Genomic DNA, 133,984 nt, shown 5'->3' with positions numbered 1-133,984 from the left:
TTTTTTTAAAACAAAAGTCACATAGTGTTGTGCATGATGCGTCATAAAAAGTGAGTTTGTTTAACCTTTGGATAACAAATGCAACTGGAGAAGAGACTCCGTCGGGCTGTGGAGCAGGGACTGTGGGGGTAATTGGATAAAGCTGTGATCAGGGTTGAACTGGCTGTCTGAATTCAGGGCCCCAACCCTGGTTCAGTTGGCTCAGATGTGTGAATTTAGAACAAAAGCACCCAGTATGAATTTCCTCCTTTCATGATTCCCGCTGTACCACCTCAGAACTGGAAGTTGTTTGACAGTCACTTTGCTCAGGAAACATGTCTTTCTGTTTTTAAATGCGTGTAAGGATTTAACATAAAACCAAATAGAAGGCGAGTGTCTTCACAGCTGCTACATAACCTACTTGCTGCAGTTCAAAGTGCCACCATTTCTGTCTGTCACTGTTAGCATAAACCTCCTTTAAATGGAATGCCCTTAACTTTATTACTGCTAATGCCTGAGAGGTCTAAACCCAAATGAGAGAGAAAAGGTCATTTACTCTTTACCATTTACCTTTCTGCACTTTGCTGAGCTTGGAAGGAGAGGTTAGTGGTTGGAGTGGGGGACTGGGCACCAGGACTCCTGGGTTCTATTCCCTGCTTTGCCACGGGAATCACTGTGAGACCTTAGGAAAGTTACTTCACTTCTCTGGGCCTTCATCTCCCCATTTGCAAAAGCGGGGACCATGATATCATCTACCTCACAGGGATGTTGTGAGGCTAAACTTAACCTTTGTGAAGTGACTTGAGATTTGCTATCGAAGCGCAAACTGTCTTCTAATAAAGAATTGAACAGTGAAACTAGACCGGCCTATTTCACTTGCCGTTTATAGTCTGTTAGTGGATGAGAATCAGGTGTGGGGGACAGCAAGGTAGTGTCAGCATTTCCAACCCAATCCCACAGTCCTTGCTTTACGCTCACGTCCATGGGAAGCACAGTGCAATGAAGGTTTGCTCTGAAGGGGGCTGTTTCACTCTGACCCTCCTCCCCTTTTCTCCTCTCTTTTATTGGAAAGCTCTTAAATGAATGGATACCTACTTTAAAGTGTTTAAGAACCCCAGCCTTTGACCATAAGCTAAGTGACCGAGGAAATTCCTATTGAACAATGTCAGATGAAGTCCATGTAAGGCTGAGCCGTTCCCTAAGGAGCTAGGTCTCCTGGTCACTCAGGGGCAAGCGATCTCCTTGCTCCCTGCTATTTCCCCTACTCCCCACTATGTAGCTTGGACTGCCAAAGACACTATTTCACGTCTTTGCTCTCAGTCAGCAGCATGGTGCAAATCCTAAAGCCTGGGGGGTCTAGCAGGGCACCTCCCAAGTAGATGCAAGCAAAGCTGCTGTGATCAGTTTAAGATCCCTGGAGATAGTTGAGGTGACTTTTCTGTAGTAAAATGGTATGTGGTGTTTGTAGAGTGGAGTGAATGGATAATGAAAATGTTAGGGTCCCTGGCCCCTTGTAGGAACGAAGGGGCAGATGCTTGTCTCCTGGTTCTTGCCAGTCCCATAACGAGGGCTGTAGCATGGGGAAAGGCAGTGTATGAACTGAGCAGCCCACCAGAAACACAGTTGAGGCGCTATTATTTTCTCACCACGGCATGCGGGTTCAGCACGCTGCCCCTCTGCTCTGCAGGGTGGGGAAGGAATGGAATTGGAATGGACCTAGAGCAAGGTGATTGGTGGTAGTGCTCCTACCCTATGTGGGGCAGAGTGGAGCAGATATGGTCCCCAACCAACCCTTGCTGCCAGGGGGCTAGGGTGACTGCTGCCTCCACCAAGTGGGCTCTATCAATAGCGGAAGAGGGTGGTAGTGGAAGAATTGGTGGCTGCTGTCTCACTCCCCTTGGGGGCAGGGGTGCTTGAGAATAGAGGCAGCAAGCAGAGCGAAAGGGTGACATGACACAACTCTTGCAGAGCAGGGTCTGATCTAGCATACGCCTTGACAGCAGCCCCCGTTCCTCCATAGCAGAGGAATAACGTAAGTCATTAGTGTCTTTGGATGGGGACAGTGGTGATAAATGTAAACCAGCTTTCAGCACCTCTGCCCATGGCTACTCCTATCCTCTTCCCTCTCCCCCCCTCTGCTGGGCTCACTGCCTCTGATGACCCATTTGCCAAGAACACCCACTCTCCCTCCTCTGTTGCTCCAGCCTCCACTCCCATCTGCCTGTTCTCTGTTTCTCAGGCCAAAAGCCGGGTGAGGAACTAGTAGCAGCCGAGATGGATGTCATCAGGAGTACAGGCTGGAACTCATGATAAGGCAGGGCTCTTGGGTGGATCCCATCCTAATCCCAATCTTGCCTCCCAGCTACAGGAAACACTTCCATTCCCCCCACCGCACCCCACCCCTGCCGCCATGGACTCCACCAAAAATCCTAGAAAATCACACCACTACCAAGTATCAGACGGGTAGCCGTGTTAGTCTGAATCTGTAAAAAGCAACAGAGGGTCCTGTGGCACCTTTAAGACTAACAGAAGTATTGGGAGCATAAGCTTCCCAATACTTCTGTTAGTCTTAAAGGTGCCACAGGACCCTCTGTTGCTTTTTACACCACTACCAGTTTCTTAAAAACTGGCAATTCCATTTAACCCCATGGACTGCTTTAAAGTCTTGTTGGCATAAATTTATTTAAACAGTAATGATAAAGAAGCCTGAAAGATCACAAATTTGTTTGCCCCACTTCACAGGAAGATTTATTCAAGTCAATTAAGCTAACATAGCTATCACATTAAAAAAGCCTGCAAATCTGTCCTCCCCTCTTAAAAAATATAAATAAAACTGACTTTGGGTCTTTGGGGAGAACTGTATTCTGGTTCCAGACTTTATCTTCAAAATGTCCTTAAGTTTTCAGTCTGCCACGCAATCAACATTTAGATGAATAGGAAATGAATGTGCAGATGTCTGTTGTTTTCACATTCAGCTTGTATTTGTACGTGCTGTCTCTTTGTAGGTGTGTGCATTATTCCTGTCTAATGCCTGAAGCCAGGGGTGGTTGTTCAGTAATGCCCATTAGGACTGTATGGAGAACGAAGCACTCTTGGGACTGAGTCATAAAATTACTTCTGTCGGGGGGCTGTGTGGCTGCAGGTGGGCAATGGGATGGATACACAGCTCCTTTCGCCTCCCGTTGGCTGGCTCCGACTCCATTAAAGATGATGACCAAAAGTTACTGTCTGACAGGTGGTCAGTAATCTGTGCAACTTCCGTGTTGATCTGTTTGGTTCCTCTTGGGCCAGGTCTCCACAGCACCATGACTGCCACGAGCATGGCCTCTCCGAGAAAGGGGCCAGTTAATAGAGACAGAATTTTCACCCCACATGGCAGGGCAGTGTGTAGGGGAAGCGTTGTGCCTCTGCCACCCGTGCCTGTCCTGTGCATAGAGAGGACTGAATTCTCTAGGACTGTTGATCTGGCACCTTTCACCAGCACTAACTAATTCACTTGGGAGCCACACACACACACACGTGTGTTCATTTTGCTGTGGTTCGCTGCCTGCACGGAGATCTATCTGTGAAGGATTCTTACACTCCTCTGTGCCTGTATCTTGTAATGAATACAACGTTATTGTGTACTAGGGGCCAGGATCTCCTGGCTCCCACACAACTCTTCTGATCACTGTGTCATGTACAGCCTGCTACTTTTTTCTACACAAACTGCATATAGTACGGTGGCTTCTGCTGAGGTTTTCTAATGAATAGACACTAACCAGCCTCTTGCTGCACATGTGGCTTTAACTGCAGTGATATGTGGTCTGAAATAAATTCTGAAATCTGTTTTTGTTTCCCCTCCCCTGCCAGTTGTGAACTTGAGTAGCAAACTCCTGGTGTCTGTGATGTTCATGCACTGTGTGTCTAGCAGAGTGAATTGTTCTGTTCCAAGCTGGGTTCTCTTAAGTTATAGCTTGATGGTTTTGTTTTTGAACTGAAACATGAAACCATTTTACACTTTGCATATTTTGTACAGTAAAATTCTGAAAATAAACTGAAACCAGAAATTCTGTGCTCCTACGTAGTCTTCCTTTGATTATTTCAGCCTGGGAAACGTCTTCCCCCCTCTCTGAGCGTTCTTTACACCTCGAGAGTGGTACCCTGTAAACAAGTGCCATAGCCTTTTCAGGCTAAACCTCCCATCACCCTCATTGCCCGATTCTAGGCCTCTTCCATCTGTCTTGCCACAACAGGGGACGTGCTCATTTATCACTCTTGAACAATGAGACCTGTAGGAGGCTGTGCTGAATGCCTTAAATCTCAGATTTGTGGGAGGAAATGCAGGAGGAGGGGCTGGAGCTAATTGGCAGTGGGGGAAAGGAGTTAGAATTCAGTAGGTAAAACTACCTGCTCCCTTTTATTTACTTTGAGCTCACGCCACCCTGCACACAACCAAATCATGAAGTACCAGAGCTGTTCCTCAAACTCGCTGGGACTCCTGATTGGAGTCTCACCTCCACAAGAGTCTGAGGGGGCTGGGGGAGCAGCAGTTCTTTGGGGTGGTGCCTTTGGTGTCTACAAACTTCAGGCCGTGTTATATTCAAACAGACAAACCAACATAGCTCTCAGGCACTTTATCATCAATAAAGCAAAAAGGTATTTTTACCACCACTCTGGTTACATGACCCAGCTTACAGAGACTCAACTCTCGTCTGTTGCCAGAATCAAGGTGGGGGAACAGCCTTCCAGCACATCTTGTCACCAGCTCGACTTGTACAATTTTGTTGCAGACTGTAGGAACAAGAGTGTGGAGTGATTCCATGGGCACTGCAAACGGTGGTGCCGATGCGCTAGGCCTCCCGGCTTCATCCCCACAAGCTGTGCCTCCACCGCAGGCCAAGCATTTGCCAGGCTGCCGTCAGCACTGCTATAGAAATGGTTGGAAAAATCCACAGGATGCTGCCGTGCTATGAAAAATACAATGCAACAGTTGCAGAGATAAGAGCAGTTAGTGGATAAACATTAGTGCAGAGAGCCTCAGAAGGGGATTTCTCCTCCTGGGATTACCAAACAAGGTTACAAAGCATTAATCTCAAACCAGTAGGAAACAGGAAGGGTGGTGGGGGAGCACTTGGCGCTGCTCAACACCACTCCCCCCCTCCAACCCCCAGCTTCCTGATCCTTTCCCCTTTGATTGGTGTATCCCTCTGGGAGTTGTTTGCAGTGCCATTTGTGGTGCCCAGAGCTGGGAGTTGCCTAAGGAGCAAGTCCCTGGTGATCTGAAAGAATTAGTAGAGGGACTGCAGTGAAAAATAAATTAGAGGCACAAATGAGGCAAGCTACTCTATCCCTCCAATAAATAATAAACCTCAGGTTTACCTGGTGGTGCTCTAGTCACTGCTGGCCACTCCTTGTGCCCTGAGAGGAACTGCTGGACTGGATCAATCCCAGTGTCCATCTACTATCCTGTCTCTAGTAGTTGCTAGCAGCAGGTGCTTGAGGAAGGGGTGAGATCCCCACAGCAGGCTGAGGTGGGGTAATCTACCCCTCATGTTACCCACTGATCATGATGGAATCCCTAGTCATGCCCTCTGGCCCTGCTCCCCACCCTCCTGGCTCAAGGAGTAGAGGTGGTGGAAAGAACTGGCTTGCCTGGAGGTGCCTGCTCCTACTGGCCTCTGCCTGGCTGAATCCTGTGTCTGGATCATAAGGGGAAGCCATGAGTTCATTGCAAATATGGGGCTGAGGCTACAGCTCCAGTTCACCCAAACTCCCATCAAAGTCACGAGGGTTTAGCTTTGAGGGTGTGCCCTACGCACAGGATCCAGCCCCACGACTGGTAACTAATAAAGCTCTGCCAGGCTTGTTTATCACCATTTTGTGGAGTTTAAAGTGCCTTACCTCGCAGCTGGGGCTGTCGGCTGGGGTTGCTTCAGGAGCACGGACCTCTGGCTGCCCTCGTCCATGGTGCCCTCAGCATGCAGGGAGTAGAGTTTCAGGGGCTGTCCTTGGGCAGGGCGGAGCCAGCTGTTGGAACAGTTTCTTGGCTCTGAATGAGACCAGTAGGTCCACTGACGCATTGGGACTAGACCCAAAATCCATGGCCGGTCAGAAAGCGGCGACTCTGGAGAGCTGTGCGGGGAAGTGTGGGGTGGGGGGTCCCATCACTGACTGGGGGAAAAGCTGTGTGGGGGCAGGGTCCACCGATTTTACATGAGCTGGGTGTACAGCATGGGTGCTCTGAAGCACTGCAGGGAGTGATGGCACCAGGGCCGGCTCCAGGCACCAGCTTAACAAGCAGGTCCTTGGGGCGGCCAATGGAGAGGGGCGGCACCTGCGGCAATTCGGGGGCAGAAGGTCCCTCACTCCCTCTATGAGCGAAGGACCTGCCGCTGAACTGCCACCGCCGATCGCGGCTTTTTTTTTTTTTTTTTCCAATTGTCGCCGCCGATCGCGATCGCGGCTTTTTTTTTGCTTGGGGCGGCAGAAATGCTGGAGCCGGCCCTGGATGCTACTAGCAAACATGGCTGCTGCATGTCCCTCTGTTCTAGGGTCTGAAGTTAATGTTGGCTTGGCATTTTCAGCTGGCAAAACACCTTGTGTTGGCTGGGTAGAGGGGTAAGGTTTCAAGGCCACAGAACCAACCTTCCGGCTTATGTCACTGGCCTTTATTGCTGGCATTGAGCTACCCTGGCACTCGCTCCAGAATCCGAACCAGCAGTGAGGTTTCTCTGGGGGGTGGGAAGAGCCTAAGCTTGGGGCCGGTCACAGGCATGTGTGCTGAGTATTTGGACCCTGAAGCACTGGAAGGGGTGGGGTACCTTGGGGAATAGGATCCCTCTGCAGCAGGTTATGTCACATTGGGTATGCAGGAAGGGCAGACCTGTTGTTGGGATTGGCCAGCAGAGCGTGGTGTTGAAAGATTGATCTGAGTTTATCTTGGACTAGGAAGGCACTGGGCTTGGGTTACAGCCCTTTCTGGTACTGACAGATAAGCCAACGGGGGTGTGTGTCTTGCCTCTTGTCATGTGAGTGCGCACACACACACACACACACACACACACCTTGGTCTGCTACACAGGCGCACACACGTGTGCACAGCATGTTCGTGGGAGGGGGAGGATGGTGTGATACTGTGTGTGTGTGTGTGTGTGTGTGCGTGCGAGAGAGAGAATCCTGCTTGTGCATATTCTCTCTCTATCAGCAGGGCCATCCCTAGGGGGGTGCAGGACCCAGAACAAATCAGCCTCCCCGATAGTCTCCTCGCTGTCCGGCCAGATCGCCCTCCCATCTGCCTGCTGCTCACCTCCTCACCCACCTGCCTGCTGCTCGCCTCCCCGCTAGTCTCCTCGCTGTCTGCCCAGAACGCCCGCCCCTCTGCCTGCCGCCTCCTCCTCCCCATCTGTCTGGCGGGCCCCTGCCCCGTCCGCCCACCTGCTGCTCTCCTTCTCGTCGCCTGCCCGCCTGCCTCCTCACGCCCCTCCTCACCTGAATATCGGGAGGAAATGGCGTTCCGATCGTACATCGGTTGGGACAAAGGGCTAAATATCAGGACAGTCCTGATTTTATCAAAGTGCGCCCCCCTGCCCCCAAAGCACGGGGCCTGAGGCAGTTGCCCCAATTTGCCCCATCCAAGGGATGGCACTGATTATCAGTTACTTTTACAGAGGAACCAATGTCTGTTTCAGGTCCCATGCCCCATACCTAACTCATAGAGCCCTGATTCATGTATACCTGTTGGCCTGCAGTAGTAGATTATCAATAATGCTGAGGTGCTGCCCTAGCATGGCAGGAAGGGGCGTTTGTCCAGGTTTCCCGGCTTTCTGAGAGTAATGGCACCCCTGTGAAGAGGGCTTTCTCCAGGCACACATTAGATATTGGTCCCTAATCAAGTGGGTCTACCAGGAAATACCACCCCCTCCCTCCTATGTGCTTGTACCGGCATTGGGCTTAAGTCATAATCCCTGACCTGTGGGAAATTCTTTCCCAATCCCACATATGGCAATTGGTTAGACCCTGAGTCTGTGAGCAAGAACCAGCCAGCCAAGCCCCTGAGAGACAGAATACTAGGTGCCACCTCAGAGCCCCACCCCATCCAATGTCCCTTTACCAGTTATGGCTGTACATAATACTTGAGAAGGAAATTAAAAAAAAAAAACCCTCCCATGATACATTTGGGGAGAAATTCCAATTCCAGCTGCTGGTGGCTGGCTGAAACCCTGAAGCATGAGCTTTTAGGAACACAAGACACTTGTTGCTTGTTCTGTTTGCTATAAATGGAGATCAGCCAGAGACCGTGACCTTGAATTACTTTTATTTTAGTTTAAGGGAAACAAGAAAGAAAAGGCAAGTCAGCAGGAGAGAGCACTCTGTGTGTGTGTGTGTGTTTGTCTTCTCTGTAACATGCTGCAGCATCTCCGACTCAGGGCATGGCTACACTACAAACTTTGGCCAACGCAAGTTATGGTGGCATAAAGCTGTCGCAGTTTGTATATCACTTGGGTACGTGCATACTGGGCTCCTGGCATTGGCGGTGTGTGTACTCACCAGGAGTGCTTCTATCGATGCACAGTGCAGTGCACCATGGGTAGGTATCTCACTGTGCAACTCATCGTCCAGCGCACCGTGTTTTGGGAAGTTCTGGCGATACATGCTGGGGCAGAAATGAGTCATGCAGGGGGTGACTGGTACTGCAGGGTCAAGTTCCCATAATGCAACTTTCTCAGCCCCATAATGCCATCTCTATCTCATGATTTTTGCACCAAATTTGAATATCCCATGAATCCAAGCAGGACTAGTCGCTGTCCATCATCTCTGACAGAAGCATGGAGCCTGCACAGCTCTGCACTATTATCATGAGCGTTGCAAACACAGGGTGCACGATCCACTGGTAGTTGCAGCACCACAACAAGAGCCATGGGGAACGTGATGATTTCCTTGAGGGCAGACTGCTGTGGGTGTCATAACTATAAAGGGAAGGGTGACAGCTCTCCTGTGTACAGTGCTATGGAATCTCTCCTAGCCAGAGACTCCAAATCCTTTTACCTGTAAAGGGTTAAGAAGCTCGGGTAACCTGGCTGACACCTGACCCCAAGGACCAATAAGGGGACAAGATACTTTCAAATCTTGGGGGGGGAAAGGCTTTTGTGTGTGTCCTTTGTTTAAGGGGTTGTTCGCTCTTGGGACTGAGAGGGACCAGACATCAATCCAGGTTCTCCCCATCTTTCTAAACAAGTCTCTCTTATTTCAAAATTGTAAGTAAAAGCCAGGCAAGGCGTCTTAGATTTACTTTGTTTTCTCAACTTGTAAATGTACCTTTTACTAAAGTGCTTATCTTGTTTGCTATACTTTGAACCTAAGACAGAGGGGATTCCTCTGAGCTCTTTAAGTTTGATTACCCTGTAAAGTTATTTTCCATACTGATTTTGCAGAGATGATTTTTACCTTTTGCTTTAATTAAAAGCCTTCTTTTTTAAAACCTGATTGATTTCTCCTTGTTTTAAGATCCAAAGGGGGTTTGGATCTGTATTCACCAGGAGTTGGTGAAAGGAAGGAGGGGGGAAGGGTCAATTTCTCCTTGTTTTAAGATCCAAAGGGGGTTTGGATCTGTATTCACCAGGAGTTGGTGAAAGGAAGGAGGGGGGAAGGGTCAATTTCTCCTTGTTTAAAATCCAAGGAGTTTGGATCTGTATTCACCAGGGAATTGGTGAAAGGTTTCTCAAGGCTTCCCAGGGAGGGAATTCTTAAGATGGTGGCAGCGGACCAGAGCTAAGCTGGTAGATAAGCTTAGAAGTTTTCATGCAGGCCCCTACATTTGTACCCTAAAGTTCAAAGTAGGGATACAGCCTTGACATGGTGGCACAGCGGTGGGATCGTTTTAAACCCAAAAGCCAGTAAGAGATTTTTTTTTCCTTCTAGCTGCTTGGAGAGCAGAGCTGAAGGTAGATGCATATCTTATCTCTCCTTGCCTGAAGGCAGAGGTGTTAAGTTTTTTTAACAAGGTCCTTTGTTAAGAGAAGTGTTCAAATAAGTGAGCAAACTTTGATCTAGTAAAGGTAATTTACAAGCTGAATTGTTTTTTTTTTTTTCTTTTTACATCCTCGGAAGTAGCTAGTTAGAAAGTCTCTGTTAACTCAGCAGCACTCAGCAGGAGCCTAAGCTAAATACATCCCAGTTTCAGTCAACTGCAGAGGGTGAGACCCAGCACAAGAAAACCAGGAAAATGACTACCAAAGAAGAAAAAGCTAAAGAGGAGGCCCACAAGAGAGCTATGGAGCTGAAAGAAAAAGAGACAGAGAAGAGAAAGCCAAACAGGAGGCCCATGAAAGAGAAGAAAAAGCCAAACAGGAGGCCCATAAAAGAGAGATGGAGCTGAAAGAAAAAGAGATGGAACTGGAAGCAGCAAGGACTAGGCAGGGTGCATTAGACCATCCTAACAACTCCTCTCCAAGTACCACTTCCCATCCCAGGAAATTCCCCACCTACAAGGCAGGCGATGATACTGAGGCCTTCTTAGAAAATTTTGAAAGGGCCTGCCTTGGATACAACATCCCTCCAACCCAGTACATGGTAGAGCTGAGGCCGCAGCTCAGTGGACCCTTAGCAGAGGTGGCGGCTGAAATGCCTAAGGAACACATGAACAGTTATGAACTTTTTAAAAACAAGGCCAGAATCAGAATGGGGCTAACACCTGAGCATGCCCGTCGGCGGTTCAGAGCCCTAAGGTGGAAACCTGATGTGTCATTTACCCGACATGCCTACCACATTGGGAAAAATTGGGATGCCTGGATATCAGGAGCAAATGTTAAATCTACGGAAGAGTTGCCCTTCCTATTGCAAATGGAGCAGTTTTTAGAGGGTGTTCCTGAGGAAATAGAAAGGTACATCCTATATGGGAAGCCCAAAACTGTAACCGAGGCGGGGGAGATTGGAGCCAAATGGGTGGAGGTGACAGAAAAGAAAAAAGCTAGTAGCAGTTGGAGTGAATATCAGAAGGGGCAAGCCGAAACAAAACCTTATCACCGGGGACAACCCAAGGCCCCACCCACATCCCAAGGGAAACCCCAGACGCCTTCTCACCCCACCACACCAGTCTCCATCAACCAACATCGCCCCGGTGATACCTTAGCAGGGCGATGTTTTAAATGTAATGAACTGGGGCATATAAAGGCTCACTGCCCCAAGAACCCCAACCGATTACAGTTCATTACACCCCAATCACACCAAGGAACCCCAGACCCAGATGCCTCTCTCATACCCTCGGAGCGAAGGGAAACCTTGAGAGTGGGCGGAAAGAAGGTTATCGCTTGGAGAGACACTGGAGCACAAGTGTCAACTATTCACCAATCCCTAGTGGACCCCAAACTCATCAACCCGGAGGCTACAGTGACAATTCAACCCTTCGTGTCACAGTCTGTAACCTTGCCTACAGCCAAGTTGCATGTCCAGTACAAGGGCTGGTCAGGAATGTGGACTTTTGCAGTCTATGACAATTATCCCATTCCCATGCTACTGGGGGAAGACTTGGCCAACCATGTGAAGCTAGCCAAGAGGGTGGGAATAGTCACCCGCAGCCAGGCTAAGCAAGCTTCCACCCCCATCCCTGTTCCTGAGCCGTCCACCAGGACCCCGTCTGTGTTACCAGAGACCCAAACAAAGGTGGTGGACCCGGATCCCCTGCCAACGACTGCAACAGCCGTAGTGGATCCAATCCCAGAGACCCAGCCAAAGCCAGTCCCAGAACCGGAACTGGCAACGCAACCAGCACCAGAACCATTGTCAGCACTGTGTCCAGCGCTTGCAAGCCCGTCTACAACTCCAATGCCAGAGGACACCAGCGAGCCTGAACTGGCGGAAGCAGCAGATAACCTTACCCAAGAGGCTCAGCCAGAGCCTGAGATACCACATAGTGCACCAGCGAACAGCGGTTCACAGTCAATGGAAACAGCCCCAGCACCTGCATCGCTTCCAGAGGGACTAAGCCCCAGTCCACGGTCCAAGGAGGAACTGATGTCTCCAGCATCAAGGGAACAGTTCCAGGCCGAGCAGGAAGCAGATGACAGCCTTCAAAAAGCTTGGGCGGCGGCACGGAGCACCCCACCGCCTCTCAGCTCTTCTAACCGATCCCGGTTTGTTGTAGAAAAAGGACTTTTATACAAGGAGACTCTTTCTGGTGGGCACCAGGAAGACTGGCATCCTCAAAGACAGCTGGTAGTTCCCACTAAGTATCGGGTAAAACTCTTGAGCTTAGCCCATGATCATCCCAGTGGCCATTCTGGGGTGAACAGAACCAAAGACCGGTTGGGGAAGTCCTTCCACTGGGAGGGAATGGGCAAGGACGTTGCTAATTATGTCCGGTCTTGTAAGGTGTGCCAATGAGTGGGAAAGCCCCAAGACCAGGTTAAAGCCCCTCTCCAGCCACTACCCATAATTGAGGTCCCATTTCAGCGAGTAGCTGTGGATATTCTGGGTCCTTTCCCAAAGAAGACACCCAGAGGAAAGCAGTACGTACTGACTTTCATGGATTTTGCTACCCGATGGCCGGAAGCTGTACCCTTAAGCAACACCAAGGCTAAAAGTGTGTGCCAGGCATTAGCAGACATTTTTGCCAGGGTAGGTTGGCCCTCCGACATCCTTACAGATTCGGGAACTAATTTCCTGGCAGGGAACATGAAAAACCTGTGGGAAGCTCATGGGGTGAATCACTTGGTTGCCACCCCTCATCACCATCAAACCAATGGTCTGGTGGAGAGGTTTAATGGAACTTTGGGGGCCATGATACGTAAATTCGTAAATGAACACTCCAATGATTGGGACCTAGTGTTGCAGCAGTTGCTTTTTGCCTACAGGGCTGTACCACATCCCAGTTTAGGGTTTTCACCATTTGAACTTGTGTATGGCCGCGAGGTTAAGGGGCCATTACAGTTGGTGAAGCAGCAATGGGAGGGGTTTACGCCTTCTCCAGGAACTAACATTCTAGACTTTGTAAGCAACCTACAAAACACCCTCCGACACTCTTTAGCCCTTGCTAAAGAAAACCTAAAGGATGCTCAGGAAGAGCAAAAGGCCTGGTATGATAAACATTCCAGAGAACGGTCCTTCAAAGTAGGAGACCAAGTCATGGTCTTAAAGGCGCTCCAGGCCCATAAAATGGAAGCGTCGTGGGAAGGACCATTCACGGTCCAGGAGCGCCTAGGAGCTGTTAACTATCTCATAGCCTCCCCCACCTCCAACATAAAGCCTAAGGTATACCATGTTAATTCTCTTAAGCCCTTTTATTCTAGAGAATTAAACGTTTGCCAGTTTACAGCCCAGGAAACAGATGACGCGGAGTGGCCTGCAGGTGTCTACTACGAAGGAAAAAGGAATGGTGGCGTGGAAGAGGTGAACCTCTCCACGACCCTGGGACGTCTGCAGCGACAGCAGATCAAGGAGCTGTGCACAAGCTTTGCACCGATTTTCTCAGCCACTCCAGGACGGACCGAACGGGCATACCACTCCATTGACACAGGTAATGCTCACCCAATTAGAACCCCACCCTACCGGGAGTCACCTCATGCCCAAGCGGCTATACAAAGGGAGATCCAGGACATGCTACAGATGGGTATAATCCGCCCCTCTAGCAGTGCATGGGCATCTCCAGTGGTTCTAGTTCCCAAACCAGATGGGGAAATACGCTTTTGCGTGGACTACCGTAAGCTAAATGCTGTAACTCGTCCTGACAACTATCCAATGCCACGCACAGATGAGCTATTGGAAAAATTGGGACATGCCCAATTCATCTCTACTTTAGACTTAACCAAAGGGTACTGGCAAGTACCACTAGATGAACCCGCTAAGGAAAGGTCAGCCTTCGTCACCCAGGCAGGGGTGTATGAATTCAATGTACTCCCTTTCGGGTTGCGAAATGCACCCGCCACCTTCCAAAGACTTGTAGATGGTCTCCTAGCAGGATTGGGAGAATCTGCAGTTGCCTACCTCGATGATGTGGCCATTTTTTCTGATTCATGGACAGAACACCTGGAGCACCTGAAAAAAGTCTTCGAGCGCATCCGGCAGGCAGGACTAACTGTTAAGGCTAAAAAGTGTCAAATAGGCCAAAACAGAGTGACGTACCTGGGGCACCAGGTGGGTCAAGGAACTATAAATCCCCTACAGGCCAAAGTGGATGCTATCCAAAAGTGGCCGGTTCCAAAGTCAAAGAAACAGGTCCAATCCTTCTTAGGCTTGGCCGGATATTATAGGCGATTTGTACCACACTACAGCCAAATCGCTGCCCCGCTGACAGACCTAACCAGAAAGAAACAGCCAAATGCAGTTCAGTGGACTGATAAGTGTCAAAAGGCCTTTAACCAGCTTAAGGCAACACTCATGTCTGACCCTGTGCTAAGGGCCCCAGACTTTGACAAACCGTTCCTAGTAACCACAGATGCTTCCGAGCGAGGCGTGGGAGCAGTTTTAATGCAGGAAGGACCGGATCAAGAATTCCATCCTGTCGTGTTTCTCAGCAAGAAACTGTCTGAGAGGGAAAGCCACTGGTCAATCAGCGAAAAGGAATGCTACGCCATTGTGTACGCGCTGGAAAAGTTACGCCCATATGTTTGGGGACGGCGGTTCCAACTACAAACAGACCATGCTGCGCTACAGTGGCTTCATACCTCCAAGGGAAATAACAAAAAACTTCTTCGGTGGAGTTTAGCTCTCCAAGATTTTGATTTTGAAATACAACACATTTCGGGAGCTTCTAACAAAGTGGCTGATGCACTCTCCCGGGAAAGTTTCCCAGAGTTAACTGGTTAACAATTGTTCTTGTAATGAAACATATTGTTAGTTTTTATATAATCAGTAGTATGTCTAAAGGTACATGTGTTTTATTAACTCTGTTTTCTCCTAAAGCTCCAGGAAGAAATCACAGCCAGTGTGGAACCGGACGTCCAACACTATCTGTGATTTGGGGGGCGTGTCATAACTATAAAGGGAAGGATGACAGCTCTCCTGTGTACAGTGCTATGGAATCTCTCCTAGCCAGAGACTCCAAATCCTTTTACCTGTAAAGGGTTAAGAAGCTCGGGTAACCTGGCTGACACCTGACCCCAAGGACCAATAAGGGGACAAGATACTTTCAAATCTTGGGGGGGGGGGAAAGGCTTTTGTGTGTGTCCTTTGTTTAAGGGGTTGTTCGCTCTTGGGACTGAGAGGGACCAGACATCAATCCAGGTTCTCCCCATCTTTCTAAACAAGTCTCTCTTATTTCAAAATTGTAAGTAAAAGCCAGGCAAGGCGTCTTAGATTTACTTTGTTTTCTCAACTTGTAAATGTACCTTTTACTAAAGTGCTTATCTTGTTTGCTATACTTTGAACCTAAGACAGAGGGGATTCCTCTGAGCTCTTTAAGTTTGATTACCCTGTAAAGTTATTTTCCATACTGATTTTGCAGAGATGATTTTTACCTTTTGCTTTAATTAAAAGCCTTCTTTTTAAAAACCTGATTGATTTCTCCTTGTTTTAAGATCCAAAGGGGGTTTGGATCTGTATTCACCAGGAGTTGGTGAAAGGAAGGAGGGGGGAAGGGTCAATTTCTCCTTGTTTTAAGATCCAAAGGGGGTTTGGATCTGTATTCACCAGGAGTTGGTGAAAGGAAGGAGGGGGGAAGGGTCAATTTCTCCTTGTTTAAAATCCAAGGAGTTTGGATCTGTATTCACCAGGGAATTGGTGAAAGGTTTCTCAAGGCTTCCCAGGGAGGGAATTCTTAAGATGGTGGCAGCGGACCAGAGCTAAGCTGGTAGATAAGCTTAGAAGTTTTCATGCAGGCCCCTACATTTGTACCCTAAAGTTCAAAGTAGGGATACAGCCTTGACAGTGGGACATAGCAAGAACCAGTTCAAGATTTTTGGTGGTGGTCATGAAGCAGCTGCAAATGATGGAGCACCACTTCTGTGCCTGAGAAATGAGCTCTGACATTGTAATACAGGCTTGGGATGACGAGCAGTGGCTGCAGAACTTTTGGATGTGCAAAGCCACATGAGCAGCGTGTGAGCCGCCTGTTTGGGGAGGCTGGCCCCTGTCCCCTCCCCTTCTGCCCAAGGCCCCACACCTTCCCTGCCTCTTCTACCCCCCTTCCCTGCCAGAGCCCAGACACCCCCCCCAACCGCAGACTCCCCCCCCAACTGCAGCTGCTGGTCCCCCAGCCCCGGGGTGCCCGAACACCCCTAGCCCCGGAGCACTGGGCGGGTGGTGTGGCCCCAGTGCCCCCAAGCCCAGTACTCCCAGCCCCGGAGTGCTGGGCAGCACAAGCACGGGCCCCAGCCACCCCGAGTCCCAGCCCCAGCCTGGGCCACAGGGGAAGAGCAGGAAGCAGGAGGGGGTCTGGAGGCGGAGCATAGGTGGGGCCACACCTAGCTGTTTGGGGAGGCTCAGCCTCCTGTGGCTTGTGATGCCTACCACCCATGCAAGGCCACATTCCTGGATCTGTGTGCAGAACTCACCCCAGCCCTCCTGCACAGGGACACCAGAATGAGATCTGCACCGACAGTGGAGATGCTAGTGGCAGTCGCATGCGTAAACTTGCAATATCGTATTTCTACCAGTCAATGGGAAATCATTTTGGAGTTGGAAAATCCACTGTGGTGGCTGTTGTCATACAAGTGTGCAGAGCCACTCATCATCTCTAGCTTTGCAGGACTGTGACTCTCGGCAACATGCAGGACATAATGAATGGCTTTGCAGCAATGGGGTTCCCAAACTGTGGTGGGGTGATAGATGGCACACACATCCCCACCTTGCCAAAGAATATACCAACAGAAATGGCTACTTTTCTATGGTTTTGCAAGCGTTGATGGATCACCGGGGACATTTCACTGACATCAGCATTGGCTGGTCAGAGAAGGTGCATAATGCTCGCATCTTTAAGAACACAGGACTGTTCAGAAATCTACAAGTAGGGACTTTCTTTCCTGACCACTGGATTACGATGGACAATGTTGAAATGCTAATAGTGATCCTGGAGGACCCAGCCTACTCCTTACTCCCCTGGCTCATGAAGCTGTACACTGATCACCTCAACAGCACCAAGGAGCAATTTAACTATTGGCTCAGCAAATGCAGAATGACAGTTGAATGTGCTTTCGGTAGATTGAAGGGATGCTGACGTTGTTTACTCACAAGCTTGGATCTCAGTGAGAAAAATATCCCAATCGCTGTAGCTGCCTGCTGTGTTGTGCATAATATCTGTGAGGCAAAGGGGGAAAAGTTGCTGACGTGGTGGAGGTGGAGTGTCTGTCTGCTGAGTTTGAACAGCCAGGCACAAGGGCTATCAGAAGAGCTCAGTGTGGAGTTGTACGGCTCAGGAAGGCTTTGAAAGAGCACTTTAACAGCAAGCTGCAGTAACGTGTTGTGATGGGCTGTGCTCTAACTGGCCCTGTACTTTGGGGCTCTGTTAGGAATTGTGTAGTGCTTGGTGCACATTTATGAGTGTAGCACTGACAATGCACCTATTAGTTTTGTGGTGCATGCTGTACATTAATGGTTAGTAGCAATTGGACGTCAAACATAGTGAATGTCAGTGAAAATGAGGTAGGATCAGAGGGTAAAATAGGGAAAGAACAAGTTAAAAATTACTTAGACAAATTAGATGTCTTCAAGTCACCAGGGCCTGATGAAATACATCCTAGATTACTTAAGGAGCTGACTGAGGAGATATCTGAGCCATTAGCAATTATCTTTGAAAAGTCATGGAAGATGGGAGAGAATCCAGAAGACTGGAAAAGGGCAAATATAGTGCCCATCTATAAAAAGGGAAATAAGGACAACCTGGGGAATTACAGACCAGCCAGTTTAACTTCAGTATCCAGAAAGATAATGGAGCAAATAATTAAGCAATCAATTTGCAAACACCTAGAAGATAATAAGGTGATAAATAACTGTCAGCATGGATTTGTCAAGAACAAGTCATGTCAAACCAACCTAATAGCTTTCTTTGACAGGGTAACAAGCCTTGTGGATGGGGGAAGCAGTAGATCTGGTATAGCTTGACTTTAGTAAGGCTTTTGATACTGTCTTGCATGCCCTTCTCATAAACAAACTAGGGAAATACAGCCTAGACGGAGCTATTATAACGTGGGTGTATAAGTGGTTGGAAAACTGTTCCCAGAGAGTAGTTATCAGTGGTTCACACTCAAACTGGAAGGGCATGTTGAGTGGGGTCCTGCAGGGATCAGTTCTGGGTCTGGTTCTGTTCAATGTCTTCACTGATGATTTAGAAAATGACATAGAGAGTGCACTTATAAAGTTTGCAGACGATACCTCGCTGGGAGTGGTTGCAAGTGCTTTGGAGGATGGGATTAAAATTCAAAATGATCTGGACTAACTGGAGAAGTGGTCTGAATAGGATGAAGTTCAGTAAGGACAAATTGCAAAGTCCTCCACTTAGGAAGGAACAATCAGTTGCACACATACAAAATGGGAAATGACTGCCTAGGAAGGAGTACTACAGAAAGGGATCTGGGGAGCAAAGTGGATCACAATCTAAATAAGAGTCAATAGTGTAAGACTGTTGCAAAAAAAGCAAACATAATTCTGGGATGTATTAGCAGGAGTGCTGTTAGCAAGACACAAGAAATAATTCTTCTGCTCTACTCTGCGCTGATTAGGCCTCAACTGGAATATTGTGTCCAGTTCTGGATGCCACATTTCAGGAAAGATGTGGACAAATTGGAGAAAGTCCAGAGAAAAGCAACAAAAATGAGTAAAGGTCTAGAAAACATGGCCTACGAGGGAAGATTGAAAAAATTGGGTTTGTTTAATCTGGAGAGGAGAAGACTGAGAGGGGACATGATAACAGTTTTCAAGTACATAGAGGGAGGAGGGAGAAAAATTGTTCTTTTTAACCTCTGACAATAGGACAAGAGGCAATGGACTTAAATTGCAGCAGGGGCGGTTTAGGTTGGACATCAGGAAAAACTTCCTAACTGTCCATCATTGGAGATTTTTAAGAGCAGGTTGGACAAACACCTGTCAGGGATGATCTAGATAATACATAGTCCTGCCATGAGTGCAGAGGACTGGACTAGATGACCTTGCGAGGTCCCTTCCAGTCCTATGGTTCTATGATTATCACACTGTGTTTGTCATTGATCCTCTGAGTTGCATCACATTGTACAGTACCAATAATTGGGTACTTTTACTACCGCCAGGCATCCTGAAGCATATGTTGGGAACTAATAAAGAAGAATTATTTCCCAAACAACACAGTTTTATTGAATGATGAAAACACTTCAAAAAACATGTTGTGCTAGTTAAAAGCAAATATGTTAAAACCTTAATAAATTTATGGAAAATAGCTTAAAGAAGAGGAAGGAACATTCTTGTCCGTTTTAGCTACTCATACATCAACCGTGGCTCTCCCAGGTCAGTGTATGTGAAGCTGTGCTTGTCCTTACTGTCTCCTGGAGTGGAATGGTAGGAGTAGGGCTTGCAGCCCCTGATGCCATGTGGAATAATTGAGGGGGGTGATGTAGGGAGGCACTAGACTGGAGTTCTCCATGGACTGCAAAGGGAAGCTAACCTGGGATCAGGGCTGTCCCTAGCTATTCTGGGGCCCTACGCAGCCCCCCCACAGCCCAGGCCTCCGTGGGGGGAGGGGCTGGCTTGGGGACAGGGGGGAACCACCCCCTAGCACTCACCGGCGGCACAGCTGGGGCCAGGCCACTGCACTTCCCACTGCCGGTAAGTGCAGGCCCAGCCCTGCTGCAGTTCTCAGGGGCGGGGCTGGGGTGGGGAAGGGGCAGGGCGGGGAAGGGGTGGAGCAGGGGCGGCGGATTTGGGGAAGGGGTGGAGTGGGGGCAGGGCTGGGGCGGGGGCCATGGGGAAGAGGTGGAGCAGGGGCTGGAGCAGCACGCAGACTAACTAATACATTTGTTAGTCTCTAAGGTGCCACAAGTACTCCTGATCTGTATCTGAGGCATTCTGTGGGTGTGGATAGGGAACCCTTCAAGGCTGCAATGGCAGCAGCTGCAGATAAAACACGCAGCGGCAGAGGTACCATTGTCAGTATAGTCACAATGGAGAGTGACAGTTAAGGTTCAGAACTCCCTTCCCTTGCTCCCCTGAAGTTTTAAATAAGACATGCCCATTGACATGTCTACTTTGGAGTCCTTGTACCTGGCACCACACAGCACCAGCTGTTACCTCTTCTATGAAAAGTGAATAGCTGTGTCCTGTTAAATTGAAAGGCACCAGCAGTACATCATTGAAATGGGAAATACATTCACACATAGGTGGCGACTCAGTGGGTGCTCTGGGGCTGGAGCACCAACAGAAAAAAATTAGCGGGTGCTTAGCATCCACCGGCAGCCCAGCTCTCCCCTCCCCCCACCCCACAGCGCCTCTCGCTCGATTTGCTGTTTGCCTCCCCGGCCTTTGGATAGGCCTGCTGCAGTTCCTTCACTTTCACGCGCCGCTGCTGTTGGTCCCTGTCATAGCCCTTCTCCTGCAGCCCTCATGCAATCTGCTCGTAGCTGTTAATGTATCTATGGCTGGTCCCTAGCACAGCATCTTCTCCTGACAGGCCCAGGAGATCCAACATCTACTGTCTACTCCAGGCCAGAGCATGTCTGGAGCGTGTAGCCGGCATGGTAAGCTGGGTGGCTGCATACAACACAGGAGAGCTGCTAGGTGTGCTTGCCACGCTGGACAATCAGGAAAAGGCATTAAAAAAATTCATGAGGTTTTAAAGTGTATGGGGGGAGGGGGCTTCCAGTCTACATGAGCCCTGGGCAGTGGAGTTCACAGTTGTGACCAGAGTGGTCAGTGCCAAGCATTGTGAGAGAGCTGCTGGAGAACTGTTAGGGTCAACATAAGTAACACAGTGTCTGTACTCGCACTGCATTGACCTCAGAACATCAACCATGGCTCAATCCCACTCAGGGAATGGTGTTATTGCGTCGCCGTAACGGGGCGCTTACATTGGTGGGAGACACATGTAAGTGTAGACACGTGCACAAGTAAGTCGGTGCAAGGTAGCTTATGTTGATTTAACTTTGTAGTGTAGACTACTCTACCAAGTTAAGTGTAGAAACCAAAGGTGGTGGGTAGCATAGGCTGGGGAAGGCTGTGCCTCCGCAAACAGCCTGGTGTGGCCCCGCCCACATTCTGCTTCCAGGCCCCCTCCTGCCTGTTTCCAGTTCCCTTCCTGCTCTTCCATGGCGGAGAGCCTGGGGCAGGCTGGGCCCGGTGCTCACAAGGCCCGGGGCTGGGGGGGGGCTGGGGCCACACCTCTAGCCCAGCACTGGGGTTGAAGGTGCTGGGACTGTGCCTCCTGCCCAGTACTGGGGTTGGGGGGTGCTCCAGCTGCACTGCCCGCCCGGCACACTGGGGCTAGGAGCGCTCTGTTTGCACTGCCTGCCCGGCACGCTGGGGCTGGGGGCACTCCGGGCCTGGGATTGGGGATGCACGGGGGGGCCGGTGCCCACAGGGTGTGTGCTTGTGCTCTGGGCTCCGGCGGGGAGGGATGCCGCCTCTTGGTGGCCTCCCCCAATGGCTCATTCACCCGCCGCCCATAGTAGCAACATAAAAGTGCAGAGCACTTAAAACAAAGACATGACAGTTGTATTGCTACATGTACAACGCTACTCTTTAAGCCCTAATATTTTTCCTCCTTCCTTTTACAAGGCGATAATCTGACTCCCAAGTGGATACATGCTTGTTCTCTGATTGAATTTTCATTTTTTACTGCTAGTAAAGGTAACCTCAGTGAAAAGTGGGCAGGGGGCTTCCTGGTAAAGTGCCTTTAATCATCTCAACAGTCTTTCAGCTTTCTCAGAAAATGTTTTATGGCCAGCACAGAACTGCTTAGCATGTTGGATCAGCATGAGCAGTACAGACGTACAACTTAAAAGGGGTGTGTGTGTGTGTGTGTGTGTGTGTGTGTGTGTGTGTGTGTGTGTGTGTGTGTGTTTTGGAGAGACAAGGTGGGGAAGCTGTAAAACTTTTGATTTGGTTTTTGCGAAGGCCAGCCTTGAGTTCCTGGGCACCGAAAATACTAGGCCCAATATTTATACCAACTTTGTTGTTCTGTAACTATTTAGGGGGTGGCCATAACTAGTTTGCTGCTGCTTTGGAGTGCTGTCAGTAATGTGGTTTTGTATGAGATTTTTAAAAAAAAGAAATTCTGACTGATATGATTATTGGTTGCAGCTCAGTAACCTGGCTGCCTAATATTGTGTGTTTCTATGGAAATAACTGGGTGGGGGCCTATGACATTTTGGATTCAAAGCTTAAAACAAAACCTAGGAGCAGGTGGCAATGTGGTATTTGGATTCATTCTCTGGCCACTGTTCAGCCACCCACAGAGAAGGACATTATTGGAGTACAAACTAGAGCTACGTCGCATCTTTAGTTACTGCCGGTAACAATCTGGGAAGAAACTCTGCTTTGCAACTGAACAGGGCTTTGGGACAACTGGAAAAGATCCTTCTCCATAGAATCCATCCCAGGTTTTACTCGCTGGGGCAGGTCTAGTCTATGGGAGTTCAGTGGGTGCCCATGCAGTGTGGATGGGAGCAGTAAAGCTCCCTCGTGATGGAGTCTGTCGGGGCCTGACAGTGGCTGTGCATTCAACGGCCTGAATGGAATTTCACAGCAAAGGGAGTTCAGCGTGAACCAAGCTTGCTAAGTGCCTTGCTCTAGGGAGCTCGCAGTGAGCTGGGACACTGCCCTGCACCATGTTGTCCCCCACAAAGCAAAAGGAGATCTGAGTCCTGTTTGCCCTGGACTCTCCCCTAAGGAGGGGGAAGCTCTATTCTCTGCAGGTTGGCTCCTTGGGAGCAGCCATCTCCTCTCCCTGCTCTCAGCTGGGACTGAGTAATGAGTCCCAGACCTGCTTAGAGCAGTGGTCCCCAAACTTTTGAGGGTCATGCCTCCCCTTACCTCTGTCCCCATCCCCCCAGAGCTGGGAGCAGGGCCGCAGCTCCGGGGGGAGGGGAGGACTCAGACAGGGGTAAGGGGGCTGAGGCTGGGATTGCAGCTGGGGGTGGGGCCGGAGCTGGGTGGGGGCTGGCCCAGGCCCAATGCACCCTCCCCCCAGAACGTTCCTTCACGCCCCAGCACACCCCATAGTTTGGGGACCTCTGATTTAGAGACAGTTCCCCTGCTTGAAGTGGATGGGGAGGCGGCAGCAGCAGCTCTGTGGGTGCTTCCCGGACCGGTAGGTTTGTGAGCAGCAGTGTGGTCGCCTGGCAGTGACAGAGCACGGAGATGAGATGAGGTAGTGGGGACAGTTTCTAGCCCTGTCCTTAAATGGACGTTGACAGCAGATATTGGAGGGCAGGAGAAAAGGGAGAGGGAGGAGCAGGAGAAAATGGGCATAGGGAGAACTCAGGAGAGAAAACAAGGGACAGAGGGAGATAGATGGCGAGAGAGAGGAAAAAGAAGAGGAAGGAGGCAAGGGATAGCCTGATTTCCCCCTCACACTGGTTTTCCCCTGGTGTAAGTCCATTGACTTCCTCCTCACTTACACTGGTATGAGTGAGAGAAGAGTCAGGCCCAGAGCGAGAAGAAAGCATGTAGGTAGGCTACAGGAGGGAAGCTGAGACACCAGGGAAGGCTCTCTGCTTTCATCACATGAGTCACTTGTAATCTGGCTCCAGACACAGGTCTGTGAGCAGCAGGGAACCCCCAGAGCTTTTTATAAAGTTTGTCCTCAGCTCTTCAGCCTTGTATTGAACATCTCCCGGGGACTAGCTGAGCAAAGTGAGCCTGATTCTCCCCCATCTCGCGCCTTGTAGCCTCATTTCAATCTGTGCAAAATGGGCGGAAGGAACCCTGAGTCACTTACACCACGTGGTAGTGTCTTACATCCGCTCTGCATAGATGCCAGTGGTGACAGGTGGCAGGCAGGCCCAGCACCAGCAGTGGAATACTAGATGCTTGTGGTATTAAGAGTATCAAAGCTCTGTGCCAAGCTCTGTGTGCACAGAGAGCAATCTGCTCTCCCACCGCGTGCTACCTGTTGGCCCAGTTCTCCAACTTTTACAGCCTCAAGAAGCCAGGCTCCTGTGTGAGGATGGCTGTGGAGCGAGACTCCAGTAATAGCCAAAGCTAGCATGAAACAAAAATAATTGTAGCGATTCTGGCCTAATTTCAGAGGGCTGTGGGAGTGGGTAGTAGGATCAGATACATTTCAGTCCAATTGATTATTTCCAGAAATAAGTTCAGGCTTGATAACAAACCACGGAATCATTTTTTAGACATGGTGTGTGCGGACAGTCAGCAAAGCACCCTGTATCCTGACTGTGCATGTCTGGCTGAGCAGCACAGCTCTGACGAGGAAATCCTCAAGGGTGTCTTGAATACTTTATCCAGACATAGAGAAGGGACAGTTAAATCTCATGGCCATCATCCCCAGAGACATCCTCCTGCACATCCAGAGGGTTACTGAGTCTTAAACTACTAGATAAACCATGTGTTCCGATGTGTTTCTCTCCCTTTCATTTTGAAGCTGTCACTTAAATGGTTGAGATCACCCAGCGTCTGGCTCGCTCAACCATTTCAATCCCTTCTCTTACAGCCATCTAAGGTGAACTGCAAAAGCAAGAGCAGTGGGCTTGTGCCCTTTTTTGCTTCTTTCTGATGGATAAAGAGGGTCTGACCAGCATGTTGGTTTTTAAAGATATTTTTTGCTTGTGTGCTACAGTGACAGTTCAGATCTTGCCTAGCCCAGAAGTCTCTATGGGAGAACCAGTGAAATGATGATGATAGAGTAAAAGTTGAATGTCTGAGGAGGGCTAGTTCTCTGAAAACAGCTTCTCAATGTGCAGCGGCAGTCAAAAAAGCCAACAGAAAGTTAGGAACCATTAGGAAAGGGATAGATAATAAGACACTAAATATCCTAATGCCGCTATGTAAATCCATGGTATACCTACACCTTGAATACTGCGTGCAGGTCTGGTCACCCCATCTCAAAAATGATATATTAGAACTGGAAAAGGTACAGAAAGGGGCAACAAAATTTATTAAGGGTATGGAACAGCTTCCCTATGAGGAGAGATTAATAAGACTGGGACTTTTCAACTTGGAAAAGAGATGACTGAGGGGTGATACGATACAGGTCTATAAAATCATGACTCCTTCTCACAACACAAGAACCAGGGATCACCCAATGAAATTAATAGGCAGCAGGTTTAAAACAAACAAAAGAAAGGACTTCTTCACACAACGCACAGTCATCCTGTAGAACTCTTTGCCAGGGATGCTGTGAAGGCCAAAACTGTAACAGGGTTCAAAAAAGAACTAGATAAGTTCCTTAGCCAGGATGGGCAGGGATGCAACCCCATGCTCTGGGTGTCCCTAAACATCTGTTTGCCAGAAGCTGGGACTCTGGAAGTGGACAACAGGGAATGGATCACTGGATGATTACCTGTTCTGTTCATTCCCTCTGGAGCACCTGGCACTGGCCATTGTTGGAAGACAGGATACTGGGCTAGTTGGACCATTGGTCTGACCCAGTATGGCCGTTCTTATGTTCTTAAGTGACTATTAGAGGGTTTAAAACAATATGGGGCATTTCCTTGCGAATGGCTCTTCTGCACCAGTTACAGCTTGAGGTGTGGAGGGGGAGGGGCACATTAAAGTGGCTTTAAAGCACTTTTATGTTCTCTTCTATCCTGTGACTATCAGGCTGGTCCTTAGGTGCAATTTAGAGCCACTTCCGGGCTTCTCTAAGCCACACATGCTGGTAATGACTCTTAAGAGACTGCTGCAGCAGCCAGGGCTTGGCAAGATGTGGCGGCCTTCTGGACACATCCTTTCCCCCTATATCTGGGGACAGGGGATGGGGTGGCATAGGAACAGCCATGCTGGCCCTATGCCACCTGGGGAGTCCCCCACTATCTTTGGGTAGCAAGAAGGTAGTTTTGTAACTGCTTTGCACTGGCTGATGAACACAAAGGGACACCCATGGGGGTGGAGGAGTGTCAGGGCCTGGCCCTTCATTTCTATTTATTTTTATTACCATCTGTTTAATGTAAATGACTAATCAACATTTTGGAGAAAGGGACTGTCTGCTAAGATGTGAGTGCTAACAAGTTGCATCCTGTGAGATAGCCAGCATTCAGAAAGTCCAACATTAAAGAACATTTTTTTGCAGGTCCCCTTTATAACTCATTGACTTTTTATTTTTAACTGAATCAGTGGCCCATGAAAGAAGCTAGATTGACAGCCCTCGGGACTGAATATGTCTCTTTCTCTCCTAGTGAATATGGGCCAGGTAGTGATGGATTAAACGTCAACACCCTCCCCCATCATGCTGCCCTCACAATGGTGCCTCCAGGCTAACAGGGAGGAACCAACTCGAGGGGTGGGAAGTTCAATCTCCAGGACTCATTCAGTCTCTGCTGAGACTGACAACAAAGAGGCCAACTAGTGCCAACTATGGTGGCTTTTGGGATGTGAGTCCCCGAGCTCTGGGAATGGGAGCAACACCAGGAATCTCATTTCTTGTAAGCCAAGAAGCCTTTGGTTTATAATGACTGAGTGGGGTTGCATTCAAACCAGCGAACTAGAAGTAAAAGGCACCATCTCCCATCAATCACTGAGCACCCTTCCTTCCATGGTTATTGATATTCATTAGCAAAGTTGAGTGGTAGCTGTTTAATGCTTGACCAGTGACTGTAAGATGTAGTAGTCATAGGTCCCAAGAGACTATGGTCCACCAGTTGTAGCAGAGAACCCCCAACATCCCACCAGTCACAGCAGGGAACACGGTAACATTCTAATCACCCCTTTTTTCCCAAAAGAGCTATTGCCCCATTCTGTAAAATCATAGCAGAAAAGGTACTGAAAAGAGACAGAAAACTACTGAGCATTTGGGACATTCCAAATGAATGAAAAAAATGTATTTGAATAAGCTTTCCCTCCTGCTTTCTTCATTGCCAGAACTGCCTCCTTCTCCCCTCCCTTAAAATGTTACTTATTTTTTTAAAAAGGCAAAAAATGGAAGAGAATTAAATAGCTGTAGCTTTTTAATTAAGAGGTAAAGTTAAAAAGCTCCCAGATGATCTATGGGTGAAGAGAAGCAGAGAAAGCCATGTTTGAAGAATGGGGAGGGAGAAAGGATAGTACCAAAAGCAACTTCACAGGCCACAGGGATGACAGTTGCATATTTAACTTTTTATTTTATAATACAAAGAAAAGCTTTCTAGTCCAATTTATGAAGCACTGAAACCCCACAGCACAGGATACAACATCACCCACCAATTTCTGCATGGAACATATCCATGTTCTAAGTGCCTCTTTTCCAAAATAAATATTGCCTGATGCTTTAAAATGCCTTTTTGTATCAGTGTAGCCTTACCAATATCGCTGCACCAGTGCAAGACACATGGTAGGTGGGGCTTGCACAAATGCAACTCACCCCATTTTACACTGGCACAGTGCATCTATGGGAGAGGTTTGCACCAGTGTAGCTAGTGATGCAAATATACCTAATGTAGCCAAGTCCTTAGAGCCGAAAAGACACTGAAAAGAGGCATGCAGAAAGCTAGTGAGCATTTGGGATGTCCCATTAGTGATAATGACCAGGAAAGGATAAAATAACTAATTTGTTTTTCTTCATGTTCACATAAATTAATTATACTTTCAGATTACAAATCTGTGTCTGTTTCAGTGTCTACTCATGTTGGAATTACCCTTCCATGAGCCAGTTCAGGTCAATCGAAGAACTGCTCAGCGTAGCTGATGTCACCCAAACAGCTCCTGAGAACGGGTCATAATTTCAAAGAGAGAGAAGCAGATCAGGAAATCGTATAAATAACTAAAATGTGTTTTATAACAGGGATTATAATGGGGGTTGCAGCTAGTGTTGTGAATGGTGAGGACAAAAATGCATGGGGTCTTCATTCCCTTGTAATCTGCAAACCCTTCTGATTAGCCAGGAAGGGTGAAACCCTGCTTGCCTTACTCATGTGTGTAGCCCCAAGGTGAAGGCAAAGCCGGTAGTCTTCCCACATGAGGATGCAAGCGGGATCTGTCCCTTAGTGGTGAACTGAGAAGAGAGACTGAAAAATGTTGGCTTTACCCTTTCCTGCACTTTACAATGCATAAAGATGGCCTCACACTTAAATAAAAATCCTGCTTGCTATTTACACGAGGCGTCCCAGGTCCTCACATCCCTCTCTGTGCTGGAGGATCTTAGGGTGACCAGACAGCAAGTGTGAAAAATCAGGACTGGGGTGGGAGGGTAATAGGAGCCTATATAAGAAAATTGGGACTGTCCCTATAAAATCGGGACATCTGGTCACCCTAGAGGATCTTAGGCAGAACTCTGGAGAGCCTGAACCATAAGGTTATCACTGGTGGTTGTAGACAGAGCTGTGACTCCCCCTCACCTCAACCAATGGGAGAAGGGTTAAGACTTAGCACCCCCTTTCCAGGAAGCAGTAAGAAAGCAGGAGACAGCTCACAGCACAGCCTAGAGTGACATGATCCTTCAAATCCTCCAAAGATCTCACTAAGTCTTCTAGAACAGAAAGGGAAGTGAGCGCTTGATGTTCCAAATGTAAATACATAGAAAATCCCCACCCCCACAACGCACATATTTTAAACCTTTGGGACAGAAGCAGGAAAGGGCAGGTTTATAGCTATATGTAGATATAGATAGCACTATAAAATTTTGCTTTGCAGTTCACTTAGACAGAGGCAGTTTCTGGAGTGTAAACCTTAGCTCTTGTTGGGCTAATTCACATTAATACAGTGACCCAATGAGTCCTGATTCTCATCTCACCTCCACCAGCTTTACATCGGTGTTAAGTCCATTGACTTCAATAGTTACTTCTGACTTGCCCCAGTGTAAACAAGATCAGAAGGCTGTGTATCTCTAGTAAGAGAGAAGAAACAGACCCTAACTAAGCTAATGAGGCAAGACAATTTGAGGATTAATTCCTACGGGTAAGAATGTCCTCAGATCGTCCTTCTGTTGCACTAAAACCTAATAAAGCAGGACAATTGAAATCTGCAGGTGAGGGAAATCCATGAGCCCTAAAGATGTCAAGTTGGTTTATGTATGGATTTCTCATGGATGGCCCTGCAGTCTGCAAGATCAAGTTTCTGACCCCTATGGTGAGTGACCCTTTGACTGCAGATGAATGCTGTGATGTCCTTTAGAGTCTGCAGCCAAAAGAGGCTGCACCCTTAGTACTAAGGGATGTGTGAACAATTTATGTGGAATATAACTTTCAAATCCAGTCCCACAACTACTTAAAAGCCAGACAATTTGATCCTTTCACTGATGGTTACCACACCAAAATTATTCATCCAATGAGCTTGTCTAGTGAAGCTGAACAGATCTGTCCCCGCCTGGCAATTTGTTCACTGGAAAAGATGCGATGCAGGAATAAGGTTCAGAGAACTTTAGGGTTGTACAGTCATGCAGAATGGGAGGGCTTTTGGGTGGATTACTATGAACGTTTCTTTTGATTTCCACGTATGGCGGGGTGTGCCCCGTATGTAATTTCAAGTTGTGTATTTCATGTGATCTCAGTGCACAACGACAAATCAGCTAAGGAACCCTTAAAAGAAGAGATAGGCCTAAGACAGAGAGTTTAGATCCAGATTCAGATGTGGATGCAAACTTCCCCAAAATTCAGGTGGTTCGTATATGGTGCTCTGGTTCCACCCATCATACAGATGGATCAGAGTGGCAGAGTTCAGATCTGGATTATCTCAAAGCTCTGGGGTCAGGAATCAATGTTTCATTTTAGTCCATTGGTTCTGTACCTCAGAGTTTGGATTCAGACCTTGATCTGAACTCCTCAGGATCTTTCAGACCTGATGTTCTGACCCATCCGTATTTCTACTCTTTCACCAACCTTGCCTGAGTTTGGAGCCTGCAGTGACACACCAATCCAGGCAGGTTTCATGGGTTTGGGTGCAATTGTTTTGCACAGCTCTGCACGAAGGGAATATTCTTTCATTATATGGATAATTGAGATTTTAACTACCATCCTTTAAAAAAAAAACACCACGGCATTTATGATGTCATCAGTGAAGTAGTACCAGACACCCAAAGCAGAGTTTGTGGGATATTGTGGTCTTTGCTGTGCTGTTTAGCTGAGCAGCTGTGAAGGATGTTTTGTTTAATGCGATGGGCAGTATTTTTCAGTGACCTTCCTGGTGTCTTACAATGAGATTAGGTCTTAAAATATAAGAGGCCGATTAGCATGGAAATAGAAATTAGCTCCCCACGCCCTTTGGTGACATGGAGAAAGGCCCCCTACCATTTACCCAGGAGTAACTCACAGAAACGTCAGGGGAAATTCCCTGCAGATTTCTGTTGTCCGTACTGGTGAGGCCTGATTTTCAGCAGTGCTGAGCATCTGCAGCTGTTGTTGATTTCACTGAGAGCTGTGGGTGTGCAGAACCTCTGGAAACCAGGCCAAGGAGTTTTTTTGGTGTTGGGAGCAGGAGGGATGGGAAAGGAGGAGGAGACGGGTATTCTGTGACCATTGGAAACAGTCTTCATAAGGCCGAGTAGGCGGGACAGCCATTTAGGAGGCAAAGCAACCTGCCCCAAGTGAAAACGGCTCACTGTCCGGAAGACAAACTGTACAGAGTCAAATCTAATCGTCATCGTCGTCGTCGTCGTCGTCGTCATCGTCATCATCATCATCATCATCGTCGTCATCATCATTGTCATCATCGTCATCATCTTCCGTATTTATCTTCCCAGAGAGCACATCCTCTATCCAGTCTTCCAGCTCCTCAGCTGTGGGCAGGTCATCATCATCCTTGATTTCCATCCAAATACTGTCTGCCTGAAGGAACAGATAACACAGCAAGAAATCAGAGCACCTCCCTACCAGGGGCTGGCTGGTGGTAGGATTACTTCACCTCTCCAAGGAGGGGGTAGGATTAGCTTATTTCTCTAACTAGGTGCGGTGGGATTAGCTCATATGTCAAGCAGGGGCTGGCAGGATTAGCCCCCCCTTTCTAACAGGGGGACTCAGTGCTGCTTTACTAAGGCCTGGGCAACACTTAAAATTTAGGTCGGCATAGCTACATCACTCAAGGTTGTGACAAATCCACCCGCCGTAGCCTGGCCCCTGGTGTAGATCCAGCAAGGGTGACAGAAGACCTAGCTACTGTTGCTTGGGATGGTGGTGATCCTACACTAACAGAAAGACCCCTTCCATCGTTGTAGGCTGTGCCTATACTACTGGGTTATGATGGTATAGTCCCTGTAGTGGAGACATGGCCAAAGATTATAATAGATGTACTGCATGGAACTGATCATGTTCTTAAACTGATGGTTAGGAACTGGGCAGGTAATAGCATGCATTTTGATCACATTTTTCTCATTATTGGACCAGCTAGCTAATTATATTAGCCAATAGTCCATAGGGACGTAGCTCCACTGGTTTTAGCCCATTTCACAAATTAGTTTCATATTCCCCTCCTTGTCTCCAACTATCTCCATGGATTTGTTCCACTGGATTTTCCAGACCTCGTCATCTCTACTCATCTCCCTGATCCTTCCACTCTTTTCCTGCCAGCACTCTCTCCGGCCTATCACACAGTCTGGAGGGACACTCTTGGCAGAGCCGGCTCCAGGCACCAGCCTACCAAGCATGTGCTTGGGGTGGCACCTGGAGGGGGGCGGCGCTCAGGCCCGAGAGCGGGGCCGCGACTGGGCTCGCCGCCCTCCCCGCGGCGCTCTGGCCGCCGGGGAGAGCGGAGCCGCAGCGGGCTCGCCACCCTCCCCCAGCGCTCCGGCCAGCCGGGGAGAGCGGGGCCGCCCTCCCCCGGCGCTCCGGCCGGCCGGGAAGAGCGGGGCCCCGGCCGGGCTCTCCGCCCTCCTCGCGGCACTCCGGCCGGTCGGGGAGAGCGGGGCCGCGGCGGGCTCGCTGCCCTCCCCCCGGTGCTCCGGCCGGTCGGGGAGAGCGGGGCCCCGGCCAGGCTCGCCGCCCTCCTCTGCTGCGCTCCCCGCCGGGGGGCGGGGGGAGGCTTTTTTGCCTGGGGTGGCAAAAAAGCCAGAGCCGGCCCTGACTCTTGGGGTTACAGCAGCTCCTGCCATCTGGAAGAGCCTTTTCCCATAACACCTCTTTGCCTCACTGACTCCACAGTTCATTCCAAATCTGCAGAAAATACTGCCCATCCCCCTGGTCTGTATGTCTTAAACTCTTCTCTCTGTTCATATCATTTAAAGCTGCAAACCACTGTGGATTTCTGGCGGTATGAAAGACACTGTACAAAATAAAGTTGTGGAGTAGTGAGAGGAGGCATGGTCTAGTGGAAGGGGACTCAGGTGACCTGGGCTCTATTCCCTGTTTAGCCACAGATTCCTTGCATGACCATGGAGTTTCCCTAGCTGTAAAGCGGGGATAATGACACTGTTCGTTCATGCTTTGAAAGGCCCTGGAGCAATGAAATCTCCAAAGCAAAGTCTTTCCTTGCCTGAGGGACCTAATTTGCTTGGGGTCCTGATGTATGTTTTGATAAAATATCTGGTCACATTTCCGCCTCTAGGGAGGGCTTAGATCCCCAAGTATTTCCTTTATCAATCAGGAAGCTATCAAAAGAGATACAGAGCTTGATCCTGATGCCCTGCGAGTAGTCCCATTGAATTCAATGGCACTGTTTGGGTGAATGAGGGCTACTCCTGTGAGTAAAGACAACTGAATCAGACTCATCGCTTGTGTGGAAAATATAGCTGCAGTATATTGCAATGCACAGTGGCAGGACTTATACACCGCCACAGTGAGAATAGGCAGTGGGAACCTGGAACAGAATGGTATTTTTATTGGCGGATTTCTAGAGAAGTGATGGGAACAGAGAGGCTACTCCCTCTGAAGTCAATGGAAATGTTTCTTTGTATTCACTGGGACTGATTCACCACTGTGTTACTCCATTTTATTTCAGTGCATCTCAGTGGATTTACATCACTGTCAAACTGGAGCATTGCAGTGCTGAATCAGGCCCAACATTTTTCTTTTCTTATACCGCACCAAAATGCACCTTCCTTAAACCTTCCTTCTAGATATATGGAAAACATACTTCACACCCCTTCCCTGCCCCCATTCCAACCCCTCCCCAAAGTCCCCGACCCAACTCCGCCCCCTCCCTGCCCTTATTCCAACCCCTTCCCCAAATCCCCGGCCCTGCCTCTTCTCCTGAGTGTGCCACATTCCTGCTCCTCCCCCCTCCCTCCCAGCTATTTGGCGGTGGCCGGGCAGGAAGCACTGGGAGGTAGGCAGAGGAGTGGGGACACGGCGCGCTCAGGAGGGGAGGAGGAGGTGGGGCGGGGGGTGAGGGGAGCTTGGCTGCCAGTGGGTGCAGAGCACCCACTAATTTTTCCCCGTGGGTGCTCCAGCCCTGGAGCACCCATGGACTCAGTGCCTATGTCTAGATAACCTCTGGATAGTAAATATGTTCCAATGGGTAACCGACATTCATGGACAATATCTCATTACATGTCATGTTCTTGCTAGCAACAGGTCTACTCTCATAAATTTCCATTGGTGTCTATTTAATATAACTTTAAAATTACTTAAAAGGCAAACAACTGCTGCAAATTCATTAACAGGACACATCTGGGTCTAGTATCCAGGGCGCTGGATCCAGGGCATTGGGTTCTATTCCTACGTGACCTAGTGGGCAATCTTATGTAAGACATTTAATCTCTCCATGCTTCTGGTTTCCTTTCTTCCCCGTCTTGTTTATTTAGACCTGGTCCACAGTAGAAAATTAGGTCGGTTTAACTACATCAGTCAGGAGTGTGAAAAATCTACCCACGCTTGTCTATGCTGAAGCGCTACAGCGGCAAAGCTGCAGCGGCACAGCTGGGCCACTGTGGTGCTCTAAGAGTAGACAAGCCCTTAGTCTGTAAACTCTGCAGGGCAGGGTCCGTCCCTTAATATGTGTACGTACAGGGCCTAGCAAAACATGGCCCCAGTTTCTGATCAGGGCCTCTACCCACTGCTTTAATATTGTTAAATGGCTTGGCTTAAACCTCATCTAAACTGTTGTGACCTCCACCCCTCATTTAAGGTAGCTCAGAGACAGATAAACAGCCCCATCTAAGACAAAGGGGTATGCGAGCCCACTCAGTGATTTGGATTTTGTGGGTGGAGAGCTCCATAAGGGATTGTTTGTGCATGTGTGTGAGCTAGTCTACACTTAAAATGCTTCAGCAGCGCTGCTGCAGCGTTTCAGTGTAGACACAACCTATGCTGACAGGAGGGATTCCCCTGTCGGCGTGGGTAACCCACCTCCCTGACAGAAAACGTATTCTGTTGACCTAGCACTGTCTACACTGGGGGTTAGGTCTGTATAGCTGCGTCTTTCAGGCATGTGGATTTTTCACACCCCCAAGAAATGTAGCTATAGCAATATAAATCCCTAGTGTAGGCCAGGCCTCTTTGCGGGTGGGTGGGTAAGTGGTACAAAATGAACACAAGCCGAGAGACAACAGAAGAGAGAGACAGAAGCAAGCCAGAAGTAAAGTGAGAAAGTCAAGCAGACACTGTCTGAAAGCACAGTAATGTGGCCCTGAAACAAATCTAAGAGAAAAGCTTTTTGGACACAGAGTTCTGGCTGGAAAGGCAGGCTTGGGACAGCAAACAAAGAAACCGTCTACTGCTATGTGATTCCTCCTGTGTTCAGAGAAACAGGACTTTGTCCATTCTTTGTAAATAAACAAGGCTGTGCCAAAGAAAACATCAGCCCCCATCACCAATTTCTACTTCCATGTGGAACACACACAGGTCCTCAAACTTTGATTAGCCACTTGGGTCAGAAGGGGTAACAATATAAATAATCATAATAGTAAATCAGCTACATCTGGTAAAGTGTGTAGCTGCTTGATAACTTCTGACCCAAACTTTGCTGTTTTTCTACATTTCCAACTTTTCCACTGACTCCAGTAAGAGCAGGAGCAGGCCTGGAGTTACTTAATAATACTACTGGTTTGCCCTTCTACAGCACCATCCATCCACAGATCTCACAGCACTTGTCAAATAGGAGCAAATGAAATCTTGTAGTATCCCTCCGATACACATGGGTTTCATTATCCCTGCTGTAGAGAAGAGGAAACTGAAGGGTGAACTGATTTGCTCAAGGTCACAGAGGAAGTAGGTGGCAGAGCCAGGAACAGACCCCAAGGGTTGGATCCTTAGCTGGCATAAATTGTCATAGCCCATTGAAGTCCCTCTTGACTCTCCTCTGAGGTCAAATTAACATTCAGATTTTTTATTAACAAAATTTCAAACACAAAAAGGGTCGTTAAACCCAGACTCCATGTTATGAGTATTTACATAGTTGAGGGAATTCTGATTCCCAAGCTGCTGCGTTTCCAGACAGCTCCTTTTTATGGTTATAAAAGGTTACATTTCACAGCATCCAGCCATGAAAAGAAGAAGCCTGTAAATCTGGAGTATGTCTTAGAAGTTCTCAGATAATCTCGACGTTTCTGTCAGAATGAGGAAAAATGTTTTTTTTCCCCTCCATTGTCTTGCCATTTGGCATGTTACGTGCATTTTATTTTCCTGACTGTTCCTTATGGTTAGTTGTTGCTTGGAAGCAGGACTGGGTCCCTCACCTGACTGTCAGTACATACACAGGGAGTTTGCAACCCGACATTAGTCCCACACAAGCCTGGTACAACACAGTGGAAATAATAGCTTTTTAATGGCAAGATTTACTGCTCATAAAACCCAGGCAGGTAGCACAATGGCAAAGTCTGAGTCACCCAGAGCCTGATCCTGGGATGTGCTGGGCACCCTGGACTCCAATGCGAGTTAGGACTCAGCACCTCTCAGCAACTGCACTGGTTACATGGGTATGTTTTGAGTTGATTTGCACTCTCCATGGTAACACAATGGCATGACTTAGAAACAGTTGCCAACCTGGGTGGAAAATTCCATATGTTTGTGAAGTGCAATAGGACGGGGCTGCTTAGCTTTTGTTTTACTGTGCATGCACGTGAAACAGAGTAAGAGTTGAATTATACTCCCCAGATCGTGTGCATGGGTGGGGAGGGACTCAGGGAACCTCCCTCACTCCTCTGGTCTAGTGCACCCTCCCCAGGGCTAGGCTCACTGTGGCTCTCGTCACTAGGGAACATGAAGCGGGGATGGCTGGTCAGTGCTGCTGGCAGTACTAGAGGCCCAGGCTGTGTTTCTGGGCAGGGTGAAGCCAGGGCTGTGACTCTTCTGCGCTGGGATGGCTGCATGGTGGAATGTATTGGATATACCTGTTGAACAGGTATGACAAGGGCTTCCCCTACCCTAGGCAGCGAGAAGAATTAAGCCTTTCTTCCTCCTCTGCCCCATTGCAGCTCGAGCCGTGCAGGAGCCCTCACTGGTTTTGTGATCGAGCGGTGTTGTGGCTAGAAAAGGGCCTTTGGTTTTAGACTACAGGGGTGTGCAGTTGGGGAGGAACGGCTACACTCACAGTTTGCATAAGGCCTGGGGGAAAGTGAGGCGTAATTAAATTCCATTAAAAGAACTCAGAGAGAATATGCTAGTGTGGTTATTGTCAGCCAGGTGCCTATGTAAGAACAGCACCTGCTTATGGACTAGTTCTGCTCCCTGTACATTAAACCCAGTGCTGTGGTCTAAATACATGAGTTCACCCTCATCTGCTTCACGGTTGTGAAGACTGATACATCCACTGACACTATGCTACGCCTGTGATCAAATTCTCCATAGTGCCACTGAACACAATGGTCTCACAGTGGGCTGGAAGCCTAGAGGAAGCCCTGATATTCAATATTCTTTCCATGAAGTTCCCACCATTGTCAATTTATATTGCATCCTTCGGGTTTCTTACTGTATTTTTAATCTGTGCAGCTGCTCACTGTTGTCTGTTAGTGACCGTCTTTCCTCACACAGTCAAACTGTGCCCTTTTGGTTTTACCATGCAGCTACCCTCTTCCTTCTTTCAGTCCCTAAGCTATCTTTTGCTGCTCTGTTTTTCTGCTGAGACCTATAGAATTCCATGCAAATAAGACCCTACTGTGAGTGACTGACTAGGAAAGACCCCAGGGGAAGTGATGAAAACCTCATTGTACGAGTCATTTAAAATTAAGTTGGATAAAGCACTGGGGAACAGTCTGTAGGGAACAATTGCGCATTGGCCAGAGGTAGCCTACCATTGACTCAGTAGTAGAACTGGGCCCAAACTGAAACTGGATCTGAACATTCCTGCACTTTGAAGTGTTGGAAATCCAGATCTAAAGGTAAATTTTGTGGCTTAACATTTGCTCTGCTCACCAGGGGTGAAATTCTGGTCCCACTGACGTCAACGGCAAAACTTCTATTGACTTCACTGGGGCCAGGATTTTGCCCTAAGTCTTGTCCTTCTTAGCATCTCAGATTCTTACTGGATTTGCTGTGTTTGTCATACTCACATCTGTGACATTTACCACCCCGATCTGTGGCTTGAATAGGTCAATCTTGAAGATCTTCTCCCAATAGGTGATGAGCTGCAGCAATGGGGGGGGGAAAAAAGGAAGCTAAGACAAAGGTGTTTAAACAACCACTTCATATTAACACAGCCAGCTGGCTATTGAAGAACAAGCCATCCAGTGATCAGTCTGGTCCTGGAAATCAGAGATGGGCTGTCTTGTGTAGCAGTGTAAAGAGCTAACCAGTGGCCTGTCCCAAAAGCATCCATCTAATGGTAGAAACACCAGATCAGTTTCTTCTCCAGCACTGTCATGCAGATTTGACTGGGTGGTGTATCCTGGCTGGTTAGTTCCCAGTTTGCCATGTTATGTCTCAACTTCTCCCACATCTTCTCTTCTCTTCCTATACATTCTGTGTGTGCTCTGGTAGGATGAGTGCACACAAACACACACACACACCAACAGGAAAGGAGGGAAATGATCCTCCGCCACTCACCAGAGGAAAGTCATCAGGATCGATCCACACAATGCTTAGGTCAGGATTGTTGGTGTTCTCCTTGGCGACTTGCTTCAGAGTCTCCAGGAACTCAAAGCCATCTGAAATGATATATATGAACCTCCTAGTCTCTCAAACAAGCACCCCGATACACGCTTCTTGTTTTGTTGCAATGTCCAGGCTAAAGAGGGCGTACAAGGCTCCTTTTTATTTAAAAAGTTTCTAGCTAACCTCTGTTCCTTATGATGATGGCTGCTACATGACAATGCTTTGCACTTCTCTAGCAGCCTTCCTCCGAGCATATCAAAATGAATGAAATATTAATCAAGCCTCGTAATCCCTCTGTGAAGTGGGGCATTTGCATTATCCCCATTTTACAGATGGGGAAACTGAGGCACAGAGCGAATGAAGGGTGGGATTTTCATTAATGCCTGAGTGATTTAGGACCACACATTCCATTGACTTGTGCTCCTGAATCACTAAGGCACTTTTGAAAATCTCATCCTAAGTGCTTCACCCAAGATCACACAACAAGTCAGTGGCAGAATTGGGACAAAAAACTAACGGTCCTGAATCCTGTTCTCTGCTCACTCAGCTTGTGCAGTAGGACTCTAGGAACTGCCATCTGAAACTAACTAATAGTTCGTGCAGAATATTATTTTATCTCCAACTGCTGCCAGAGTCAAAAGCTTCTGAGGAAGATGTAAGCCCCTCACAAATCGCTTGTCTGTGCCACACTGACCAGAGAGAGGGGTAAATTTCTTCCTGACCCGAGCTGGTGACCAATTTAAGGCCTGGAGCATGAGGATTGATAATCCTTGCAATTTAATCCTAACTGGTGTAGTTGCTGAGGCTAGCTAAAAGTTCACACAAGCATCATAAGAACATAAGAACATAAGAACATAAGAAAGGCCGTACTGGGTCAGACCAAAGGTCCATCTAGCCCAGTATCTGTCTACCGACAGTGGCCAATGCCAGGTGCCCCAGGGGGAGTGAACCTAACAGGCAATGATCAAGTGATCTCTCTCCTGCCATCCATCTCCATCCTCTGACGAACAGAGGCTAGGGACACCATTCTTACCCATCCTGGCTAATAGCCATTTATGGACTTAGCCACCATGAATTTATCCAGTCCCCTTTTAAACATTGTTATAGTCCTAGCCTTCACAACCTCCTCAGGTAAGGAGTTCCACAAGTTGACTGTGCGCTGCGTGAAGAAGAACTTCCTTTTATTTGTTTTAAACCTGCTGCCTATTAATTTCTTTTGGTGACCCCTAGTTCTTGTATTATGGGAATAAGTAAATAACTTTTCCTTATCCACTTTCTCAACATCACTCATGATTTTATATACCTCTATCATGTCCCCCCTTAGTCTTCTCTTTTCCAAACTGAAGAGTCCTAGCCTCTTTAATCTTTCCTCATATGGGACCCTCTCTAAACCCTTAATCATTTTAGTTGCTCTTTTCTGAACCTTTTCTAGTGCTAGAATATCTTTTTTGAGGTGAGGAGACCACATCTGTACACAGTATTCGAGATGTGGGCGAACCATGGATTTATATAAGGGCAATAATATATTCTCAGTCTTATTCTCTATCCCCTTTTTAATGATTCCTAACATCCTGTTTGCTTTTTTGACCGCCTCTGCACACTGCGTGGACATCTTTAGAGAACTATCCACGATGACGCCAAGATCTTTTTCCTGACTCATTGTAGCTAAATTAGCCCCCATCATGTTGTATGTATAGTTGGGGTTATTTTTTCCAATGTGCATTACTTTACATTTATCCACATTAAATTTCATTTGCCATTTTGTTGCCCAATCACTTAGTTTTGTGAGATCTTTTTGAAGTTCTTCACAATCTGCTTTGGTCTTAACTATCTTGAGTAGTTTAGTATCATCTGCAAACTTTGCCACCTCACTGTTTACCCCTTTCTCCAGATCATTTATGAATAAATTGAATAGGATAGGTCCTAGGACTGACCCTTGGGGAACACCACTAGTTACCCCTCTCCATTCTGAGAATTTACCATTAATTCCTACCCTTTGTTCCCTGTCCTTTAACCAGTTCTCAATCCATGAAAGGACCTTCCCTTTTATCCCATGACAGCTTAATTTACGTAAGAGCCTTTGGTGAGGGACCTTGTCTCCAGATCCCTGTCTCCCTTTCCCCAGTTTGTGTATGGGGTTCTCGCTGCTCGATGGAGGCAGGCCCTGCTGAACTGGTCTGACAGGCTTGCCAACTGCCAGACTGCATTTGCTTTGGAAACTTTCTCATGCCAGGTAAGGTATGGTAACTGAACTGCAAAGCAACAGACACACCTTCCTTCTGGGCGACGCTTCCTTGTGGCTGCACTTGTGAAGGGGAGAGAGACTTCCCTTTAGAATCAGCACAGATCCTGGGATGCTCAGTGCAGGGATTGGGATTGGTAAAGGATTGGGAGGGGGAGAAGGTGGCTCCAAGATGTGGAGTCAGTTTAACAGAGTGTAAGCTGATGTAACTCACACACTGTGGGGCTGGGAGGAAGGAGTCTTGCAGGAAAAGCAACTAGCAAGAAGGGGTGAGGAGGTGTAAGTCCTTGGGGCTGAGAAGAGGGCCTATGTGTGAGGCTCATACCAGGCAACCATAATTCAAGTCAAAGCTGATCCTAGGTACAATAGATTTCCAGCTAGGTGTGGGGAGAGACAGGAGTTATGTGGGGGTGGGGAAGGGCCTCCTACCCGGGTCGTCTTCTTCGGCGAAGGCCACAATGTGAATTCCATCCAGGTCATCCTCCTGTGGACAAGAAAGCTGTTACTGACTGGTCAGGAGAGAGGAGGAGAGAGCATTGAGAGGGGAAGGGGCAGCTCGAGCGCAGGTTGCTGTTGGAGATAAGGAAAAACGGGGTGCCATGAGGAGAAGTATCTGGATGAGGAAGAGAGGGGCACTGTTAAGAGCGGCTGAGACTGAGTCATGATGTGACATTAGAGTGTGGGGCTTAGGTGGGGTGGAGATGTGGAGGTGATGGGTACCACAAAGAAGAGTTTGGCTGGGGTTGCTGTGGAGTAACGCACAGTATTGGATGGGATCTGCTGTGAAAGATGAGGAGGAGGCCACCACACCAAGCGATAGGGTTGGAAGCGGGGAGAGAAGAAGGAGGAAGAGAGCACTTTGTAAGGCTTGGACGCAGTTGCTAAGAGAGATAAGGATGCTCCTGCAGGCCTGGCAGTGGTGGAGAGGCATTGTTCCTGTAGAAGACCTAGTGCCCCATGGGGTGCTGTAGAGAGCCAGCTGAGTACAGGGTCTTTCTACACTAGCTGGAGCCTGAACTCTCCAAAATGCTTCCCTGCTGCCAGTGCTCAGTGTGCAGGGCCATGGCCATGCCCCACCCCCCACAGACATGCCCCTTCTGGGCTGGTGAGTGATGCCAATAGCATCAGCTGGTGTCCCTCCTCCTCCAATAATGGGAGCAATGAAGAGGCTCAAATGAGTCTCTGTAAGGGGTGAAGAGCACGAGGTTTTGGAGGGGGGGTCACTGTGAGTAGTGAGGGGATCAGACGGGGCGGGGGAGAGGGGAGGGGGCTCAGACAGGGCGGGTGAGAGGGGAGGGGGCTCAGGCGGGGCGGGTGAGTGGTGGGGGGATCAGACAGGGCGGGTGAGCAGTGAGGGGATCAGACGGGGCTGGTGAGAGGTGAGGGGGCTCAGATGGGGCGTGGGAGAGGGGAGGGGGCTCAGACGGGGCGGGTGAGAAGGGAGGGGGCTCAGATGGGGCGTGGGAGAGGGGAGGGGATCAGACGGGGCGGGTGAGTGGTCAGGGGATCAGATGGGGCGGGTGAGAGGGGAGGGGATCAGACAGGGTTGGTGAGAGGTGAGGGGGCTCAGACGGGGCGGGTGAGAGGGGTGGGGATCAGATGGGGCGGATGAGAGAGGAGGGGGCTCAGACGGGGCGGGTGAGAGGGGAGGGGCCTCAGATGGGGCAGGTGAGAGGTGAGGGGGCTCAGGCGGGGCGGGTGAGTGGTGAGGGGATCAGATGGGGTCGGTGACAGGTGAGGGGATCAGACGGGGCGGATGAGAGGGGAGGGGCCTCAGGCGGGGCGGGTGAGAGGGGAGGGGCCTCAGGTGGGGCAGGTGAGAGGGGAGGGGGCTCAGACGAGGCGGGTGAGAGGGGAGGGGGCTCAGACGGGGCGGGTGAGTGGTGAGGGGCTCAGACGGGGTGGGTGAGTGGTGAGGGGGCTCAGGCGGGGCGGGTGAGCGGTGGGGGGATCAGACGGGGTGGGTGAGCGGTGAGGGGATCAGACGGGGCGGGTGAGCGGTCAGGGGATCAGATGGGGCGGGTGAGAGGGGAGGGGGCTCAGACGAGGCGGGTGAGAGGGGAGGGGGCTCAGGCGGGGTGGGTGAGAGGTGAGGGGGCTCAGGCGGGGCGGGTGAGCGGTGGGGGGATCAAACGGGGCGGGTGAGCGGTGAGGGGATCAGACGGGGCGGGTGAGCGGTCAGGGGATCAGATGGGGCGGGTGAGAGGGGAGGGGACCAGACAGGGTTGGTGAGAGGTGAGGGGGCTCAGACGGGGCGGGTGAGAGGGGTGTGGATCAGACGGGGCGGATGAGAGAGGAGGGGGCTCAGATGGGGCGGGTGAGCGGTGGGGGGATCAAACGGGGCGGGTGAGCGGTGAGGGGATCAGACGGGGCGGGTGAGAGGGGAGGGGGCTCAGACGGGGCAGGAGAGAGGAGAGGGGAGGGGGCTCAGACGGGGCGGGTGAGAAGTGAGGGGCTCAGACGGGGCAGGTGAGAGGGGAGGGGGCTCAGACGGGGCGGGTGAGAGGGGAGGGGGCTCAGATGGGGCGGGTGAGTGGTGAGGGGCTCAGACGGGGCGGGTGAGCGGTGGGGGGATCAGACGGGGTGGGTGAGTGGTGGGGGGATCAGACGGGGCGGGTGAGCGGTCAGGGGATCAGATGGGGCGGGTGAGAGGGGAGGGGGCTCAGGCGGGGTGGGTGAGAGGTGAGGGGGCTCAGGCGGGGCGGGTGAGCGGTGGGGGGATCAAACGGGGCGGGTGAGTGGTGAGGGGATCAGACGGGGCGGGTGAGAGGGGAGGGGATCAGACAGGGTTGGTGAGAGGGGAGGGGCCTCAGACGGGGCGGGTGAGAGGTGAGGGGGCTCAGACGGGGCGGGAGAGAGGGGAGGGGGCTCAGACGGGGCAGGGGAGAGGAGAGGGGAGGGGGCTCAGACGGGGCGGGTGAGAAGTGAGGGGATCAGACGAGGCGGGTGAGAGGAGAGGGGGCTCAGACGGGGCAGGTGAGAGGGGAGGGGGCTCAGACGGGGCGGGTGAGTGGGGAGGGGCCTCAGACGGGGCGGGTGAGAGGTGAGGGGGCTCAGACGGGGCGGGAGAGAGGGGAGGGGGCTCAGACCGGGCAGGGGAGAGGAGAGGGGAGGGGGCTCAGACGGGGCGGGTGAGAAGTGAGGGGATCAGACGAGGTGGGTGAGAGGAGAGGGGGCTGAGACGGGGCAGGTGAGAGGGGAGGGGGCTCAGACGGGGCGGGTGAGAAGGTAGGGGGCTCAGACGGGGTGGGTGAGAAGTGAGGGGATCAGATGAGGCGGGTGAGAGGGGAGGGGGCTCAGACGGGGCAGGTGAGAGGGGAAGGGGCTCAGACGGGGCGGGTGAGCGGTGAGGGGATCAGACGGGGTCGGTGAGAGGTGAGGGGGCTCAGATGGGGGCAGGTGAGAGGGGAAGGGGCTCAGATGGGTGGGTGAGCGGTGAGGGGATCAGACGGGGCAGGTCAGAGGGGAAGGGGCTCAGACGGGGCGGGTGAAAGGTGACGGGATCAGACGGGGTCAGTGAGAGGTGAGGGGGCTCAGATGGGTGTCTTTGTGAGATCTGACAGACTTAGATGAGGCTGATGTGAGGGGCTTGGGTGATTTGCTCCATGAAAGCTGTGGGGGTGCGAGTAGGGCTTGGCTAATGACATTGGCAAAAGCCAATGTATCAGCCAGGCTGTTTATTGTGCACCTGCTACGAAAGTCGTCTCGGAATTATCCCACGGTAAAGCCTCAGTTTCTTCATCCTCTGCCGATCCCAGTTTCCATTTCAATTGATTTTAATGCAAGAAAAAATTCCCATCTAAATGCTAATTTCTTTTCCCCTTTGAGCCCAGAGGTGACAAAACCACTATCAAAAACTAAAAAGAACAACAACAAAATAAAACAAGCTAAAGGATTAAGTGGAAAACATTATCTTTAAAAACAAGAGACGGTGTCGGGCCTGTCCTAGCTTCTTTGGGGAATCCCATTTTCACAGGGACACTTAGGGCAGATTTGCTACAGAAATCAGACCACAAACAGATTGTGTAGCCTGCAGTTTTGTTTTTCCTTTACATTTGCCAGCAAGATCATTGCACAACAGACTAAAAAAAAATATCTCTCTCCTTAGACAAATGGAGCCAGATTCTGAACTCAGCTGCACTTGTGTAAACCTGGAGTAATTCCAGTGATGCGACTATTCTGAATTTACACCTGGGTAACTGAGATCAGAATCTAGCCCCTGATCTCTTGTGTATAAAAATCTCCTTACCTTAATGGATGAAAACCCTGTATTTTAACGCTGTGGTTATTAGCAAACTTTCCAGCACTGACAATCCATGCTTTTTTCAAGACTATATTATGACATATTTAATATTAAATCAAAATCACTATGGGTGAAATCCTGGTCCCATTGAAGTCAATGGTAAAACAAAATAACCATTAACATCACTGGAGCCAGGATTTAACCCAATATATCAAAACCATATTTAAAAAATAACTGAAAACCCTGGGTCCAACAAGACATAAAGACTGAACGACTCAATTGTCAAGGTTTCGTTGCATCATTTCTTTCCTTATTGTCTCAAGGACTAATTCTGCAATCAGTTCTTTTGAAAATCAGGCCCAAGGTGTCTCAAATTGGGCAGCCAAGCAGACACTGTTGAAAATGTTGGCTCTGAGCTCTTTGGAGAAATAATCGTATCTTCTTCAATGTCTGTAAAGCACCATCGGTGGCAACACCATGAATGAATAATATTAAGTGAATTTATCAGAATGCTGGACACAATTGGAGCTCTTGACTGGCTTTTAATGTCACACCCATGCCTATTAGAGCTGAGTCATTTGTAGCAAATAACTCATTCTATGAATGTCACCACTTTTCCCCTGTTCACAGAACACGGAATTCTTGCCTATGTTCTTACATTTCAAATTGCTGGTGAATTTCTTCAGAATCTTTTAACTGCAGTTCATTCAAACTGTGGCTATTACAATCAATGTACAATTTGTTCTGTAACTCATGTGAGTAACCTAACAATCCCAGCCTGAATTTCGAATTGGATATCTATTGTAACATTCACAATTCATGCTGTGTAAGTTCCATAAGTCATCCAGAAACAATACTACATGGCTGATCTATCTAATTAACCCTGTGAACACTACAGGTGAATAGAGGATTCCTTACCCAAGGATGTTGAATATGAGTATATTGTAGTCACCATTATAGGCTCAATAAGAGTTACATCTTGAACCAGCTAGAGTGGTTACTTAACACTGAACTGAGAATATCTTCTCCTCTTCTGTACTCTAGACCCAGCTGCTCCAAGAAGCAATTATTTAAGGTGCTGGGAAATTGCTTCTTTAAAACTTGACCCAGTGCCATTTGACCAGTTTACGCTAGGAGATGAATTGTTATAGTTATTATGTTTTGATTTTCCTCAGCACTGTGCATTCAACACCATTATCCCTGATTCTGGCCCCGATTCAGCAGTCTATCTCCAAACAGCAAAGCACTTCAGCATGTGATTAAACTGTACACACTGGAAGCTATGGATGAAGCTGCATAATCATCCAATGTGCTCGTAAAGCTGCAGAGGCTTTGGGGGATAATGCTGCTGTCTAATCATCACAGCTTGGAGCTTTTCTGTAGCAATTCACGAGCCAGAGCAGATTTGTTTCTCATTCAAAGATTTCAGGGGACTAAAGGCTTCCCTCCCTTGCATGCTTACCCAGGTCTCAAACATGTCTTCTGGGCGCAGCTTCCTCAGGGTGGCTCTGGAAAGAAGAAAAGCACCTTCTCTTAGGATGCAGGCAGGTTATTCACATTGCTGGTGTGAATGGAAAAAGCAATCATGGAGCAGATACCTACCAGTGGGATTCACCTCTCTAGGCCCCTTCTGAGTGTGGACAGAAGGGTCAAATTCTGCTCTCATTTCATAGATGCCAAGGCCAGAAGGGACCATTGTGACCATCTAGTCTGACCTCCTGTATAACACAGGCCATAGAACTGCCCCAAAATGATACCCAGAGCAGATCTTTTAGAAAAAACATCCAATCTTGATTTAAAAATTGTCAGTGATGGCGATTCCACCACGACCCTTGGTGCATTGTTCCAATGGTTAATTACCCTCACTGTTAAAAAATTATGCCCTATTACCAGTCTGAATTTGTCTAGCTTCAGCTTCCCTCCATTGGATCGTGTTATTCCCTTCTCTGCCAGATTGATGGGCCCATTATTAAATATTTGTTCCCCATGTAGATACTTAAAGTCTACAATCAAATCACCCCTTAACCTTCTCTTTGTTAAGCTAAACAGACTGAGCTCCCGGAGTCTATCGCTATCAGGCATGTTTTCCGATACTTTAATCGTTCTTGTGGCTCTTTTCTGAACCCCCTCCAATCTGTCAACATCCTTCTTGAATTGTGAGCACCAGAACTGTTTCGGGAACTATTTCAGCAGCAAATTACACCGGTGCCAAATACAGAGGTGAAATAACCTCTCTACTCCTACTCGAGATTCCTGTTTCTGCATCCAAGGATCACATTAGCTCTTTTGGCCACTGTGCCATACTGGGAACTCATGTTCAGCTGACTTTCCACCATGAACTCCAAATTCTCTTCAGAGTCCCCACTTCCCAGGATAGACTCCCCCATCCTGTACGTGTGGCCTACATTCTTTTTCCTAAATGAATACATTTACACTGAACCATATTAAAACACATATTGTTTGCTTGAGCCCAGTTTACCAAGCAATCCAGATCGCTCTGTCTCAGTAACCTGTCCTCTTCATTATTTACCACTCCCCCAATTTTTGTGTCATCTGCAAACTTTATAAGTGATGAGTTTATATTTTCTTCCACGGGGTTAATAAATATGTCAAATAGTGTAGCACCAAGAACCAATCCCTCAGGACCCCACTGGAAACACCCATTTGATGATTCCCTGTTCACAATTACATTTTTAGAACTATCAGTTAGCCAGCTTTTAATCCATTCAATGTGTGCCATGTTAATTTAATATGTTTCTAATTTTTTAATAAAAATGTCATGTGGTATCAAGGCAAACACTTTACAGAAGTCTAAGTATATTACATCAACACTATTACCTTTATCACCCAAACTTGTAATCTCATCACCATTATACTGGTACAACTCTGTTGTCACACCCTACTGGAGACACTTTGGAGATATGGTTCTAAACACCATGGGTTGTCCCATTTGTGTGTAACTGACAGCATAATGTGGCCCATAAGCTTTTTGAGAAGACAAGGTATAGTTCTACAACAATCCAGGGCCATTTACACTCACACTTCCCAATTGAGCCACAATCTCCATTCACTTCTGCTGGTTTTACCTCAGTGTAACTCAACTGACTTCCATGGAGTTACTCCAGATTTACATCAGAATTAGGACCTATGGGTTTTATGTGAGTAATTGAGAGCAGAATTTGACCGAATATATCTACACTAGAGATAGAGGAACCCCCAAAGAACTGGGAGGTTAGATTCAAATAAACATCCTAAATTTTGGATGCTTATTCAAAATGTCTGAACTGCTTGGGGCTGTAAAAGAACTGGAGAGCCTGAGAGAGCAAACGCCCTAATGAGAAGTCAGGTACATCAATCAAGGTTAAAAATACCTTTCAGTCAATGTTGCTAAGTTGATTTACAGCAGCTGAGGAACTGGCCCCATACAAATAGTCTCTCTGATGGAATTTGGACACTAACCACACAGAAGTAGGAAGCACAGTGACATGAAAGTGGGTATGGTCTAGTGGTTAAAGCAGAGTGGGCCAAATTCTGTTTTCAGTTAAATGGATGTAAAAATCCAAAGAAAAGTCTCTGTACTCAGTGGAATTACTACATAATTTACACTGGTGCAATTGGGAGCAGAATTCGGTCTGGTCTGGAAACCGACAGTCAAATTACCTGGCTTCCATTCCCAGCTCTGCACTAATCTGCTGGTGATCTTGGGCAAGTCACATCACTGCTCTATAGATCAGTTTCCTGAGCCATGCACTGGAGATCGTACTGTCCTGCTGTAGCACGCAGGTGTATTGTGAAGCTGAATTTATGAACCTTTACAAAGCCTTTGTATTTGGAGTTGAAGAATCAAGGTTCTAATTATGACTCCCCCAAGTGTGTGTGGGATTAGGCTAAGAATTATATACTCATAGAATCGTAAGACTGGAAGGAACCTCAAGAGGTCATCTAGTCCAGTCCCTGCACTCATGGCAGGACTAAGTATTATCTAGACCATCCCTGACAGGTGTTCTTTAAAATCTCCTATGATGGAGATTCCACAACCTCCCTAGGCAATTTATTCCAGTGCTTAACCACTCTGACAGTTAGGAAGTTTTTCCTAATGTCCAACCTAAACCTTCCTTGCTGCAATTTAAGCCCATTGCTTCTCGTCCTATCCTCAGAGGTTAAGGAGAATAATTTTCCCCCTCCTCCTTATAACAACCTTTTATGTACTTGAACACTGTTATCATGTCCCCTCTCAGTCTTCTCTTCTCCCGACTAAACAAACCCAGTTTTTTCAATCTTCCCTCATAAGTCATGTTTTCTAGACCTTTAATCATTTTTGTTGCGCTTCTCTGGACTTTCTCCAATTTGTCCACATCTTTTCTGAAATGTGACACCCAGAACTGGACACAATACTCCAGTTGAGGGCTAATCAGGGCGGAGTGGAGTGGAATAATTACTTCTTGTGTTTTGCTAACAACACTCCTGCTAATACATCTCAGAATGATGTTTGCTTTTTTTGCAACAGAGTTACACTGTTGACTCATATTAAGCTTGTGATCCATTATGACCCCCCAGATCCCTTTCTGCAGTACTCCTTCCTAGGCAGTCATTTCCCATTTTGTATCTGTGCAACTGATTGTTCCTTCCTAAGTGGAGTACTTTGCATTCGTCCTTATTGAATTTCATCCAATTCATCACCATTTCTCCAGTTTGTCCAGATCATTCTGCATTTTAATCCTATCCTCCAAAGCACTTGCAACCCCTTCCAGCTTGGTATTGTGTGCAAACTTGATAAATGTACTCTCTATGCCATTGTCTAAATCACTGATGAAGACATTGAACAGAACTGGACCCAGAACTGATCCCTGCGGGACCCCACTTGTTATGCCCTTCCAGCATGATTGTGAACCACTGATAACTACTCTCTGGGAACGGGTTTCCAACCAGTTATGCACCCTCCTTATAGTAGCTCCATCTAGGTTGTATTTCCCTAGTTTGTTTATGAGAAGGGCATGTGAGACAGACTCAAAATCCTTACTTAAATCAAGCTATACCACATCTACTGCTTCCCCCATCCACAAGGCTTGTTACCCGTTCAAAGAAAGCTAGTAGGTTGGTTTGACATGATTTGATCTTGACAAATCCATGCTTACTGTTACTTATCACCTTATTATCTTCTAGGTGTTTGCAAATTGATTGCTTAATTATTTGCTCCACTATCTTTCCAGGTTAGGGTGACCAGACAGCAAGTGTGAAAAATCAGGATAGGGGGTTGGGGAGGGGGGTAATAGGAGCCTATATAAGAAAAAGACCCCAAAATCGGGACTGTCCCTATAAAATCGGGACAACTGGTCACCCTATACCAGGTACTGACTGGTCTGTAATTCCCCAGATTGTCCTTATTTCCCTTATTATAGATGGGAACTATATTTGTCCTTTTCCAATCCTCTGGAATCTCTCCTGTCTTCCATGACTTTTCAAAGATAATTGCTAATGGCTCAGATACCTCCTCAGTCAGCTCCTTGAGTATTCTAGGATGCATTTCATCAGGCCCTGGAGACTTGAAGACATCTAACTATGCCTGTTGCCTGCAGCACATGGATTCACTACAGACTCTCTCTGCTACTCCTTTCCCGCTCTTCTTTTGGGGTTTGAACCTCCACATCCCTGTTTCCTAACCCACTTTCTCTTTTCTCTCACTGCTGGGGTGAAATCACAGCAGCATGCTCTGGGGTGGTGGCGAAGTTGTGATTCAGCAACTCTTCATCACAGGGTGGAGTGCGTACCTAGTGAAGATGTGCTGCGAGGTGGAGGAAAGCCCTTGAAGAGTCATTATAGCACATGAGAAGGAGTGGTTGCTTCTGTACATTTGACAGCTTTCTACAATGCCATGGCACCGATACAAAACAGTGATTCCAGGACCTGGCTAGTTCCCGAGTGGAGAACTCCAGACAACAAAATGTCTGAGGGACTTGTAGATGTCAGGTAAGAGGCACTAGTGTAACACGTTCTTTCTGCATAAATATGCTGTCCTCCCACATGGCCCCTCTATCCATTGCCACACTCCCTTTCTGAGCTCTGTCCAACCTGCCTCTCTGTTGCCTGTTGCTGACTTGACCACTGAGAAACGAGTGAATGGCAGGTGGGTTGGATAGAAGGAGACGTGCATAGGAGTCGAGCAGGGAAATGGCAGGAACATACAGGAGGCAGTAGCTGGGAGATGTAGGGAACCAGCAAAAGGGAGAAGAGGCCAGGTTAGAGTACTTCTGAGGGGTTGAGAGATGGCAAGCTGGGAGGAGTGAGAAATGAATCTTCAGGTGGGAGGGGGCTGTAGGCGAGGAAGTGATATACTCCTCATCAGTTGTCTAAAGAGCTCAACTGCTGACTTAACCTCATGCTCCATAAAGGCCTGGTCATTTCCATTTCCAGCTAAATGCACCTCCCAGTTTTGGCTTACATAGCTGTATGGCCCAGGTCCAGAAGCAGGACAGGAAGAGCTTGTCTGTTGTGAGGGGCTCAAAATGAGCTGCCAGGAACACGTCACTGGGACCTGAAGATTTTCCTCATGACACGATAGGCTCTTGATGGGCTGGATGTTCACAGATATATGATTTCATTAAACCCCTTTTACCCCCACCCCCACCCCAATCCTGGGTGCATATGGCGTCAATCATCCCCCGCCTCCCACCAAACCTGCCGTATCAACTTGCAATCTGTAAGGCTCAGAGATTTTCCTTTGCCTTTTCATTGCTGATGGTTAGCAGCAGATGGAGAACCTCAGGGCCTGGTGTTTGGCTGAGTGTTTAATCAGCCTCCTGTTCCTGCTGTTTGATGGAAAGAACGTGTTGAAAAAGACAGGAAGAGCTGGGGGTCAACGCTTCCCAGATCAGTCCAAGAAGAGCAGGATACTGATGACGGGGATGAACCTACCTGATGGACAGGAGCTTTCTTCAACATTCCAGAGGAAAGTGAAACCATCTCCGAGTTCTTTGCCCACAGATCCAGGGGAAATTCCCTCCTGACTCTAAACCTCACAATGAGTTTAACCACATGTGCATGAGCAAAAATCACCAATCTAATCCCATTTATGACCCATGAGACTGTTGGTGACCATGTTTTCCTTGAATCCTTTCTTGATCCTTGATAGCCTATTGGATTAATTTGGATATGTATAACTGTTGGGAAAAGCAATTTATATGTGCGGGGCGATGCCCTGTCTGAACTCCACTGCACTTTATTTTTAAAGGTCCATATTCACCTTGCCCCACAGGCAGGTGCATACATAGATTTAACCCCTGAGATGGGAATAACCCCGTTAGTCATGTCCAGAATCTTGGGCTACCAGTTTTTTTTTTAATTCCTGCCCCATCCCTAGTCAAATATAAAGCTGGTCTGGAGCATTCACAATTTGCATTGACTTGAGTGGAAACTTCTCCAGACCAGGCCCAGTATAACCACATATGAAGTAGCTTCCTTCATCAGCCCACTCAGACCAAGCACACAGTACAGTATTGTTCCTCTTATCCCACCTCAAATAATGCACCGTGGTCTTAGCTCAGTACACGTGCTGATGGGTCATTTTTAACATCAGGAGCAGAAGATAGTCAGGGGCGGGGTGGGGTTGGACTGCATTTAGTGCTGCCTTGAAAGCCCTGGAGAATGAGGCCATCTATTTCTCCACAAAGGAAGGAACTGCATGAGCAGTGCATGCTTTCCACACGCTGCTATCAGTATGTCTCAATCTGGACCTAGAGCAGTGGTTCTCAGCCTATTTACCATTGTGGGCTGCATAGCAGGTCTATGTGTTATGTGGGCCGCATCCACACAATATATATACTACCTGTACAGCTACATGGGCCGCAGCTGTGTGCTGATTGGGCTGCAAGCGGCCCATGGGTCGCGGGTTGAGAACCACTGACCTAGAGGGACCACCTCTGTGAAGAAGAGGGGAGTTCAATCTCCATTCAATCCTTAGTTCAGAATGCCTGGTTGTGAGGCACTGTAACCTGTACACTAGGAATTAGGCACAGTCTCACAAAATTAATGTCACATAGGCCACTGGACAGCTAACAGATGGTAGTAACCTTCACTTACTATTGAGATGGTTTGGACTGGCACCAGCAACCTTGAGGTGACATGCTTCTAGGCAAGTCCCAACTGCCCAAGCCCCCAGTCCGTGAACAGCAGGCTATGTACCTTTTGTGCTCCTTCACAAACTCAACCAGCTCCTCTTCCGTGTAAGGCTTGTCGGGGACATGAACTGGCTCATCCATGAATGGCTCATAGAAATCCACCTCATTCAGCTTCAGAGCTAGTTTCTTTGCAACCTGTGGCAATCACAGAAGTTATAAGTGAATAGGTCTGACATACCCACCGGGGCAAGCAAATGTCTTCCCTATTGCAGAGGAGTGGTGAGTGTGGTGTCCTCTGAGCATACCTTGTAATGGGCATCTGTCGCACACATAGCCCAATCCTTCCCTTGTCAATACTGCTTTCTACAGTAATGGCCTCAAACGTTGTGTCAGAACTGGGCCCACACATCTCACCCTTTGGTTTTCAAATCCAAACCAGGATCTGCATCTGAATTGCAAAAATGGCCTTTATCCTTATAATAGGGACAAATTAAAACCTGGAGTGATCAAAATCCTGATCTGGAACCAAATTTTAGATATGGGACCATCTCTAGATCTTAGAAGCACTATCGCAAGCTGTTGTGTTTGCGGTGATGAACAGGTTTTTGATAAGCAGAATATTCATTTGTGTTTTATAACCCTTTTCCCATCCACATGTCTCTAAGGCCTTGGCTACACTTGCGAGTTACAGCGCTGTAAAGCCACCCCCAGCGCTGTAACTCACTCCCCGTCCACACTGGCAAGGCATTTGCAGCGCTGTATCTCCGTGGTTGCAGTGCTGCATGTACTCCACCTCCCCGAGAGGAATAGCGTGTATTGCGCTGCCGCTGCAGCGCTGCGGCGCCAGTGTGGCCGCCCAATGCGCTGTGATTGGCCTCCAGAAGTATTCGGCAGTATCCCACAATGCCTGTTCTAGCCACTCTGGTCATCAGTTCAAACTCTACTGCCCTGGCCTCAGGTAACCAACCATGTGACCCGCCCTTATCCCCTTCCTGTTTGCTCAGCCCGGCGTGGTGTGGAGTGCTACCAGCGAATCTTTCCAGGTGACCATGCCTCCACGTGCCAAGCGAGCCCCAGCATGGAGCAATGGCGAGTTGCTGGACCTCATCAGTGTTTGGGGGGAGGAAGCTGTCCAGTCCCAGCTGCGCTCCAGCCGTAGGAATTACGATACCTTCGGGAAGGTATCAAAGGACATGATGGAAAGGGGCCATGACCGGGACGCCTTGCAGTGCAGGATTAAAGTGAAGGAGCTGCGGAGTGCCTACCGCAAAGCCCGCGACGCAAACGGCCGCTCAGGTGCTCCCCCCGCGACCTGCCGATTCTACAAAGAGCTGGATGCGATACTTGGGGTTAACCCCACCTCCACTCTGAGCACCACCATGGACACTTCAGAGCCGGGGTGGAAGTAGGAGGAGGAGGAAAACGGGAGTGAGGGTGGTGGGGCGGATAGAGACACCCCGGAATCCCTGGAGCCATGCAGCCAGGAGCTCTTCTCGAGCCAGGAGGAAGGTAGCCAGTCGCAGCGGCTGGTACTTGGTGGAGAACAAACAGAAGAGCAGGTTCCCGGTAAGCGGGTTTTTTTTCGGGAAGGAATTTTTTCGGTGCGGGCTCTCTGGGAGAGGAGGGTTAGGCATGCATGCCTAGATGCCGAATAGTGCATTGATGTGGTTTATCACATCGCGGTAATCGGCCTCGGTAATCTCTTCGAATGTCTCATCCAGAACGTGTGCAATGCGCTTGCGCAGGTTTATCGGGAGAGCCACCGTGGTCCTTGTCCCAGCCAGGCTAACGTGTCCGTGCCTCTGTGCTGCGAGGGGCGGGGGACCATTGCTGCACACAGGCAAGCTGCATATGGGCCAGGGCGGAAGCCGCATTGCAGTAGAAGACCCTCCCTTGCTTCCCAGGTCACCCTCAGCAGCGAGATATCGTCCAGGACGAACTCCTGTGGAAAATGTTGGGACAGTGTTCAGTGTAGGTGCCCCCTGAAGCTGTTGGCTCTCCCCAAGGCACAGAAACCCAGAGGACAGTACAGCCCTGAAACAATCAGTCCCCCTTACTCACCATTTTGAGGCTCCCGTAGGTTATGTGTGCTCTGTTTGGGACGGGAAAATTATGCTATTGTGTAGACCCTGTGTGTTTTCTACTCCTTAAGTGCGGGGGGAATCATTACTCTGTCTGGTATAAACAATGCTGCCTCTGTTAAATGTTGCATTTTGCCTATACAGCTGCAACAACCTTGAGACCTCAGCCGTTCCTCTTATCGCCTGCTCAGAGACTGCAAAGACTCAGGAAGAGACCGCGAAAAAGCAAAGAAGACATGCTGCAAGAAGTGATGCGGCAATCTATTAAAGAGAATGAGAAAGCACAGAACTGGAGGGAGAGAGAAAGCAGGATCCGCCAGGAAAACGCAGTGCACTGGCAGCAAAGCACGGATCGGCTCATAAGCATCCTGGAGTGCCAAGCAGACGCTATCCAGGAGCTGGTAGCCATGCAGAAGGAGTAGTACCGCAAACGCAAACGCCGCCCCCCCCAGCCCTTGTCCCAAAACTCTTTCCCTTGTGCCCCACTGTTACCTCCAACCCACTTTCCCCAACTTCCGAGTTCTTCACGCCACCAGCTGCCTCCAACACCAGTATCTTCACCACCCCGCCCTGAAAACCACGACCCTTACCCTCTGCACTCAACCCCCATCACCATGCAGTATAGCTATCCTGAAGTGCAGCACTCACTGCACAGCACACCAGACAGGACATACGCGAATCTGTGATTGTACCGTTCCCCACTCCACCCCCGTGCCCTTTCTGATTCCCAAGCAGTTGTGTTTCTTTCCAATAAATAAATTTTCTTTTCAATAAATGGATTTTTTGGCTTTGAAAACATTCTTTATTATTGCATAAAATAAAGATTCCTTAGCCCAGGAAATAAACAGGCACTGTAAGTCTGCTTAGCAAACACTGATTCCTAAAGATTGGAACTACTGCACTTCACTCCCGTGCAGGGCACCAGATATCACTGCTGGTTTTCAGCCTCAAATTGCTCCCTCAAGGCATCCCTAATCCTTGCAGCCCCGCGCTGGGCCCCTGTAATAGCCCTGCTCTCTGGCTGTGCAAATTCAGCCTCCAGGTGTTGAATCTCGGAGGTCCATGCCTGAGTGAAGCTTTCACCCTTCCCTTCACAAATATTATGGAGGGTACAGCACGCGGATATAACCGCAGGGATGCTGGGTTCAGCCAAGTCCAGCTTCCCATACAGAGATTGCCAGCGGCCCTTTAAACGGCCAAAGGCACACTCCACAGTCATTCGGCCCCGGCTCAGCCTGTAGTTGAACCGTTCCTTGCTGCTGTCAAGGCTCCCTGTGTAGGGTTTCATGAGCCACGGCATTAACGGGTAAGCGGGATCTCCAAGGATCACAATGGGCATTTCAACTTCCCCACTGTGATCTTCCGCTCTGGGAAAAAAGTCCCGGCCTGCAGCTTCCTGAACAGCCAAGTATTCCAAAAGATGCGTGTGTCATGCACCTTTCCTGGCCAGCCTGTGTTAATGTCAATGAAACGCCCACGGTGATCCACAAGCGCCTGGAGAACCATAGAGAAATACCCCTTCCAATTAACGTACTCGGATCCTAGGTGGGGTGGTGCCAGAATAGGAATGTGCATCCCATCTATCGCCCCTCCACAGTTAGGGAACCCCATTTGTGCAAAGCCATCCACTATGTCCTGCACGTTACCCAGAGTCACGGTTCTTCTGAGTAGGATGCGATTAATGGCCTTGCAAACTTGCATCAACACGATTCCATCGGTCAACTTTCCCACTCCAAATTGGTTTGCGACTGACCGGTAGCTGTCTGGAGTTGCCAGCTTCCAGATTGCAATAGCTACCCGCTTCTCCACTGGCAGGGCAGCTCTCAATCTCGTATGCTTGCGCCGCAGGGTGGGGGTGAGCTCCTCACACAGTCCCATGAAAGTGGCTTTTCTCATCCGAAAGTTCTGCAGCCACTGCTCGTCATCCCAGACTTCCATGACGATGTGATCCCACCACTTGGTGCTTGTTTCCCGAGCCCAAAAGCGGCGTTCCACGGTGCTGAGCATGTCCGTGAATGCCACAAGCAATTTCGTGTCGTACGCGTTACGCGGCTTGATAGCATCGTTGGACTCCTCACTCTCACTGTCACTTTGGATCTTAAGGAATAGTTCGACAGCCAAACATGACGTGCTGGCGAGACTCGTCAGCATACGCCTCAGCAGTTCGGACTCCATTTCCCGCAGACAGATCGCGCTGCACAGAAACCGTTGAAAGATGGCGCCAAAGGTGGACGGAAACAAAGGGATTTCTGGGATGCAAAGCGATGCATCATGGGGCGTTGGGACAGGACCCAGAATCCCCCGCACCCACGCCCCCTTCCCACAACCCACGGCGCCAGAATGGGAAACGGTGCTCTGTGGGATAGCTGCCCATAATGCACCACTCCCAATGGCGCTGCAATTGCCGCAAATGTGGCCACGACAGTGCGCTGGCAGCTGTCAATGTGGACAGACTGCAGCGCTTTCCCTACTCAGCTGTATGAAGACAGGTTTAACTCACAGCGCTGTACAGCTGCAAGTGTAGCAAAGGCCTAAGTGCTGTACAACCATCAATTTCTCCAAACACCCGCTGGGAGGCAGGTAATTTAATTATTACTATCTTCATTTTGCAGATGGAGACCTGCTGCACAGAGAGATGAAGACACTTGCCTAAAATTTCATAGTGACTCATGTGCTGAGCTGTAGACAGAACATAGTAATCCTGATTCCCAGGTCTGTCTCTAGAGACTGCACTTCTCATTGCCAGCAGGTGCATGACCTGCCTATCCACGAGGAGGCAAAATTTCCATGTGCTTCTCATCCTCTAGCTGATAAATGTTCCCCTTCTTGGGGTGGGCCTCTCCACAGCTGAGTCTGTTTTACCTGCCAACTTACTGTGTAACACTTACTGCACCTTCTTGTCTAATATTGCTCCCCATGTGTGAGGCTATTCACAGTTGCCCCAGAGTCCTGTATTATTCCTCGTCTGCCCCAGCCCATTAACTTGCTTCCCCTTTCAGCTCTTGTCCCTTTCCAAGGCTATTGCCTTCTGTCCCCGTCCCTCCTTCAGTCCCCACTCTGCCCCCATCTCCCTTCATCCCTTGTTATGCTAGCCTGCCCCCGTACCACAACCTGTTCCTGCTAGAAAGGCACCGGGGCAGGAGTGATTCCACTCACCCACCTTCTGCTCCCTGCTCCCAATGGATCCTCACTGGCTGGGAGAGGAGGAGGAGAGACAATCTCCCTGTCCTCAGTGACAGTCTCACAGCTGACCCCGGGAAATGCCACTTGGTCCCTGCAGCCCTGCTGAATGGGGAAGATCATTTCAGCAGGGCTAAGGAAATGCATGACAGAGTGGAAGGGCCAGAGACATGTGTCATGTCCAATGTATGACACTTGGCGGTGCTAAACAGAGGGAAATGGGGGTGTGGGTGCAAAGCCCCCACGTTTGCTGCCCCAATCACCCCTGGATACTGCTGTGTGCAAGTCTGGAGTAGAAATTACTGGAGAATCGGGATGGTCTACTTTTTTCACATACACTAGAATTAACCACCGAATTATAGCTAAAGTGTTCACTTTACACACGCAACCCAGAATCAAGCCTCCCCCCCCCGCCCTCCCTGTGAGCAGGTTACACTTGTTTTATACACTCATTGAATGCCAAATTGGTTCAAGCTACATGACGTCACAGCTGTTTTCTGACTAATTTACACCTGATGTATAATGTACACCGCTGAATTTAGGTCAGAGACTTCTAGCAGAATTGTCTCTTTGGGACAAATTCATCCCTGGTCTAACCCCACTGAAGCCAACAGTCTCTGGAACCTGGTGCTTTGTGTTTAGACAATGACTTAGATCAGAGCGGTCACTGCTTTGTTTGGCTGGGGATAGAAGCCCCTCTTGTTTTCCAGTAAGAAGAGAATTTTCTTTGCCAAGGCCAAGTAATGCATCAGGGCTCAGGACGGAATTTAGAGTCAGGTTCTCAAAACCCTGACTGAAAACTCCCGATCTGCTGAGCTTTGGGAAAGTCCTGATCTTAATTTCACTGATTTCAGTCATTGTTAGCCTAATCCTGAACTCTAAATTGAATGCACTTTGGCTGTGCAGAAAGGAGACTGTGAGCTCTCAGGAGGGTGTTTCCGGATGCTTACCCCTTTGTCAAAGGTGGCAAAGAATTTGATGGATGGTTGGAAGTGTTCCGCTGCCTCTTCAAATGCCTTGTAATCTGAAAGGAGAAAAGACAGAAAAGGGCATTAAAGAAAAGATTCCAAAGGTATCTGACCAAACTGTGCTCTACACAAACCCAGTGGAACTTGTCAGTCAGGACCCTGAGGACTCAAGTTAATATGCAGCAGGGAAGGGAGGACTTTCTTATAGCTAAGGAATATGCCTTGAGGTCAGGAAACGGGGGTCTATTCCTGGCTCAGCTGTTGTGTGGCTTTACCCAAGTCAATTGACCACTCTGTGCCTCAGTCTCTCCATCGATAAAATGGGGATAATGGTGCTTACCCACCCCTCAGGCAGGTTGTGAAGCTACGGTCATTGCTGTTTGTGAGGCGTTTTGAGATCCTTGGGCCAAAGGAGCTAGGGCAATGCAAAGTTTTGCTATTATAACATGTTGCAGATAATAACAGTACTGAGCCTTTTTCATCTTTATTGGACTTACAAACAAGAACTATTTGGTGCTGATTTATTGTTTGTATAAATGTTTGCAGGTTCCCAAGGTATCTTTGTAGAAGGGTAGCCCATGGAAACTACAGATCCCAGCAGGCAATGCTGCAATGCAAATACTTTCCCAAGCAGCCCGACTGAGCAAGGTAATTTCCTGGTCCCAACTCCTACCGATGACAAGGTGCCCGCAGCCACCCTCCCACACACAGAGCTGCAGCTCAGTCTGAGAAATGTACCATCAGCTGGAAAGTCCTGTTCAGCTGAACTAGTGGTAATGATTTCAGTGAGTTCCTGGATGTCCATGCAAGCTCCCTTAGCCCTCACTGGGGGGGGTGGGGGGAGTTTCCTCTATGACTGCTGATATCAGCCCCAGGAGCAGCCTCCTCACTATAGTATAAGCATTGCACAGATAGGTGCTTTGTTTTGGAGGGTTTTCATCATCCTCTGAAACATCCGGCATGGACCATTATTAGAGACAGGATACAGGACTAGCTGGACGACTTGTGGCAGGGAGATAGGAAACCAGAGTAGATGGGCCAATGGTTTGTTCCGAAACAGCCGCTCCTACGACCCTACAGTGGGATTAGGATTGGAACACCTATGCTTTTGCTGTACAGTTTTTTGCTGTTTTATTTAACATGTGAATAAGCACAAACAAAGAGAGCAGATCAAAATTTCCAGGTGCTCTCAGCTCACCTCCACCTGTTGACAGAGATTTTGATCCTCTTTGGCACACCTTCCCCTCTTAAGATCCCTGATCAGGAATCCCCCACCTTGTTCCTAGAGCCCAACCAGACTAGAGCAAGGAACAGGTCAATCTCACGTTCAGAGTCTTCTCCTTTGAAGTAGCCAATGAGTTTGATCTCGTCCTCAATGCGGTCGAAGGCCTGTAGCTCCAGCTTGCTGTTGATGATTTCCACTGGGTCCTCCAGCAACTGCCATGACAAATGTATTTGATAAGCAATCCTACTTTTGCAGCACCAGCCTTCTACAGGCTACTTTTACAGAGGGCCTAAAGGGGAGGTCTTAGCTTGCTTCCCTGCTGCCAGAAGCCTTACCCAACCCCGACGGCAGGTTCCCAACCCAGCCCTGAGGCAAGGAACCCGCAGTTGAGTTGGCTGAGAGCACCCTCAGAGGGAGCTGTCAGTAAGGAAGGCTGGACCAGGGAAGTGAATGGTTGACAGAGAGAAGGTGGACAGGGAGAATTTGGGACCTGGCCACAGAATGGGGCATCTCCAGGGGGTTTGTATGAGGGTCAGATAGCTGGGTGAGGAATAGGTCTGCTGTGGGAAGACAGAAGAAGCAATCAGCAGCCCAAAGGATCACAGAGAACCTGGTGGGGTGGGGGAATGAGTGTTAGGAGGCAGGATGGTGGGTGTCTTTGGGTTGGGGGGAATGAGTGATCAGCAGCTGAGAGAGGCTGGAGGGGTGGTTGGGAGAGTAGCTGTTGATGAGGTTGAGTGTTGACACTTAAGATAGGCCAAGAAAGATTTTAAGGTTTGCCTGGGAGCAAGACTCCCATAGTGTTGCAGTTAAGATAACAATATCTAACAAAGACTGGAATTTTACTGTGCAGTAACCCTTCGCTTATTTTGAATGCTATTTTTAAGATCTATTCTTACAGTGTGCTGGCCACAAGATGTGTAACGGATGAAATTATCCAAAAAAGGGCATAATCACTGACTAGCCACCCGGTGATGATACAGTTGGAAAGTTGCAATGTAACAGGGAACCTTGGAAATAAGGTAAGGAGATGTATGTACCAGAAAGAGAAATTAGATAAAGACCAGAATGACACACAATAAGGGTAACAAGGGTGTGATTGCTCCTAAATCAGAGGGGAAGTAAGATCATCGGCAGACTGGATGTCAGATGTTAGAAACTACAGGGAAGGTCTTCCACAGCTATTGGTAATTGTATGCCTCCCTGTGTATATACTGTTTTTCTTAACTGTTTGATTAATAAATACAATCAAAGCTGACTTATCAGAGGTCTGTTATTATTAAACTCATCTGAACTGGAGAGAACACTTCTCACTAAATATATAATCACAGTTAAAATTCCTACCAATTATTGGTTATTAATTATTGACTGTAGCGGGTTGGTAACCCGGCTCCGGTCCAGAGGGGGCTGTGGCTGGAGAAAGCAGCTTTTAGGCTGAGCTGACTGGGGGAAGTGGCTGCAGCTGGGGCCACGCCCCAAACAGACTCAGCTGGCCCTATAAAGGCCAGGGCAGCCAGAAGCTCAGCAGTCTCTCTCTGAGAGAGAAGGGCCTGGCTGCAGCAAGCTAGAGACAGCCTACCTGAGTGGAGCAGGGCTGGGGACAGGCTGAGGAGCTTGGGAGCTCCAACCTGGATAGCCCCAGGCTGCGGCCTAGGAGAAGGCCAAGGGGTACTGGGGGTTGCAGGGGGCAGCCCAGGGCTAGTCCAGGGCAGCAGGTCCAAACCCCCCTTGCCACTGATGAGTGGCCTATACTGCAGTCTGCCCCAGGGAGTGGGGGCTAGTTGGTGACTGGCAGTGGCCTAGTGCTGAGGCAAGGTGGGGATAGTGGGTGGGGGTTCCCCTGGGAGGGGAGACCTAGTGTGTGGGTACTGCCAGGGGGCAGCACCCAGAGCAAGGGGCACTGGGGTCCTGGGAGGGACATGGGAGCTGAGAAGGAGAGGACAGGTGGATCACTGGCCTGCAGAGGGCGCTCCAGAGGCTGGAGAGCTAATTCCCTGGATGACCAGCAGGAGGCACCTGCAGGGGTGAGTCCACTCCTTTACATTGACAAACTATTGATTATCAACATGAGGTTATTTGAATTCCTTTAGTGCAAATGGTTGAGGCTAAAGGGGGAAGACATTGTAAACAAACACATGATGCTGGGTGACAATGTAATTTCAAAGGCAAGTCAGAGTTAGGCCTAACACTACCAGAGACTTCTGGAAAGTTTGGATCTGGATCTGAATTTTATGGCTGACCCTATCTGTGCAGTAGGTTATATCGAATCAAGTTCTGAGGGATGAAGGGGTTCCAGACCTGTCTGCAGCTCAAACCCAAGTCTAGTGCAGACCTCCGCCTTTGGTTTCTTAAGCTGCCACAGACAAGGAAAGGATTGGTCTGATTGCCCTCTCAGTGACACTGGTGTAAATCAGAAGTGACTGCACTGGAAATCATAGGATACCAGGGTTGGAAGGGACCTCAGGAGGTCATCTAGTCCAACCCCCTGCTCAAAGCAGGACCAATCCCCAGACAGATTTTTGCCCCAGATCCCTAAATGCCCCCCTAAATGATTGAACTCACAACCCTGGGTTTAACAGGCTAATGCTCAAAGCACTGAGCTATCCTTCCCGCCCTTATCTACTGAGATAGATCAGTATAAAAGCTGTATGAGAAAGAATTGGGCCCATTTTCTTTAGGGACAATTCTGATCACACACTAGATATTTTGTCATTCTTGTCCCTTGTTTGTTTGGGATTTTCTTTATTACAAGGCACCTCTTGAGAGAAGAGAAGATCTTTGTTCTCTTTCGTCACTGCATATGTTTTATATGCACATGTCAAAATACATCAAACAAAACATCACACCAAGCGACTTGTGCTACATAATAAATGACGCTTGGGTGTACATCATGTGTGTTTGCTACCTCCTACTAGAAAGTAGATGGAAAACCAGAACAGCTCCAGTGTTTGTTACTATAGGGCCCTCTAGTGGTTGTCTGACAGAGGATATGAACCCTATAACAGCTATTGATGATAGCAAAGTGCTGGGGGGCCACAAAGTCGTTGCCATAGAATCATTATCACACCAAAGCAGAGACCCTATCCCTACCCTGAGTCCATCCCTGGAGCAATATCAGAAGTAGCATCCTTCTGGTGGGAAGCCAATATGCAGCATTGTTCCCTGCAAGTCTGTACTGACGAGGGTGACCAGACAGCAAATGTGAAAAATCGGGACGGGGGTGGGAGGTAATAGGAGCCTATATAAGAAAAAGACCCAAAAATCAGGACTGTCCCTATAAAATCGGGACATCTGGTCACCCTAGTACTGACTCAGTAACCCAGCATAATGCTGACGGATGTGCCATCCTCCAGATGAGAAGCTGAGGACAAGTGGGATACACACATTGTGGGCCTGATTCTTGCCTAATTTACTTAGTGAAGCTACTTTTAATTTACACTACCATCCATGCAGTAAGCTGTTATAAACCAGGCCCTGCACCATATCTCTTGCCACCAACTTCTGGTCTCCTGTAACTTACCCTGGTTTTAGGCAGAGATGGAGTTTTTCCTGCTATCCCAGAAAATTAGCTGCCAGCCCCCATTACAGTTTTATCTTTAAACAGGGCCTGCGGTTCAACCATTTCCCCAACTGAGGTCAGGTCCCTCGTCTGTGACATACAAAAGGGTGTGGGGTAATTAAGTCATGTTTTCAGACAAGAAGGGGTTGCAAATAGGGCTGAAGCTCATTTGTGGCGAATATTTGCAAAAACATTTTGGAAGTATTTGCCCAGTTCTGATCTTATCTGTGCTTACGTCCAGGAGGAATTCAACCAAGACATCTGCAGCCAGTTCCCCGTCAAATTCAATCATACGCTCCTCCTTGAAGATATAGAGGCTTCCTTCTTCATCCAAGCCTGGAAGAAGGGGATGAAGAGACACAACATGGTCAATATGCTACAGAAAGGGTTAATGGTGCATTCTGGGAAAATATGGTTAGCAGCCCAGCTGCGTGTGCCTACTTGCCAGTGAAAGTTCCCTGTGGGAAACAAATCTGATGTATCCACTGAGAGACATCACAACTAGGGACAGGCTGGATCTGGAACCTTGGATCAGTTTTCTCTCAAACTTTGAGAAAGTTCAGTTTCTGATTTGGATGTGAGCTTCATGACTTGGGCCTCTTTCGTTTTAAAGTGCAAGAATTTTGCTAAGCAAATAAATAATCTTGGGCTCTAAGTGGTGTTCCAAAACCAAACACCCCAGAACTTTCAGAAAATTGGTTTGGATTTAGATCTGGGATCTAGACTTCATGGTTGTGTCTGGATCCCGAGAGATGGTTGTGTCAAGTCTGTATAAAATAAGAACTAACCAATAAGCCAAAGTGAGTCTCAAACTCTCTAAGACTCACCTAGACCTAGCATATGTTTGTGTGACACCATCTATATAAAGCAACAGAGGGTCCTGTGGCACCTTTAAGCCTAACAGAAGTATTGGGAGCATAAGCTTTCGTGGGTAAGAACCTCACTTCTTCAGATGCAAGTAATGGAAATCTCCAGAGGCAGGTATAAATCAGTATGGAGATAACGAGATTAGTTCAATCAGGGAGGGTGAGGTGCTCTGCTAGCAGTTGAGGTGTGAACACCAAGGGAGGAGAAACTGCTTCTGTAGTTGGATAGCCATTCACAGTCTTTGTTTAATCCTGATCTGATGGTGTCAAATTTGCAAATGAACTGGAGCTCAGCAGTTTCTCTTTGGAGTCCGGTCCTGAAGGTTTTTTGCTGTAAGATGGCTACCTTTACATCTGCTATTGTGTGGCCAGGGAGGTTGAAGTGTTCTCCTACAGGTTTTTGTATATTGCCATTCCTGATATCTGACTTGTGTCCATTTATCCTCTTGCGTAGTGACTGTCCAGTTTGGCCAATGTACATAGCAGAGGGGCATTGCTGGCATATGATGGCATATATAACATTGGTGGACATGCAGGTGAATGAGCCGGTGATGTTGTAGCTGATCTGGTTAGGTCCTGTGATGGTGTTGCTGGTGTAGATATGTGGGCAGAGTTGGCATCGAGGTTTGTTGCATGGGTTGGTTCCTGAGTTAGAGTTGTTATGGTGCGGTGCGTGGTTGCTGGTGAGAATATGCTTAAGGTTGGCGGGTTGTCTGTGGGCGAGGACTGGCCTGCCTCCCAAGGTCTGTGAAAGTGAGGGATCATTGTCCAGGATGGGTTGCAGATCACTGATGATGAGTTGGAGAGGTTTAAGCTGAGGACTGTAGGTGATGGCCAGTGGAGTTCTGTTGGTTTCTTTTTGGGGCCTGTCTTGTAGCAGGAGGCTTCTGGGTACACGTCTGGCTCTGTTGATTTGTTTCTTTATTTCCTTGTGTGGGTATCGTAGTTTTGAGAATGCTTGGTGAAGATCCTGCTACAAGACAGGCCCCAAAAAGAAACCAACAGAACTCCACTGGCCATCACCTACAGTCCTCAGCTTAAACCTCTCCAACGCATCATCAGGGGGAAAGGACCATGGATCCTGAACTCCCCTCTGGCCCTTACACAGTGAATGATTCCCTTAGAGCTGGGTGGGGCAGCATGCATGTGGAAAGCTGTCACTACCGTTCTGTCCTGTGGATAATGAGTTGGTTGCCCTCTCCAGGGCTGTCAGTGTGGTACCTTTCCCATGTGCTCTGTGTATGTTTTCAGAGATTTTAGCGATGAAACTTACCCAGCTTTTTGGCAACTTTTGCATCTTTCTTGGAATCCACAAACCCGAAGCCGAAACCTTTAGTTTCTAGGACCTGGGCAGCCAGCTGTAGGAGAACCCAGACAGGAACATAAATGCCATGAACATAGGCCACCCAAATACCCCGAGAGAACCTACTTCAATACCAAAATAAACCCCCATCTAACCACACACCCCTAGTTGGCACCTAACGCACCACACTGGAACCCATAAGGGGTATCATCAAACAATTACAACCCATACTCGATGGGAACTCCATCCTGAAAGAAATATTTCCTGAACCCCCTCTTCTGGCCTTCAAACAACCCCCCCAACCTCACCAAGCTCATCATCAGAAGCAAGCTCCCCACAGACCAGGACACATCAATTCAAAGAGGCACAAGACCCTGCCAGAAAACGGATACAAAACCTGCAGACATATCTCCGCTGCATCTGTTACAATGATCAACAGCCCCCACAACTCATCTTTCAAGCTCCAGGGGTCCTACACATGTGGTTTACTTCATCCGGTGCACTAAATGTATGGTGATGAGATATTCCAATTTTATATGGACAGTCCTGATATTCAGGGCTTTGTCTTATATAGGCGTGTATTACCCCCCACCTCCTGTCCCGATTTTTCACCCTTGCCATCTGGTCACTCTAACAATTATGTGGGTGAAATGAGACAATACACTCCTGATGAACTCACACAGGAAAATGCTAAAAGACAAAAACACCCTATCACCTGTGGGTGAGCACTCTGTGTCTGACCTCTCAGGCCTCATCCTCAAAGGAAACCTGCACAGCACCTTCAAAAGATGAGCCTGGGAGCTTAAATTCATAACTCTGCTAAACACTAAAAATCATGGTCTCAATAAAGACACTGGATTTATGGCTCATTACAACAATCTGTAACCCACTAACTCCCCCTTTTTGTCCTATGACTACAGGACACGTCACCTTGAATGGTCCCTTAGAATATGTGCTAATTACTTATGCCAAACAGTCTGTTCAATCTTGTATTTAGCTGTGACGATCTAAGCACCTCTTCCAGGTGGGAGGAAGAGCTCTGTGTGGCTCAAAAGTTTGTCTGTCTCACCAACAGCTGTTGGTTTAATAAAAGATATTACCTCACCCACCTTGTCTCTCAAATGAACACCACAAGACAGTTAAAAGTCATCAGGACCAACCAGGATGGCACCATAGTGACAGGTGACCCACATTCTGCTTTCTGGGCAGAACTGATATGTGGATCATATCACTTGCCATTTCTTGGCTGAGGTATGCTACCCATAGGTCACAATGACTGGATCTCATCTCACTCGCTCACAGACCTGGGTTGGCTTAAGATAGTATCTGCTGCTAACTACTCTCAGATAGTCAGGTGTTGGGAGAAGGCTCACAGCCCGAATCAGGGAGGCACAGTTGAAAAAAGATCCATTTGCATTGATATAAAACACATAGTCCCCAGCCTATGGCACCACGCAGAGGGGAACCCACTTATTTTAACCCAGAGATTTCTACCCACAGTAAGCAGCAGATAACAACCGGAAACTTGGGGGCCAAGCTCACTGCAAAGACAAACTGTGCCCAAGTCATTGCCTTGCTCAGGACACGTGTAGGGGAAACAGAGATGCAGAGAGATGAAATGACTGGCCTAAGGTCACATAGTAGTCAGTGGCAGAGCTGGGGCATGTCTGAGTAGAACCCTGAAATACAGACCAGTGCCTTATCTACTAGAGTCGCTTGTACCGCTGTCTGTGTCTGCCTCTCTTGCTGCTCCTCTTGGTCACTAGGGGCTTTTCTTTTCGTCTCCACTCTCTGCCCCCTTTGTCATTGTCTCTCCTGAATGAACCAGAAGCCCAGGAGTGTTCAATGCAAACATGCTTCAGCCGTTTGGGAGAGATATGGTGCTGTGGGAAGCAGAGAGCTATGATGTCACTGGATCCAAATTAGCCAGTCAGACTGTTTCAATTAACTTCAGAGGCCAACTGGATACTGGCAACAAGACAAACAAAATCCCAATACAAATTGGCTGAGATAGCACAGGAAATGGCTTCTAATGACTAAGCACGGCCCGCTCCACTGCATGGCCACCTCCAGTCCCAGCTCCCAAGTGACCAGCCTTTTTGACTCTGCCACACAGAATGCCCCAGACCCCACCAGTGCCAATGACACGAAGAGGCTGCAAAGCAGCTGGAAAGCCCTGCCCCTGGAGAATACTTCTGGTGCATGGGCCTCTTTACCTTCACAAGGGCAGATCGGTTGTGTGTGTGTGGCAGAGGGTATGCCAGGGGAAGGAGGAGGCATGGCCAGGAATGTGTCACAAGGCAGCTCACCACTACAAAACCCCACGGCTCTTTTTCTGCATATTGGTATTTGAGGAACATTATGACCCAAGGAATGGAGCTCCATGGCTTGTAGGAAAGGGATGCCCCTATTAGGACATGGCTACCTTTGGACGCCACCACAAGACTAGACGGGGAAAGAAAACCTTCAGGCAGATTGTGGCATGATTTCAGAGTGACACAAACCCCATTTCAGGGCCTAGCATTGTGGGCATCCTGTGTTCCCCACACCCCGCCTCCCGGCTAGTTTGAATGTCACACAATAGCTCTGAGCTGCTGCCGCCCTTAGAAGTGCAGCATGCTAACCTCCCTCCTATAAATAGCCTGTGTCTGAACCCAAGGGTGACAGGAGATTAAGAAAGATAAACGCTGGCTACAGAACCCGAGTCTCTCATTAGGGATGCATGGTTAAGTCATCACCATTCATTGGCAGCAGTTAAACCCTTTGCCAAAATTTTAGGGCAAAACGAGGCACTTTAATACCTAAGCTGTTAGATGCTTTGCTTGGACAATGGGAAATACAATTATTTGTGAAATTTTACTTCTCTTCTCCCCTTCCACAAAGTACATGCTCCCATGCCTGCACCTCACTTCCTTACTCTTATGCTCTCCTTTCCCCCACAAAATATGTCCTCGACTATCACCGCACCCTTACAATCAGACTCCCCCTTGCTCCAAAGGACATCCCCTCCCCACACCCTGCCTTCTCACTCCCTTCACCCTAACAATGTGCCCCCAGGTCCATCCCCCCGCCCCTCACACCTATGCTTCCCATTCCCCCAAAGGACATGTTCCCAGGCCTGCTCCAGTTTCTTCACCCAACCCCCAGTCCTCCCCTTTGTAGTGTAGCTAGCCATATAACTATTCTGATTTTGTTTCCTCTCTACAACTTCCTGGGGTTTGTCCTTGGTGAAGGAAGCTGCCATTTTGTGAGGCAGAGTTGATGCAGCATATTACAAAGGAGACATTCACTGGGCTCTCTTTCATGGAGACTTTATTTTTGTTCTTTCTTGTTTTGTTGTTTTCCTTATTTAAGACAGATAGCAGACTGAAAGTTTATGGTTACCGTTTGTATACAGAAAAACATAAAGAATTCTGTCATGGCGGAGTATACCCTTAGGGCACTTAATTCTTATTTCCCTTATTCTACCTCCCGCTATACTGGCTCAGAACATTGGTCTCACTAGCCAGGTGCCCCACCTCCTACCCTACTGGTTCAGACCATTTGTCCATGTAAACCCGCATTAGGCATCTGGTAGTAGCAATTGATGATTCAGAGGAAGATTAAACCCTCTTTTAGGGTACTTAGCCAGCTAAGCAGAGGTCTGTGGGGGGTGAAATCCCTTCCTGTTCCATGTTATGAGGGGCTGCCTATCCAGAGAACCTCTTTGCTGAACACTGGAATGGTGAGCACTGGAGTGTATGAGGTTCCTGAGCAATACTCAGTATTGTAAGCAGATTGCCACAGTGAGGATGTTTGATAGACCAATAACAGTTTCCTCAGGCCCCGAGTCCAGCACTCGAGCCCCTGCCTGCCCTGTGACCAGAGGAGAGCACTGAGGTAAAATATGTTCAGCCCAAGAAACTAAGACTATGGCTATTATCAGCCAAACACTCCTTGGCCCCACACACTGGGATCTGGGCTGGTGTGTCTAAAGGCCTTTAACTGTGCTCTGAAATGTGTCTCCATCTTTTGAGGTGTAAACACCTGCTATATGCACATGGGCGGGGGGGTGTGGGGGTGAGCGAGGGTGTTTGCGTGATGGGATTGTGAATAGGCACATGTGTACATGAGCGTTCGGGTATAAGAGTGGTTGGGTGAATGGGGGTGAGTTTTTGTGGGGGCATGGCAAGGGCAGCGGGGTGAGTATGCGACTGTGAGCATGGGTGGTTAGGGGTAAGCGTGTGTAGGAAAATGTGGGGGATGGGATCAGAGCCTCTGTGGTAGGACAGTGTGTGTGTATAGGTGTGTGTGTGAGAGAGATAGTGTGTGCATATGTGTTTGTTAGAGTTTGTGAGGGGGAAAGTATGGCTGAAGGTGTGTATGTGTGATAGGAATTCTGTGTGTGCATGTGTGTTTGGAGCTGGGTATGTTAGGGTATGTGTTGTGTGTGGGGGAGTAGTTCTGGACGTGTCTCTCTCTGTGGGTATGTGTGTTTGGCGGTGTTTCTGTGAGGGTATGTATTAATATGCCAGTGTGCGAGCACTGAGCAGGGAGTTATGCAGGCAAGCAGACTGCTCTGCTGGGACAGTCACACTGAGATAACGTCAGGTATGCCGTACAGCATGTGCCCTTGTGCGGCACTCCAGAGTCCCGCACTGGGAAATCTCTCTGTAATGCCAGCTACACAGGAACTGACCAGCCTGACTGCCCTTGCCCTAACCCCAGCTGGTTGGGGGAGTCTGATGCATTGCCTAGGTATGGCCTTCTCCGTGCCACTGCATTTGATCCACCATCAAATATCAGAGCACAGAGAAGCCAGAGACACAGCACCTTGGCTGGCTGCCCCTGCTTTATACAGTATCTGGCATTTATGTATCCACTTACAGTATTTTCTGATTCCAGTGGGATTTGAATACAGATAATGTTTCTAACTTCGACAATCCTTTTGGCTCAGGACCGTGGGAGGGAGGGGGCTCTAATGCGCGAACACAGCTATCTCTGCCCTGCCTTTTAAAAGCAGATCCCTTGAAGGTTTGGCCCACCCGAGCCCTTGTCATGGTGTCTGCTTCAACAGCGAGAAATTTTGCTATAACAGCTGCATGGTGAGGGGGAGGAAAAAGGCTGTCTTGGAAGAACTGGACCTAACTGGTCATGCTAGATGGTCCTGAGGTGCAGCAGGAGTTCAAGGCAGGCAGGGGTGGATTTGAGCATGAGCAAAGCAATTGGACTCTCAAGGCTCCACATTCCACGCAGATTTGGCAATGCACAGCCCATCTCTCTCCTATCTATACTGTGCCTTCATAATGTGTCCCTCCCCGTAGGATCTAGGTGCTATGTACAGCATTCGGAATAGCAGTTTTGTGTCTGAGAGGACTCCTCTCTCCCTAGTATTACATTCCTCCCTTAAATGGGATGATCCTGTTATTTGTTTCCATGTCATTCTGCTCCCATTGTTGTTGTGGGAGGGCCTTATGCAAAGAGACGAGTCCTACATTTCCCCCTGATGGTTGCAAAATTCAGGCTCATCCTGATTTACAGTGGTGGGGAGTTCCACAGCCAAGGGACTTCCGCCATTAACTCCTTGCTCTGCCAATTAAGAGTCTCTGCCTTCTCTCAGTCAGGCAGAACAACCTGATGGATCCCAGCATCTGTAATAGGCTGTGGACGAAGAGGTGGTCTCTGAGTTAGTCAGGGCCCAGCCCATGCAGGGTGTCCAGGTATGGGATGGCTGGGGGTCAAAGGTTCAGGGGCAGCCCCTGGATTAAGGGAAGATGATAGATGGTGTTTTTAAGGCTACTGCTGCTATCTGAGTGTCCAGGACCACCCAGGAGTCATAAGAACATAAGAACATAAGAAAGGCCATACTGGGTCAGACCAAAGGTCCATCTAGCCCAGTATCTGTCTACCGACAGTGGCCAATGCCAGGTGCCCCAGAGGGAGTGAACCTAACAGGCAATGATCAAGTGATCTCTCTCCTGCCATCCATCTCCATCCTCTGACGAACAGAGGCTAGGGACACCATTCTTACCCATCCTGGCTAATAGCCATTTATGGACTTAGCCACCATGAATTTATCCAGTCCCCTTTTAAACATTGTTATAGTCCTAGCCTTCACAACCTCCTCAGGTAAGGAGTTCCACAAGTTGACTGTGCGCTGCGTGAAGAAGAACTTCCTTTTATTTGTTTTAAACCTGCTGCCTATTAATTTCTTTTGGTGACCCCTAGTTCTTGTATTATGGGAATAAGTAAATAACTTTTCCTTATCCACTTTCTCAACATCACTCATGATTTTATATACCTCTATCATGTCCCCCCTTAGTCTTCTCTTTTCCAAACTGAAGAGTCCTAGCCTCTTTAATCTTTCCTCATATGGGACCCTCTCTAAACCCTTAATCATTTTAGTTGCTCTTTTCTGAACCTTTTCTAGTGCTAGAATATCTTTTTTGAGGTGAGGAGACCACATCTGTACACAGTATTCGAGATGTGGGCGAACCATGGATTTATATAAGGGCAATAATATATTCTCAGTCTTATTCTCTATCCCCTTTTTAATGATTCCTAACATCCTGTTTGCTTTTTTGACCGCCTCTGCACACTGCGTGGACATCTTTAGAGAACTATCCACGATGACGCCAAGATCTTTTTCCTGACTCGTTGTAGCTAAATTAGCCCCCATCATGTTGTATGTATAGTTGGGGTTATTTTTTCCAATGTGCATTACTTTACATTTATCCACATTAAATTTCATTTGCCATTTTGTTGCCCAATCACTTAGTTTTGTGAGATCTTTTTGAAGTTCTTCACAATCTGCTTTGGTCTTAACTATCTTGAGTAGTTTAGTATCATCTGCAAACTTTGCCACCTCACTGTTTACCCCTTTCTCCAGATCATTTATGAATAAATTGAATAGGATAGGTCCTAGGACTGACCCTTGGGGAACACCGCTAGTTACCCCTCTCCATTCTGAGAATTTACCATTAATTCCTACCCTTTGTTCCCTGTCCTTTAACCAGTTCTCAATCCATGAAAGGACCTTCCCTTTTATCCCATGACAGCTTAATTTACGTAAGAGCCTTTGGTGAGGGACCTTGTCAAAGGCTTTCTGGAAATCTAAGTACACTATGTCCACCGGATCCCCCTTGTCCACATGTTTGTTGACCCCTTCAAAGAACTCTAATAGATTAGTAAGACACGATTTCCCTTTACAGAAACCATGTTGACTATTGCTCAAGAGTTTATGTTTTTCTATGTGTCTGACAATTTTGTTCTTTACTATTGTTTCAACTAATTTGCCCGGTACCGACGTTAGACTTACCGGTCTGTAATTGCCGGGATCACCCCTAGAGCCCTTTTTAAATATTGGCGTTACATTAGCTAACTTCCAGTCATTGGGTACCGAAGCCGATTTAAAGGACAGGTTACAAACCTTAGTTAATAGTTCCGCAACTTCACATTTGAGTTCTTTCAGAACTCTTGGGTGAATGCCATCTGGTCCCGGTGACTTGTTAATGTTGAGTTTATCAATTAATTCCAAAACCTCCTCTAGTGATACTTCAATCTGTGACAGTTCCTCAGATTTGTCACCTACAAAAGCCAGCTCAGGTTTGGGAATCTCCCTAACATCCTCAGCCGTGAAGACTGAAGCAAAGAATCCATTTAGTTTCTCCGCAATGACTTTATCATCTTTAAGCGCTCCTTTTGTATTTTCATCGTCAAGGGGCCCCACTGGTTGTTTAGCAGGCTTCCTGCTTCTGATGTACTTAAAAAACATTTTGTTATTACCTTTGGAGTTTTTGGCTAGCCGTTCTTCAAACTCCTCTTTGGCTTTTCTTATTACACTCTTGCACTTAAGTTGGCAGTGTTTGTGCTCCTTTCTATTTGCCTCACTAGGATTTGACTTCCACTTTTTAAAGGAAGTCTTTTTATCTCTCACTGCTTCTTTTACATGGTTGTCCAGTACAACCCTGGCACACTGTCTTAACCCTGGGGGCTGATGCCTTCTGTGGAGCATAGAGTCATAGCTTCTTCCACTTCCTCAATGCATTTTGTGTTCCTATCAGCATCACCTCCATCTTCCCTGGGGCTAGTCTGAACCAGCTCCAACTTCCTGCAGACTTTGGGACAACTAGAAGTCAGCATTGTTTGCACTGGATGCAGAAGAGATGTGGAGCAGGGTTTCCTGGCACACTGATGGAAATGGAGCTCATGGTGCCTCACGAACTGCCCTAGAGACCTTACACAGATGGTGAGTAAAGGGGCTGACAAGACAAAGACCTATGGCGCGGCACTGATGAGAGCTCAGGGAGGAGGGACATTGCTCATCGTGGGCCTTTGGCATCTGTTGGAGAGGAACTAGTGGAGTCAGCCCAAAGCAATTAGTTCTACACACCCCAGCTCTTAAAGGCAAGTCAGCATGACCTCATGGCTGATGGTGTCAGAGGTCACAGAATTCTTTCCCAGGTGTGCTGCGTCTGACGAAGTGGGTATTCACCCACGAAAGCTTATGCTCCAATATGTCTGTTAGTCTATAAGGTGCCACAGGACTCTTTGTTCCTTTTCCCAGATGTCTGTCTGGTGGGTCTTGCCCACATGCTCAGGGTCTAACTGATCGCCATATATAGGGTCAGGAAGGAATTTTCCCCATGGTCAGATTGGCAGAGACCTTGGGGGGGGGGGGCGGGGGTACCTTCCTCTGCAGCCTGGGGCATGAGTCATTTGTTGGTTTAACTAGAGTAAATGGTGGATTCTCTGTAACTTGAAGTCTTTAAATAATGATTTGAGAATGTCAGTAACTCAGCCAGAAGTTAGGGATCTATTACAGGATTGGGAGGCATAGGCGCCGACTCCGTGGTTGCTCCGGGGCTGGAGCACCCATGGGGAAAAATTGGTGGGTGCTCTGCACCCATTGGCAGCTCCCCACCCTGCCCCCCTTCCCCAGCTTACCTCCGCCTCTGCTCCGCCTCCTCCCCTGAGCGCGCTGCATCTCCGCTTTTCCCCCTGGCTCCCAGCGCTTGCGCCGCAAAACAGCTGTTTTGCACGGGAAGCACTGGAAGGTAGGGGGGAGGAGTGGGAACACGGCGCGCTTGGGGAAGAGGCGGGGCCGGGGTGAGGATTTGGGGAAGGGGTCCAATAGGGGCAGGGAGGGGGCCGAGTTGGAGGGGGACTTTGGGGAAGGGGTTGGAATGGGGGTGGGAGGGGGCAGGGCAGGGGTGGAGTTGAGGCAGGGCTGGGAGCAGGGGGGGTTCGAGCACCCACCGGCGCCGGGAAAAGTTGGCGCCTATGTTGGGAGGGTGAAGTTCTGAGACCTGTGATGTGCAGGAGGCCAGACTGAGATGATCATGATGGTCCCTTCTGGCTTTAAAGTCTATGAGTCTGAGTCACTGACAGCTGGAATAACAGCAACATGAATCTCTGTCTCAAGCAGGGAGAGGAAACATCTCCTTTCCAGAACTGTTGGGGCCTAAGGGAGAGCTCTCTGTACCTACTTGGGCTTAGGCTTTGGAGCTGAAAGCTTTTGGGTGATTAATAAGGCCCTCAAGGCTGTTTCCAAAATCTCAGGATGTATAACAGCAAAAGTGAGGTTGGGTAGACTAGAGGAGGGGCAGAGAGGCATCCTGTCTGGGCAGACTGTGAGGAAGGCAGTTCTTGAGATCTGCAGCTGACCATTCTCCCTTCACTTCGCAGAGAGGGATGATTAAAATTCTGATGGAAATATTAATGCTCATGCTGAGGCTTGTATTTTATGTCCGTTTTTTTCTCAAATGGCAGAGAAGCCGAGGGAAGGTGGGGGAAGCCCTGGGGAAATCTCAGCTTTGTCTGCTTCCCATTGTAGGGTGGCAGCTTGTTTTGTGGCCTGAACTTCCCGTGGCCTCACGCCTGGCAGGGCCCCACTAAAGTGCTAGCATTTCTCAGCTCCCCCGACCGGCAGGGATGGACAGGGGTGATGAATTTGGATCTCCGGGGGAATGTGATGGGGTGTTCACCCTACACTTACCCTGGAGGGGTTAATGGAGGCCAGATGGGCCAATTAGCCTATTAGGCTGCAAGTTGGGAGATTGAAGGCTGAGAGGAAAGCCCTAATTAGGGGAAGCTCACCTGTGTGGGAACAGGCCTGGCTTTTATAAAGCCAGGGAACTGATAGCAGAGAGGCTGTAGGGAAGTGTCTGTAGTCACTCCTTGGGAGGGAGGGAGGGATGGTTGGTTGGTTGGTTGATGCTATAGAGGCAGTTTGCTTATGGTTACTCCCTGGGAGCAGGGAGTTGTGACGAGGCTGGCAAGCACAGAGAAGGGTGGAGAGCCAGAAGGTAAGGAAAGGCTCAGGGAAAAGGGAACAGACCTTGGCTGCTGACTAGAGGCTCCTTGAGCTGGAACCTGCAGTAGAGGGCCTGGGTTCCCCTGCCAGCCACTGGGGAAATGACACTGTAGGGCAGTAAATGGGAAGGCTGCTGGTAATAAAAGACCTTGGTACCCCAGAAGGGGGAAACATGCAGTGACCTGACTGGAGGGTCAAGTCATGAAGGAGGAGCACCTGGAGTTGCAGAGAGAGTGGCAACAGAGAGCAGAAGGGGGCCCCTGACCTGGAACAAGTAGACTCCCCAGAGTGGCCAGGAGGAGGTGCCACGTGTGGTGAGTGGACCCTGTGAGAGGGAGTTGGCATTAATAGCTTCCTGCTAAGCGAGGACAGTTTCTTTCCCAGTCTGCATAGCTGGAAGAATAAGAGACTGGAAAGGAAGGAGAGCGAATGAAAGGAAACCTCCCCAAGGTGCTGCATTCTCCCTTTTACATTTCCCTGTTGTTCCTGCCCTTCCGGTGGCTCCTCTATGCTAAGGTGACTTATCTAAGGGAATACAAATTTAAGGCAATGCTACTCAACTGCCTCAGGTCCAATAACCTGAATCCTCTTCCCCTTCTCTCCCCCCACCCCCCATTTCTTTTCAAGACCTCTGTGCAGCTACAAGTGCACGTAGCCTCTGGGAGCAAAATCTACATCTCAGCCATGGGAGTCAACTGGAAGGCCCAGATGTGCTTCTAGCAGTGCACATTTGATAACAAAAAGGGCTAGAAGGGACCATTATGATCATCTAGTCCAGTGGTCACCTACGGCTTGATTGTGATCAGCTGGTTGATCCTGGAGACTCTCCCAGTCGATCATGATCTCTGGCAGCGCAGCGGGGCTAAGGAGGGCTTCCTGCCTGCCCTGGCCCCACGCCACTCCCAGAAGTGGCCAGCATCCCCCAGGGGAAGCGGGGGCCAGGGGTCTCAGCACATGCAAGCCTGCTTCTTCTGCCTGCAGGCACTGCCCCCACAGCTCCCATTGGCTGAGAATGGGGAACTGTAGCCAATGAGAGCTGTAGGGGCAGTGCCTGAAGAGAGGGGCAACGTGCGGAGCCATGTGCCCCCCCCCCCCCGGGGCTGCAGGGACATGTTGGCCCCTTCCTTGAGCGGTGTGGGGCTGGGGCAGGCAGGGAGCCTGCCTTAGCCCCACTGTGCTGCTGACTGGGAGCTGCTTGAAGAAAGTGCTGCCTCGTGGGAGCCCTCACCCCAACATCCAGCCCTGAGTCCCCCTACCCCAGCCCTGAGTCCTTCCCAGACCCTTCACCTCCCTGCACCACAACATTGCCCCAGCCCAGAGCCCTCTCCTGCACCCCTACCCCAGGCTCAGCCCAGAGCCCCCTCCCACACTGTGAACCCCTCAGCCCCAACCCAGACCCCGCACCCTCTCCCAAACCCCACTCCCTGCCCCAGCCTGGTGAAAGGGAGGGAGGGGGGAATGGAGTGGGCAGGGCTTTGGGGAAGGGGTGGGGCCTCAGGTAAGGGGTGAGGTAGACCCTGGGTTGCCCTTAAATTCAAAAAGTGATCTTGGGCATAAAAAGGTTGGAGACCACTGCTCTACACTAAAGCATATGTTGATGGTCAGGAACTGGCTGTCAATGAGTGTCGAAAATGCTGGGAAACTGTTTGGAGCAGTGGCCAAAGACCTGGGTGTTTAGTCAAATATTCTGAGTCCATGTGCAGCCTTGCAGGATAATAGACTGTCTCCCTCCCTGCACCTCCACCCAGTGATTGCCTTCCCCTGCCTTTAGCACTAGAGGTGACCTGTTGGGCAGAAGGAGACCCTCTTTCCCCTTCCAGCTGCAACAATAGCTGGGTGGTGGTGCCCAGTTGCCTCTCTATTGCATCTGTCACCATAGCTCTGGTAGTGGCGCTCTGGGCTGTTGAGAAGTTGTGCACCAGACAGCCCCACAGGCTTCTGAGATCTGAGTCTTGGAGTGTGTTGGTAGGGGTGAACATAGGTGGTGGGGCTCAGCTGAGTGTAGGGTGACCAGATGTCCCGATTTTATAGGGACAGTCCTGATTTTTGGGTCTTTTTCTTGTATAGGCTCCTATTGTTTCCCCCCCCCCCCATCCCGATTTTTCACATTTGCTGTCTGGTCATCCTAGCTGAGTGGCTACTGGGGATCATACCCTCCGGCACTGGGACCAGAGGGGAGCCGACTTATCACCCAGTCTCCCCCTTTCTCCATTAGAACCAGATGGGGAGGCCACTCAGCACCGAGGCTCCCCTCCAGAACGCTGCTGCCCCTCAAATCAGAAAGCAGGCCTTGAAAGACAAAACGCCAACACCAAAAAGTCACTCTCTGGCTGAGCCCCTTCTCTGGCTGTCTCCCCACTGGAAGGTGGATTTCTCAGCTAGCGATCCTGGCATGCAGCTTTGTGGGCATTAATTACACACAGTGGAGTATCTCTGCACAGTGGGAACTTAATATGCTCTTTGGATGCCTGACAAAAGGTTGAACATTGTTAGGTTTGTATTTTTATCTGAACTGGGCATTCCTAATGTGAAGTGTGCTCTCAGCCAAGGCACAAGTTTCCAACCATGAGCTAAAGGGACACTGATTGGGGTCCAGTCATGTCTCAGCATGATTCCCACACAGCTCCCTGGCACTTCATTTAACCACTGCTCAGTGGCATCACCAGGAAGGTTATTTTGCTGACTGAGCTGGGCAGCCGACACACTGAACATCCATGTGGAGCTGGGCATGTCATTGATCTATATGGGCCTGCCCCTCTGTTTGCAGTATTTGAAACCAGAACTGCCCTAACACCGTGCAACTGGCCCACAAAACTAAACTCCCCTCTGAAGAGAACTGAGGCAAGAAGGCACAGATGGGGGGGGGGGGTGAATTCAGTGGTGATGAGGCCATTTCTAATCCCCGTTTCCTCTGCCCTGCTTTGTCTAAGCATAAGAGCGTCTCCTTTTAAACTTCAGGCCTGATTCCATCACTAATGCACAGGTCCATGCTGAGGGCAGTGCAGTCGCCCTGGTTCAGTGGGAGCTCAGGGAGTGCAATCCCTCCTCCAGCACCTCAGTGTCCAGGAGGCTGGTGCATAAAGCACCATCCCCTCGGTCAGTGCAGCTTACCCCCTCTATTCTCCATGCTTGGCTGGTGCTGAGCAGGGCTCAGGACTGTGACCCCCTGCCAGGTGCAATTTGGGTTTTTGTGTTGATACCTGAAATGGTTCCGAGGCAGATTCCTAGATCTGAAACTCCTGTAGACTTGGGAGAATTCACATCTGGATCTGAACTCTTCAGCTGCATCTGGCATTTCTTGCCCCATTTGGGGAGGCTTAGCCTCCCCAAGCCTCTTGTACCTGCAGCCCATGCATGGCACAGATGCATGTCTGTCTTTAACCTGTATACCACACCAGTGAAATTCATAAAATCAGAAAGGCTGAGCACTTAAAAACTGGACAGTAACTGACTGCAACTCACCAGGTTCAATCATCACTTCTGAACAAAAGGAGCTGTCTACCATGATTATAGCTGTTTCCATTAGTTCACACTGACTCAACAGACGTTCTAGGCTTCATTGACACAATGACAATCCTCAAATCTTGTTATATAGATGCTATAAGGGAGGACAATAAAAAGATGAAGCAATCCATATGGCTTAATAGGCTTGCATGGCAGCCCCAGAGTGTGCTTGCTATCCAGTTGGGCAAAGAGCACAGCTGCCTACCCGGTGTTAGGATCACCTGGGGCTCCGTAGCAGCCCTGGCTTTGCATAGTGTCTGGATACTAGCCCAAGCCCTTCTCCCTTAGGGCTCTGTAGAGTCTCCATGTAGCAGCTGCATAGTGTTGGTTATATCCAAGGACCAGTTGACCGTTGAACTTTCTTGGAGAGAAGAGTTCTAGAGGGCCTGGAGTTAGTTGTTCCCTGCTCCCGGAACAAACAGCTGTCATTTCTACTTTCATAATGCTTTAGGGGGAGGGATAGCTCAGTGGTTTGAGCATTGGCCTGCTAAATCCAGTGTTGTGAGTTCAATCCTTGAGGGGGCCACTTAGGGATCTGGGGCAAAATCAGTACTTGGTCCTGCTAGTGAAGGCAGGGGGCTGGACTTGATGACCTTTCAAGGTCCCTTCCAGTTCTAGGAGATAGGGTATCTCCATTAATTTAATTTTTAATTTAATTTAATTTAGCCAACAAGGAACTCTCACTGATGGCTTCTTGATGACAGCTGGCCATGAACAGCTGGAGTACCAGAGGGTGATCTTAGCACACACTCTCCCTTTCAAACACAGGAATGGGGGCAAAGCATGGAGTTTTGTATTACTAACCCCTCACACCTAGTCAAAACTCCCTGCTGAGACTTGGTAAGGGTGCTTTGTCTTTTAAAGAGGGAATATAGTCAAGTAAGTAGGGCACAGACCAAGGTGTGGGCAGACTTGCGTTCTATTCCTGACTCTGCCACTGACTTGCTGTGTGACCTTGGACAAGTCATTTGGCTGCTCTGGGCCTCATTTTACACAACTGCAAAATGGGAAGAATGATGCTTATCTGCTCACTCTTTTTTTTTTTTTTTTTTTTTTAAGTGCTTTGAGCTGTACAGACACACAGCTCTGGGTGTTATTACTGCACATCAGTGCTCCTTCTCTGCTATGCAGTAGCTGGTGGATAGAGAGCAGCACATATGGCCCACAGGGCTAGGGTATTGGAGCATGATCTCCCCACCGCCCCCCCCCTTTTTTTCCCCTTCATGAATTTAGTGCTGATGAAAGTTGCTGGACTGGCTGGCAGCCATGGACTCTGAAAGCTTCTCTTTATCCCCAGAACAGATATGGCAAATGGAGCAGTGCAAGCTTCCTCCATGCACCCTGCCCTACACATGTGCCTTATCTGTGCCATGTCCTTAGGAGTTAGAAGCATGTTCAATCTCTGTAGCCCATTCAGTCTTTGGCCTCTCTTGCTCATGCTGCAAGCATGAGCGCCAGTCAATGCTAATTAACCTGGCTTGTGTACTGTGGATACCTGTCCACTGGGTGCTGGACTGAGGTCCCCATCTCATGAGCATATTTTCAGTGAAGAAGGATGACATCCTTTTCAGTCAATCAAGGAGACAGGACCAAAGGTACAACATGGGTGCCTAGAGAGATTGGTTAGTTTTATGTGCACTAATACTGGACTACAGTTGTGCAAAACTAGATCCCCAAGCTCTAGCACCTTTGAATATCTGGGGTGAATCAGATTCAAAGCTGAAGTCACCCCTATAATTTCCATGTCAAAGCAAGAAGGCTCTTGTGGTGATCTGGGGAGTGTATGTACAACTTATGAATTCTGGTTAATGTTATGAAATTGCTGTATTACTGAATGCCTCAATGTGTAGTGACTCAAATATGGGCCGACAGGGTCCCTGACGCATATCAGCATCGTGACCACTCCCTCATTTGGACAAAGCTACAGAACAAACAAAAGAGGTTGTTAAACTTAATGCCTGTGCTCTGGCTGAACAGTGGGTATGCTGAGGAGGATATCCGATCACCTCCCAGCTCAGACCAGAGGTAGGTCTGGAGAGCGGAAAATCCCCAAACAGGCAAACAAAGAAACCAGGTGGTAGTGCTAGTCTTTAAAAACTCAGAATTCACAGAAAAGCTTAGGTGGGGGAGAGGAACAGAGGGGAAAGTTTTGTAGCAGAGCAGAGGGGTCCTTTCCAACTGCAGGACCAGCTGAGGAAGAAGGAAGCTGGCTGCAGAGGTTAGAGAGAGACTCCTTGATTTGGAGAAGCCACGTGCAGTCACGGGAGGGGAGGGCAGATTCTGGACTCCTTAGAGGACTTTGACCTAAGCCCAAAGATTGCTCAAGAATGGTGAGGAAACTGAGGCAGGGAAATACTTCCAGGAGTTTATTAACTTGTGCTAGCTAATGTGGAGAATAATTTGGTTTTGGAACCCTTTGCAAAGCCTCTGTTATGTGCTTCCACTGTCACATGTCCCTGAAGAGATGAACTGGAAAACCAGAGATGCCCATAAGGTTGGAGTGATTAACTCTGGGAATGCTTGGAGGGGATCAGCACTAGTCCTGGGGGCCTATGGCAGCAGGGCTGCAGAACCCGTTTCCATGAAGGAGTAGCAGACAATCTGTGTCCAGGAAGTGTGCCAGAGGCAGAGGAAAGAAACCGTGCTGGAGCCTACCCAGACTCAGACGAGCTTAAAAGCACACGGGTCCAGTGTATGAAGCCTGGTGAGTGTGTAGCAGTGGGAGCACACCCAGGGCTATGACAGGCCTATTTTCTATTTCAGATACATCTGAGTTCTCGCACGAATCATCTGTTCTCAAGGGAATTCAGCCCAAATTGGTGGATCTATCCTGAGAATAGCTGATCTCACAAAATTTCCACTGTCCTGGCCCCAAATCTCATGAGAACAGCTGGTGAGATTTCAGTGCCATCTAACCCAAACACAAACTCTTGTCCCATTTGGGCCTTAAACTTGACCCCTGACTGCCATGTTAATCCTAATCCAGTGCTGGATGCAAAAGCTGCCTTTTCATCTCTAAAAACATTGGTCCTTATGTGCTAGGAGAGAGAGAATTAGATCTCAGGAGCTGATCTCCCCAGGTACGAAGGAGGAATAGCCCATTATCTAGAGTATTTCAGAACTGGCCAAGTATAGGGTTACCATACGTCCTCTTTTTCCCGGACATGTCCGGCTTTTCGGCACTCAAACCCCCGTCCGGGGGGAATTGCCAAAAAGCCGAACATGTCCGGGAAAATGGCGGCTCTGCTCCTCCCCTGATTCTTCGGCTCTGTTTAAGAGCCGAGCTGCCCGAGCGCTACGGGCTTTGGGCAGCCCCCATACCTCCGGACCCTGCGCTGCCGGAGCCCGGGCGGGGAAGTGCCCGGCTGGGGGCGCAGGGTCCGGAGGCACGGGGGCTGCCCGAATCCGGTAGCGCTCGGGCAGCCCGGCTCTTAAACAGAGCCGAAGAGTCAGGGGAGGAGCAGAGCCTCCAGCCACGGCTGCTCTGCTCCTCCCCGACTCTTCGGCTCTGTTTAAGAGCCGGGCATGGGGGCTGCCCGAAGCCGGTAGCGCTCGGGCAGCCCGGCTCTTAAACAGAGCCGGGCTGCCTGAGCGCTACCGGCTTCGGGCAGCCCCCATGCCTCCGGACCCTGCGCCGCCGGAGCCTGGGAGGGGAAGTGCCCGGCTGGGGGCGCAGGGTCCGGAGGCAAGGGGGCTGCCCGAAGCCCAAGCGCTACCGGCTTCACGGTTTGCCGGGCAGCCTCCAGACCCTGTGCCCCCGGCTGGGCGCTTCCCCTCCCGGGCGCTTCCCCTCCCGGGCTCCAGCTGCGCTGGGCAAGCGCCGGCCGGGGGCGCAGGGTCTGGGGGCTGCCCGGCAAACCGTGAAGCCGGTAGCACTCGGGCAGCCCTTTCCCCGTGGCTGGGAGTGGGAGGGAGGAGGGGGTGGAGTTAGGGCGGGGAAGGGGCGGAGTTGGGGCGGGGGTGGGGGTGGGGAAATGGGCGGGGCCAGGGCCTGTGGAGGGTCCTCTTTTTTTATTTAATAGATATGGTAACCCTAGCCAAGTATGTTATGAGCATAGGCATTCTAAAGCAGCCTGTGTTGGCTGTTGTGAGAGGCAGAATACCAGTGTGCTGCTAGACCTCTTCTGGAATGGGAAGCACCAGCATGTTCCTCTTCTATTAACTTCAGTAAGACTAATTTGTGCTAGGGCAATGCTTCATGAAACTTCAGCCTGCGGCTGCTGCTGCTTTGATACTTAAAATGGTCGGGCTAGATCAGCCTCTTTTTATTAAGGATCTTGCACACGCCCACATGGCTAGGAACAAAGGAGGGGAGCAGGGATGTAGGCCATGTCTGATTGCAGGTTGCCTGGTCAGTATTTGAGAACCTGAATTCCTTTGCTAAAGCCTTCCATTTTAGAAGCAAAGCCCCTAATCCCACAGATTATTATTGTCCCTAGGGATGGATGCTGTCCCACTGGAAGGAGGAATGATTCAATTTACATTTGCTGCAGAGATGGGTCCAGAGGCAGGTGTCTCAAACGGGAGGGGGACTGTGAAAACACAGGAGCAGAGGAGGCAATGGGGAGGAGAAACAGGAGGAAGTGAGGTTGGGATGCCAAGGAGAAGGAGGGGGAAGGGAGAGTGCCAAAGGAAAGGGCAGGAGAGGGGATGTTTCTCCCCTCAGCTTCATTGTCTTGCACTTTGCCTATTTAGATTGAGATCATCAGGGAACTTTTCTGCTGATTTATCTGTGAAGCACCTAGTGTAACCCAGTGATCAGTGTGTGTTGTGGCCCCAGGCCACAGAGGACAGGGGTCTGTTCCAGCCTTGCTCTTTCGCTTAGGCTGTAGACACTAATATTTTTAGCTCTGAAGGTCTCTGCTTCAATCCCCAGGATCAGCCAAGATGGCGGCTCTTATAGTAGCACACCATGGGTGCTGTACAATAACAATGAATATGGTGGGAGGGGGAAGGGGAGAGCAAGAGAGAAGAGCCCTTTAGCCAGGGCTTAGAAACAGCTGGCACACACCCCTACTGTCACCACTCTGCTGCCATTTTGCAACACTCCCTTCCAGCCCCTAGTGGCGCCGCTCCACAATCAGAGAGAGTGGCACAAAATCAGAAGTGCAGCTGCCTGAGGCTGGCAGAAGAGCCCCAGCTGCTGCTCCCCCACCAGGTGCCACACTGGCAGCCACTGCCATGGGGGAGCTGCGGGAGCCATAGTTCCTTCCCTGCCAGGCAGCAAATGCAGGAGCAGGTCCAAGGAACCACAGCTGCTGAGGAGTACCTCCTCCCTGCCTGCACCTGGAAGGAGTAGCAGTTGCCAGAGAACAGGAGTCCACCCCTTTGCAAGCCAGAGTAGGACTCCAGATTCCAGTGCAGGATCCCAGACCCAGTGAGGAAGTCCAGCACGGGACCCCAGTGCACACCAGGGTGGGACCCTAAAGAGGGACCTGAAGATACAATGAGCAATCCCCATGCACCATCGCTGTCAGTTATGGCATTACTCTTCTTTGCTGTCTGACTGTTTAAGTTGTGCCCATGACCATAGTATCTGAGCACAGGGGCTTTGAGTGGGCGGGGTTTGGGTTGTGGGTGGAGCTGAGAGCACCACTGCCAGTTTGACTCCTGCACTTCTAATAAAACAAAAGCGAACTGTGGAGGCTCCAATATACACTTATTGTCTTACTCCAGGCTCTGTCAGCCTCTGGGTCACTTGGACCAGCCACAGTTACCTCTACATGTTCTACTCCAACAAGTCAATGGCTTGTTGACAAGGCACATTGTCTCACCACCCTGAAAATGAACGTGTCAGAGTGGACATATGTGATCAGACTGTGCCGATGTCTTTGCAGGTACACATGAGGCTGCACTGTGGCTAGGGTGACCAGATGTCCTGATTTTATAGGGACAGTCCCCTTATTACCCCCCACCTCCTGTCCCCATTGTTCACACTTGCTATCTGGTCACACTAGCTGTGGCTTCCTTGAAAATGTACTACTCTCCAGTCTGCTCATTGTGGCCACGTTTCAGCAAAGCACTTAAACCTGTGCTTAACTTTAATCAGGTGCTTACTTGCTTTTCTGAAGCAGGGTCTGTCTCTGCCCACCCCATCCCTGTGACACTGTCTCATCTCCTTCCTTGTACACTCCTCCTCCTCCTCCTCCACCACAACGTCGTACGAGAAGTTGCTCTCATGCCTCAGAGTGCCCCATAGCAGAGGCCGTTAGAGAGCCATGTTTCCCCACTTCCCCCAACCAAGAACTCAGAACTAGCACAGGTTAAAACATGGATTTTCCATCTTACAAAAAAATTTGGCAATTTTTTTTTAAATCTCCAAGATGGACAATAAGCCAACATTTTTTGCACATAGAAATTTGGGGGGTGAGGGGGAATTATTTAGCTAAACTCAGAATGTTTCATTTGACTTCAACCCTTCATTTAAATCTATTATATAAAATGTTGAAACAAAAAGCCATTTAGAAATGAAAAATTGAAACTTTCCATCCTGAAAAGGTCACAAGGGGAAGTGTTGACCTTTTCAAAACATTTTTTCTAATCTGTTTCCAAATGAAATTTTGCTGAAATTGAGCCAATTTCATGAAAAATTTCAGGTTAGTCAAATGGTATTTTCTGATGGAAAAATGTTGGAACAAAAACTTTCCAACCATCTCCGCTGAGAATGTCATGTCAGTGTGCTGCCAGGCCCCATCAACCTGTGGACACCAAAACATTCTATGAACAGACAAACCCCACCAACGCACTTCATTCAGGCCAACAGGCAGATTCTTAGGAGTACATTTTAAGTGAGTTTTATTTTGGTAGCACTTTGAATGATAGTTCTATCCATCTGTGGTACTTCTATGGCCCCATCACAGTAGTGTCTGAGCACCGCATGCACCTTAATGTATTTATCTTCACAACATCCCTGTCAAGTGCTATTATCTGCATATTACAGCTGGGGAACTGAGGCACAGAGAGATTAAGTGACCTGCCCAAGGTCACACAGGAAGTCTGTGGCAGAGCTGGGAATTGAACCCAGGTCTCCAGAGTCCAAAGCTAATCATATCCTAACCGCTGGACTGTCCCTTGTGGGGGAAGGGGGGAATTCTCACATACACATTTAATAAGATAGCTAGTGACAGACTTTCATGGACAGATTTTTGGCAGGGAATAGCACCTGTAATATATAATAGATACCTTCTGTCAAGCCTCCATAAATATGTATTTAGTAATTGATTGCCATTTATGTAGCACATAACTATCCTATTAAATAACAATGCAATTATAGCATCAGTACAAACCTCTCAGCTAGAGATCTGCAGTTAAGTTACTCAGCTGATCACCCAGCTTTGCAGAGAACTCTACCTCCTCTTTCACCTGGGGGAAGTAATAGTTTTGATGGGTGAATAAAATCTCCTTAGTTTTTCTGTCACCTTCATTGTTAAGTTGTATGGGTAATTCTGAAGCTGGATTAACATGCTGTCAGGATAGTGAACCCTCAGTAAGTCTCTATATTTTTCTAGCTTTCAATTGCCATGCTATTAGGATGCAACGCATTTAAACCCCAGGTCTGGGAAGCAAAGTGTAACTGTCCCTTCTTCACTCCTTACTTTTTCCGAGCTGAGATTAGGGGAGCCTCCTCAACCAAGGTGGAAAATGAATATCTAAAGACACTTCCCCCCCCCCTCCTTAAATTCAGGTGCCCCCCACCCCAATATGACCCAGTAGTTTACAGGCACCTTTATGAGCAGGAGCCAGTGCTACAAATCTACCATGTAATTTTTACTGCATTTCCCTTTACAAAGGATCAGTTAATTAGAACCTCTCCTTGCTGGGAAATTAATCACATATTCTCCAGCTCAGAAACGGGATAGTTATATTGAAGAAACTAACAAGAAGCTACAGAAAGACTCCAGGCAGGCAACTGAATGTCAGGGGAGCACAAAGGATTAAGCATTGGCAGGGACTGAGAGCTTTTTAAAAAAGGCAGCCAAGTATTGTCTTTGCAGCACTGTTTAGTAAGGGCTCCTCTGCTGAGCCCTCCTAGTGGGCTAGAAAATTGGGTTCAAGTCCAAAATATGGACAGGCGAAACAGCTTGGATAAAATGTGAAGTGACCTGAAAATTTGCCCAGCATTCAAACTGGAGCCTCAACTCTTTCCAGAGAGTTGGGAAAGCTCAATCATCTTGTTTTCTGTTGGTTCTGTAGAAAAAGGTTTCTTGGTTTTGGATGGATGCAGAAATTCTAACAGCAGCACCGGAAAACCTGTCCTCATGAGATTTCCAGACCCAAGGGTTTCAGCTGAATTCAACACCCAATACTTTGGGGATCTGTCCCACCTGAACCTTTTGAGTCCTTTCCCCTGGCTAGTCCAGATGGCCCCAAATTGCACTGCAGTAGTGAACCCTGGCTGAAACAGCTGTGCAGCCAGACATGCACCAGCACTTACCTCCAGTACCATTTCTGTCATCTGGAACTGCTTCTGAGAGACTTTATCAGAGCCCACAGGCTCATGGAAGAGCAGGCAGAGCACGTCATACTTCTTCAGGGCCTGCTTGTAGTTCTTCTCATTCAGGTCAAACACCCGATCCTTCCCATCGTAGGTGGGGAAGTCCAGTCCCTCTTCAGCCCTGCAGCAGAAGAACAGGTAAAAACCTGACAGTAGCCAGCAAGCTATCTTCATTGGGAGACAGCGTGGGGTGTCTTTTCTTATATCTCTGAGAAGGGAAGGGAAAAGAGCCAGAAGAAACCAAAGGCTCAGGGTGAAGTTTGAACTGAGTGTAAGTTTCCTCTGCCTTCCTAATGATCAGTCCAGGCCAGTGGGAAGCAGCAAACTTTGCAGTTCTGGGCTGAAGACAAAGCGACAGACAGGAGAAGCTGCGAGGCCAAGCCCTGGATACCTTACATAGCTCTGCCCAGCTCCTGTGTCATTAGGAACTCCATTTTTAGGAAGCAGTTGTTTCAGGCTAAAAATAAACCCTGCAATGAATAAAAAGGACAGATATGACACCATTGAGGGACTTGCTGGCACTCCGCATCATCTGAGCGAGGGAGAGGGAGTGGAGGAGATTGAGATTAGGAACAGGAAGGCTTTATCAAGGGACAGGGTACAGTTATATGGGGCATCAAGGCACAATCCACCTTATTAGGACTTTAAAAAATAGACAGTTCTCAGTACTGTATGGTTCATGCCTAGATATCACAGTAGTTAGGCTTTAGATCAAGGGATTGATCAATCAGTCTCAGAATATAAATGCAATTAAATGTTTCATGATAGTGATTCTCATTCACGCTGCAAGGAAGAATTCCATCTCCCCAGTCTCCAGGGAGTAGAGACAAGCGAGGACCTTGGGAGTTTTCTCCTCCTTCTGGGGATTAAGCAAGGATCATCACTGAGATTCAGATAGGCCACACACCTGACTTGTTTAGTTTCCTCCAATCTCCACAGAGATCCATGGTCATTGGTAGAGCTTGGTCCTCCCTGTCTCTATGTACCTGTGATCCTGGAACAAATGGAAACTGACCTTGCCATTTCTGACACCCAGAGTTGTTAACATGCATCCAGACCCAGGCATTATTGAGATTTGGCTAAAGCATCCCGATGTCAAACGATATGAGCGGCAGGTCTTACTGCCCACACTTTGTGTCCAGCAGCTGGGAGCTTTGGGCAGAGGTCAGTGATCTCCTCAGGACATTGGACAGAGGCCGGATGTCTTTGCTGATCCTCCTCAACTTCTGGGAGGCTGTTGATCACCAGGTGTTGCTCACACAGCTACACAATCCAGCAAGGGTGGGTGGAATCACTGTCGAGTGGTTCCCCTCATCCCTTTCTCTTCCTTGCCAGCAGGTGAAGCTGGCTGACTGCTCCTTCTTCCCAGAGACTCTCAGTTGTGGGGTTCCTCAGGGCTTAGTCCTGGTATCTCTTTTCTCTTCCAGCTACATGAAGCTACTGAGAGAGACAGTGTGAGAGGCTGTGGGTTGGTAATGCCCCCCTCTTTGTGTCTTCCTCTCCTCTGACCCAGACAGCACTGCTGACACACTCCCCACCAGTGTCTGGCAGTAATTGGAAGCTGGAATAAAGCCAGCTGGCTGCAGCTCAACCCAGACAAGATGGTGGTGATGCTGATCTGCAGGGAGAAGTGTTTTAAGGGCCTGGCAAAATACAGTTCAACTGGGCATCAGAGGGGGGTTTACAACCCTTGTTCTTACTAGACTCCCCACTGTTCCCAGGTTCTTAGACTCACAGATTGCTTCAGTCACCCACACAGCACTCCTTCCCCTACAGTGGTAGAGACTGTGTCCCTTCCTGTTAGATACAGGTCTCACCTCAACCATCCATGCCTTCGTAGCCTCTTGGCTACTCTACAGCAATAGGGTCCACATGAGGCTAAACGGGGAATTCACCTAGAAGCTCCGTCTGGTGAGCTTCCTCTCTTCTGACCCAGGATACTCTCCCTGCACAGGCTCCGTAGTGCCTGTCAGATGAAATTCAAGGTGCTGGTTACCAAATGCAAAGACCTAGAAGGTAGAGGCCCATGTTATCTTAAAAGCCTCCTCGCTAGTTCCTACCTCCCATACAACCGAAATTCGCCTGGAACTTGACATCCCAAGCCTGAAGCTTGAGGGAGCTGAATACAAGGTGTTCTTTGTGACAGGCCTGCACCTCTGACATTACCTTCCTACTGAACCATATACTAGCACAAACCTGGCCATTTTTAGAAGGAGCTGTAAGACTCCTCTCCTAGCTAATGAAACTCCTAACTGAGTGGACACATTAAAGTGATCATTCACTGGATACTTAGGCTGTAAAATTAGAACTCCGTTTGTCAGCTCCTCAGGGTATGGAACAGGTTGTTTATTTGTCTTTAACAAACCATATCCATTTCTGATGCTGTGTAAACCCCCATCAGTAACAGCATGTGTTTTAAAGCACACATAAACCAAACTGCATCATAAAATGAAACACTCGCTGGAATTTGTGTCCTTTGACTTGCCAAAATCAGGTTCCCAAAGCCTGCCCTCCTTTTATTTCAGTAGGTCACAGATCTTTAGAGAATAGTCCACTTTCAGATTTCTCGAGCTATTTTTAAGTTGTTTCTCTTCCAGAACAACTTTCCGAGCTGTTTAAAAATAGACGCAACCCCATTCTCTTTTCATTTTTAAATGACTTTAGTTCTGGTGAAAGGTGCTGGTTTATTAGCTCTGGAGAATGAACACCTCTGTTTATCTTCAATGTGTATGTGCATATATAATGTATAATACACACACCCACACAGAGCATGGGTAGCAGCAGGGCAAGCTTCTCTCACTAGTGTGCCTCCGTGGAGGGACCTTCTGTAGCAGTGCCATTGTCAATGGTCCATTCATTTCTTAACCTTTCCACTGAGCATGTCAGTGAGGCTGTGGGGCCATTTAGTGCCATTTGTGATGGTCGTTTTTTGAGATTCTTTTTTAAATGTGCTCAGCTAAAACTCTAGACACCTATCCACTAGTTCAGATTGGTAGAATCAACATGTCTCTTTGGAGGTGGAGTTTGTGAATTACAATTAGCAAGGAGTGAATCTCCAGAAGGTTTGGAAGTTCAGACAAGCTCCCCAAATTCTTAATGATTGTCTGAACAATCTGACTCCCGTGAGTCTACAAAGATGGGATGGAAATGTCAGCAGAACAGACTTTTCCTTGGTATTTTGTAGAGCTGGGCCTGTACCAAAACCCTGGATCCCAATTGTCCTGGTTGATGGGAGCCATCAAGATTCCAAACCACCATTAATGGCCCACACTTTGCATAATTACAATAGGCCCTCAGAGTTATATTTCATATTTCTAGTTTCAGATACATTATATTCACTCATTAGCATATATTTATAAAATCATATAGAGTGCAATGTCGCACCCAACACCCCTGAACTTTTGTGGAAGTTTGGCTCTAGTCTTTGTCTCTACATTGAGTCAAGTCAAAAATCCTGTGACCTTTGGGATATTCACAATCTCCGTGAAATTTTGTAATTTGACCTGACCTCTGTTATTTTAACTCTTCTACTTCCATGCCCAGCTGGAAACAGGACAAAGAGAGCAATGCAAAAATGAAAAAGTTAAGCTAACTGGTTTGAACTTCCAAAAAGGATTGTTTCAGGTAAGCTGGATGGCTCAGGGTATTGGTAAAGCAATACAGACAGAAGCAGAAAGCTAGTCCAATGGCTAGGTCACATAGTCTGTCTCTCTGTTCCCCATCTGTACAATGGGGATAACAGTACTGCCCTGCCTCAGCGATGTCCCCAGACTATGAAGTCCTCAGATACTATGGTATTGGAAGTCATATACCTGGTGCCATCATTTTACATGCTGCGTTACAGAGATTAAACCACCATCCTTGCCCTGCTAACCATCACACCAGCCTTCCATCTGAAGGCTGTCCAGGGCAGGGAACCATGTAAAATGAGGTGCTAGGTCTCTGGTCCAGGTCCTTCTGAACAGGTGTCACCATCACTAAAACCACCATCGTAACTGGCACCAAATCTTCATGGAACAATTCACAAAAGAAGACAGAGACCTGAGGGAGGAGACGGGTGGGGGAATAAGAGCGTTCGCTGGGCCCCAACCCACTAGAGTGCTTTTTGGTGTAGTTTAGTGTATGTTCTCTGGGTGAAATCCTCTCTTGGTTGAAGTCAATGGCAAAGCCCCCATGGATTTCCATGGAGCCAGGATTTCTTCCTATGTCTTTTCTCTAGTTATGTCGCTCTAGAATCTAAAGAGGCCAGTCTTCTCATCCCCCCTGCCCCCAGCCCTGCAGACATATACAGGACAGGGCGCCTGCTGGGAAAGTGTAATACATAAACACAAGTTGTGTCTCTTCTCACTGCGTGGCTATTAGGAAGGAGTTTGGAATGTAAATTCTCTCAGCTTCCCCCCACTCCACACTGACATTCTCCCCTTCATTTCCCTGCTGGTCAGCACTGCAAATGAGGTCTCCAGCTATATCAGATACAAATGGCTCCAACGAATCTGGCTGGCTTTTTTCCGAGGCTTTGGGATTTAAAGTTCTGCCTTAGCTAATCTTGTTACAAGCCTCTAAGACCTTGTATGTTTTCCAAGATAGGAGTATTCAGAAAATGTGCCTTTTGCCACAAGCTGGCCTCATTACAGGGATCCTAGATAGTCAAGCAAGGTCATGGTTTGTAATAACTCACAGAATATTACTATTATTAGCACAGAAGCCTTAGAGAACCATTGAGACCTTATGGGAAACTGAGAAAAACATTCTCATTTCAAAGGCAATTTTGCAGCTTGAGTCTCCACTGCCTTGCACCGTCCCTTGCATCATTTAGCCCTGCGCAAGCTGAATGTTAAAGGCTCCCAGTCAGAGCACTTTGCACTGGTGTCAGTGATGACAAGTGCAAGGCAGCGAAGAATCAGGCCCATCGTATTTGCTGTTATATAGGGCTTGAGATATTTGCAACTTCCATCTGGCATCTGGAGGCACTTCATAAACTTGATTTATTTAAGCTTCACAACTGGCTCCCGTTTACTAATGGGGAAACTGATGCACAGAAAAGGGAAGGGACTTGTCCAGAGTCGCACAAAAATTGTAGCGAGAGAGCCAAGAAGAGAAGCCGGGTGAATAACTGTTGTCTCAGTTCACTGGCTGAACTAAAAATTTAAATAAATGTATTTGGGAAAGACCCGAAACTGAAAAATTCTGATTTTTTTTCAGTGAACCAAAGAAGTAGGAAAAAATAATCATTTGTTTGACCCAAAATGAAACATTTCATTTAGTTTTTGACTATTTTTACCCTTTAGAAAAAGTGAATAAGCTGGAAGTAAATTTTGAAATGCTCAGTCATTCCAAATCAAAAACCTGAACCATTCCACTTAGAAAATGTCAAAATGAAACATCTTAGTTTTTTTCTGAATTTTTTTTTTAACTGAGACAATTTGCAAATTTAGCACGAAGTCATGAAGTGTTTTGGTTGACCTGACTGCATTTTTGTTTTGTTTTGGCAAAACGAAGTTTTATCAGAAAAATGTCACCCAGCTCTACCCAGAAGCCCTCACTGCCTCTCAGGGCCGGCTCCAGCATTTCTGCCGCCCCAAGCAAAAAAAAAAAAAAAAAGTCGCGATCGACGGCGGCAATTGGAAAAAAAAAAAAAAAGCCGCGATCAGCGGCGGCAGTTCAGCGGCAGGTCCTTCGCTCCAAGAGGGAGTGAGGGACCTGCCGCCCCTGAATTGCCGCAGGTGCCGCCCCTCTCCCTTGGCCGCCCCAAGCACCTGCTTGTTAAGCTGGTGCCTGGAGCCGGCCCTGCTGCCTCTCTCTTGCTCTATGCATTAAACCAGATAGGGTCCTTACTGCACAGGCATTTAATAAGCAAAATTGTTACTTTAGAAATCTTGCCCTCCGGAGCTGTCAACATGTCACACGATTCGGGTGGCTGCATCTGCTTATCCTAAACAGATACTCTGGGATTGTTTCAATGTCCCACCCAAATGGGATATACTTCAAGGGACTGGAGGTGTCCCACTAGGGCAGGGTACTACCCCTAAGTCAGGACAGGGTGGCTACCCCAAAAAACCTTCAGTGGCAGCACTGCTCCCTGCTGTGGTGCTGAGATGATGCTCTGTGTTCAGCTTTGCGAACAGGGGCTGCTAACAGGGAGTTTCGCAAGGGAGTTCTCCAGGTGAAGGAGGAGCTAATACAGCATCTGTGGGGTAAGTGACTGTCTGTAGTGTGTGTTTGTTTGTGTTTGGGGGTTACTTGCTGTGTGCTGAGCTTGTGTTTGTTTGTTTGTTTGTTTGTTTGTTTGAGGGACCGTGTGCTCTGGCTGGCAGTTGGAGGCAGGTTTGAAAGCTCGAAGCCTCTGGTAATTGGCTGAGCCTTAATCAGTGGGCGGGGCATTCCCTCAGGCCAGGGCTTTATAAAGCCGCGCACAAGCGACCAGGGAGCTTTGCGACCAGGGGCTGCTAACAGGGAGTTTCGCAAGGGAGTTTAGAAGGGGAGTGGGAAGGGAGTGGGAGTCCCTCGCCAGCCGTAACCCCATCCCCGTGCCCCCCCCCTAAAACCTATAAACCAAACCACATTCCAAAACTCCCTTCTGTAAACCACCCTTTCACTAACTAGGATACAATGCAGGCAGAAGCCCAGCAGCAGAGTGGGGGCTATCCAGTTTATTGCACCGACTGTTGCATGTATGATTACCTGCCCTGTGGGCGGGTGGCGTATGTGTGCAGTCGGTGCAAGGAGCTCCTGGCCCTCAGAGACCATGTACGGACTTTGGAGGCCAGGGTGGCGGAACTGGAGGAGCTGAGAGAGGCAGAGAGGTATGTTGATGAGGCTTTCCGGGACACTGTAGAATTGTCCCACCTCCGCTTAGACAGCACCTGTGCTGTTAAGGAGGAAGAAGGGCCCAGGGAAGTAGAGCAGTCAATGGGAGCAGAGGGAAACTTTCCCGTAGTTGGGACCCTCCTTCCAGATGGTTCTGGGGTTGCCTCTCGCACTGAGGTTGCCTCTCCGGGGGAGGGAACTCCAGTTTCTAGGAAAAGGCAGGTGTTAGTAATGGGAGATTCGATTATTAGAAATGTAGATAGCTGGGTCTGTGATGACCGGGAGAACCGTATGGTGACTTGCCTGCCTGGTGCGAAGGTTGCGGATCTCTCGAGGCATCTAGATAGACTTATGTGTAGTGCTGGGGAGGAGCCGGTGGTCGTGGTACATGTAGGTACCAATGACATAGGGAAGGGTAGGAGAGATGTCCTGGAAGCCAAATTTAGGCTGCTAGGGAAGAGACTGAAATCCAGGACCTCTATGGTGGCATTTTCAGAAATGCTCCCAGTTCCACGCGCAGGGCCAGGTAGGCAGGCAGAGCTTCAGAGTCTCAATGCGTGGATGAGACGATGGTGTAGAGAGGAGGGGTTCACGTTCATTAGGAACTGGGGAAACTTCTGGGATGGGAGGAGCCTATACAGGAGAGATGGGCTCCACCTAAACCAAAGTGGAACCAGACTGCTGGCACTAAACATTAAAAAGGTTGTAGAGCAGTTTTTAAACTAGGAGATGGGGGAAAGCCGACTGCTGCAGAGGAGCGTGTGGATCGGACACAGACTTCTCTTAGGGGAGAGTCTGATGATAGAGAATCTCCAGGTTATAGTCAGGAGCAGAGGACTGAAAAGTATAATGTAAGGGCCGGATCAGATGATAAACAGTCACATAAAAAAGAATCTGGCACATCAGAAAAAGGCAGGCTAATAAACAGGGACAAGTTTTTAAAGTGCTTGTACACAAATGCCAGAAGTCTAAATAATAAGATGGGTGAACTAGAGTGCCTTGTGATAAAGGAGGATATAGATATAATAGGCATCACAGAAACCTGGTGGACTGAGAGCAATCAATGGGACACAATCATTCCGGGGTACAAAATATATCGGAAGGACAGAACAGGCCATGCAGGGGGAGGAGTGGCACTATATGTTAAAGAAAGTGTAGATTCAAATGAAGTAAAAATCTTAAGCAAATCCACAGGTTCCATAGAGTCTCTATGGATAGAAATTTCATGCTCTAGTAAAAATATAACATTAGGGATCTATTATCGACCACCTGACCAGGACAGTAATAGTGATGATGAAATGCTAAGGGAAATTAGAGAGGCTATCAAAATTAAGAACCCAATAATAGTGGGGGATTTCAATTATCCCCATATTGACTGGGAACATTTCACTTCAGGACGAAATGCAGAGATAAAATTTCTCGATACTTTAAATGACTGCTTCATGGAGCAGCTGGTACGGGAACCCACAAGGGGAGAGGCGACTCTAGATTTAATCCTGAGTGGAGCGCAGGAGCTGGTCCAAGAGGTAACTATAGCGGGACCGCTTGGAAATAGTGACCATAATACAATAGCATTCAACATCCCTGTGGTGGGAAGAACACCTCAACTGCCCAACACTGTGGCCTTTAATTTCAAAAGGGGGAACTATACAAAAATGAGGGGGTTAGTTAGACAAAAGTTAAAAGGTACAGTGACTAAAGTGAAATCCCTGCAAGTTGCGTGGGCCCTTTTTAAAGACACCATAATAGAGGCTCAACTTCAATGTATACCCCAAATTAAGAAAAACAGTAAAAGAACTAAAAAAGAGCCACCGTGGCTTAACAACCATGTAAAAGAAGCAGTGAGAGATAAAAAGACTTCCTTTAAAAAGTGGAAGTCAAATCCTAGTGAGGCAAATAGAAAGGAGCACAAACACTGCCAACTTAAGTGCAAGAGTGTAATAAGAAAAGCCAAAGAGGAGTTTGAAGAACGGCTAGCCAAAAACTCCAAAGGTAATAACAAAATGTTTTTTAAGTACATCAGAAGCAGGAAGCCTGCTAAACAACCAGTGGGGCCCCTTGACGATGAAAATACAAAAGGAGCGCTTAAAGATGATAAAGTCATTGCGGAGAAACTAAATGGATTCTTTGCTTCAGTCTTCACGGCTGAGGATGTTAGGGAGATTCCCAAACCTGAGCTGGCTTTTGTAGGTGACAAATCTGAGGAACTGTCACAGACTGAAGTATCACTAGAGGAGGTTTTGGAATTAATTGATAAACTCAACATTAACAAGTCACCGGGACCAGATGGCATTCACCCAAGAGTTCTGAAAGAACTCAAATGTGAAGTTGCGGAACTATTAACTAAGGTTTGTAACCTGTCCTTTAAATCGGCTTCGGTACCCAATGACTGGAAGTTAGCTAATGTAACGCCAATATTTTAAAAGGGCTCTAGGGGTGATCCCGGCAATTACAGACCGGTAAGTCTAACGTCGGTACCGGGCAAATTAGTTGAAACAATAGTAAAGAACAAAATTGTCAGACACATAGAAAAACATAAACTCTTGAGCAATAGTCAACATGGTTTCTGTAAAGGGAAATCGTGTCTTACTAATCTATTAGAGTTCTTTGAAGGGGTCAACAAACATGTGGACAAGGGGGATCCGGTGGACATAGTGTACTTAGATTTCCAGAAAGCCTTTGACAAGGTCCCTCACCAAAGGCTCTTACGTAAATGAAGCTGTCATGGGATAAAAGGGAAGGTCCTTTCATGGATTGAGAACTGGTTAAAGGACAGGGAACAAAGGGTAGGAATTAATGGTAAATTCTCAGAATGGAGAGGGGTAACTAGTGGTGTTCCCCAAGGGTCAGTCCTAGGACCAATCCTATTCAATTTATTCATAAATGATCTGGAGAAAGGGGTAAACAGTGAGGTGGCAAAGTTTGCAGATGATACTAAACTACTCAAGATAGTTAAGACCAAAGCAGATTGTGAAGAACTTCAAAAAGATCTCACAAAACTAAGTGATTGGGCAGCAAAATGGCAAATGAAATTTAATGTGGATAAATGTAAAGTAATGCACATTGGAAAAAATAACCCCAACTATACATACAACATGATGGGGGCTAATTTAGCTACAACGAGTCAGGAAAAAGATCTTGGCGTCATCGTGGATAGTTCTCTAAAGATGTCCATGCAGTGTGCAGAGGCGGTCAAAAAACCAAACAGGATGTTAGGAATCATTAAAAAGGGGATAGAGAATAAGACTGAGAATATATTATTGCCCTTATATAAATCCATGGTACGCCCACATCTCGAATACTGTGTACAGATGTGGTCTCCTCACCTCAAAAAAGATATTCTAGCACTAGAAAAGGTTCAGAAAAGAGCAACTAAAATGATTAAGGGTTTAGAGAGGGTCCCATATGAGGAAAGATTAAAGAGGCTAGGACTCTTCAGTTTGGAAAAGAGAAGACTAAGGGGGGACATGATAGAGGTATATAAAATCATGAGTGATGTTGAGAAAGTGGATAAGGAAAAGTTATTTACTTATTCCCATAATACAAGAACTAGGGGTCACCAAATGAAATTAATAGGCAGCAGGTTTAAAACAAATAAAAGGAAGTTCTTCTTCACGCAGCGCACAGTCAACTTGTGGAACTCCTTACCTGAGGAGGTTGTGAAGGCTAGGACTATAACAATGTTTAAAAGGGGACTGGATAAATTCATGGTGGCTAAGTCCATAAATGGCTATTAGCCAGGATGGGTAAGAATGGTGTCCCTAGCCTCTGTTCGTCAGAGGATGGAGATGGATGGCAGGAGAGAGATCACTTGATCATTGCCTGTTAGGTTCACTCCCTCTGGGGCACCTGGCATTGGCCACTGTCGGTAGACAGATACTGGGCTAGATGGACCTTTGGTCTGACCCAGTACGGCCTTTCTTATGTTCTTATGTTCTTATGTTCTGTACTTTGTCATTGCTCAGTCAATATCACTGGATCCCTCACACAGAAATACTTCCACCTTCACACAGTATGATGAAAATCTTAACTGGGACTCCTGGTCACACCTTCCATGCAGTGAAGTACAGCAAGAGACTTGCACCATGCCACCTCATGCTAACTTGGGGCAGGAGAACTGAAAAAAATGGATCTGGAAATCTCACAGGAAAGACCCATAGGGCCCAGTTCAAGTTACCAGCAATTACAGCACAGTCTGTTCACAGACCTGTGTTCAGAATTCCCCCCTCCTCCTCCCCCTAGGTGCTGTTGCCTGCAAAGGTTATCCTTGCTAGAGGAGTAGTAGTCGTGCCAGACCTGGTGGGTTGACCTGTGATGTACATGCTGCATCCCTACAGTGTCACACTTACAGTTTTTTTCTCCTGCTGATGATAGCTCATCTCAATTGCTTGGCCTCTTAGGCTTGGTCTACACTTGCCCCCCAAGTCGAAGTAAGGTACGCAAATTCAGCTACGTGAATAACGTAGCTGAATTCGACATACCTTACTTCGAACTTACCGCGGTTCAGACGCGGTCCACACGCGGCAGGCAGGCTCCCCGTCGACTCCGCGGTACTCCTCTCGTTGAGCTGGAGTACCGCAGTCGACGGCGAGCACTTCCTGGTTCGATTTATCGCGTCCAGACCAGATGCGATAAATCGAACTCGGAACTTCGATCCCCAGCCGCCGAACTAGCGGCTGGGTGTAGACGTACCCTTACAGTTGGTATGGCTACTCCCACCTTTTCATGTTCTCTGTATGTATAAATATCTTCTTTCTGTGTGTTCCATTCTATGCATCCGATGAAATGGGCTGGAGCCCAGGAAAGCTTATGCTCAAATAAATTTGTTAGGTGCCACAAGTACTCCTCTACTTACAGTGTGTGACCACTACAGGCTTGTGCAGAGCTGGGAATGGGTGCAAAGATTATGCCTCCTGGCCCACTGGGCATCAGTTTTTCAGGCACACATGAATTAGGCCTTCTTTTGGCAGATGTATGAGTTTTGGATAGTTTGGAAAAGATCCTCAGGCAAGCATCTAGACTTTTGGCTCTTTAGCTAATCCAGACCTGGGGAGGTTTCATTGACACATGACCCGTGCTTGTATTATCCTCCTCTGCCAGAAGTCATAGTGAGCCAGGGGTTCTTTGAATGCCCAGTAGACCTCCACTGACCATATCACATTCAATTCAATGCCATGCATCACAAGTTCAAAGCTAGTCTAATTGCAAGAAAAGTTTCTGGCCATGTTTTGTTTTTTGGGGAGCTGAGAGCAAGAGGAGACAATTCATTTATTTAGAGTTGCTAACATCTGGCTCTGAACAAACTCTGTTCATCCCATGAAAACCCTTCCAGGTTTTTCCAGGAAAACTCCCTATCCAGGAGTGCACAATTTACTTTGATTTACTTTGCTCTGTTCACATTCACCTCCCTCCTCCCCCATTTAAATTACCTGGCAGTAGTGACAGTGTCGTGTGATTTTACCATCAAGTCATGCTGCTTTTGCTTTCACTTTACACACGGGCACTGGCCATAGGGCCAGATTCTCTGCTGATGAAAATTAGCACAGCTCCATTGACTTCAAGTCACAGGGTTCTGAAATCGGGGGTGCTGGGACAATGTGTATAGTGGGGGTGCTGAGAGCCATGAACCCAACTGTAAACCCTGGATATGATGGAAACCACTTCAAGTCAGAGGTGCGGCAGCACCCCCAGCACCCCAGGTTCTGATTTTTAGCTGAATGTATGGTTTTAACTTAGTGATGTAAATCAGCATAGCCCTTTAATGGGAGCTCTGCTGAATTACACCAGCTGCGGATCTGGGCCTAGCAGCTGCAATATTGGCATCATTGGGCTGCTTTTCTCCTCTCGCTTCCTTTCCCCTCCCAATGCACTGGCTTCTGTGCTGCCTTTTGAAATTGACATTGTGCCGTGACTTGAGCAGCCCAGGAACATGTTGTTGGTTGAATGCACCGGGCACATTTTGGCAAGCACAGCGAAGTGTTGGAGTGACCTCGTTCATCAGAGGGCATTTCATTCCATTTTGCTGATGATCTGCACAAGCTTAGAACTCTTCTTCACTTTACAGGGGGAACGAAAAGGATTTTCTGCTCTTGAGTTTCCCTTCTCTGTTAACCTCTCTCTCCCTCCTTCTCCTGGACTTCTAAAAAATCATGATTTTTGGCCATTATTTTTGAACGTTTGGTGCTAGCAAGACTGGGGCCCTTCTCCCTGTTGGGGTGTGCTGGCTTTGGGGCTGCTTTGTACTGTTGGAGCAGCCCCATTGTAGCATATATAAGAGGCAGGGCTGGAAGCAAAGCCTGCTCAACACTTCACATGATAAGATCTTGTTTACAGCTGTTTATAACTTTGCCAAACTGTAACGGTTTCTGCTGAAATTAAGGCTGAATGGGTTTGGAAAATTTCAGCCAAAATGGTTCAGCTTTTCTGAGACAGAGCCTAGGGGAAAATACGTTGTTTTGTCTATGTTAAAAAATTATTGAGACTTCTTTTAAAAATGTTCTTGCCCCCCCCCCAACCTGCTTTGGAGCAGGGACTTGAAATTTGGCAGTGGGGTGACATACGCACAAAGCAGCTGTGTTAAGATTGCACAGGCAACCTTCATTCTGGCATTTCCTAGCTTTTGAGTGCTTGACTTTGCAGTCTTAACTATGTTCTTTTAGTGGGTTTGTGTGTAGTATCATTGAAGCCAAAATCTGATTTCCCCTCAGTTCATACTGAATCGGTGCAGCGTGAGCTGTGACCTCTGATCCCGGAGCAGTTCACCTAAATTCAATCAGAGAGGTTACAATGTAAAGGAGTGAGAAGGGCGACTAGGTTCAATATTCACTGGTCCTGAGTCTCCTCCATCATGCACCTTGTATTACCGTTTATACGTAGGGTGACCAGATGTACCAATTGTTGGGTCTTTTTCTTATATAGGCTACTATTACTCCCCCACCCCCGTCCCGATTTTCACATTTGCTGTCTGGTCACCCTGTTTATACATGTGCAATGTGAGTGAAGGTGAACATAAAACATTAGCAGTCAGAATTCTCCACTCGCTCAGAGCAGTGGTCGTGTTTTACACTCATTTCTCTGAATAGGAGGAAATGACTAAACAAGGTGCAAAAGAGTGAAGAATCAGGCTGTATGGGCCAGAGGCTGGGGTAGGGATGAACTACACAGAGCATAGCCAAGGGGATGGAGTGGAAAGGTGGCTAAAAGCTCACGGGTGCTTTCCTCCCATCTTGCTGTGGCTTCTGTGCAGGGTTGGTGGCCCCCTTCCTGACCGCTGCTCTATCTTATGCTGGTTGCAAAGGAGCTGAAGCTGGTTGCAAGGAGCTGAAGCCACAGCCAAGAATTGGTATGGCTTGGGGGCATCTTAGCCATGGCCTCTTTCCTCTGACCACACTTTCTTTTCCCGCAATACTGGCAGCAGAGACGGGTTATGCATAACAGACTGTACAGCGGCTCAATGTCACTGCAGAATCACCTGTGCACTGGGGTGATTCGCCGAGGCAGTTAAACCAGCTATTGAGCCTAAGGCTGCAAATTTTGGTTGGCTGTATTCCTGGAGATTTCATCACATGACATAATCTTTAATTAAAAAATAATCATTAATTCCTGGGGACTCCAGGCTACTCCTGGAGGGTTGGCTACTCTAATTGAGCTGGATTGCACAGGTGCTGGTGGTGTAAAGGAGACACACCTCACCAGGGATCCTGGCCCTGTTTTTTGCTAAGCAAGTCTTAAGAGAAAAGAAAAGAGGGAAAAATAAATAGAAGAAAGTGAAAGCATAATAGCAGCTAATAGGAGAACTCATGCTGTGCAGTAACTGATGCTCATTGCTGTAGCGTAGTAAGCAGTCCCTTCTGTGACTGCGAAATCCAGGCCAGGATTCAGGTGCTCCTGAAAGCACAAGCGTGTTAGTCTGTTTTGGAGACAGAGTGCTAGAGAGACCCATAGGATCTGCCTGTGTCCAGCAGTCTCCATTCCCTTTATGTTCATTGCAACCCAGTCCTGTGGCTTCTCTACCCTGGGGATGCTGCCAGAGATAGTAGGAGAGAGGGGGATATTAAACTGTAATATATATTTGTTTTTCTTTCCAATGAGACACCTGTCACTAAACAGCACATCAAGGTTGCAGGCTTTTTGAGGCTTCCATAAAGGGTTTCTTGGTTTGTTGGTATTTATAACACTTGCCTCCCATGCACCGTGCCAGCTTGGAGAGGTCAGCTATCTGCTGAACAAAGGGAAACAATGCCACTCGAAGGACAGGGTGTTCTGCTCTTTCAATTTACATGTTGCAAGTGGCCTCCCAGCTGTCAGCAGATCTGCCAATAGATCACTTGTGTCTGGGGGGCACTGAAGAATTGTGAGGGAATGCCCAGGACAGCAGGCATCAGGCAAGAAAGGCTGTAACTTCTAGTGCACACGCTGTGAAGTCATACCTCTTTCTAGCAGTATAGGCTAAACTTCGATTTACTGAAACTCCTGTTTTCCAATCTCTAGGTTATTAACCAGTTCTCTTCCCTGGAGTTACTCTCAGAACTCCTAAGTAGAACTGTCCAGGAGGTTAGGATACTTTGGTGGTGGGGGGTACAAGTCAGAGAGGTGGGGTGATGGGTTTGGGGCACCACTCATCGCTGGCTCAGACTCCTCTGTTCCACAGCACATACCCAGCGTCTCTCAGTCCAGCTCTGCAAATCCAGCTGTTCCATCTGCCTTCAGAGCATAAGTCTTAGTTGGGTGGAGCTTCTAAGCCCAACAAAGCTCCTGTGGAGCTCGTAAAACTGTGCAAGAGTGGGACCGCAGAGGAGGTATGACTCAATTTGCCCTTAAGTGAAAATTCTCTCAAGCAAACGTCAAATAAGAAGGTGGGTTAAGGATCTCAGATGAGCTGGAATATGTAGGTGCTTGGGAACCAGTTTGTACTGAGTTCTTATTAGTGGGAGGAGAAATAGATCATTTTGTTTTGCTAAACATAATTGAATCCCATTCTCCCTATGTCTGTTTTTTGCTTTCTTTTCCATTTTGGTCTAATATAGGAGGAAAGATTCCAGGGGAATTATGCAGTTTTCCTATTATCTGTAATATCTAGGACATTTTGAATAACCTATATTCAGTGCCTGGTTTGCTCTGAAGTGATCTGTTGGTCTTTTTATATTACATTAGTAAATACTTGTGGACTTATATGAGCACAAACAATGGTGAGTTCAATTTTTCAGATGCATTTAAATAGTTCCTGTGTCTAAGTGCCTGATTTATAGGTGTAATAGTGTACGTAGGCATCTAGGGGCTAGGTTTTTAAACACATTGACCTCTCTTTTTGACTCTCAGTTATTTTCAGGCACGGTTTAGGTTATATAAGTACCAGATTGTGTCTGCAAATCAGGCACTTTAAACAACGAAAGGACTCGAGCCCTAATTCAGCAAAGCACTTAAGCACATGCTTAACTTTAAGGCTGTACCTTAAGTCCCATTGAAGTCAATGGGACTTAAGTACATGCATTAAGTGTTTTGGTGAATCAAGACTCAAACTGCATCTGCAATTATATGTACCTGAGCAATTGCACTTGTAATTATTTTTGTTTGCAAAATTGTTAGAAAAAGGGAAGCCCAGTTAAGGTTCACCTCTGATCAGAGCCAAAATAACCTAAACTGTGCCTGCAAATAATTGCAGGTGCAAAACTGTCCTTGCAATTATTTGTACCGTCAAATTGTGGCGGGGAGACCACTTTTGAATAATCTGTTCCTGAAAATCTAAGTTCCTTGGGGAAGTTGGTGGTGGAAACTGAATTAACCCAGATCTCAGTGAAAAGAAAGGTCAGTGGTTGGGAAGTCTTAGCACTCTGATGTTCTGAGGGACTTCCCCTAAGTGGACTTTTCTGTACCAATTGCTATTCTCTGCCTTTGTATCAGTGACCAACTGCTCCTCTATGCCTATCCAATGACAGAACCCTGACTTGGGCTGCCAGAATATGAGTGAGCACATGTGGAGAGTTTAATATTATAAGAAAAAAAATCAGAAAGCAACACCTCGCCTTTCTCAGCCTGTTTTGCAGCAGATACAAACACATTGTAGGGTATTGGCCTTCTCATAGGTATTGGCTTATAAGGTCCTAATCCAGCAAAATGCTTAAATATATGCTTAACTTAGAGTCCCATTGGACTGCTCGTGTACTGAATGTTAAGCACACGTTTAAGTGCTTTGCTGGATCAGAGATCAGCTTCTGAAAGTCCTTCAAGAATATACCAGATAGAGTTGGTCAAAATTATTTATTTCAATTAATACTTGTGAATTCACCCCTTTTTTTTTTATTAGCAACTGATTCATGAACTGATCCTGACTCATGCCAGTGTTCAGAAATATTTATCCAATAGTTAGTGGTGGCACAAACTGCCCTTTCCCCTTGAACAATTCAGTTAAGTTCAAGAGACCAGATGGATTTTAACCATTTATTGAAAACCACAATAGAACCCAAATGAATGAACCTAGGCTACAGTACAGCATGTAAAATAAGCATTCTCACTCCCTGATGGGTGGTCCAGGGAGGCGTAGCAGTTGCGGGCAGATGCAGTGGTGCTGGAACAATTTTTATAGTGGGGGTGCTGCAGGTGGAAACCATGTATTTGGGTTGTTATTACTTCTTCAAGCCAGTGGGTACGGCAGCACCCCTAGTTACAGTACCTATGGGCAGATGAACCTTCCTCTCTGTCCCATGTCTGTCATCTTTCCACACTGAGAAGCTCTTAACATATATGGAGGCGGGGGGTGTTAAGTTACACATGCGCTTTGTGATGGTCACATGTCACATACACAGCTTTCCTAGACATATCTAACCACAGCTTTTCCTGATGCTGAACTCGAATATGTATTATGACATTAAGCAAAATGCATACTACAATGGTGATGAGAAGAACCAGGGCCGGCTCCAGGCACCAGCCCACCAAGCTTGTGCTTGGGGCGGCACCTGGAGGGGGGCGGCGCGGCGCTCCGGCCGCCGGGGAGAGCGGGGCCACAGCTGGGCTCGCCGCCCTCCCCCCGGTGCTCTGGCCGCCCTCCCCCCGGCCGCCGGGGGGAGAGCGGCGAGCCCGGCCTGCGCTCTGGCCGCCAGGGGGAGAGCTGAGCCCCAGCCGGGGCTCGCCGCCCTGCACTCTGGCCGCCGGGGGGAAAGCCGAGCCCCAGCCGGGGCTCGCCGCCCTCTCACCGCCCTGCCCCCTGCACTCTGGCCGCCGGGGGGAAAGCCGAGCCCCAGCCAGGGCTCGCCGCCCTCTCACCGCCCTGCCCCCTGCGCTCTGGCCGCCGGGGGGAGAGCCGAGCCCCAGCCGGGGCTCGCCGCCCTCTCACCGCCCTGCGCTCTGGCCGCTGGGGGGAAAGCCGAGCCCCAGCCGGGGCTCGCCGCCCTCTCGCCGCCCTGCCCCCTGCGCTCTGGCCGCCAGGGGGAGAGCCGAGCCCCAGCCGGGGCTCGCCGCCCTGCACTCTGGCCGCCGGGGGGAAAGCCGAGCCCCAGCCGGGGCTCGCCGCCCTCTCGCCGCCCTGCCCCCTGCGCTCTGGCCGCCGGGGGGAGAGCCGAGCCCCAGCCGGGGCTCGCCGCCCTCTCGCCGCCCTGCGCTCTGGCCGCCGGGGGGAAAGCCGAGCCCCAGCTGGGGCTCGCCGCCCTCTCGCCGCCCTGCGCTCTGGCCGCCGGGGGGAAAGCCGAGCCCCAGCCGGGGCTCGCCGCCCTCTCGCCGCCCTGCCCCCTGCGCTCTGGCCGCCGGGAGGAGAGCCGAGCCCCAGCCGGGGCTCGCCGCCCTCTCGCCGCCCTGCGCTCTGGCCGCCGGGGGGAAGCCGAGCCCCAGCCGGGGCTCGCCGCCCTCTCGCCACCCTGCCCCCTGCGCTCTGGCCGCCGGGGGGAGAGCCGAGCCCCAGCCGGGGCTCGCCGCCCTCTCGCCGCCCTGCCCCCGGCGCTCTGGCCGCCGGGGGGAGAGCGGAGCCCCCGCCGGGGCTCGCCGCCCTCCCCCCCTCCCGGCGTCCTCCCCCTGGCCGCCGGGGGGAGAGCGGAGCCGCCCTACCCCCGGGGCTCCGGCCGCCCTCCCCCCCCCCCCGCAGGGGAGGATAGGTAGGTCCCTGTCCACTGACTGATCAGAGCCGGCCCTGAGAAGAACATTAAAACAAGAAGGGAAAAAGTGTGTCAGCCCCAGGACAGAGGAATGTCTAAGGATGTGGCCTTACTAAGTACTACTAGTTATTTGTAATGAATTGAGCCCCATCTGGGGTGCCATTTTGTAACAAATTATGGCTGCATCCTCTTACAGACACCAAGGGCACCAGTGGAGATCCAGCTCAGGACCTTCAACACCAAAAGCATAAGCCTCTAAAGCAGCTAGCCCAACTGTGAGTAATTAGAAAACTGTTATCGCTGCTGGGACCAGCCACTAGAGGGAGCCATGATCAGACAGAGAAGGCTAGTCTACTGTATATTTGTAGTGTGTGATTGGTCTCCTTAAGTCATGTGGTATCGTTTCTGCTGCTTGAATATATGACTGAAACTTTAAATATATTATTACCATGGCCCAGGACCCCGTTTTGCCAGGAGCTGTACAAACACAGAACAAAAGTCAGTCCCTGCCCCAGTGAGCTCATAATCTAAGTAAATGGTAGAAAATGAACTGGGAATCACAAATAATGCACTTCCTGGTATGAATAATCATTGGTGCACATCTGTGGTGCTTTAAAGGTGCATGCACATTTTCACAAACACTCACCAGCAACCCAAATGCTCATAAATTACAAACAATCAGACCACAAATAATACCAAATTAAACTTGTTATATTTTTCCATACACAAAAAGCTACAGATACTTCCAGTCTGAATTTCCTTTTGTTTAGATTTGGAGAACCACAAAACTAAAAAGAAGAGTAAAGTCTCCATGAGAGAGACTGTGTGTATTTCCTTTGACAGTCTGCGCAGGATTTATCACAAAATGGCTGCCTGTCTCTGCAGGCAGCATAGTACTTAAAGATATAAAGGTGCAGTACACAAAGAGTAAAGGCATAACAGTTACGTGGATAAATGCACCACAGAGCTCACGGCTTTTTTCAAAGGTGTATCATTTTTTTAAGTTGTTGCTCCTTCTGATACCATTGTCCTTTATTCACACCAGTGTCATACCAAAGCCAGGTAGTAGCAGACATAGGGGGCCTTGCAGGTTGGCTTCCTAGTGCAGGAGATATCAGTGACATAGTGTGTCTGGGTATATTCCATGTAGGGTGATCAGACAGCAAATGTGAAAAATCGGGACAGGGGTGGGGGGTGATAGGAGCCTATATAAGAAAAAGACCCAAAAATCGGGACTGTCCCTATAAAATTGGGACATCTGATTACCCTAATTCCATGCGTGACTTGCTTTATTTACATACATACACCAGTCCTGGGACAGAGGTGGTCACAAACAACATGCAGGGCAATCCCTTCTTCCAGGAATCCCAGTCCAACACCAATGCCTGGTTCCCAGGAAGTCTCAGGTATTGACACTAATGAGCAACCAACATGAGAGAAGACTCTCCTGCTGCCCACACAGCTCCCTCTACACAGAACCTTTTATAACCAAAAACTAACAACACAAACATTCCTTCCAAGACCAAGAAGTTAGAAGACTATGTGTAACAGTGTGACATGGCAGAGCTGGGTCTAGGGGTAGGTGAGCATGGCAGTTGCCCTGGGCACAAACTTCCAGGGGGCACTCTACCACTGGGTTACTTGGCTTTTGCATGGATGCACACACTCTGCTGATTGACCGGCAGAGGGTTTTTGTTTTGTTTTTTGCTCAGCTGCTCAGGGTGGGGACAAAATGGCTGACAAAATGGCTATGGCTGCTCCTGCCCCCTCTTGACACCTGCCATAACATAGTATTTAACCAGCCATCTGAGAAAAAGAGATGGGCCAGAACAAAACCCTGGATCCAGATACCTCCAAACATAGGTGCTGGAACTAGGGGTGCTGCTGCACCCCCTGGCTTGAAGTGATTTCCATTATATACAGGGTTTACAGTTTGGTTCAATGGCTCTCAGCACCCCCCTATACCAATTGTTCCAGCACCCCTGCCTCCAAACTTTAGAAAAACGTGGATCAGATATGAAACTTCTCCCTCTGCAGTAGAAAACCCATCACTTTGATGATGACATACATCATTTGTTTGGCATGTAGAAAACAGGTACCCCTTTTGTGTGTGTAGGGGCGAGGGACAGAGAGAAGGAAGTACAGCTAAAGCATTGGGGAAGGAGGAGGATAGGTAGGTCCCTGTCCACTGACATCTTTTTCTTCAGATGCTGGTTCTAACTGTGAGGAAAAATATCCTGTTCTGAATTTACTGCTCATTACTTTTACTGAATCACCTGATGTTATGGGACAGTGTACAAACAGGGACTGATCAGTTTTCACTGTGCCCTTCAGAATCTTTCATACTTTGACCAAGTCCTTGCTAACTGTGCCCTTTGCTAAACTAAACAAACCTACACAGCACACACAGCTCTTGCTCCTGGCAACTGTTCTTTTCTTTAGCTATTGGTCTCTATCTGGTGGACAAAGGAGAAAATTGCTTCTGCCTTTACAAGCTGCAGACAAGCTTACTGAGAGCAAAGCCTTGGAGGTGCAGTGTGCTGTTTGCAGGGAGGAAAGGGAGCCTTTCCTATGGAGCAACAGAGGGTCCTGTGGCACCTTTAAGACTAACAGAAGTATTGGAGCATAAGCTTTCGTGGGTGAATGCCCACTTCATCAGACGCAAGTCTTGCGTCTTTCCTATGGAACTGCTTCTGCTTGTCACTAGATGGCGATAATGCACAATAATCTGAATGCAAACAAATACTCTGCTGAACTACTAGATCCCAGCCAAAATAATTAACATTAAAAAAAAAAGCCTCTGTTAATAAGTCAGGAAGAATTTAATGGGGGCCAATGGGTGCTCAACACTTTTGGAAATCAGACTCACTTACATGCTCAAATAGAGACTTAGGGGCCTAACTTTAGGCACCTACTTGTGAAAGTCTTGACCAGTATGTGAATGGACCCTTGTGTTATGCTGGAGCATTAGGATCAGTAAGATCTTCAAGGAAAGAGCACCCCCTGCTGAGTTACCAATACTATTTCATTCAGTACTTGCATTTTCATAGGAAGTCTCCCATTCAAATAATGGTCGGACGCCACATCTGCTTAACTTACATAATACCCAAAAAGATCACAGTCCAAGGTAGTGAGGATACAGCCCTAAGATGCTCTTTGGCCAGGTTTAAAGTTATTTCACCTGCCTTTCCTCTGTTGTTGTTCTGTGCAGTGTAGATATAATGACACTTTGTCCTTCTCCATCTCAAAGCACTTTACAAACATTAATGAATTTAGACTAAAAACATCCCTGGAAGTTTCTATGGATAAGACTGTCCAGAGTTATAATAGTTCATGCTAACAAAAAGTATTCAGTGTGGCTAACACTTTCAATTTTATCATGAGTCTCAATAGTCTGTGTTTTTTCTTAAAGCCCCAGCTCCTGGAGTCATGTGATTTGTGAGACTCTCAGCTTTCCTTTTTTAAAAATGATGTTTCTAGCCCTTGTGGTTTCAAAGAAAAGTTTAATATGTGACCCAACTGCATCCTAAGGGCTCAGAAACCAGAAGGCAAAGAAAAGAAAGCCCAAATGTATTATTTTGTAAAAAATCTCTGACCTTAAAAAAAAAAAATTATGCCCTTAGCTCTGATGGTGTAAACCCAGAGTAAAGCCAGGCAAGTAACTCTGAGTTTGTAACTGAGAGCAGAATCTGGCACCTCACACACCAGTCTCTGGCTATTTAAATAACAATGGCGTTTGTGCTGGTGTAGGTGCTGCAATGCTGCCCTATGAATCCACTGCTGCTAGCAGCTGCCGTGCAGCAGCCGTCTCCCCCTATCAATATCCTTTCCCCGGAGCTGGAAGGACTAAGGGATAATTTAGTCTTTATGCTAGTTTGGACTTTTGCTGATTACCAGCTGAGCCTGATTACACAGTCCATGTGGTCCTTCTGGGATACGGACTAGGCAGCACTGAGGAGACGCTGCGACTGCTGTTGAGACCATTTATTTCATTTTGGATTCTAAGATGAATCATTCTTTATCTCCCGTCCTCCCATGCACCCAGCCTCAGATGGTTAAGGGCCTTGGTTCTCATGAGTACTCTAAATTGGATTCTTGCAAGGCTGAAATGCAAAATTGCTGGTACAGATGTGACAGATCTGAACTCCTGTGACATCCATGCCTTGGCATGACACTTAAGTGGGGTGAAAAACTTACTTTCAGACAGAGTTGGGCACAAGCGGCAAAGTCTAGATCCTAACTTTAGGGTGCTTGGATCAGGAAGTCACAAAATTCAGGTCTGGCTCTAGATTGGCACTTCCATGGAGTTCAGTGGATCCGGGCTTTGGCTTTGGGCTCATGGAAAGTTTAAAGTCTAAGGCTATGTCTATACTACACATCTTTTAGCAACACGGCTGTGCCACTACAGCTGTGCTGTTAAAAGGTGCACAGTGTAGCCGCTCTTTGTCGGCGGGAGAGAGCTCTCCTGCTGACAAAATAAATCTACCCCCAATGAGAGGCGGTAGCTTTGTTGGCAGGAGAGCTCTTCGCCAACAAAGCTCTGTCCACACCAGCGCTTTTTGTCGGTAAAACGTTTGTCATTCGGGAGGGGGGGTTTCACACCCCTGAACTACAAAAGTTTTACCAAGGAAAGTGCAGTGTAGACAAAGCCTAATTAACAAATGATGTTCTCCCTCCTGTCTAGAGCTCCTTTGTGGCATGTTTCTAGCATGCCCAGCCAGCCAGGAGTGTGAACAATGCTGCAGCCGCTGTACATCAGGAACCAGGGTGAGAGCAGGGATATAAAGTTTAAACCATAATGTGACACTCTACCTTGGGGGAGCATCCTGTAGCCCCCATATTCCTCATCTATATATAAGTGTGATACTGCATATAAAGCAGGCCGTGTGAGGTATCGGGAAAGGTTATGATCTGCTGAAACTGACTGTTCCATCTAAATATATATAGATCATTAATGCATATGAAGTTAAGAGAATTGTGTTGTATGTTCGTCACTAAAACATGCTGTGGGTTTGGGAAGCGCCCAGATACTGCTCCCCAAAGACAATAACCAGGGGGATAATCAATGCCCAGGCAGGTGTCGAACAACCATCAACAGCCATTATCCAGCAAGGGAGCTACGTAACAATGCAATGACTCACTTGCCCAAGGCCATTGTGAGAGACAGCCGAGGCTGGAGAGTTAAGGGGGCACAGCGGTCCCACAGTCCCAGGCTGCACCCCAAGGATCCTGTTACACACAGTTCTCTTTCTTAGATAATGTGACGGGATCCCCGGGGTGCAGCCTGAGACTGTGGGACCACTGTGCCCCCTTAACTCTCTCCAGCCTGGGCTGTCTCTCATAGTGCCTTGCTAGTGACCAGCATCAAGCCCCTCCAGGCGCTATCACTCAGCACAACCGCATGTGGAGCCTCACACCCAGATAGATTGCATGAATGCTCCCAGAGCCACTCATGAATCACACAGAGAAAGGCACCAGCCAGATCCCCCCAGCTCCCAGCCTTGTACCTCAGGAATATACCATCTTGCATTGCTCAAGATGGGCAGTGCAAATTTATCAATTGGTTCACCACTTCATCAATGGAAAGTGGTTATACACCAGCCTTTGCAAAACCTGAAATTTGCCACACACTTTATACAAACTCACTGGTAAAGATAAACAGTTAAACAAATGTATTGATTACAAAAGATAGATTTTAAGTGATAGGCAAAAAGTCAGTTAGTTACCAAAATAAAATAAAATATAAGCACGCAGTCTAAACTCTCAACCCTGTTAGACTGGGCAACATCTAGATTAAGCAGTTTCTCACCCCATTGGATATTGCAGTTCTTAATATACAGGTTTGTTCCTTAAACCTAAGCCAATCTCCTCTGCTGGAGTTTTGTCTTCTTCTCAGTGTCTGAGGCTTTGTCTTCACTACCCGCCGATCCGGCGGGTAGCAATCGGTCTATCGGGGATCGACTTACCGCGTCTAGTGAAGACGCGGTAAAATCGATCCCTGATCGCTCTGCCGTCGACTCCGGAAATCCACCTCGGCAGGAGGCGGCAGCGGAGTCGGCGGCAGCGCGGCAGCGGTCGACTTTCCCGCGTCCTCACCGCTAGGTAAGCCGACCTAAAATACGCAACTTCAGCTACGGTATTCACGTAGCTGAAGTTGCGTATCTTAGGTCGGACCCCCGCTGCAGTGTAGACCTAGCCTCAGTTGCTTGCAGTATAGGTGGTGGGAGGAGAAAAGGCCTAGTATGTGTCTACTCTGTCTGTTTTATACCCTCAGCCCATGTACTTGGAAAACAGCAATGCCCCAGACATGCCTGAATTTATGAGTCTCCCAGCAAGGTTGAGCAATTCCCCTGGTGTGGCCTCATGCAGGTGAGTCATTGCATTGTAGCTCCCTTGCCGGACAGTGGTTGTTGATGGGTTGATTGATACCCCACCCAGGTGTTGGTTACTTTCCTTGCTGTTGTCTCTGTGGAGTTAATATCTGGCTGATTCCCACAACTTACAGCATGTTTTAATGACCACCATACAACACAATACTCATAACTTCATATGCTTTAATGATACACATATATGGATAGAGAAATGACTTTCAGCAGATCATAACCTTTTCCCTGATACCTTACAAGGCATGCTTTATATGTAAGATTATGATTCTATGAAAATGAGGAATATGGGGGTTACAGCACGCTCCCCCAGGTATAGAGTGTCACAGATAGGGCGAGGTTTTTTTTTAGCATGGCTTCAGCATTGTCTCATAAATGAAATTCTGTCCTTACAAACTCACTGAACTCAGTCAGTTGAGCACAAATATCAGATAAGTAAAGTGGCCATGAGTTGCCATCCAAACTCATGGGGAACTCGCCTGAGTGAAGGGACAGAAAGATTTGCTTGTCTGCTTGGAATTCTTTCAGACGGATCAAGGCTCCCTCATGAAAGCTAATTAACTTTGTGTGAAGGAGAAGAATATCTGCTGTAGCGAGAGGCAGCTTAGAAATATGCAGGACACAAATAAATAGATACATAGACAGATCTCAGGGGTGCTCCCTGTGGTAAATATTGCCACCCCATGCAGCACCTTTGGGTCCATTGTTTTAAATGAGTGGTTTATATATGCTTATGTTCTACTCCATGGGGGTGGGCTACCACAGCTCCTCCAGGAACTAAAAACAGTGTGTGGTGATTAAGGCAAATCAGCCGGCTTGTAACCCCCATAGGGAGGTAGCCTCATTCCTGGTAAGGGTCACTTATACTAGTTCAAAACAGATTCTCCAGACACCAATAAAGAAAGAACTTTTGAATAACTGGCCTGTGTTTAAACTGACTCTGGGCCTTCTTATGGATCCAGCAAAAGGACAGGACCTTCTCTCCAAAAGGGGGTCCCCAATCTTTGTGGCAGGGTTGATAAGACTTGACCTATTAGGGCCCCATAAGTCTGATGGGTGACCCCTGGTAAGCTGTTAGCATGCATATAGGAACTTTTATTGGTTTAAATATGTTTTTTTCTGTATCACTTTCACCTTTAGAATAAAGGTGCTTGCTTAGAAAGATCTGTATGGTAACTTATGGCAATTACTCTGTTCATAGTCCTTGTAGAGAAAGCAAAGCACAGATGCTGGCCTGTTTAGGCAGTCTGACTTGCTGGGAATATCACAGTGTAGACAGGGAATTGTGTCGCCTGGAAAAACCCTGGTCAGGAGGGAGGGAGACATGGGTCTCCATCCAAGAGAGGTGATAGCCGAGAGCCAGAAACCTTGAAGTGGGTGCCCTTGGTGGACCTTGGAGGGGGAACACAGGGACAGTTACCCTGAAACTAAGACACTTCCTACCAGTTTCATCACATATTGCCCCTGAAGTAAACTCCCAGTGTGAGCTTTGACCACATTAAGTATCTTTGCAGCAGCATCAGTAACTGCTGCCAACTGTGCTGGGATTTTCTTTGTAGATAGGGTTTCCTTGTGCATATTGCCATGAGCCTGGGTAGCCATTGGCGTAAAAAAGTGAATACATGTCATTGGAGATGAGCCAGAATGGGAAACCCAAATCTGAACCACCCTCCTGCTAAACTTTGGGGAAGTTCAGCTTTGTACTTTGCAGCTTGGACCCATCTCTCTGTTGAACCATCCCCCTGTGCCTCTTGATTATTGCTCATGCTCCATTCATGCTTATTCCAGCACAACCATTATCAGCCTGTCACAGTCACAGTAAAATTGCCCCCCATGGGGTCCCCCGGGATAAGCAGTTTAGCATTGTATGTTGCTAGCACTTGTATATGTAGTGGAGTATATTGTGGGAAGGGTTGAAGGTGTGAATGTGGAGTGAAAGGTTCCTTTGCAGGTTACGAGAGGCCATAGAGGGAGGAAGGGAGAAAGGAACAGGTTAACTCGATGCTCCAGCTAGGTCCGAAGATAAGAAGCTAACTCCAGCCGCCCAAGGCCAATGCACACAAACAGACTCTCTAATGCCAAAAAGCCAGGAGCTCATATCTCAGTTCTGACCAGCTGTGAAAAAAGAAAAAGAATTGAGCTGAACAAAACTGCAGGGGCCATGAGTTGCGAGCTGGTGAGATGCGAAGGTCAGTGAGTTGGAAAACAACAGTCTCGCGTCCCTGAAGCCGGTGTGTTTTGGGAAAGTTGAGGAAGCTGTGGAAAGCTGGTTGGGACTGGTACAAAGAGCACGGGGGACAGCGGTCCCTGAACGAAACATCCCCAGAAGAACCCAGGGCTTAAAACCCTCCAGAGACCTGAAGCAAGTTGGAGATCAACAGCGGACCCTGTACAGCCTGTGCACAGGACAGAACTCTTGTCCACCCTTCCCCCTCTTCTTCTTACGTTACACCCGGGCTCGGCCAGCCTTGGGTTGTGCGTGTGTGAGTATGAAAGTGGGTTAGGGCACGGACACTAACGGTTTCTTTCTTCCCCTGAGTTACATGGGGAGCACCCAGCACTCACTGCTGTTATTTTATTAATAAAGCTTTAACATTTAGTCACATGGTGTGCTCCTTCATCTCCTCCCCTAACGATCCTGCGGCCTCAGCCTGATCACCTGGTGCCTCAGGCAGATTGGTAACAGAAATCTGTCACAAGCCAACTCCACAAATCTATCTACTCTTTGAGAAATAGCCTTTGTAACCGTGCAGGTTGGAAAGCCTGTGAAGAACGGAATTCTTCTCTTTGCCATTGGCTTCACCTCCAACATACAGGAGATGCTTCACAGTGGAAGCCACATCAGTAGATGCATCAAACTGAATTGCAAAGAAACAGCTGCTGTGAACTAGAGTCATGATTGGTTCTTATACTTCCACAGTCCTGGCAGAAATTATTCTTGATAGTGTGTCATTTGGCAAAAGTAGCAAGGCCAGCTGCCTTCTTTTCTTGTCACCAAACTGCTCTCAAACCATTTCATAGGCTGCTGGAAGATCTAACCTTTCCCATTATTATGAGCTTTTTCTAGGCTTTTCAATGCACAGACACACAATAAGACATCTCAAAAGCTTTTGTGTTAAGGGCTGAGACTGACTGCACATTCTTTTTGTTGCCTCAAGCTTGCATGACAAAAAATCCACAAGACTTGTTTTTTACATCAACATATTCTAACTCCAGATGTTGCTGAAGATTTGCTAGTTTGAAGTTTTCATTGGCCAGTGCTTTATAACAGATAACTCAGTGGAGGAGAGGCTTATCTGGGGAATCAAGCCATAGAAAATCCATTTCTCTATGTGTTGACCCACAGAAATGGGCAAAAAAATTCTGATGAAACATTTTTCCATAGGAAAATGCCATTTCATCTAAATAAAAACTTTTAATGGGAAAACATGTTGTAGTGTATTGAGGACTGTGTTGGAATTGCAAACTATCAATTTAAGAGTGAGGGGGAGGGAGAGGAGTTCTTATACCTGCTTGCAGGCTAGGGGGTGCTGTAGCAAAGCATGTGATCAGACTCATTCAGGAAAGAACCAGCCTTGAAAATGGCCGGCTGAGTTGTGCCTCTCTGCCTTAAAGAGCAGCCTTCTTTGTCTCTCTCTGTGTTTTGGGGTTCTTGTGTATTATCGTTCTGAATTCTAAGCAGTAAAGTAGAGTTAAGTTGCAGTCTTCCAGCAAGAGTATTTATGTTGCTATGTAATTACTCTGTGTATATGCCAGGAACATAACAGGTGTAAATTTTCAAAACGTTTTGCTTAAAAAAAATCAAAATGAAGCATTTTGATAATGTCAAAATGGAATGTTTTGACATTTTCGGAGCGTTCCATTTCAAATGACTTTTCATTTTGAAATGTATTCTGTTATTGTGACACTCTACACCCCAGGGGAGTGCCCTGTAACCGCCATATTCATCATTTGTATATAATTGTGATATTTCATATAAAGCGTACCATGTGAGGTATCGGGAAAGGTTATGATCTGCTGAAAGCCATTGTTCTATCTAAATATGTATACCATTAATGCATATGAAGTTATGAGATTTTGTTCTATGGTTGTCAGTAAAATATGCTGTGAGTCATGGAATTGCCCAGATATTAGATACCCACAGACAAGGACAAGGTAGCTAACCAATGCCTGGGCTGGTGTCAAACAACTATCAACAGCCATTGTCCAGCAAGGGAGCTACAATTCATTGACTCACTTGCACAAGGCCCCACCAGGGGAATTGCTCCACCTTGCCTGGTGGTGACTCAGCAATGTCAACAGACACGCCTGGACTTATGTTCTCCAAGCACATGGGACTAAGGGTATATAACATGGGGCCCCATGCTTTGCCTTTGCTTCTCCCCCGACCTATGCTGCAAGCAACAAGGACACTCAGGAGACTGAAGACTCCAACAGAGGAGACTGGCCCAGGTTTTGAGGCTGAAACTCATGTACTATGAACTGCAATATCCAGTGGGGTGAGAAAAACGGCTCAATCTAGATGTGGCCCAGTCTAATAGGGTTGAGAGTTTAGACTGCGTGCTTATAATTTATTTTATTTTATTTTGGTAACTAACTGACTTTTTGCCTATCACTTAAAATCTATCTTTTGTAATCAATAACTTTAACTGTTTATCTTTACCAGTGAGTTTGTATAAAGTGTGTGGCAAATCTCGGGTTTTGCAAAGGCTGGTGTATAACCACTTTCCATTGATGAAGTGATGAACTAATTAATAAACTTGCACTGCTCGTCTTGAGCAGTGTATTCCTGAGATACAAGGCTGGGAGCTGGGGAATTTGGCTGCTGCCTTTCTCTGTGTGATTCATGAGTGGCTCTGGGAGCATTCATGCAATCTGGCTGGGTGTGGGGCTCCACACGCGGTTGTGCTGAGTGATCACAGCACCTGGAGGGGTTTGCTGCCTGTCACTAGCACAGCATTGTGAGAGACCGCCCAGGCTGGAGAGTTAAGGGGACACAGCCGTCCCACAGTCCCAGGCTGGAGAGCTAAGGGGACACAGCCGTCCCACAGTCCCAGGCTGGAGAGTTAAGGGGACACAGCCGTCCCACAGTCCCAGGCTGCAGCCTGGGGATCCCGTCAGAGTTACATTACAAATTATAATATAAAAACTTTAAAAAGTTTAAATTGAAGCTAAGCGTTTCCATTGACCCAAAATGAATTTTTTCACCCAAAATTTCATTTCTTTTCAGAAATTTTGAAATTCAATGTTTTGTTCTAGTTTGGCATGGAAATAAATTTTGAAACTGTGGAATTTCCCACAAAATGGAAATGTGGGTTCCCACACAGCTCTGTTGATCTACTTTTTAACTATTCCTTTTCTTAGTCTATTTTCCCCTTGTAACTAGATTCTGTTGTTCTGGCTAGTGTGTAAGTGCAACATTGCCCTCTGTGGGATGGAATCAGAACTGCTCAGCTGTCCATCATATGCCCTCTACTGCTAACAGCTAAAGGAATTCTTCCTTTCAAGTGTCTGGGGTCTGTGCTGTTTCTGAAGAAAAATCTGAGTTCTATCCTGGCTTCCATCTACAATTGTTAATGGTCACGGTGTCCCATATAGCAATGACTGTGGACCTGTTACAGCCTACTAGAAAGGCTAGTTTGTGACTTGATTGTTTAATTTAGCTAACTGTGTGCATGTAATGTATGTAGAGTGCTGTGCATTTAAAGTAATGGCTAGTCCACATAGAAGATAACTATAACTGTAACCTACTACTGCTGTCTGCTAATGAAGTACTCCTTTAACTCAAGGCAGTGATAGAGGTCTGCACTTGGTAGTGAAAGCCCTGGGTTCTGGTTCAAACCCAGCTGTTGACCACTGGGGGAGAGGGTTGTTACATTTGCTAACTAGGTAACTGCCTGTGAAAAATTACTAACTGGTTGCATAACTGGCCATTTGCCGGAATAATTACCTGAAGTGCATGTGCAAGTGAGGTAACTTTGCACGCATATTAGATGTTTAGTTTTGAAACCTGTCTCTGTATGCCTGGAAAGTGCTCAGCAAGCTGTGAGCAGAGGCAGTGCTCTTTCTCCATGCAGAAGTGCTCCTCTACCCACCTGGATTCTTGCTCTGAACATCTCTTCCCCCCCCCCCCCGGAAAAACATTTCATTTTTTTATTCTGCATTCCCTACGCTCAGAATACCTGGGAAAGAAAAAGTGACATCTCTCTCCCTCAGGGCCAGCATTTTGAATGCATGTGGCTGTGAGGAAATATAGATCTACCTGCTGCTGGACACAGCTCTCAGGTTTTCTTCCTACATACCTCAGACAAAAGCTTAGAATGTTCAAGGCTCACAGTAGCATTTTGATCCTGAGGAAGAACCATTTTCTGGCTTAGCTCACCTTTTCCCTCATACAGGTATTGTATTCACTAGGGTAGACTGAGACTTCCAGGGATATATGATCAAATGAACTGATTGTTCATGGACCTTAATCAAGAGCCCTGTCTGAAGGATCAGTTCCTGATTCCATTGATCTGCGGCCACTGTTAATATTTCAGATCTGCCAAGTGCTGCCCTCATTCTTCATTTTGGGATTCATTTTTAGGCAGTTTTGAAAGTCTCTCCGGCTCATTCGTCTCTCAGTTGTGGTCCCATTAAATTTAGCAGGGCTGGGTGGCTGTAAATGGGGCCAGAAATAGACCTCACTCTTAAGACAAAGAAAGTTGCCATGAGACCTACAAAATCATACTTGGAATTGTCTGAAACCTCCTTCAATGATACGGATAATGAGAACATCCAGCATGGCAGTGCCACGAGGTGCATATCCTGGGTGCCTCACCATGTTCTGTGGCCACAGCAAACACAGTCTGAATCTGAATCACAGGGCATCCCTTTTAAATACAAGAAGGGGGCATTTGGTAAAATTGAGAGGTGGTAAATCTGAACCTGACAAAAGGAAAAGACTTTTTCACACAGTGCACAATTAGTCTGTGGCACTCAGTGCCACAAGATATCACTGAAGCCAAGAGTTTAATAGCAGGAGTCCATCAGGGATTAGACATTTGTGTAGCTAGCAATATCCAGAGTTCTATTAGGATATATTAATAATAAACAAAAGTTTTGGTGGGGACATAAACCCATATGCCTCAGGCTTAAATTGGCCACTCACCAGTGGGATTAGGAGGAGACTTTCCCTAAGGGCAGTTTATCCCATAGCTGCCTCCTGCAGGGTTTCTAGTACCTTCCTCTGAAGCAGCTGCTGCTGGCCACTGCCACAGACAGGAGACTGGAGTGGATGGACCCACAGATGGCTCCAGACTGGCAAGTCCTGTGTTTGGACTAAAACAACAACCAAAAAAAGAGTTTTGAAACATATAGATCCTCATGATTCGAGGCGTAAGCCAACCTCTAACAAAGAGGCATTAGGAAGGAACAGCTTACTCCATAGCTGGAGGGTCTCAAGCCTCTTCCTCTGAAGCATCTGGTACTGGTCACTCTGAGACTGGATACTGGACTAGGTGAATCACTGGTCTGATCTGGGCTGGCAATCCCCATGTTTGTTGTTCCTTCTGGCACATCCCGAGTCAGCTCTGAATATTTCAAAGATAAGAGCAGAATCTTGGAAATCCTTAGAGTTCATGTTTTGTACTGATTTGTTGTTGTTCATTTGAGACTTGACTCAACTCAGCCTTCTTGTTGGCGTTTTTAAACCACAGAGCTGAATGAAAATGAAATAATGTTTTTATTATTAAAAGAATAAACTAAAATAAAGATGTGGGGGAGCCTTCTTAGGTAGATGTCAAGTTGATGTGTATATATGTGCAAGAGGACCACAAAAAGCCACCATGGCTAAACAACAGAGTAAAAGAAACAAAACAACATCGTTTAAAAATTGGAAGTCAGATCTGTGGTGATGTATCCCATAATGCTTTATGGGAATATGACATAACTGGAGTATGTTTTATGCTACATGTGACATGTAACATATCTATATAAAGGTTATGATCTACTGAATCTATTAATCTTATTTGTATGCATGTATCACTTTTGTATTCAAGGTTATGAATATTGGCCGTGTACGGGCTTGATTTCTAAATAACATTAGTAGAGCATTTAGTCAGTTCCTGGAGAAAGGAATTCACAAAGTTAAGTGCCCAATCAAGAAGTACTTAAGGAACAATGCATCTTGGAATGCTCCAATCCACATAAGAAGTCTTCCTGGAGACATTCAAGATACCATGTGGGCAATGGCTTCTGTCTGTAAAAACTGTGAGTCATGCATGGACATGTGACTTGCCCAGATGACTCCAGAACTCCATCTTGGAGCTGGACTTTGCATAGGAGAGAGGAGGGGGTCTCCACCCACAAGAGAAAGTCTATTTAAGCCCCTGGGAGACCCCTCCATTTTGTCTTCAGCTGGCTAAAGAGAGAGCCTCTCCACCCCCAAAGGATACCTGAAAGAAACTGGAACAAAGGACAGTAAAGGGGGTGTGAGTGATTGCTGGACCCAGATTAGCAGGATACTAGTCTGTAAAAGGAAGCTTAATGAAACTGGTGAGATCTTATCTGTATTCAGTTTCTTACTGTATTAGACATAGACTTGCGTGTTTTATTTTATTTTACTTGGTAATTCACTTTGTTCTGTCTGTTACTACTTGAAATCAGTTAAATCCTACTTTCTGTATTTAATAAAATCTATTTTATTTATTAATTAACCCAGAGTATGTATTAATACCTGGGAGGGGGCAAACAGCTGTGCATATCTCTCTATCAGTGTTATAGAGGGCAAACAATTTATGAGTTTACCCTGTATAAGCTTTATACAGGGTAAAACAGATTTATTTGGGTTTAGACCCCATTGGGAGTTGAGCATCTGAGTGTTAAAGACAAGAACACTTCTGTAAGCTGCTTTCAGTTAAGTCTGCAGCTTTGGGGCAAGTAATTCAGACCCTGGGTCTGTGTTGGAGCAGACGGGCATGTCTGGCTCAGCAAGACAGGGTGCTGGGGTCCCGAGTTGGCAGGGAAAGCAGGGGCAGAAGTAGTCTTGGCACATCAGGTGGCAGCTCCCAAGGGGGTTTCTGTGATCCAACCCGTCACAAGATCCTAGTGAGGTTAATAGGAAGAAGCATAAACTCTGGCAAGACAAGTGTAAAAATATAATTTGTCAGGCCAGTAAAGAATGTGAAGAGCAACTACCAAAAGACACAAAAACTAACAGCTAATTTTGTATAAGTACATCACAAGCAGGAAGCCCTCTAAGCAATCAGTGAGGTCACTGGGCAATGAAGGTGCTAAAGGGGAGCACTCAAGGGAAACAAGGCCTTTGTGGGGAATCTACATGAATTATTTGCATTGGTGTTCACTGCAGAAGATGTGAGGAAGATTTCCACACCTGAGCCAGTCTTTTTAGGTGACAAATCTGAAGAAGTGCCCCAGATTGAGGTGTCAATAGAGGAGGTTTTGGAACAAATTGATAAATCAAACAGTAATAAGTCACCATGATCAGATGGTATTCACCCAACAGTTCTGAAGGAACTCAGATATGAAATTGCAGAACTACTAACAGTAGTGTGTAACCTATCACTTAAATCAGCCTCTGTACCAGATGACTGGAGGGTAGCTAATGTAACATGAATTTTTTTTTAAAAGACTCCAGAGGTAGTCCTGGCAATTACAGGCTAGTAAGACTACCTTCAGTACCAGGCAAATTGGTTGGAACTACAGTAAAGAACAGAGTTATCGGACACATAGATGAACATGATTTGTTGGGGAAGAGTCAACATGGCTTTTGTAAATGGAAATCATGCCTCACCAATCTATTAGAATTCTTTGAGAGGGTCAACAAACATGTGGACAAGGGTGATCCAGTAGATATAGTGTATTTGAACTTTCAGAACTCCTTTGACAAGGTTCCATACCAAAGGCTCTTAAATTAAGCCATCATGGGATAAGAGGGAAGGTCCTCTCATGGATCAGTAACTGGTTAAAAGACAGGAAACAAAGGAATAAATGGTCATTTTTCACAGTGGCAAGAGATAAATAGCAGGGTCCCCCAAAGATCTGTACTGGGACCTGTGCTATTCAACATATTCATAAATGATCTGAAAAAAGGGGTAAACAGTAAGGTGGCAAATTTTGCAAATGATGCAAAATTATTCAAGCTAGCTAAGTCCAAAGCTGATTGTGAAGAGTTACAAAAGGATCTCACACAGGGATCTCACAAAACTGGGTGACTGGGCAACGAAATGGCAGATGAAATTCAATGTTGATAAATGAAAAGTAATGCACTTTGGAAGACAAAATTCCAACTACGTGTATAAAATGATGGGGTTTAAATTAGCTATTACCACTCAAGAAAGAAATCTTGGATTTATTGTAGATAGTTCTTTGAAAACATCTTCTCAATGTACAGCGGTAGTCAAAAAAACTAACAATGTTAGGAACCATTAAGAACGGGATAGATAATATGCCAGAAAATATCATAATGCCACAACATAAATATGTGATATGCCCACACCTTTAATACCGCGTGGAGTTCTGGTTGCCCTATTTCAAAAAAGATATAGTAGAATTGGAAAACATACAGAGAAGGGCAATAAAAATGATTAGGGGTATGGAACAGCTTCCATATGAGGAGAGATTAAAAAGACTGGGACTGTGCACTTAAAAAAGAGGTGACTAAGGGGGAATATGATAGGGGTCTATAAAATCATGACTGGTGTGGAGAAAGTGAATAAGGAAGTGTTATTTACCCTTTACATAACACAAGAACCAGGAGTCACCCAATGAAATGAATAATAAGTTTAAAACAAACAAAAGGAAGTAATTCTTCACACAACACAGAGTCAACCTGTAGACCTCATTGCCAGGGGATGTTGTGAAGGCCAAAAGTATAACTGAATCCAAAGAAGAATTAGATATGATCATGGAAGATAGGTCCATCAATGACAATTAGCCAAGCTGGTCAGGGAGCCAACCCCATGCTTTGGGGTCTCTAAACCAGTGACTGCTAGAAGCTGGGACTGGACAACATGGGATGGATCATTCGATAAATTGCCCTGTTCTGTTCATTCCCTCTGAAGCAGCTGGCACTAGCCACTTTTGGAAGACAGGATACTGGGCTAGATGGACTATTGGTCTGACCCAGTATGGCTGTTCTTATGTTCTTATGTTTTTATATTCTGTCTTTCTTTGTGTGTTGGTACATATGGTCTCAATGGATATGGAGTGGAAGCGGTCCTATTTTGTAGGTCCCCAGTGCTCAGGTTTGTGTTTGTGTACTGGGAGAGTTAATGAGAACAGACTGCCTTTCTTTCCCTCCACTCCCCAATCCCATCTGTTCAAACAAAAGGCTGAAAGGGAGAGAGAGCTGAGACCCTGCTGGTCAAGAGGGGAGGGATAATAACACATATCCTTGGGCTACATTTCAGCACATGCAACCCTTTCATGCTGTGCTAAAGCTTTTATTCAGGAAGAGAAAGGGCAGCTAATACAGAGTAAGTTGTGTTTTTGTTTCGTTTTGTTTTGTTTTTTGTAAAGGATGCATCGAGCCTGGAGGATGCTACATTCCTTTCCATTCACATAACATTTATCAAGCTGGAATATCAAGCAAGAAGTCTAAAACATCATTGTTATAGAGAGAGCCATTGGGGTAGAATGTGCAGCATATGCAGGAGGGACAGGGATGGCTTAGAAAGTCAATTTTCACTGTGTTTGCACATGGTAACAGTTCCAGAGCCATGTAATTAACAACACATCAAAAGGGTGTGAAGGAAGACATATTCCTCCCTACCTGGGGGATTCAGTGGGTACTTTGCAATTCATCGTAACCCCCATTCACATATTTATCATCACGGTCATGCCAAACAACTCATTTGAAGATCAAAACAGCTTTCCCTGGGACTGTTACAGCAAGAGCAAGGAGAGAGATGGCACCTAGAATCCCAAAGCGGAGATAGCGTGCAATAGAAGGAAATAATGCTGGGAGGGTTAGCTGGCTCTCTGCTCTATGCCAGCAGTTACAGAGAAGTCGTAATGGTTTACGGGAGAAAAATGGTCTCAAATGCCATTAGTTTAATGCTTCATAATGTTGTCGTATCTGTTTTAAATGCAATCACAGAACTCAGGGGACACCAAGGATTAAAATAAAAGAGAAGGAAAAGAGTTTCCAGAAATGTAATGATGGAGAGGGAGACTGGGGATCTTTGTAGGATGGGGAAATGAGATTCAGTTATTTCTTTTGTTGAGTATGCAACATACAAGAAATTAAGTAATGACAGTGAAGGGATACTCGCTGTAAAAATGATTACTCCCTGTTTGTAATAAGTAAATAAAAATAATAAAGCCAGAGTGGGCTGGAGGGGGTGGAGATTTACAAAACATAAGGCCTAATCCTGCTCCTGTTAGAGGCCAAGAATTCAAAAAAATATGAGCTTAAAGCTAGGCTCCTAAGTCCATGTTTATGCATCTGCCGAATTTTCATTTGTTGAGCACCCAACTGCTCTCACTGAAGTTAATGGGAGCTGTTGAGTGCTCAGTGCTTTTAAAATCAAGCAGGTGCATAAATATTAAAGTTGGGCTCCTGTTTGTAAAATCTTGGCCACAGTCAATTGCCACTCTCCCATTGATTTTAATGGGAGCAGGGCTGGAGTCCTAGAAGTCAAAGAAATGTTTTCACAAAATTATTTTAGAAAATGTAAATGAGAGCTGGTGATTGCTTTGTTTGTTTCAGCTAGAGAAGTAGAGAGATCCAGAAAGTGAAAATGACCAGAAACAGCAAATGAAATTGTTGAGGTTGACCTGTCCATGCCAAGTGATGTGCAAAAAACAAGCAAGCAACAAAAATGGTGAAATGCAAATGAGAGATTTAGAATTCATTTTTAACCAATCTCAGGAATTATTAGCAACACAGGTGTAGGAATCTCCAATGTAGGAAATTCTCCACTGCCTGGCATCTTGTGTTGTCACTTACATCTGTGCCGAATGACTGCAAAGTGGGTGTAAAATGCTGCCAAACCAGAATTGTTCACTCACAGTGTTATACCTTGAATTTTTCACAGCTGTAAATAATTAAACAATGTGTGAGGCAATGGGAGAATCAGGCCCACCATACTTATCTTGACCATGCTCCTTTAATTTTCATCCTAATGCAAGAGAGTAACTATAGTTCCTTCAGATTGCAGAGGCTAATCTAATACAGGAGATTTGTTTTACCAAATGCCTCCTCCTCCTCCCTCTCTCCAAACATAATCAGATGGAGGATCCATCTAATATGGAAAGTGCACAGGATGGCACTTGTCTTGTATATCATTCAAATGCAGACCCCATGAGCCTCGGCTTACCATGTGTGTGATTGATATATTATCCCTACATGCCTTAGCTGAATTCATCTGTCAAGCAACCAGGAGAGGTGACTTCTGGGGATTAATGATCTGGTGGGTGATGTGTGGGGGTTGAAAGGAGAAGGGATGAAAGTGGTGATGGTGGCAGTGAGGAGTGCACTGAAGGGATAGAGGCCTGAATATTACGGTGAATAGCAATACTGGTGGATGGCTATGCTAAAAAATCCTCTATTGGCTTTCCACAACAGCTGCTTTTATAAAATAGTAGTACAGAATTACAGGCGGTGCAGGTAGCGACGCCTATGGTTATAGGTGCCTGATATTTCCCACTATAAAACCCTGTTTCCAGTTAGTTATTATCACTGTGCCAGACTTTAACAGTTTGAGTTGAAATTTTCCATGCCTGGTGATATTCTTGTTTAAAGTTTTAGGTAAAATTGTTCAGCCATTTCTCAGAACAAGATTAGGGGGGAAAATACCTTGTTTTGCCCATATTAAAAATTCCTTAAAATTGTTTTGTTGAACTTTGCTGGTAGGGTTGCCAATTTTGGCTGGACATATTCCTGGAGGTTTCATCACATGACATAATCTTTAATTAAAGAGTCATCTTTGGGTACGTCTACACTACAAAATTAGGTCGAATTTATAGAAGCCGGTTTTATAGAAATCGGTTTTATACAGTCGATTGTGTGTGTCCCCACATAAAATGCTCTAAGTGCATTAAGTCGGCGGACTGCGTCCACAGTACCGAGGCTAGTGTTGACTTCGGGAGCGTTGCACTGTGGGTAGCTGTTAACATGCATCACAAACCCAACTACCCCCCCCCACACCCAATTCTCTGGGATGATCACTTCACCCCTCCCCCCCACCGCGTGGCTAACAGCGGGGAACATTTCTGTTCAGCCGAGCAGGAACGGGCACCTCTGAATGTCCCCTTAATAAAATCACCCCATTTCAACCAGGTGACCGTGAATGATATCACTCTCCTGAGGATAACAAAGAGAGATAAGGAATGGATGTTGTCCGCATGCCAGCAAACACCGGAACCATATGCTGCCATGCTTTGTTATGCAATGATTCCAGACTACGTGCTATTGGCCTGGCGTGGTAAAGTGTCCTACCATGGCGGATGGGATAAGGCAGCCCTCCCCAGAAACCTTTTGCAAAGCCTTTGGGAGTACATGAAGGAGAGCTTTCTGGAGATGTCCCTGGAGGATTTCCGCTCCATCCCCATACACGTTAACAGACTTTTCCAGTAGCTGTACTGGCCGCGATTGCCGGGGCAAATTAATCATTAATCATTAAACACGCTTGCTTTTAAACCATGTGTAATATTTACAAAGGTACACTCACCAGAGGTCCCTTGTGTGCCCTCAGGGTCTGGGAGCACGCCTTGGGTGAGTTCGGGGGTTACTGGTTCCAGGTCCAGGGTGATAAACATATCCTGGCTGTTGGGGAAACCGGTTTCTCCGCTTCCTTGCTGTGAGCTATCTTCATTGTCTTCATCATCATCATCATCATCTTCCGCGTACCCCGAACCCGCTTCCCTGTTGCGTGATTCTCCATTGATGGAGTCAAAGCACACGGTTGGGGTAGTGGTGGCTGCACCCCCTAGAATGGCATGCAGCTCCGCGTAGAAGCGGCATGTTTGCGGCTCTGCCCCAGACCTTCCATTTGCCTCTCTGGCTTTGTGGTAGGCTTGCCTTAGCTCCTTAATTTTCACGCGGCACTGCTGTGCGTCCCTGTTATGGCCTCTGTCCTTCATGGCCTTTGAGACTTTTTCTAATATTTTGCCATTTCGTTTACTGCTACGGAGTTCAGCTAGCACTGATTCGTCTCCCCATATGGCGAGCAGATCCCGTACCTCCCGTTCGGTCCATGCTGGAGCTCTTTTGCGATCCTGGGACTCCATCATGGTTACCTGTGCTGATGAGCTCTGTGTGGTCACCTGTGCTCTCCACGCTGGGCAAACAGGAAATGAAATTCAAAAGTTTGCGGGGCTTTTCCTGTCTACCTGGTCAGTGCATCTGAGTTGAGAGTGCTGTCCAGAGCGGTCACAATGAAGCACTTTGGGATAGCTCCCGGAGGCCAATAACGTCGAATTCCATCCACACTACCCCAAATCCGACCCGCAAAGGCCGATTTTAGCGCTAATCCCCTCGTCGGAGGTGGAGTAAAGAAACTGGTTTAAAGGGCCCTTTAAGTCGAAAGAAAGGGATTCGTCGTGTGGACGTGTCCAGGCTTAATTCGATTTAACGCTGCTAAAGTCGACCTAAACTCGTAGTGTAGACCAGGCCTTTAATTCCTGGAGACTCCAGGCCAATCCTGGAGGGTTGGCAACCCTATTGCTGGGGGAGAGGAAGAGGGATATGGAAGGTAGATTGCCCTGGTATTAGGGATGGGATTTTTGCTTAGGGTTATGAGCCACTGAAAATCTCAGTTTGCACGTGCTCAGTGGAGACTTGTTAGCACTTGGCGCCTAAATTCTCCAAAGATTCTGTCTGCACTGAGCATGCTCCATCACCTCCCAGCTCCTGTCAGCCAGCTGGATGGTGTGTGTGCTACTCCACCCAGAAGAATTGAGCATACACCCGCCCAGGACTGCAGGAATGGAATAGGACTGTACTGGCTGCTTGAGGCAGGTGGGGGACTGCTGTGGCTCCAGGCACTGGGACTGAGAGCACAGGAGAATGTCTCCTCTGTGCTCTCAGTGCTCCCCCAATGGCACCTAGGCAACGTGGAGGGAAAGGACTTCACAAGTGGCCACTAACTGTAGGTTCCTCATTTTCTGGATGACGTGAGACCCGGGGGTCTGAATGGCAGAACTGCAGCCGAGGTCAGTGGGGACTCTGCTCTGAACATATAAAGTGATGTGAACATTAAAGGTATGTCTACACTGCAAAGAAAAACCCGTGGCACTGAGTCGCAGAGCCTGGGTCAATTGACTCAGACTTGCGGGACTAAAAATAGCAGTGTAGACGTTCCCACTCAGGCTGGAGCCTGAGCTCTGAGACCCTCCCTCCTCCCCAGGTTTCAGAGCCCAGGCTCCAGCCTGAGCAGAAATGTCTGCACTACTATTCTCAGCCCTGCAGCCCAAGCCCTGTGAGCCCGAATCAACTGACTCAGGCTCTGAGACGTGGCGCTGTGAGTTTTTGTTGGCTGTATGGGCACACCCTGATACTCTGAAAAGTCAGGCCCGAGGTTGCTCAGATTGGGCCCCCCAAATTAGTGGACTCTTTTGACAATTTTGGCTTTTATCTCTGTGCCTCAGTTCCCTTTCTGTAAAATGTGGATAATAATAGCACTTCACTGCACCAGGGTGTTGTCAAAATCAATTAATTAATGGCTGTAAATAACTAAGATCCAACAATGAGAGCACCATAGAAAAAGAAAGGAATAATTCCATATTCAGAGCAGGGGTTGGATTTCAGTGCTTAATTTGTAATGGAAGAGGAGCCAGGGCTCAAGCAATTCTTTTACTTTCCTAACTGATGCAGCAAGCCCAGAGCACAAACTCAGCACTGGTTGGATGGTAGGCTGTAAGTAATGCAGGGAGTGACATACACCAAATATGAGGATAAAAAGGAATAGTGAGTAGCTCCCCATTCAATGATTGTGATGTCTGATTCACTGTGTTGTATGGCTCTGCTTTGTTTTCTGTCTTTCACTGTGGAGAGAGTCTCCAAGTGGAAAGATTCCCTGCTGCCCATCTCACGCTCTTCCTCTTTCCGTTACTGCCCATTGTGCTAGGCGCACACAGACACAGAAAAGACACTGGCTGCCCCAAAACCAATTGGAGGGTGGACTAAGGGAAGGATTATTAGGCCCATGTTAAAGATGGGGAACTAAGGCATGGAGATGCTCCCCATTGGCTGCAGAACCAAGGGGAGCTAAGGCTTGTTTGTGTTAGTAAACTCAGAAGATTCAGAGACACACAAGGAGCAACAATGCATAGTAGGGCTGTTCGTATATAGACACTTCCCTGATTGTAACAGTGTTATAACTTTAACTTGGCAGAAATTCCCCTGCTGAAGGCACTGTTGTTTTCAATGCAATTATCTTTTACAAGGTTCTTCCAATCCACCTAACCATCCTTATCTTAATGGGTCTTTCCTTTTAGAAGAAGCATTTCTATATTGTTGCATAAACTCCGTTTCCTTTCAGTTTGTTTCATATGTATCCACATCCAGATTACTGTGACTTGAAAGTACAGTAATTAAATGAGCTTCATCTGAGCAGGAAGGAGATGGATGCTATTAACAACTTGTTTATGCTAAAATGGAAGGCAGGTTTCCCTTTGCTGCTTCACCAACATGCCTTAACCCTGCCCTGGAGTGACTCTATCTGAAGGGAAATGGGGATGCTCCACCATGCATTTTGTGCTTGGTGTGTCTGCTGAGATTCCCAGTTAGTGCCAATTGTAAAGGTGGTTTTTATGCTGTGGACACCTGTCTCACTAGGAACTATAGTGAGCCCCACCAACTCATTCCATGCAGGCCATCAACCATACTTCTGAGGGTAATGTATTTCAGACAGTACCAACCAGGGCTTGATTTGAATTGGTTCCACCTGCAGCCTCTTCTGCCTTTCAGTGCTTGAATGTTGTGCTCTGCTGTAATAACTATATCGCTGGTAGGACATGGCCCTTGGATCCAAACTGTAAGTGCTTTGGCCTCTCATAATGCTACTTTATTAAATACGGTCCCTTTAAATACTGTATTTTCCATTTAATATGGTGCTGCTACAGTGTGGATGTTTTTTACTGATTCATAGATTCCAAGGCCAGAAGGGACCATTGTGATCATCTGACCTCCTGCACAACTAGGGCCCTACCAAATTCATGGTCCATTTTGGTAAATTTCACAGTCATAGCATTTAAAAAATCTTGAATTTCACACTTTTAGATATTTAAATCTTAAATTTCATGGCATTGTAATCGTGGGAGTCCCGATCCAAAAGAAGGTCACACGGGCATCACAGTATTCCCACCATTACTTCTGCACTGCCTTCAGAGCTGGATGGCCAGAGAGTGGTGGCTGCTGGCCAGGAACCCAGCTCTTAAGGCAGTGCTGCTGCCAGCAGCAGCAGAGAAGTAAGGATGGCAATACCATACCATGCCACCCTTACTTCTGCGCTGCTGCTGGTGGTGGTGCTTCCTTCAGAGCTGGGCAGCTGGAGAGCTGAGGCTGCTGGCTGGGTGCCTGGCTCTGAAGGCAGTGCCATCAGCAGCAGCAGTGCAGAAGTATGGGTGGCAATACCATATTATGCCACCCTTCTGCACTGCTGCTGGCAGCAGCACTGCCTTCTGGGCTGGGTGCCTGGCCAACAGCCACCAATCTCTGGGCGCCCAGCTCTGAAGGCAGCACAGAAGTAAGGGTGGCAGTATCATGGCACCACTACAATAGCCAGATTTCATGGAGGAGACCAGATTTCATGGTCCGTGATGTGTTTTTCATGGCCGTGAATTTGGCAGGGCCATATGCATAACACAAGCCACAGAAATTCCCCAAAATAATTCCTGTTTGAACTACAGCCGATCTTTTAGAAAAACATTGAATCTTGATTTAAAAATTGCTAGTGATGGAGAATCCGCCATCACCGTTGGTAAATTATTCCAATGGTTAATTACCCTCACTGTTAAAAATGTGCGCCTTATTTCCAGTCTGAATTTGCCTAGCTTCAACTTCCAGCCATTGGATCATGTTATACCTTTCTCTGCTAGATTGAAGAGCCCATTATTAAATATTTATTCCCTGTGTAGGTACTTTTAGATGTGATCAAATTACCCCTTAACCTTCTCTTTATTAAGCTAAATAGACCGAGCTCCTTGATTTCATCACTACAAGGCATGTTTAATACTTTAATCATTCTCCTGGCTCTTCTCTGAACCCTCTTCAATTTCTTGAATTATGGACACCAGAACTGAACACAGTATTCCAGCAGCAGTCCTACCAGTGCCAACTACAGAAGTAAAATAACCTCTCTACTCCTATTCAAGATTCCCCTGTTTATACATCCCAGGATCACATTAGCCCTTTTGGCCACAGCGTCAGATTGAGAGCTCATGTTCAGCTGATTATCCACCACAACCCCAAATCTTTTTCAGAGTCCCTGCTTTCCAGGATACAGTCCCCCATCCTGCAAGTATGGCTACATTCTTTGTTCTTAGATGTATAACTTTATATTTGACTGTAATAAAATGCATATTGGTTGCTTGCGCCCAGCTAATCAAGCAGGTAAATTATTAACAAGTATGTTACTGACAGGCAGGTAGGCAGAGTTTGTGTGTCTCAAAATCACACAGAAAGGAGATTATGAGTGTTTGGAGATCAAGAATGAATTGCAGTTCAGCTGTTCATCGGTGCTTTAGCGGTAACACAGAAGACGATCCAGTGGGATAAGGTTACTTCTAGAGGTCTGGGTTCAAATCCTGGGTTTTGTCACAAGGGAAACTGAGTTGGGAAGTCCTGTACCAGTCTGCTGTGTACATGTCACAAAAACATCATACAGTTCAACATATTTGGCGGTCTCTGCTCAGGAAAGACCTGGGAACTGAATTAGTAAGGGGGCTGAAGCTCTGGATGGGGTGCCTTGGCAGAGCTGTGTGAGGAACTGAGGCACTGCAGGGCAGAAATGAGGTGCATCAGCAGAGCTATGTGAGGGGCTCCAGGAATGGAATATCGGGGGAGGTACTGTACAGGTCCCCAGTATAAAGCTGAATAGCAAAGAGTAGGCTTTGAGGAAGAGGGTCTGATGTCCATGTATAGGATGGTGATTTTTGCCTCCCAAGTTTATCTTTGAACCAGTGGGCCCAGCTATTTTCTTTGTCTCCTTGTCAAGAAAGAACCTCCCCAAAACTGCTCTTGGACGGACAACACATAACTGCGCAGCAATGGCTGGCTCACATTAGAGATGGGCCCTGGCCACAAAGCTTGGGCCTGGATTTCCCAAAGCCTGGAGTGTTCATACTGGGCAGTTCAGTTTAGGCCCAGGTCAGGCTAAGGCTAGCCTCCCGCAATGTCATCCTGACAGGTGCCCATCTCTCCAGTGAGGCTATCACCAAATAAAACATGGAAACATAAGGCAGCCCCAATCTGAGCAGTTTGGAATATTGGGCAGGCTCAGGAGGGACAATTCAGTCCCCTCCACAGCCTGGTGATAGTTCATTTGGCCTGTTCCCTTTCTCACATCCTTTCTTTCACTCACATCTTCTCTTTTCCTTTCTCCATCTTGAGTTCAGTTTGGGGCAAAAGTTTGGTAGGTTCCTATTAGGAGGAGGCTGAATTAAAACCCTGGATCACCTCCCCACTCTGGAGAGTTCAAAATCCAGATGTGAATTTTTTAGCTTGAGCCTATCTCTAGTTTTTTTTATCTGAACCAGTTTACCCGACCCTAGTTTTATTTTGGATAATTCAGACAAG

The 133,984-nt window shown here is 47.7% G+C and overlaps 1 protein-coding gene across 1 annotated transcript; it reads right to left on the bottom strand.

Moving 5' to 3' along the window:
• Positions 1-30,569: 30,569 nt before the first annotated feature.
• Positions 30,570-88,145, bottom strand: CASQ2 (calsequestrin 2). Its single transcript, XM_065417496.1, has 11 exons — positions 87,912-88,145; positions 65,650-65,734; positions 63,746-63,846; positions 60,052-60,163; positions 58,709-58,782; positions 52,562-52,692; positions 45,846-45,891; positions 40,570-40,624; positions 37,851-37,951; positions 37,358-37,432; positions 30,570-30,764 (listed from the first exon to the last, which is right to left on the bottom strand). Exons 1-11 carry the CDS (start codon positions 88,143-88,145, stop codon positions 30,570-30,572), a joined length of 1,209 nt encoding a protein of 402 aa, XP_065273568.1.
• Positions 88,146-133,984: the final 45,839 nt, after the last annotated feature.

This window comes from Emys orbicularis, chromosome 1 (genome assembly GCF_028017835.1).
Source record: "Emys orbicularis isolate rEmyOrb1 chromosome 1, rEmyOrb1.hap1, whole genome shotgun sequence".
Taxonomy (NCBI): domain Eukaryota; kingdom Metazoa; phylum Chordata; order Testudines; family Emydidae; genus Emys; species Emys orbicularis.
This window is presented reverse-complemented; position numbering and strand designations above follow the sequence as displayed.

Bases quoted from the DNA above. Each gene is read 5' to 3' on its own strand.
- CASQ2 (XM_065417496.1), bottom strand. From the start codon at position 88,145: ATGAAGATAGCTTGCTGGCTACTGTCAGGTTTTTACCTGTTCTTCTGC. The intron at 58,783-60,051 runs GTGAGATTGACC...TTCTCCTTTCAG, and splicing joins CAAAGGAGAAGACTCTGAAC to ATTACAAGGCATTTGAAGAG. The intron at 37,433-37,850 runs GTGAGTGGCGGA...CCATTGCTGCAG, and splicing joins ATCCTGATGACTTTCCTCTG to CTCATCACCTATTGGGAGAA.